A 125,098-nucleotide genomic window follows, 5' to 3' on the forward strand; every position below is an offset into this window, starting at 1 on the left:
AAAAGTGTGTGATGTATCAAGAGTGTTATTATTATGCTCCTTGAGCTGGCTTTGGAATACACAAAACTTACCAACAATTCACCTTATCCATCTATTTTAACCTATAAGCTTGGTTCATTCATGGTGTGTAACCCAGACTAATATGTAAGATATAAAACACATATAATGCACTTGTAAAATTAAAAATACACTCAATATTATTAAAATGTCTTGACTAATCACTAAACTAACAGAATATGTAACATTTGATGTACAAATGACAGCATGAAAAATAAGTGTCATAAGAAGTCAACGAAATCAATCTCTGCTCAATACAATAGATTCTCTAAGTTTAAGACGAGAACCAATTGGCTAATAATTCAGTTTAACGCAATAGATAGATGATGATAGTCAAATCATGTCCAAGTTGATGAAATAGTAGAATTAACATATGTATTAACAGTAGTAATAGGACATTCGAACCATTTAAACAAAATCATGTAATCAGAATTCCGAACTTTTGATTCGTATAATCTTAGTGTTCAGTTAGACAGATCGAAAAATTCGATACTATTTTCGATGAGTCTCCAAACTTTAGCCTACGTAAGTCATAATATTTAGTCTAAATGTCTGAGTAAAGACTGAATTAATTGATGTTGCCTGGTTTATCATGCACACTTCAGTGTTCGTGAATTTCAGTATCATCTTGTGAACTAAAATAAGATTTCAGTTGTTAAAACTGGATAATGTGAATAATTCAGTTTAATAAAAAAATCCATTCATTGTCTTCGTGAGTTTACACATTGAAGGATAAGACAGTTTTAAAAATCGATATGATTGCAATGAATTGGACAAAATGAAAAAAAGATGAGTTGATCGAAACAAATATACAAAAACAATGTAGAAGGTTTAATAACGCGCCTAGGAATCACAAAATGAAGAATTATGACAGGAAACGCTAGGAATTGAAGATCGACTCTTGTGACACAAATAATGCTTACTACACATAGGTTAGGAGAACGTAAAAATTGAAGGTAATTATCAGGTGATAAGATATTTTAGTCATTCAATTTCCAATGCAGGGATCATTTCACGTATGATTTACAAACGAAAATATCAAGCAACGGGAAAAATATTGCCGCCATTAAATGACGTTGAACTACTCGGATTACCTTTTGCATACATCCCCGTTTTATGGAAGAAAATGTACGGGGAAATCACCGAAATTCATTCGCCTACTTATATTGCATTGACAGACTGAAAAAAGTATTAGGTGTTACTTAATAATATATGAATTACCACGAATAACATTAAAACATGAAATGCTTTTCTTTAAAAAGGGAGTACTCGTCAACTGAATATTACATCAGTAACAACAGGTATGTGTATATTTGTGCTCATAGAGAAGTAAACTAACATGGAGTTTAAGTATTTTGTATTTTAAATTAATAGGTATTATCAGAACATAATTAATCGTTAAGTGGTAAAAAACCAAACATAAACCCCTTAGTATTCGGTGTGTAGCATATTGTAAATGAAAAGACTCACATGGCACAGTAATCCCACTTGTCTTGTTTTTCAGCAATGAGTTTCCGTCTTTCGTAAACAGTATGACTAAATGATTATGGTTAGTCATTGGTACTTGCTATGATTACAGTTGTATCATGATGCACCTGAATGAACTTTAGACGAATTTTTTTATTTATTAGCGTTATGCAATAAATAATATTGGAGAGTTCTGCTTCGAATTAAGAATCATATAGCATGGAAGTGATACTTTTGATTACAATAATATACAAAGGTGTCAATTAGATTTTATAAAATGAAGTAATTTTTATCAATTCAGTCGGATTCCGCACTTTGTATGCTTTCGTTATAAAATACAACACTCAATTTCAAGGACTTACCATTTGTTAGATATTTGCGACTGACATTCTAACCATAGCCTCACCCCTAATGCCTATAGAATGACTTACTGATGATTCATAAACATGTTCACCAAACATCAGTAACAAATAAGTTTATAGCAGATCTACAATGTATTTATTAAACGCGGCTAAAAAATACTAGATACAAAAGTTAGGACAGCACAAATGAAGAGTCAAAAACTGTTTAGGAAAACGATGTAAAGAAGAACCGATCATTCTACAATAAACATATAATTATAATGAAAAGTTTATTGGGAAGAATTTTTATCTAACCTGAAGGTTTTTTTAAATAGACGAGCCGATGAATTATCGTTCTGTCTCAGAAAATACAAAGAAACAAATAGTGAACGATTAAAAAAATTCACGACAACAGTAATATAACAGATAATTTTCCAGTATTTAGTTATTTTTGATACGGAAAATTAAAAAAATCAAAGAAAAGGTTATATATATATATATAGCTTAAATGAGATCACACGCGGAACATTGCACACACTCAACAGACAACAGCATAAACGCTGGGTTTCTATGAATTCAAGTATATTAGGGAATGATACAAAGGGCGTAATGGTTTGATTCAATGAAATCTAACAAGTATATTGATAAAACATAATTGGGTATGATCAGTCATCGTAAAAATAACCAATATATAGCCCATGGGAAAACGTAAACTGAAAAATATACAACAAGTAAATAGTGCGTATTGAATGCTTAATAACTGTTAAACAACAACATCAATAGTAATAATAAGGAACAAATTGTTTTAAGCAGTATTTAACTATATTGATAGTTTGTGTACAAGAAGTAATTTAAAGTAAATGAAGCAAATAAAAATATGAGAGTTTCATTTCTTTGTTGTATTCCAAAATAATCAAACCAACAAATGGCAAAATATAATACGAATTCACTAATGTATGTGTACATTAAATGTATTTGTTGAAAAACAATTTTAAACATAATAAAATTATTTAATTGAAATTAATGAGAAAATGCTAATTTAATGTTGTACCATGTAGACTGAAACTATTAGATGCCGAATTTGTAGAATGAATAATTGTAAACTGATCTGAATTAAGTATATTCATAGATTCAGATAGTGTAGAACTATTGCCTGTCTCTGATGGTACATCTTCAACAACAGCAGTTACATAACATTCTTTAGTACTTGATGTACTGGATGATTGTTGTTTGGAATTAATTAAATTTGACTTACATTGATCAAATTCATCTGTATTGACACTAGGACTGTTTGAAGATGTAGAATTAGTTGTATAATATGAAGGAGAACTGTACGAAAAACGATTAATTCGTTTATTACTGTTAGACTGTGGATAAAATGTATTACACCAGTGGCGAGTAAACCAATTACGAAATGCATTCACAGACGATTGGTCATTTCGAGGAGGAATGTTACTATTAAGAGGTTTATCAGGATGAAATATATTTTTAAAATTTATTATACGCAAATTACGCTGATTCATTGGATATTGTGACGAATTTAAATTAACTGGATTATTGGTGGGACAAGTTGCCTGTGGTTGTTCTACAGACAGATTTGTCTGCGATGTCAAATGTCCTGGACAGTTAGTGTAAATAAAATTCATTTGATGTATTGATAAAATCTAAATGTAGGATAGGAGGAAATAGAGAACGGCACAAATAGCTTTTAAGAAAATCGTTTAACTGTTTAGCTTAAAAAAAAAAAGAAATCATCTAGAAAGATGATAATTCTAAATAAAAACATATTAGGAGCTTGACTAAATATGTAGAGTTTAGAAATCTAATAACTAGGATACTTGTCTTTTAAAACCTATTAATTGTTAGGATGAGCCAAATAAGTTAAAATATAAAATTCTGAAAGCTGTTCTCTGAGTTATTAGTATACATATACATAAACATTTTAATTTGTATCTACCAAACTGGTTTATGATATTTTTACACAGTACAAGCAGTAACTCAGTCAAACATAATGTAAAACCTGGCACATGTGTACATAGGTTCAGTTTGCAAAATCCACTTAGCACAGCGAGATGAAACTGTCAAGGCAAGTTCCAGAGAAGTAGAGCTTGTAACAGAATTAATGACAATAAAAACATTAGGAATTCAAGATACAACGCGAGAAAACATAAATTAATGAAGTATTAAGATAAATGTATGAGGAATTTGGAAATTTAGGATCTAAGCGAAGATAGAATGGATATACCTTGCGCTAATGAGAACCATTCGATCCATGTCGTTCAAAATCGCTTGTCATTGGTTACGATAAACATGCTGACCGCAACCCACCTACATGGCTCACTAGAACAGTCAATGACTGATCCCATGTCTTGGTTTGGCTGTCCCTAAATTTTCTCCTATCTATTCCTATATTAGCCATCGTTGGGCGCCGCGGAAGCCCGTGGACAGATATACGTAATACATGTCCCAACCATTCCAGTCGATAATGAGTTATTGTCTCGTCGATTCCTTTCCCATGCTTACCTAGTACTCTGCGTCTAACTCTAGGATTGTTAATTTGATGGTCCTAAAATATACCTGTGACCGAATACTAGTAACCTATGAATATCCTCTATTCTTAATGGTCATGCTCCACACCCATAAAGTAAAACAGTGAACTATTGTGCGGTAAACTCGTTCTTTTGTGCCAGAAGGACATCTTGTCTACGTCATAAGTGATATAAGTTGGTAAAAGCCAAGTGGGCTTTCTGAATCCGTTCCGGGATCTCGTCAGGCAACAACCTACCAGATGTAATGAGGTTTCCAAAATAAGTAAAAGGCTCCCAAATGCCCTGGTACGGCCGAGAGTGGAGAGAGTCCGCTCTCCCTCTATAAATGCTCTCACATGGCCATGTACATACAACCACTGCCAGGGAAGTCCTACTCACTGCCTTCTCGTGGCGGCGGTGTTGTTTACGAAATTGAGAGGACGAAAAGCGAACGTCCGGCGCTTTAACCGGGTTGGTGGACATAGAGAGTTCACCTAGGGCAGTTGGAAAACCCCGACTCCAAACCAATGGTGCACATGGGCTCCAGGATCCTGAGGGAACAAATGGTGTATGAACCAATCGTTGATCACCGGCTACCATGGGACTGCATCTCCTTACGTCTCTCCACTGCCTTGTGGACCAGACCTTTAGGTCGAAGGCTCCAGGTGTGGTCCCCTAAGAAAACCACCTGCTTTGGTTTAGGCACCCGGGCAGTATCACAGCCCTCACACATATCAAATAAGATCTGTGTGGCGCATATGTATTTAGTGCCTCCTTGTATCTATGTTTATGTGTTTAAATAAATAAATAAATCCGAAATAAGTGGTGATAAATATACTTAACTACTTCACTCCCTATTACTAGTTCAGATGTTGGTGCAGACTAGTCCTGAAGTAAAATTTTGAATTTAGATAAAAAGAAATGAATCTCAAACATGCTCGCACTGTTACCTAGAGCCATTAGAAAAATGGATCTTTTTCGGTGTCTTCACCAAACAACTATATCTCCTGAGGATTCTAAGTCAACAAGAGAATCTTCTGGTAGAGCAACATTTTATAATCCCTTCCTTACGTTATCAGAAGAGATTTTGGTTGTCCAAGCGAAACATGTTACTATCACAATACTCCAGTATAGTTAAAAGTACGGTGTTGTCTTTGAAATTCATGTTGCGATAAATGCATTTATTGAAATAAAATGCAGTCAATACAATAAAAACATTGAACACTTACCTCTGAATCATGGGTGGTTGAGCATAATGGACCCGTTAACGATTGAGTGGTCGAAGTTGTTGCCTCTTTATTATTATTAGACATGGATATTGAATGACCAGTTAATGAGCCTACTGTTGCGGTCACAACAGAACATGTTTGATGAAATATATTGCCAAGGAATGATTCGCAGACCATAAGCGCTCTAGGTTGACATGATTCTGATATACTAACAGATGTAACAACACATACTGGTAAGAGATTTGTGCTCCATACAGACGAAGTAGCCAACTGCTTTGGAGGGATAGATAAATTTGATAACAATGGGATGGTAATACTGTTTGTCATACTACGATTTGGTAGAGTCATGTCATCATTTTGAATGAGTGGAGCTGAAACTGGATTTTCAAGACTCGACTGTTCATTCGTCTTAGGGAACGACTGAGCATGAATTATTATCGAGTCGGTAGCATTAGCGAAACCATTAGTACCAGTTAGTACGACATAAGTCACTGGAGATCCATGTGCGACTGTCAGTAGGTTACTCATAATTTGTGGTTGACTAGTAATTAACGAAAGGCTTTCTATCACAGAAACATCATTACTCGTTCGTGGGCTGGAAAAATTGCCCGTTACCAGATTAGAGAAAGTTGAACAAACTGAAGATATGGATAAAGTTGGACCAGAGGTAGAGAGTACTTGATTAGATAAGCTTTCCAAGTTTGTATAACTGCAAAACAACTCCGCGCGAAAACCATATGCTTGTAAAATATCCAGTTTGCACATAGGACAACTACGTTGTTCCAGAAGCCAAGGATCAATACAAAGTTTGTGAAAGTGATGTCTAAAAAAAGTAACCATCACGAAAAAGGATTTAAGCGATGAAATTTCACAAAAACAAAAGTAAAAGATTAAGTCGAAATAGTATCCTCCCCAAACATTGAAAGGTCACATAGTGATAACAATATTCATTGAAATTAAATACTATTTAATGATCCAGCTAAAATCATTTAGTCTAATGACAGAAAGTGAAATTTCATATTAAGCTTAGTGCTAAATGGTAAGAATCCTGAGTGAATTTAATATTTCATGTGTCAACATATTCAATCATTTTGATCTTGCTAACACAGGTAAAAGAAATCCAATATTGTAGCTTTAACTATTTTATTAAAGATTTTAAAATATTTTGGTAAACTGATGAACTTTCCCTTTAGCTAGGATTTTTGTTGAAAAAACAGTAGCATTTTGTCCAACGTTTTTGTAAGTTGAGTAAAACAGTAATCAAGTACGATTAAATTAAACGAATATAGGTAAAATACTAAAATTCATTATTCATTTATTTTAACACATAGATATTGGTACAAGGAGGCACTAAATACATATGCGCCACACAGATCTTATTTGATATGTGTGAGGGCTGTGATACTGCCCGGGTGCCTAAACCAAAGCAGGTGGTTTTCTTAGGGGACCACACCTGGAGCCTTCGACCTAAAGGTCTGGTCCACAAGGCAGTGGAGAGACGTAAGGAGATGCAGTCCCATGGTAGCCGGTGATCAACGATTGGTTCATACACCATTTGTTCCCTCAGGATCCTGGAGCCCATGTGCACCATTGGTTTGGAGTCGGGGTTTTCCAACTGCCCTAGGTGAACTCTCTATGTCCACCAACCCGGTTAAAGCGCCGGACGTTCGCTTTTCGTCCTCTCAATTTCGTAAACAACACCGCCGCCACGAGAAGGCAGTGAGTAGGACTTCCCTGGCAGTGGTTGTATGTACATGGCCATGTGAGAGCATTTATAGAGGGAGAGCGGACTCTCTCCACTCTCGGCCGTACCAGGGCATTTTGGGGCAACTAAAATTCATATTCTTTATATGATTCCTGCGTTTTCCTCATGAAGTAGTAAGTTGTATATTACTTGCGTATTCTAGTTCTCCTCTATTATTGATTCTCCCAACAATTAATACACCGTTTTATTTTGCTGCTTAGGGTCCAACATTAACTGTAAATATAAAGAATTCCCAAAACTCCTTTACTTTTATCTTAATAGTTTGTTTACAAAGGATGAGCTTTTGTTTCCGTTTGCTTATCGGGTTAGTTTCAGAGTTGTGCTGGATATTGCTGACCATTTATAGATTGAATTAAGCCTGTATTTTTCTCTTTGATAAATCCTTTTTTTCACTTCCTACATTGTCTTGATAGTCATTAAAAAAGCAACGGGTAGGGATTGGAGGATACACTCCAACGAACTAGGATGCATCCCAAAAGAACAATTATGATGAAGTTATTCGTGAACAAAACGAGTACTACTAACATCACACCAAACACCATTGGCTCTGTCGTTGGTAACAATGACAGTATAGCCGATTTTCAGTATCATATACTTAACAAATTTATTACCCTGTTTTGATGATAAGACACTTATTCAGAACCGGTTTCGCTAGTCAGGATTGTACCTGAATGTCTTCAGACAGTAATCTAATGACTAATTACCTTTCTTTAACAAATAATACCGTTTTCTGAAGCTCCCACTAATTGAAAGCAACAACCTCGTGACATGGAGACATACTTAACCCTGAGTGTAACTAATCAAGAGCGTGATACCACATTAAGACATTCTGCATACTAAGTTTAACACTGTCAAATGATGTAAGTAAAATATTATTTCAACAACAAAAAAACAACTTGAAAATAATTCGTTACAAAATGACGTCAAATAGAGGAAGATTAAAAATTGAGGAACACTGAACAATTGTTTCGATCTAGTTTCGAACTCCTTAACAGAGTGCAACTGGGTTTAAACAATTGGATTTACTCAGTTCTATTGTTTTCTCTACACAATTAGTTGAACAGTGAACGAAACATAACTAATTATTAGCGGTGAATATGGTTTCCAACCAAATAAATCTTACTATACTAAACTAGAGATCTGGACACCAATCGAGTTATCATAGATTAACTTATTCTAATTTAAACCGATAAGAACCCGATTCTGATCGAGATATCTTACAATCTTCACCATCATTTTTTGTAACTTTTCAGTTGTTCAAATTCAGTATTTGTTAACCGTATTATTAATGACATTATTCGAAAACTCAGATTCAGTTTTAATTGAAAAGGACAACTAACCGACAAGGAAGAATGCGAATATTATCCATTGCTTTAAAAGGTTCAATACATATTGCGCACTGTTCATAGTTCGAAGTTATTTCCTGCGGCAAAATATGAAAATTGGATATTTGTTGGTGAGAAAGCTTTTTCAAAACAATAGTAAACACAATAATAGAAATGTATGTACAAATAAACTATTATCAGGACCAATAAAGTATCTCACTTCTGGGTTAGACGTTTGTGATTACCAAACATTTATTAACATAATTAAAGATTTTGGTTATGATTTACCAGAAGCCACTAGCTGTGTGAATGTTAGGTAAAAAAAGTAGTTATAATGAGGGAATTTAATAAGTAGACTTCAAAGTAACCATTTAATCAACAGTGACAAAACTATTACTTTCTGTTCCCATTCTCCTCGACTCAATCTTCCCAACCTTTTGCTGCCAGGCGTCCCCGCTTCTGATTGGTGTTATATGCTACTTATGTCGACAAAAGTAGCATACACTACTACTACTAATAATAATAATGATAATAATAATAGAAAGGGAATTCCTACAAATAAATTGATCAGAAATCAATACCTTCTGATTATTCAATAAAAAATATTACCATACTAATAATATCCAAAAACGCAACAAAAGCTCCGTGTAGGTTAATGAGATATAGAGAAAAGTAGATATAAGATTTCTCAAGCTGATTACCATTATTTTCCTGAACTATTCTTGACAAAAAGTAATAGACCGGAAGTAAAACTGGGTATACATGAAAGATCATTTGTGAAAACCTTTTCAAACCTCAACTTCACCTGTTCTTTGACAAGCTATTCGCTCAATCACTACACTGGCACTTACCCAGCAAGCAAGTTTCTTGGGACTCAGTAGTATTGAGACTTTAAAGGTAACACTAATCTGCATCCTCGATCTTCACTACACCTTCTTTACCGGTTGTTTACCTTTTCCAAAAGTGTGAAAAGTTAAACGAGAACACTATTGTAATAGTGTAGTGTAGTCACTGACAACTTGATTTACATTTGGGGAAGTATAAGAATTAATGTGCCTAGAAATGACCAATTCAAGTGTCGAATACGTAGGTTAAGGCGAACAAGTGAAGGCATAATATGGAATAGTCTGAAGAAAATTAAGGGCTAATTTCTGCATCCAATAATTAACTGGCAATTTTACGGCCAACAAGAATATCAGAATCTAATATATCTGCACACTTCGTACCCCCCGTAGTAGGTCTTTTAGAGAATAAATTATATTTTTGACCACCAACTTTATCAGTATGAATACATGAGTAAAGGAAATATAAAGCTTTATCTAAAACTGTTATGTCGGCTGAATAAAAAATGAAATTAACTTCTGGATATAATAAATTGTTGATTCAGTGGTTAGTGCATTGTACTACTCGATTTTCAGTCACTGAGCCGCAAGTTTTAACTCACTCGACCTACTTCAGTTAAAACAAACGAGAACTACAACAAGTTCTCATAAAAGAAAGTGTTATTCAGGACCGATGGCACGAAATATACTTTGTTATTGAGTCATTTACATGCGTCTGTGAAGATGTATGTATTACTTACGGAGTTCAAGCCAATATTTAGCAATCTAAAATTCGTTGGTATACGAAATCGAAGCGACAACTTTAAACATATTTAAAACACTGATTATAAGGATACAAGTAAAAATTGTGGGATAAAATTACCCAATCTCCAGAATGCAGGGTTTTGATAGGTATACGTGCAACAGCTTTTTTCGCCAATTCCGTAAGTCTTCTCTGAAACATTAGAAAACAAACATTTAAAAAGCATGAATAGTTAAATATAATCAAACAATACAATACCAATTGTGAAACGGAGTTTGAGATTAGTTGTGTTTAAAGAAAATATTTATCGCAAACTTACATTGACTGGAAACTAGAAAGCATGGCTACACATTTTGGGCGCTCTCCACAAGGTGCAGGATTTGATCTCAGGGGGGTTGTGGGTGCGGCTCTTTAGGAAGTCGCTAATAAGGAAAAAGCATGTCTAGCACTCCCTGATTGCCAAAGGTTTATCAGTTGATGTCAGTTCGATCAAGGAGTGCGACTATAACTAGAAAGGAAGCTTTGCATTACATTTACAGCTTGAACTAACAAGAAGCTGGATGTTCTTTCAGTAAATACAGACAAACAAACTTATTACTAACTACGAACCTATTCTTTTGTCATTAATTAATATCTACGCGGCTGTAGCTTCTGGCTTCCATCAGTGTTCGGTCCCATTCACCATGATGAACCGAGTTTTATTGGCTGTAAAGTGTGTTCGTTGGAGTACTGATATGCCAGAAAGATTCATTGGGCGGAAATGTTAAGTCTGAAAAAGAAATCGTCCTGCCAAGTGTATCGGTGCAGAGAGGAAGTAGGGTTCTTTAGATGAGTAATTTGCATATCCAGTGATGCTATATTTTTCACAAACAGAAGAATCCAATGATTAACTACAAAAATACCACACCTTCCATCACTCATGGACTTTCGATGTCAACGGTAAGGTAGTACTGAGTTAATATCAATAAAATAACCGTTGACAGGAACTATGCACCACCAGGTTCAATCAGTTATTCCTAGCTATCTAAAGTCGTCCCTCAAGGTTGATGAAACTATCAATGATTACTCCATTTCGCTTTCAGGTTTCTCGATAAAAAATCCTTTCATGGTGTGTGAGACTGAGAACTAGCAACAAAACTCAAGTTTGCAAACAGTTATCGTAATGATTGTCTACACTAGCTTCTATCCCTGCTATGAGCTATTCTTCTCAATATTTATCTTCATTCTTGACTAGCGCTAACTACTCTGAACTATGGAATGTTGTTTCTGATCTCCAAAAATGTGCTCCGATCTACATATATCGCCTTCTATGTTTGAACATTGTGTCAAATCGGTAACGCTTCACTAGTGAGAACTGTAGGAAGTTGAGGGGTTTTTGAAAACCCCGGCAAAACACATGTGATAATTCATTTGAATTTACCAATTTATGTATAAGATATCTTCCGAAAACTGCCCTGCTTCTTTCTAAAACCCAGGTTTTTAAACAGAATTGTGGTGAATGGTTTCAACGTCCGAGTAGGTAAACAGAGTAACGCTAAAAATACATAATAGTCATCTGCCGTCAGGCAATAACTCTTGGACGATGGATGAGACGCTGAGAACTATTTTAAACAGAGTTTAGCTACTCACTAACTGTCCGATTATCAACAACCTAAATAAGAAACCAGTATTGGGCCTCCGGTCCTCAAAGTTGAAACAGTAAAAAGGAACTTGAAATGGGAGACATCGGATGGTCTGCTTGAGTTAAGTGGATAAAGTCTTTAAGTATGATAATCCAGTATGAACAGCTAGATACACTGAGATGTTGACGAACATTGAGGAACTAGATTTATTATTGATCGTCCCATTTTATAAAGAGGGTGAAAATTCCCTCGTAACAGCCTAGAGAATACGTCTGACCAATAGTAGTATTTAATATATTAGTTAACATATACGTTAGATACTATACTACAGCCTGGAACCAACAAACACATGGAAATCAAGCAATTTTCTGATTGGTGCTTGGAACAGGGATAATTCCTGTAGACGTATATCTCGACCTTAAAGATATACTACTATGCTAGTTACTATTTAAATTTGTTATGCCAAATGACATTCACCAAGGTCGTCTACATTATTAATCTTTATATAATTTTGTCATCGATACTGCTTTCGTTTAGTCCAAGGATTAGTGCAAATTTTGTAAACTCACTAACTAAAAGTACACAGACGAAAGTTCTGCTACGCAAGGACAGTAACCTTCAAAATTGTAGTCAGTCAGTGTTTGAATATAAAACCTTGAAGTATCGTCTGGGAATGAAACCAACAGTGAAAATACACAAAAATGAGCAAAACTCAGTACGAAATGGAGCATAATGTATATCCCGAAATTCGAATCATAAGCTAGGTCTGATGATAGCGATTCATAGAGATCAAGACAGTCATTTGCTAATAATTGGAAAGAACAAAAGACAAAATATGAGGTTTCCAATACAAATATTGTCACGATTTGTCGAAAAAACATCTTTTGCTTTCTAACACCACGAACTTAACAATTGTTTGAAAAAACTACTTACGGAAACTCGTTCCTTGCTGTGTAGGTACCGGAACCGCTGAACATAATAGAATACGAGCCATGCTAAACTGATCACCATAAGAAGAATGAACGAAACAGCCACAAACAAAACAGAAGAACGATTGAGAAAAGCTTCCTCAGACGCCGTTGCAGCAGTCACAACTTCAAACAAAATTTTCCCTTCTGACTTGTGTGAAATAATAGTGTTGTTGGGTTGGTTAGATATTACTCCAGTATGATGTTCATAATTTGGCAATCCTGTGGTAGCTAATGAATTTCGACCCCTAATCGAAACCAGATTGTCACCTAAACTATAAAACCCTTTTAGTTCATACGATACATTGGTCAAATCAGTAGTGTTAAGCCCATCAAAATCCGAAAAGTTCAATTCCGCCGAACGATGCAGTCGAGAATGTAGTCCTATATCTTGCGACAAAGCAAGTTGTTCATCAAATAGTAAACCAGAAATAACTGATAATGTTGATAAATGTGAATGAAAGACACTTGGAAAGATTGTGAGCAAGGACAAACGAGGCATGGAAAGTTGCAAAACACGCTAGACCATCAATACTTAATCAAGTCTGTGAAATGTCATTAGACTAATCTGTGTAAAAAAAAGAAAGTGAAGACATATTACATTAAAGGGTAAAAGGAGAACATGCAAGAGCAACGAAGACGAAACTGAGAAAATCCTAGATATTATCATGTTTATAGTGACAAAAGTAAGGCATGAAATGAAAATGTGAAGGATTTCTATGACTATTTTGTAATTTCAATGATTTTGTCTCAGGTGAGCACTATTTGGAAAATATGAAAGGAAAAATTACTAGTTATATGTAATTTAAATCTGGTAATCATTTTTCAACTATATGGAAAAGAATGGACTGTTAAACTGAACACTAGTAATGGTTTTATTTGGGCACCTACATTGTGGAATTATGTTGGTGAACAACTCATCAAGACTAACGGTCTTGCCTGACTGAAAACGAAGCCACTTGCCGATCCAACCTCCTATACAAAACTACATGTTTAAATTAGGCATTACTTGAGCAAACGATTGCATACATGTAACATTAGTACACACCAAACATAACAGGTGTCTTACAAAATAATAAAAAGATCCAACCTGTCGCCTTCTGATAAACACTTGAAAATTTCCCTTGAAATTAAAGGGTTTTTGTCAGAACAATGAATTTTATGTTGGTATGTTATTTTAATGAAACCAATCATTTATAAGTTCTGAACAAAAAAAGGAACAGACGGTAGAACAGTCGTAAGGAAATCATAGCAAAAAAACTGTTTCGAGGGAAAATTACAAAAGAAGGGAAACCAAGGCATTCACCGACTTATAACAATCAAATTGCGGAGTATTCATGGGTTTTTTGGTAACTTAGTAATAGTTAGCTGCATTATAGCCCAATCTCCCTATTTCGGAAAACTCTGGGATTTTCCACAAAGTCGTGAGAAATATGGTAGTTTTTCCCAACCTTCGAAAATTTTGAGGAAAATCCCAAAAGTGTCATAAGATTCTGTGGAAATATGGCGGAAAATCCTAAATTTGCCCCAGAACTGCGGATTTTCTCCAGTCCTGTAAATTTTGGGGTTTTATGCCAATTCCCTAAAAGTTTTCTATTGCGATTTCCTCAAAGTTTACCCAAACCGGACAAAATTTTCGCCAAAATAGGGAGAGTGAAAGACGACAACATGGTACTGAATTGTCTTTTCTTTCAGAGAAGTCGTTTGAAAATGTATTATCTTGGAGTCTATAGATTTATTCACTCACATCAGGAGTCTAGTTTCTGATAACCCTTATCGGATTTGAAACGCCCACAAGCTCAAGTATGCATAACTTAAATAGTCCGTGGTACAACGGACTTCCTCAATGAACGTTCTTTGAGGAAGTTCATGTAGATTTAGTAACCTTTGAATGATGCACTTACGTTTAGTTACTAAAGAAACTGATAACAATTAGCTACGACACAAGCGTTAAATTGACACATACTGACGAACGAAAATACGATTTGATAAGGTTTCGAAGAGATTTAAAAATAGTATCCGCAAATGCAGGGACTGACCTTGGAGAACTTCAAATATTAAACTCATAAATATTGTTTAGTGAAATTGCTAAAATATTAGTTCTTCGAATGAAGAATGAGTTAAGCTATGGGTTCTTGTACAATTTTTGCAACTTGTCGAGCATTTTGTATGTCTTCACTTATCAGACGTGAACATGTTTCAGTTTCTCCAGACAACCAAAAAAGGGGAAATAAAGGCGAACAAAGGGGAAATAAAGGGGAAAACGCATCAGAATGTCGCCTTTTTTCGCCTGTCCGGGGGAGATAATGCGGATTTCCCCCTTTTTCGCCGTTTTGTCGATAAATTACCGACTTATCGCCTAAATATCCGCTGAATTATCGAATTTTCACCTAAATATCCGCATAATTGTCGGATTTTCGCCTAAATATCCGCAGAATTGTCTGGTTTTCGCCTAAATACACACAGAACCCCCTATTTTCCATCCATTGACATAACCCCAAAGACCTCCTATGTTCGCCTTTATTTTCTAAACTGATCAGTTTGGAAAGGACAGGCGATTCTGCTTTAAGCTATTTTTGGACATCGTGATTTTATAATATACAAACAAACACAGTTCTACCCTTCATAAGTATCGTTATTTTTGACGAAACTGACGCAAGAATATACCACTATGGTATTTGTGAGAACTATTGATTCCTTTGCACTTAATTGTACTCTGATTAGGAATTCCAAATATAATACGTTCATTTGTGCTCTTCTAGTTCTACCTGCCTCAAATTGCACTGTTTCGAGAATTCTTAATCAGTAAATTAATTTGAATACTTCTAACTATGATACCAACTAATATGGGAAAGGAAAATAATATGATTAATATTTGACGTTGATAGCTTATTCTCCCCGCTTTCTGAATACATTCTTCCGTGCAAAAAATAGGTTTGATAACAAGTTGAACCAATCGCCGTCGTGCATCTTAATCATCGCACCTACTGGATATTGTCTTGTCTTTAGTAGTTACCTTATGGATATCGTGGTATTCCATCCGATATTACGCTGTTTTCTAAATTCGATAAAGTTTTCGAAAAAAGCGATTAGTTCCCAATATCAAGTTACGGAGCAATAATGGGACCAAACTGTAGACTATGAAAAAGAGAAAAGTTAGTTAATGCTCTTTGGAATGATTTTGTGATTCCACTGCAGCAACGGCCTACTTAAGTATGACAATACCATAAAAAATTGAATCCAACGAGCACATAACCAGGCCACAGCAATCCAAATACGGAACGGCAGCTGCCGTTGAGACGAAACGGCCAGAGGCTTTGAGTGAACCTAACGTTTTTGCTGTGCTCTTAACTGCAGGTACGACCGTATTTCGAAGAAAAGATGAAAACTTCCGCCAATACGTCTCTCTCATAATTAGATCTCGTTGGTTCTACAGCCATTACCCGTTGTGATCCGAAATATTCTAAAGATATTCAGTGCTCGTAGATGTTATTGTCCATGATATCTCTATTTTTAAGGATCATAAATCCAGACCAGAAGTTAGAAATAAGGGGGTTCAAACGTACTCAAACGTGCTCAGTGAAAATAATGAGGCCAGGTCCTGTTCATGTTAAGGAGATTTGATAGTTTATAATATCTAAATAAGACCACCAGATACTTTTGAAGATAAATTTGAATAAGCCTGTGATTAAGCTACACAATATCTGAAGATGTCACAGACAGACGGTGTCTGACAAAACTGCTGTTTCACGTCTCTTCCTACGCAACGTTTCCAAAGCCAGTAAGTCATGATATAAAGAACAACAAGATGTAAATATATGTTTCGACTAAAGATAGAGATTAGTTTGTACAAAACTGTATCACTTCAGAATCCCGAGAGAAAATAATAATTAGTGCCTCTGTAAATAACCTTTGAAATCACAGATAGCAAGGAAATTGATCTGTAATTCTATACTTTCATCTTGCTCTCCTTATGCCCCAGTTCATTAATACCCTTTCCGAATGGTTGTTAGTTTACTCTAGCTTACCAAGAACGTCAATACGTCAACGACGAGAAAATTTGTGCCTGACTACTATTATTAGGACTTTTTAATCTCAAACTTGTTCATGATCAGCCAATATCTTCAATAAAATATGTACCAGTTGATGAAGAGATTCAGAAACTATCCGCGATTTCAGGTTCTTTTTGACTTAAGAAGCGTTGTTTGAATGTACTTACTTACTTACATATGCCTGTTACTCCTCGTGAAGGAGTATAGGCCGCTCACCTGCATTCTCCATCCAACCCTGTCCTGGACAATCCTCTTCAACTCCTTCCAGTTTTTATTCATCCATGGATGTTGAGTATCTTGCGAAGACAGCTATTTATAAATACTTGTACCTTGTTGATGATGGTTGTAGTAGTTCTCCAAGTTTCAGCTCCACACAGTAGAACTGACTTGACGTTCGTATTGAAGATTGTGACTTTGATATTGGTTGAAAGTTGTTTTGAGTTTCATATGTTCTTCAATTGTAGGAATGTGGCCCTCACTTTGCCAATCTTTGCCTTTACGTAAGCATCTGATCCTCCTTGTTCATCGATGATGCTTCCCAGGTATGTGAAGGATTCTACATCTTCCAGAGTTTCACCATCAAGAGTGATTGGATTGCTGTTCTCCGCTTTGAATTTGAGGACATTAGTTTTCCCCTTGTGTATGCTGAGGCCTACTGATGCAGAGACTGCTGCTACACTGGCTGTCTTTATCTGCATTTGTTCGTGTGTATGGGATAGGAGGGCTAGGTCATCTACGAAGTCCAAATCGTCTAATTGGTTCTGGGCTGTCCATTGTATTCCGTGTTTTCCTTCAGATGTCGAGGTCTTCTCACCCAGTCGACCACCAGAAGAAAGAGGAAGGGAGAGAATAGACAGTTTTGTCTGAATCCGGTCCTTACTTGGAATGCATCTGTCAGCTGTCCTCCATGCACGACCTTGCACTGTAGTCCGTCGTATGAGTTCCGAATAATGTTGGCAATCTTCTCAGTAACTTGATAGTTTCAAAAAAGTTTCCATAATGTTCTCCTATCTACATTGTCAAACGCCTTTTCATAATCAATGAAGTTGATGTATAGTGACGAGTTCCACTCAACTGATTGTTCGACGATAATCCGTAGTGTTGCAATTTGGTCTGTGCACGACCGATCCATACGGAATCCAGCTTGTTGATCTCGAAGTTGAGCGCCTACTGCATCTTTAATCCGGTTCAACAACACTCTGTTGAAGACCTTCCCTGGTATTGACGGTAGTGTAATGCCTCTGTAGTTTTCATATTTGCTCGGGTTTTCTTTCTTTGGAATCTTGACGAGGTGTCCTTCTTTTCAGTCCATCGGCACTTGTTCCTCCTCCCAAATCTTTTTGAATAGAAGGTGAAGCATGTTTGTAGTTACTTCGATGCCTAACTTCAGTGCTTCAGCTGTTATGTTGTCAGGTCCTGCTGCTTTCCCGTTCTTGATTTGTTTGATGGCAATTACGATTTCTTCCGTCGTTGGTGGATTGACATCTATAGGAAGATCTGTGTGCGCTGCTTCGATGTCCGGTTGATTCATTGTGGCCGGCCTATTCAAAAGTTCCTAGAAGTATTCTACCCATCTGTTCCACTGTTGTTGAATTTCAGTGATTGTCCTGCCTTCTTTGTCCTTGACCGGCCTCTCTGGTTTACTGTATTTCCCTGCTAGTTTCTTCATTGTATCGTGAAGCTGTTTCATATTTCCTTCTCTAGCAGCTTTTTCTGCCGTCGTTGCTAGTTCTTCCACGTATTTCTTCTTGTCGGCTCTAATGCTCCCCTTCACTTGTTTGTTTGCTTCTATGTATTTAGCTTGTGATTGGACTTTCTCTGCTCGTGTTCGGCTGTTGTTTATTGCTGCCTTCTTGTTCTTCCTTTCTTTGATCTTGTCCAGTGTTTCTATAGAGATCCATTCCTTATGATGGTATTTATTTGGACCCAGAACCTCTTGACACGTTGAAGTTAATGCCTCTTTGATGCCTTTCCAGTTGTCCTCCATAGTAGTTTCTTCTTCCTTCAGTAGATCTTGTAAGGCTTGGAACCTGTTGTTGAGAGCTATCTTGAATTCATTGAGTTTGCCAGTATCTCGAAGGAAGGCTGTATTGAACCTTTGTATTGCTGTTTGTCCACCTGTCCAGTTCTTTTTAGCTTCAGTTTTAAATTGGCTACAACTAGGTGGTGATCTGAAGCTACGTCAGCACCTCTCCTGGTTCTCACATCTTCCATTGTCCCTCGGAATTTTTTGTTGATGCAAATATGATCTATCTGGTTCTCTGTAGTGTGGTCTGGTGAGATCCATGTTGCTTTGTATATGCGTTTGTGTGGAAATATTGTGCCTCCTATGACCAATTTGTTGAATGCACATAGATTTGCAAATCGTTCTCCGTTTTCGTTTCTCTGTCCCAGTCCACGTCGTCCCATAATATCTTCATATCCAGCGTTGTCTATTCCGACTTTGGCATTTAGATCTCCCATTAGAATGGTGAGGTCCTTTCTTGGGCATTTCTCTATGATTGACTGCAGCCGCTCGTAGTATTGATCTTTAATGTCGTCGTTGCTATCATTGGTGGGTGCATAACACTGGATAATATTCATTAAAATCCCCTCCGTCTTTGTTTTGAATGATGCTTTGATGATTCTGGATCCGTGAAATTCCCGCCCTACAAGTGCATTTCGTGCTACTTTGGACAGCATTAGAGCGACTTCCTGAGTGTGTGGAGCATCTTCCTTTTCGTGACCGGAGTATAGCAGCATCTCTCCCGTAGCTAGCCTTTTCTGTCCAGCTTGGGTCCAGTGGGTTTCGCTGATTCCCAGTACTGCCAAATTGTATCTCCTCATTTCCGTTGTTATTTGACTGGTCTTCCCGGTCTCCCACATTGTTTGGACGTTCCATGTACCTACAAAAGTTTTTGCTCTGGTTGCTAGAAGGGGCATCGGCCTCGTGGCTTCCGAAGGAACTCGGCTTTCACCATGAAGCGTCATAATTCTTCTAAATGAAGACCTTCTAACTCTCAGGGCAGAGTTAAAATGGTTTGAATAATTTTTTCTGGTAAGCGTTTTTTTAGCGAGTTAGTTTTCTATGGGATGGGGGCGCTAAACCCATGCCCAACCCTCCTCCTTTACACGGGCTTAGGACCGGCAGTAACTCTAGAAGGGCTAAAGGCAGAGTTGTTGCTTGAATGTCCTAATAAATAATTGATTTGCATCATTATTTCAGCTATGTACAGATAGCAGATACGGATCCGGTATACTTAATGTGATGGTCATATTTTCGCTAAGTATCTAAGACAACTCTCATTGTTACGACTCGAGAATTTCATCAGGCCAAAAGATCCATTTTATTGTAAGAGGCACATTACACATTATTCTACCACAAAAACAGTTCAGTATGTATCCGTGTGAACACATGTGATGACTCTTTCGTGAAGGTTCATTTTCTATGAGTATGTTCGTTATGGTTCGACTTGTTATTTCCAGATAGCGTTGTTTTGTCACATTCACGGAGAAGCTCTGTAAGAGGTGGAAAACTTCACCCACCAACAAATGCATATGAAGATAGTCAGTGTAGCATCAGTAGGTCTTAATATATACAAAGGAAGAAGCAAGATCGTAAAATACAACACAGAGGACAACAACCCAATCACACTTGATGGAGAAGTTCTGTAAGAGGTGGAAACTTTCACGTAATTGAGCAGTATCATCGACGAACAAGGAGGATCCGATGGAGATGTTAAGGCAATAATTGGTGAAGCAAGGACAGCATTCAACAGTTGAAGAATATATGGAACTCAAAACGACCGTCAATCAATTTCAAAATAAGAATCTTCAATACGAACGTTAAGATCATCCTATTGTAAGGAGCTGAAAATTCGAGAACTACTATAACCATCATCAAAACAGTACAAGTATTTATAAACAATTTCCTACGCAAGATACTCAATATCTGTTGGTCGGATACCATAAGCAATAGCCTACTATCAGACGGAACAAACCAACTTCCAGATGAAAAGGAAATTAAGAAAAGATGCTGGAAGTGGATAGGACATACATTACGCAAATAATCAAACTGCATCTCCAGACAAGCGCTTATCTACAATCCTGAAGAGAAACGGAAAAGAGGAAGACCAAGAAACACACCGCGTCGAGAATTAGAAGCAGACATAAAAAAGATGAATAGCATCTTGAAAGTACTAGAGAGGATTGTCCGGGAGTTGAATGGAGAATCCTGGTGGGTGGCCTATGCCCCTCCACGAGAGGTAACAGGTGTAGGTAGTGAAGTAAGTACTGTCCAGTTAACACCTCCACTTTGAGTAGACTTGTAGGATATGGTGTTAGGGTCCGCCTGCAACCGAGTGACCGATATGTACTCTTGATCTTTCCACCCTCTAGGCAATAAAGTAGTGGCATTACTTCGTTTCCACAGAAACTGCTCTGTTAGTTTGTCACGTCTTACGTAAACTTAGTGGGAGTTCATGTGCCTTTACGACGGGTAGTCTTCTTCCACAATCAAGTGTAATTACATTCTACGCGTTCTCGCACCAATTTTTTCCGTTTTCTTCTCGTTTCCAGACTTGTGAACGCACGCTGCTCTGCATGTTTCCCCAGCTTCCAAAGTGCAATAATGCTAAACGTGATCCACTAAACTGTGTTCTTGATTGATTCTGTTGGATTTTACCAATCCCCGAGAGATGTAAACTTTATTATGTACCTCTTGGGAAAGTATTATATTCAATATTATTAAATCTACGACAGTCAGTAAACGAATTAATTAGGAGCTGGAATAACAATAACTAAAATTATCCGTTACTAAATTAAATTTATATTGACATCAGCACCAGGATCAAGTGTGGTGAAATAAATACGGAACTGGTCTGATTTGTATCGTAACCCAAGCTGTTCATGGTGTCGCTTGGTTGAGGTGTCTCGTGTTTTTATGCTAATATAATAATGAACTATGACTAACAGATAAATAGGTGGAAAGGCAACGGAAAAATATTTAAAGCATTCACATACAATGATTAGGATTAAATGAGCATAAGTTAACGAGTGTGAGTGGCTTAATGCGCCTGACAATCACATGTAGTCAGATATCGGGTTCAATAATGAGTACACAGTTATGAAAATTTAACATTTTGGTGATAAGCCTTGTTGTTTCGGGCAGTTAATTAATTGGTTCTCGTATCTCTTGTACAAATAGTATCTTGTAACTAACTGCCCAAATTTTAACGACTTGGTCCGTGTTATCCCCAAACGTTGTGGACGAATCATTGTTTCTGAGTTGCTAAGATAACTTCTCTCCGATGGCCGATTGTAGAAGGTATTGTCGTACCTGGCAGCTTTACCTGTTACGTGAAGTATTTATCCAACTAATACCATATACGTCCTATTTCTCTACATTTTTCTACGTCTCTACACAAACGTTATTCTCCATTTTGTCTTTTGATATCATTGTATCAAAGTGAGTCACTGAATAATTCTTCAGCACTGAGGTACTGGAATATTTAGAATTGCGGGTTTTGCAAATGTAAAGGAACCGGCTAACGGAATAGAAATAACAAGTCTTTTCATTACAAGGCCTACACCTAATACTTTTAAGCTTATGTGTTAGGCATTCATAGGTTCTCTTAACACAAGAAAAGGAATCCGCTGGTCAGTAGTGTCAGACAAAATGCTCCCTAAACTTATTTCATCAATTTTTCCACGTAGTATGTTTAATAATAAAAACCCAAACGCACCATGACGCTTATTTGAAACCAGGTCGACTGTGCCAGTTTTGTGAAGGGGTTTGGCAAAGTGTGATTATGGTCGTTTAGCCTGGCTTACACCCGAACAAACAAATGGGAGACCTTCAATTTGAATTGACGAAAACGTTTTCTGGCCACAAAGTCTGTTTATTACTCTCTCCGTTAGCACAAAGAAGCATTATTTTAAAAATAGTCTGATCCCTTCTATCAATCTTGGAATATCCGAAGTTTTGAAATTTGTTTCCAGGCGAAGAGGTTGAATATTTTCCTGTAATCCAAAAGGAAAAATATATCCCTTCAGCTCCGCATGTAGAAATATCATAAAACATACACGCCAGTGAAAATATTTAGTCATCAAGGCTTACACAAATGGAGGAGATTGTGGACTCTGTTATCGCTGAAAATGGTTACCAATTTCACAATTGAATACTAATGTTCCAGGTAATACGGTGTATTAAACTTAGTTCTCACTGTTACAACTTCACTTTAGGCTTATATGAATCAGTGAGACGTTCAGTCATCATATATATATGGCTGTACAAAGTGTAACCCTGCTCATGACACATTAATCAACTCTTGGTTTGAAGTTTCTCTTAGTGAATTCGACATGAGGGATCATGTGGCTAGGGATCGACGTTGCTTCACTGTCACTACAAGTTCCAACCCGGATATAAATCATAAATTATCATCCATACAGTTTAAGTGACCAGACGAGGCACCTCATGTAGAACCCATTTACATGTAACGGTAAAAAGTAAGAGGATATCTCTCCCCATAAATTTCTCGGCTTGAGCGTCACCTAGTTCAGTCTTCATATGTCTCGTTTCTTCTGCCGTTGACTGTATCTGTGTGTTTCTTGTTTTGCTTTTGGTTCATGTACAATTATTATTACTGTGTTGCTTACATCTTCTGAGGTCTGGTCAAGTTTTGGTTACTGCTAGGGTTTTAAATACTATTTTACTCTAATGTACTCAACATACCGATCTATAGTGGTTACCACAATAAGTGAAGTTCTTGTTGACTGACTCCATTTGACTTTACTGTATAAGACAAATGTCTGATTTTGTAATTGTTAGGAAAGTTTATTGTCTTAGATAAACCGTCACCTAGGGGTTGTTTTGTTGGTGATATTTTTGTCGTTTTTCACACAATATCGCTCCTGAGTTGTTAAGAGCCTTATTGTCAGTTGTTAAGTAGTTGTTTCATATTCTGTTTTTAAGTTGATCTTACAAGTTCGTTGTTATAATATTATTTGCACCTATGGAAAATATCGCTCAGAGATTGTGTTTATCGATTCATAGCACTTGTATGCTCTGCTTTGTACAGTTTTTAACGTTACTATGCAAGATTCATTGATCATAATCAGTCTTTTTGGTGAACTCCACTCAGGTGCATCATTAAATTTTTCCGGCCTAGGTTTATTTGCATAGTACTAGTTTTAAGAGATGAATCTCAAGGAAAGAGACTTCGGAACTCATGACAGCTAGGCTACAGGGAACTTTGAGATGTTTTAATAAAGGCATGTAACAGCTTAGGTTGGTTGGTTAAGAGTTGACCCCAAACAACCAAGCATATGCCAAAACAGTATTGTTCAAGTATTCATTCACTTCCTTATTTTGTATAAGCGTTATGTTCCCTAATATCTTATATTGAATGTTGAGAGTCTTTGTTTGTCTGAACAGATAATCCAACGCTCCACTGTGACTGCGCGAAGATCGAAATAAAGACCTATTCACTACTTCTCTGGTTTCTTCTATTAATAGCACGAGGGTTACCTTAAGGCACCAAAGTGGCGAGCCCTTTTTGAACACAAATTCAACCTCATTTCTGTTATTAACATTTTTTTTACTTAATCGTAAAAGTAGACCTGATTATCCGTAAACTAAGTTGAGTACATAACTAGTTTATTCCGTATTATCTTAAGTTATTCGTGTTATAGTAACCATTTTTCGTGCTAACTTTATTGCTATATTTGTCACATACCTCATGTCAGACTCAATAGAAACCCATAATCTGGATGATTTGTCACCAGTGGAGATAGACACTGTTATGACTACGAAATCCCGACTTCCAGAATTTGATCGTAGTGATCCTGAGTTGTGGTTTGCTCAACTAGAGCATTATTTCACGCGACACAATATCAAATCTGAAGGAATTCACTATAGAGACTTGTGTTCTATCCTTCCTCCTTCAGTCGCCAAAGAAGTCCGTGACTTGATTTTAAATCCACCATCACCACAACCATACACCATCTTAAGACGAGAGATAATGAACTGTTTATCATTATCAGATAGTCAAAGAATCCAAAGACTTTTTCAAGGTGAAACACTAGGTGATCGGTCGCCGTCACAGTTTTTACGTCACCTCCAAGTCTTAGTGGGTGATAACACAGTGGGTGAAGCAGTCCTAAAACAAGGATGGATACAAGCTCTCCCATGCTACGTCCAACACTGTTTGGATGCACAAGATCCTGAAACCTCATTATCTCATTTAGCGCGTATAGCCGACAGAATAATGGAAAGAGGTCCTCCAACTGGATCAGGCACAATAAATCACAAAAAAAAAGTAGAATCAGCAAAAGACCCCGTAATAGAAGGACTCATTGCGAGTGTTAAGAGTCTCACTGAGGCTGTCACCCGAATGCAAATGGGTCATAGAAACAGGACCAGGTCACCACAACGACCACGATCCAAGTCACAAAACAGGTCACAAATGTCTAGACAATCTGGGCAGTTTTGTTGGTACCACTGGAAGTTTGGTGTCAACTCAACCAAGTGCATGCAACCATGCGCCTGGCCTAAGCATAATTCTAAGACAGCGGGAAACGAGTAACCCCTCCCCAGGTCGCGACGACTGAGGAGGGGCGCCTAAACAGTCGCTTGTTTTATGTTAGAGACAGAAACTCTGGCTTGAATTTCTTGGTGGATACTGGCGCTGCTCTTAGCATCATCCCTCAAAATAAAACTGAGATTAGTCGAGAAACATCATCAATTACACTTCAAGCTGCAAATAAAACTAAAATTGCGACATTTGGGCAGAAAACTTTAACACTAGATTAGGGTTTCAGGAGGCAATTCCCTTGGGTTTTCACGGTAGCCGACTTAGATCTGGCAATACTGGGGATGGACTTTCTAGAGAGATACGAATTTCTAGTTGACACCAAGAAACGGCGATTAACACTAAAAGAAACTTCGTATTACACAAAAGGCAAAGAAAGTCCCATCAGCTCTCTTAACTTGATTCAAACTCCCCCTGTAACAACAGCGAAATTCCAAGATATACTCGCGGAATTTCCAAACTTAACTAAACCAAACCCACAGCCTTCCAAAGACAAACTAAAAGTAAGTCACACTATCAAAACCGAAGGTGCACCGGTTTTTGCAAAACCCAGGAGACTAGCACCAGATAAGTTCAAAATCGCTAGGGCCGAGTTTGATTATATGCTACAATTGGGTATTATCCGTCCCTCTGATAGTCAATGGGCATCCCCTTTGCATATGGTCCCAAAGAAGAATGAAGGTGACTGGCGACCGTGCGGGGATTACAGAGCCCTCAACCGTCAAACCGTACCAGATAGGTACCCAATACCTCATATCCAAGATTTCACAAACGGTTTACAGGGTATGAACATATTCACTAAAATTGACTTAGTCAGGGCATATCACAATATCCCAGTGGCTGACGAAGATATTCCCACGACAGCTATTACAACACCCTTTGGCTCATTCGAGTTTGTACGCATGCCATTCGGCCTGAGAAATGCGGCACAGACATTTCAAAGATTCATAGATAACCTACTTCGAGATATGCCATTTGCGCAGGGGTATATAGACGACTTGTTAATTGCCAGCCCCGATTTGCAATCACACAAACAGCATGTACAAACAGTGTTGAAAAGACTGGATGAACATGGAATAAACATACATCAAAGTAAGTGTGTTTTCTGTGTTCAAACTTTAGAATTTCTCGATCACACAATAAGCCCAGAAGGGATTAAACCGATCAAAAAAGAAGTAGACACAACCAAACAATACCCCATACCTAGTTCTCTAACACAACTGAGAAGTTTTCTAGGTCTAATTAACTTTTATCGCAGATTCATACCAGGTTGCGCACAATTAATGCAACCTTTGACAGATTCACTCAAAGGAAAACCAAAAGAATTCAAACTGTCTTCTGACGCCGTCGAAGCTATTAAACAGCTTAAAGATAAATTAACTCAAGCAACTACGTTGATGTATCCGAATTCTCTTTCCCCACTTGCTTTGATGGTGGATGCTTCAGATAAAGCAGTAGGCGGTACCCTTAACCAACCGGTTAAAAACGCCTGGAAACCAATTGCTTTCTTCTCGAAAAGACTCACTCCAGCCGAAACAAGGTATTCTACCTTCGGGCGAGAACTTCTTGCAATCTACCTGACCATTAAACACTTCCGACACATGTTAGAATGTAGGGAATTTATAGTCTTTACGGATCACAAACCACTGACGAATGCATTAAAAGCGAGAGCCGATAAATACTCACCTCGAGAAGTCCGACACCTTGACTATATATCACAGTTCACAAGCAATATCCGACATGTCAAAGGTCAGGACAATCAGGCGGCAGATGCTTTATCTAGGCTAGAAATGAACGTGCTACAACAGTCCACAGTAAACTTCGAGACGTTGAGAAACGAACAAGAGCAGGATCTAGAATTACAAAACCTGCTTAAAACAAACAATTCAAGTCCTAATTTTAAACAGTTCCCATCACCTGTCGATGGTATTCTAATCTACTGTGACACGACCAAGGCAATTCCGCGACCTTTCGTTCCCAAAAGTATGCGAAAGTTGATATATAATAACTTTCATTCTTTGTCTCATCCTGGCGCAAAAGCTTCAACAAAACTAATCAATGCCAGATATATATGGCCGAATTTACAGAAGGATGTACACAAATGGGTTAGAGAGTGTTCAGCATGCCAACAATCAAAGATTAATCGTCACACAAATTCACCTATAGGTGTTTTCTCGCAACCAGATGCACGTTTTGCCCATGTGCATATCGACTTGGTAGGTCCTTTACCACGTTCAAACGGTTTCAATTATCTTTTTACATGCATAGATCGATTTACCAGATTCCCTATAGCCATCCCGATAGCGGATATCACAGCGGAAACAGTAGCCAAGGTTTTCATGCAGAACTGGGTAACCATATTTGGTACGTCCATAACAATAACGACGGATAGAGGAGCGCAATTTGAATCCGAACTGTTTAATAGCTTGGCTAAACTTCTAGGCTCCAATAGGATACGCTGCACTGCATATCATCCTCAGGCTAATGGGATGGTAGAACGTTTTCACCGTCAGCTAAAAACCGCCCTTATATCTCACTCGAACCCCAATCAGTGGACAGAATTCCTACCATTAGTTATGTTGGGAATACGAACATCTGTCAAAACTGACGCACAGTGTTTAGCTGCGGAACTGGTTTTCGGAACAACTCTGAGACTACCCGGTGAATTTGTTAACCCTAATACTAACAGTCAAAAACTTAATTTAGAAAATTATGTAGATCAACTACGGGACCACATGTCTAAACTTAAGCCGATTAATACTCGTGAACAATCGCGCGCCGTATATATACCTAAAGACCTAAGCAATTGCACGCACGTCTGGACAAGATGTGACAAAATAAAAGCACCACTCAGTCCCCCATTTGAAGGTCATTTCAAAGTCATCTCAAGAAAATCTAAATATTTCGTGATAGAAAATCATGGAAACACCGACACAGTAAGTATTGATAGGCTAAAGCCGGCTTATCTAGATCATGAACCACCATACGTGTTGTTAGATCGTTTAACTGACAAATCCATTACGGAATCGAAATGTAAAGATGATAAATCTTTACAAATGACTAAAACGGTTCGCTGGGCACATCCAATTAGTCAGTCAAGGATGTTGACAGTTTCGGCTGCAGGATAAAATCTAACCACGTAGCTAATCACACCCTGCATCTACTTAAAAATAATTTTTTTTTCCTCATTCCGCCTCACCGACAAATCCCCAGACCTTTTACCTTTGATATATAAGTGTTATGTTAAATATTTTTTTTAAATACTGGACACATAAGCTAGGTATTCCGAAACGATGGCTGAGGATTTTAATCAAACTCATACAACTAACACTGACAAATACAACGAATTCAAAAAGCAACCCAGGCGAGTTTTATAATTTCTTTTTCTGGTTAATTAACTATGTTGGCTGTACTTCTTATATATTTATATACATTTTTCACGTAGACTGGCTATACATATATACCATATGAACTACTTCTAAAAGTTTTCGGGTGAGGATATGTTTAGTAGCTTGATACGATTAATACTACTATTAATAAATAGTTTTCTAGACAAAACATTTTGGATTAAACCATAGTCAAGTACTTATTAAAGTTCTCATCATTTTTTTCATGTTTAGGAAGCTTACGTAATGACTTAACCAGTTTTCCTGCAGAATGCTTTTTAGTGTGATCATATAACCCATCTTTATTGGCAATATTCAGTTTTTTTTATTTCTGACATTTAAGAATCAATAACCGTGAAGATATAGTACAGTGCGTTACTGTAAGGTTACTATGTTAGCCGCATTGATTCCACATACCTAATTTACAACACAACTTAAAAGGGAACTGTTTAGTAACCATGACATTGAACTGACGATACGACTATCATGGCTATGTTAACGTTAACCAATTATTATTAGTGGCCCATACAAAGTTCTGGAACTTAACATTAGCGTAATAAAAAGACATTTTATGTCAATAACTGATATATATATATATTCGTTGGTTTAAACATAACGTAAAATGGAAATTTACTAAACTTGTAGTTTTTCTTCTATAGTAATAATATGAATGTAAACAAAGAACTTATACTTTTCCATTATGGCACTTTGATATATCAATCTGTCCTCTTGTCATATTTTCTCTCATATGTGAGCGACTTACGGGCAACAAACATCGTATTGAAGGTGGGTCTGGTGAACAAAAACCCAGGCCCCACACGCATTCGAACCTCTGCCCTCCTGAATGCTAGACCGCGTGCTTAACCGTTAAGCCACGTCAGACCACGGAGGAAGTGACTTCAATATTTCCTTACACCAATTAATCACTCATAATACTAATGAGTAATAGGACTTACACACTTCTGAGGTGCAAACCAATTCGTTACTTGGATGAATTGACGAAATATTGCTTCAATATATCATGCATAGCTAAATCAAACCAGAAAAGGGTATTTGACACAACTGTACTTGGTCCGCATACTCTACACAATTATTTTTGCTTCTTAACCGTATATTCTTTTCCGTTTTGTGCAATACTCTGTTGCACCCTTGGTTACGCACCTAGTTGTTAAAGGCGGTCACCACAGGCTCAAGGTCATGCGTTTGATCGATTTTGTTAAAGAGTCCAACCTCTAGCAAGTTCACCCTCTTACAAATATGCATTACAAAAGAGTATTTTTTTTGTTTTCATGGTTTTTCGTGCACAAGATATCTACACTATGTCTATTTCCTTCCAGAATACCAATCCGTTCTGGAGGTCAAGCACTTACATGGAACCGAACAATTATCAATTACATTTATGTATTTCCATTTTGTATCTTATTATTTTATGCAGGCAGTGGAGCAGTTCTTCAGGTTTGCTTGATTTTCACCATTACCTTTGAAGTAGATTCTTCTTTACCTTTTACTTGAGGGCGACTCAAGAGGCAGGTGAGTAAACACCTGATAGCCGGTCTGAGCACGGAAAAATCGTACCTCAACAACATGGTGTTGGGTAGCCCGCTCGCGGCACTTCCTCAGATATTCTTGTTCCACATTCTCACACTTTCTCTTGAAAGCACGCAGCAAACCGTCAGCGATATTTGTAGAAGAAATCACATGCTACAAAATAAGATGACAAGCTAGTAAATGAAGAGACATCCATGGACTATCGTTGACAGCGTCAGTCGTCACTGATTGTAAGTCAAACAGTGAGGGAGTTGATAATTTTCCCTTGGGATGAGAAATAGAACTAAGGTGTTTTCGATAGTTAGGTTAATCGAACCGACGTTCCTACGGAAGTCGATTCTGGGGGGAAGCTAATGTAACAGCTTAGGTTGGTTGGTTAAGAGTTGACCCCAAACAACCAAGCATATGCCAAAACAGTATTGTTCAAGTATTTATTCACTTCCTTGTTTTGTATAAGCGTTATGTTCCCTAATATCTTATATTGAATGTTGAGAGTCTTTGTTTGTCTGAACAGATAATCCAACGCTCCACTGTGACTGCGCGAAGATCGAAATAAAGACCTATTCACTACTTCTCTGGTTTCTTCTATTAATAGCACGAGGGTTACCTTAAGGCACGAAAGGCATATAACATAATGGGTAGACCAGTTGGTGCAGACAAAACTATCCTACATGGAACTATAGCAACTCAACTGTATGTGAGTCTGATTTTATTAGGCCCTTCAATCAACCTATTTAGCAGACAGCATCATTCAAGCGGTAATAATTCACGCATATCTTTATATTATTATCATATCTGTGTGAGCATGTTCGCTTGATTGATTGTTACAGTCTTCGCAAATTCCTCTCACTATTTTGAAATGCACGTGGCTTAAATCACATGAAGACTCATCCGTTTGTGTGTCATTATTGAGGGTTATAATTATTGTTGTGTATTATCTCATAAACACTATCAAACAATTTTAAAAAATATAAACAAAGATAAATAACGATACTTAACATGCAGTAGGTCTGGTGGGGAGATTCAGTAAGTCTATTCTATGTCATGAGATTGTATCATTTGTTACTATCAATATTACTGTCCATATATTTTTCTCCTTTACGTTGATCCGTTAGTCCACTATTCATTGTTTACAAATATCTTCAGGCAACAACACTTTAATTCCTCTCCAAAAGCCACCCTTGAGGTCTCTTAATCTTCCTATTCTGCCTTTCTGGCTCACTAACCCTAATTTTTGGTTCATCAGTCTTGAAAATTATTTTCTGACTAGACGTATTCGCTTACAACGGGAAGAATTTGGCCATGCAGCTTTGCCGACTCTGGACAAGCTGGCGAATAGCAAACAATAAACTCTAGCTGAGCCATATTAGGAATAGCCACACGATGAGTTAAAGCAGGCTTTAATGAAGTCTATCCCTTTAACCGAACTACATGCCACTGACATCTTCCCATTCTCGTGCAACAGAAGAGTAAGTCTCCATTGCAGCTAAAATACTACATGAAAAGTCTGTAGAATTATGGTCTACTATGATATTAGTGCTGCTCTAATAATAGACCTAATTCTAAATTTGTAGATTCGTCATGATATAACTGCCTAATCTATAAGATCTTACGTGGAAGTCACACCATCGACTACGCCAACTCACTGTATCGTACCAATTACCAATACATGATGTAGAACAAGGTTAGGCTAGAGAAAGAACAATATATTTAATATGAATAGAAGAAATAAGATAACATTCAGCAGGGAGCACGCCTGCATGGCCGAGCCATGCCGTTCGATCAACTCTAATTCACTCAACTCATTGTTCGCGCCTTCTCCATTGTTAGGTATTTCTCCGCGTTAAATATTGAATATCTATTTTCTGAGTAGTCTCGTGTTCACAGCTTTGTGGATTGTGTGGCTATTGTCCAATGCCACTACACTACTCCCCCACCAGAATCAACGTGATGTTGGTTCGACACCAAACTGGATGGGATCGTCGCGCGCCGGAGGTTACCAAGGATAATAAGAATCCTCTGGGTATTGGTAAGCTGAAAGATAAATCAAAAAGAAAGCGGCAGCATCTGGTCGGGAAATATATTTAATAATTTTAAATTCTCTGCCTTTATGCTTAAAACGCTTGAAATGAAAATTTGGGTGAAGATTATTTGAGCTATTAAAAATGGGATTACAATAATAATAATAAAACGATGCGTGCTAATAGTCGTTGGTTAATAACTTAACGTATAGGTAGTAAGTATCTTGTGTTTAGAAATATTAAAGTAATGAATATTGTAGAAATGTTAATATTGGTATTAGTTTTGGTTTAAATTATGAAATCAAATAACGATTATGCCGGTAAGTTGTCCATATGAGTTGAATTCCAATTGCATCTGTATTAGTAGGCTAACTGAAGGAACAAAAGTAGTAACGTGGAAAAGAATTTCAACTAGTGTTCCAGTTAGTTTGATACGGTTTATTTAGTTAAGGGAGATTTTCTCAACCTCATTTTTACTTGACCGTGATAGAATTTAGTAATACTACTAATACACATGAATGGTTATCAAAATAAAATTTAAATACATGAGTGATAATTATATGGATTTTGGACAGATAGCTAGGAACAAATCGTTAAACATGAGTGTGTTCGTAAGAGACATGCTCTAGACTCAATGTTCTGATCTGCGATAGACTATTTATTTATATTTATACTTGCCGGCTGATGATGCATACAAGTTAGTTGCAAGTATGCCGTTTATCATAAAGCGGGACACGATTTAATTGAGATATGGTGATTATAAGTTACTGAAATCAGTTAAGCCTGTGTCACATTACTAGGTGATGTGGTGCTGTGAGATGTACTCGGCCAAATACGTTTTTACAAGATGATTAACCGTGATTGACGCTCATGTGATTATCAGGAGTACACAAGTTGTAACCAAGGGGAGTACACTCCCAACTCATGTCTATGATAATGGCTTGAACCTTAGTCAGTGTTGGGGTAAATTCGACATTGATGTTTTCAGTTTGCAGGAGATTTGCTCGACTGCTTATACTGATCATTTGCATGCATTATTGTGTCGCTAAACCATCAATTAGACTGACAAGGTTTCCAGATATTTACTGAGTGAGCATCTGATGGAGAAACGTACTGTATTCATCTGTAGTGAATGAAGATAAAAGAAAAACAACACTAGTGATAATTGTAAGTCAATTTGCTGACCGATTTTGTTAACAGTTTCATTAATATTATCAATCATATTACGTGATTGTCAAGTTATGACAATGCTTTATGACGATATCCTGAAACTATTATGTTTAACTAGTCATAATGTTGAATGAGGATTAGTCAGTGGAAAAATAGGTATTGTTGCTTTAGGTGATTCGAAGTTATCAGAAATTTATAACGTTAAAGAATCCGAGACGCCTAATTTAATTATAAATTTCAATTTAGAAATATTCGTTTAGTGTTAATTCTAGTAGGCTACGGAGTTTTGATTTTAAACGCTTGTTTAGCCAACAGCTACCTGAGGATTTAGTTGTTTTACTAGTGCAGTTGATAGTACCTAAATTTTTAATCTTATTATCTAAACTATGTTCGCATTTTAGGCTGCTAATATGATAAACCAATTCATAAACCCAAATACGATTAGAAAGAACAGCTATGATGGGTTTATTTATAATTGTTAAAGGCGATTCAGATGATTTCTAAATTTAGAAGACATGAAGATATAGTGCAACGCATGTACGGGCCAGGTTAACAAGCAGGTTGTTGACGTATATGACAATTTAAAAATAATGAACACGACCAGACTGCTTATGAAACTTTAGGCAGGAATATGACGCGTTATAAACATTCTATAAGAAGTTACTGGATCTAGCCTAGGGACACTTACAAATATATTGAAAAAGCAACTGGAAAACATATATATGTTAAGTACAAAAATCATTAAGTAAGATAGTTGAACTCGCCTGGATTATTTTTGAAAATTAGATTATTCAGTGGACGACAATATATAACGCCATTCGTGAGGAGTAGTAATGATCCAAGAGTATCCAGAATAAAACATGCAGTATGGCAATTAATTCCAGGGTGCTTGATGTTGTTGACGTTTTTGCCACTCGCTCGGATCAGAACAATCGAATGAATCCAGATAATTGTGTGGTCCCCATTGAACGAATCAATTAAAATGACCTTATGATCGCAGAAAACTTATGGCTGAAACTCACCGTATGTTTTTAGAGAAGTGTCATCCTTGTTGTTTGGCAATGGAACTCGAGAATATGAAATTAGGCAGGCAGTGGTCGGAAGAAAAGATATTACAGGATAGTGCATAGTTTGAAACAGGATGAGGTGTTAGGTGAAGGAACACTGATAATTAGATCCAGATAACTATTTAGTCCTTGATTGCATTGTTAGTCAATGTATATTTGCGTTATTTACAGGTCATATTTGCTAGAGCTTGATGTTTGAACAAGTCTATGTCGCTGAAGCATGTAAATGCTATTAAAGCTTGTTAACGAACCATCAAAGCTAATTAGTTAATATAGACGACTAGTTTTTATTATTGATTGAGCTAGTATATCATGAGAACTAATCAATATAACATAACGATAATACATGTGAGCATTAATTAGAGGACTATTAGAATATTGGGTTAACATAAATATAAAATAGATCAAGAAAGTTAAAGTCGAAATATGATTAGCAATAATAGGTTGCGTTTCTTTAGTCGGGCTTACCAATGTAGAATTATGGTCTACTATGATATTAGTGCTGCTCTAATAATAGACCTAATTCTAAATTTGTAGATTCGTCATGATATAACTGCCTAATCTATAAGATCTTACGTGGAAGTCACACCATCGACTACGCCAACTCACTGTATCGTACCAATTACCAATACATGATGTAGAACAAGGTTAGGCTAGAGAAAGAACAATATATTTAATATGAATAGAAGAAATAAGATAACATTCAGCAGGGAGCACGCCTGCATGGCCGAGCCATGCCGTTCGATCAACTCTAATTCACTCAACTCATTGTTCGCGCCTTCTCCATTGTTAGGTATTTCTCCGCGTTAAATATTGAATATCTATTTTCTGAGTAGTCTCGTGTTCACAGCTTTGTGGATTGTGTGGCTATTGTCCAATGCCACTACACTACTCCCCCACCAGAATCAACGTGATGTTGGTTCGACACCAAACTGGATGGGATCGTCGCGCGCCGGAGGTTACCAAGGATAATAAGAATCCTCTGGGTATTGGTAAGCTGAAAGATAAATCAAAAAGAAAGCGGCAGCATCTGGTCGGGAAATATATTTAATAATTTTAAATTCTCTGCCTTTATGCTTAAAACGCTTGAAATGAAAATTTGGGTGAAGATTATTTGAGCTATTAAAAATGGGATTACAATAATAATAATAAAACGATGCGTGCTAATAGTCGTTGGTTAATAACTTAACGTATAGGTAGTAAGTATCTTGTGTTTAGAAATATTAAAGTAATGAATATTGTAGAAATGTTAATATTGGTATTAGTTTTGGTTTAAATTATGAAATCAAATAACGATTATGCCGGTAAGTTGTCCATATGAGTTGAATTCCAATTGCATCTGTATTAGTAGGCTAACTGAAGGAACAAAAGTAGTAACGTGGAAAAGAATTTCAACTAGTGTTCCAGTTAGTTTGATACGGTTTATTTAGTTAAGGGAGATTTTCTCAACCTCATTTTTACTTGACCGTGATAGAATTTAGTAATACTACTAATACACATGAATGGTTATCAAAATAAAATTTAAATACATGAGTGATAATTATATGGATTTTGGACAGATAGCTAGGAACAAATCGTTAAACATGAGTGTGTTCGTAAGAGACATGCTCTAGACTCAATGTTCTGATCTGCGATAGACTATTTATTTATATTTATACTTGCCGGCTGATGATGCATACAAGTTAGTTGCAAGTATGCCGTTTATCATAAAGCGGGACACGATTTAATTGAGATATGGTGATTATAAGTTACTGAAATCAGTTAAGCCTGTGTCACATTACTAGGTGATGTGGTGCTGTGAGATGTACTCGGCCAAATACGTTTTTACAAGATGATTAACCGTGATTGACGCTCATGTGATTATCAGGAGTACACAAGTTGTAACCAAGGGAGTACACTCCCAACTCATGTCTATGATAATGGCTTGAACCTTAGTCAGTGTTGGGGTAAATTCGACATTGATGTTTTCAGTTTGCAGGAGATTTGCTCGACTGCTTATACTGATCATTTGCATGCATTATTGTGTCGCTAAACCATCAATTAGACTGACAAGGTTTCCAGATATTTACTGAGTGAGCATCTGATGGAGAAACGTACTGTATTCATCTGTAGTGAATGAAGATAAAAGAAAAACAACACTAGTGATAATTGTAAGTCAATTTGCTGACCGATTTTGTTAACAGTTTCATTAATATTATCAATCATATTACGTGATTGTCAAGTTATGACAATGCTTTATGACGATATCCTGAAACTATTATGTTTAACTAGTCATAATGTTGAATGAGGATTAGTCAGTGGAAAAATAGGTATTGTTGCTTTAGGTGATTCGAAGTTATCAGAAATTTATAACGTTAAAGAATCCGAGACGCCTAATTTAATTATAAATTTCAATTTAGAAATATTCGTTTAGTGTTAATTCTAGTAGGCTACGGAGTTTTGATTTTAAACGCTTGTTTAGCCAACAGCTACCTGAGGATTTAGTTGTTTTACTAGTGCAGTTGATAGTACCTAAATTTTTAATCTTATTATCTAAACTATGTTCGCATTTTAGGCTGCTAATATGATAAACCAATTCATAAACCCAAATACGATTAGAAAGAACAGCTATGATGGGTTTATTTATAATTGTTAAAGGCGATTCAGATGATTTCTAAATTTAGAAGACATGAAGATATAGTGCAACGCATGTACGGGCCAGGTTAACAAGCAGGTTGTTGACGTATATGACAATTTAAAAATAATGAACACGACCAGACTGCTTATGAAACTTTAGGCAGGAATATGACGCGTTATAAACATTCTATAAGAAGTTACTGGATCTAGCCTAGGGACACTTACAAATATATTGAAAAAGCAACTGGAAAACATATATATGTTAAGTACAAAAATCATTAAGTAAGATAGTTGAACTCGCCTGGATTATTTTTGAAAATTAGATTATTCAGTGGACGACAATATATAACGCCATTCGTGAGGAGTAGTAATGATCCAAGAGTATCCAGAATAAAACATGCAGTATGGCAATTAATTCCAGGGTGCTTGATGTTGTTGACGTTTTTGCCACTCGCTCGGATCAGAACAATCGAATGAATCCAGATAATTGTGTGGTCCCCATTGAACGAATCAATTAAAATGACCTTATGATCGCAGAAAACTTATGGCTGAAACTCACCGTATGTTTTTAGAGAAGTGTCATCCTTGTTGTTTGGCAATGGAACTCGAGAATATGAAATTAGGCAGGCAGTGGTCGGAAGAAAAGATATTACAGGATAGTGCATAGTTTGAAACAGGATGAGGTGTTAGGTGAAGGAACACTGATAATTAGATCCAGATAACTATTTAGTCCTTGATTGCATTGTTAGTCAATGTATATTTGCGTTATTTACAGGTCATATTTGCTAGAGCTTGATGTTTGAACAAGTCTATGTCGCTGAAGCATGTAAATGCTATTAAAGCTTGTTAACGAACCATCAAAGCTAATTAGTTAATATAGACGACTAGTTTTTATTATTGATTGAGCTAGTATATCATGAGAACTAATCAATATAACATAACGATAATACATGTGAGCATTAATTAGAGGACTATTAGAATATTGGGTTAACATAAATATAAAATAGATCAAGAAAGTTAAAGTCGAAATATGATTAGCAATAATAGGTTGCGTTTCTTTAGTCGGGCTTACCAATGTAGAATTATGGTCTACTATGATATTAGTGCTGCTCTAATAATAGACCTAATTCTAAATTTGTAGATTCGTCATGATATAACTGCCTAATCTATAAGATCTTACGTGGAAGTCACACCATCGACTACGCCAACTCACTGTATCGTACCAATTACCAATACATGATGTAGAACAAGGTTAGGCTAGAGAAAGAACAATATATTTAATATGAATAGAAGAAATAAGATAACATTCAGCAGGGAGCACGCCTGCATGGCCGAGCCATGCCGTTCGATCAACTCTAATTCACTCAACTCATTGTTCGCGCCTTCTCCATTGTTAGGTATTTCTCCGCGTTAAATATTGAATATCTATTTTCTGAGTAGTCTCGTGTTCACAGCTTTGTGGATTGTGTGGCTATTGTCCAATGCCACTACAAGTCTACCGAAGGACACAAACAGACAGTAACTGAATTTGCTATCTCTGGTTTTTCTGACTTCCTCTATGTATACAATAGATTCTGTCATTCTCAAAGAGCGATGCCGTTATAGATATCGCAAAACAACTGACGGGATACTCGAGGTAATTAAACAAGCGAGTTCTAGACTGGTTAGCACTCCACACATTGAAGAGGTTGGCTCAAAACGATAAGCCACAGAGATGGTCGTGAAACGGGCAGCGCATTAGAAGCCGACCGTTTACTTAAAGACGCCTATCTCTTTCAATATGCTGATATCATCAAACATATGGCTTCAGAACTATAAAATGTAGACTGCCTTGTTGATTTACAATAACGACAAGGAAACTATCAAGCCGTTTTTATTGATAACTGTGTCGGCCGGAGTAACTCCTAGAAACAGCCGTTTGTCATGTATATAGAATTAAACAATGGACGCACGATTCTCAGTATGTACAGAGGGAGAAATAAACTATATGTCACCCTTAAGTTACTAAAAATATACACATTATCTTTAGAGACAGGTACATATCCGGAAACCTGGAAGTTAACGTATGTTCTTCCCAAACACAAATCCGGACCAAGAAACCTGGTTGAAAACTACAGACCTATAAATATCACTCCAGTCATATCACGCATAATGGAAAAAGTGATACAAAATCAACTATCTGGTCACCTACTCAAGGAAGATCTAATAGACCCGCCACAACACGGCTTCATTAGAACAAGGTCGTGCAGTACATGCCTGATAGACTTCTTTAACGAGGTTACTCGTATACGTGACCAGAAGAAACTAGTTATTATACTATACTTCGATATTAAGAAAGCCTTTGATAAAGTACCTCATAATCTTCTAATCAACAGACTGAAGTCAGTTGGAATTATAAATCCCCTTTTGCAATGGATCAAGTCTTTTCTTACGGACAGATATCAAATAACCAAGATTAACTCTAATATATCTACACCTCGACCTATAACCAGTGGTGTTGTGCAGGGTAGTGTCTTGGGTCCATTGCTCTTTATAATCTACGTCAACAATATATGCAAGTGTTTTAGCACAGGTAAGACCTACTGTTACGTCCAAGTTTTGCTCGTTCCAGTTATTGAAGTACGGACTATCGATCTACTTGCAAATTACGAACCCAAATTAACAACAGAACCAAGTTCCAATTTAGATACCAAATTTATTCGTAATTCACAAATAATCGACCAAATGTCGTTCTAACAACAATAATTATAACAATTACAAAACAAACCTTCAATTTTGTAGGTTCCCGGAGCAAAACTCCCAAATACCAAACCAAAGACAAAGAAAGCACCAAAATACCAAACCAAAGACAAACCAAAATGTCCGAAATAATGATATAAACAAACAAGTTCAAAAGTTAAGTAAAACAATTACATCCAAAAAACACAGTAAATTATTAATGTACAATAAAAGGTTTTAATCCGTCAAAAGTCTTCAGTTCTCCCGTAACACCTACCTCTATGCCGATGACTTAAAAGTCATCTATAAAACTGACATTTGCGATTTACGCAGTACTATGCAAACAATCCAACATGAACTCAACATGGTAGATGACTGGTGCAAACGCTGGAGGTTAGAGCTCAACATAGAGAAATGTGGCTGGTTATGTATAGGAGACACGTCTCTTAAAATGGAACTAACACTTAGCAATCACTCACTGCCCAGACTGGCATCAGTAACTGACCTAGGGGTACATTACTCACACAGTCTTAATTTCTCTGAACACATCTCAGCCAAAGCATCCAAAATGCGGAAATTGCTTGGCTTCATTCTCCGTAATTTCTATCAAAATGAACCTAAAATCCTTCTTTACAAAGTTTGTGTAAGACCTATCGTTGAATACTGCTCGTTCTTATTTTCCAACCTACGCCTATCTGATATACTGAAGATGGAAGGAATACAACGAGACTTCACCCGCAAAGTACTTAAGACTGACTCGGTCATTGACTACAGTTCCCGATGCATGATCTCAGGAATAGCACCCCTTTGGGAGAGAAGGCTTAGGTCTAATTTGATTCTCTACTTCAAACTACTCAAAAACTTATTTAACATGTAAGATAGTTCTTACCCGAGATTCACGTGAATACAAACTTCGAAACAAAGTATCTACGGTCAAAGTTGAAAAATGCAGATCAAAAACTCGGAAAAACTTCTTCCTCATCAAGTATGCAATAATATGGAACAGTCTTCCCTCCGAAACTCGCATGGCAGATGAACTACATACGTTTGTGAAACTGCTTGATCAAGCCCTCACTCGCACTGATCTTGCACGTACGAACACATCAGCGCCCCACTCAGACATCATAGGTTCTCTCCATGTCTAGACTAAAATGAACTCCAAGTTCAGTTTGCCTTATTTTTCCTACTTTGCAGTTGTATTATTTACTTTTTCCACCCTGTTTCTTCACTTGAAGTAGACAGGTAACTCACTGGACCTATCATTACTGTTAAACTAAACTCGGTCGCTAAGGGACACTCACCACCACCCTAAAAAGTCAAGAGAACCGCACAACCGACTGCTTACTACCCGTGGACTTGCATCTATGGAGCCTGTTACCCATCAGCTGGTTAGGACAGCACAAAATTACATCAGCACCAAGTAAGTGTGAGTTTCTTCCTGTTTATTCTTTACTAGCTTTTTAATCTTCTGTACACTACGTTGACTAGCAACTAATATTATTTCTCTACTTGTTATCTTATCCACAACTCATATACTTCTATACTTATGCGCCTGCTTTAATAAACACCTATCCTACATTATACCCCTCTTAATGCTTATATTCTAATTGGCAAACTATACTTTATAGTACAGTCAACAGAAGTACGGCATGGATGCCTTACCCACAGTCCATAGCTTGTAACTGCTTGATAAGCTTGTAAAATGGTAGTTATATAAATAGTGCTTTCAACAGGTTGTGAAACACAGAGGATTGTGTAAGTTATGACATATATCCAAAGATAAGCTTAAATGAGCCTAACATCACAAAAAGAGGGAGGGTGAAGTTACTGACCAGCAAGCATTGATGGTGAGGGTGATGACTTCAATCCACCCGTGTTTGTGGGGACAGAACATTTTGTATGTATCAGGCTCCTCATGATTGAGAATAAGTCAATCAATCTGTGATATAGATTGTCTTCCTACGCTCACCACTCAGACTCATGTTTCCAATATTATAGTGGATTGGCTATTCTACTAAGACAACCTATAATATGCTAACTCGGACTTATACACCAGGATTGTGTGGCTGGCATCGGATAGAAAAAAAAAGATAACAAAAGATACAGTCCTTAGTATTCTTAACACTTCACCCTCTATATACACTCCTTTCTAATAAACCGCTTCCCTTGTACCAACCTTGACTTCCCTTCCTTCATGTGAGCTTACTCCAACTTGTTAAACATCACAACTCATTGTTCTTTATTAGTACATTCTCTAATATGGAGCCTCTGACTTCACTTCACTCTAACAAGACATAATGTGAATTTATTCTAATTTATTATACCTCTGTCCGTTCTACTACACAATGTTGAGCAACTTTTGGCGTTCATATCCAAGTGCCTTGCTGCTCTTCTGTTTCTCTTTTTTCTTTTTCAGAATCTTGCTCTGAGAGCACATCTATGAAACTTCTGACGCTTGGATCAAACTTGACATACGCGCCCTCTCAAGGTCATAGTTTACAGCACGCGCTCTACGATTTCACTTTATAACAACTATAAACTTAATAAGTTGGGAAGCATTTTGCGAACCAACAAATGTTGTAATTTATAGATCATGCCTGTAAGAACGGTGTGTACCTGCACATGCAGAAATATATCATTATTATTATTATTATTATTAAAAGTCGAAATGCTAACCTCGCATTGATGTTAAAAGCAGCAAATAAGTCGGTTGTAACAGCATATGGCAAGAGAAAATCGGCGCTGAATTTTGGTCGATGTGCTTCGTTTTGCTGGAAATTTTAATACATCAGATATGTTCGCGCCCATTAGGAGTACTGATTTCTCAAGGGACTTCGATTTATTTGTTGATTCTCAACAACACCAACTCATTAATGGTCAACCGTACCATTAAGATAAGAGGAGTACTTACTTATTGCGTTCCTATGAATATGGTGGTATCTAAAAACCAGCTCGATCCATGCAAATCTCTGCTAACAGAGTTCACTGAGCTAGCGAAGATATCATACAATAAGGCAGGTCTTAAGCACACTGTTCAAAATCAAACAGTAGCGATAAAACCAACGACTAATGCAAGTTAACAAAGGTTAGACTCGAGTAGATATTATATACAAAAACAGGAATTTGGTGAGTTGAAGGAGCTAGGGATTGTAAGACCGTATGGTAGCATTTGAGGTTCATCGTTATAAATGTTCCAGAAAAAATAACAGGAAAACAATGCACTGTGGAGATCATTGAGCTCTTTGAGAGCAAACGATGGCTGTTAGATGGTGGTATCACACATCCACGAGTCCACTAATGACGCTTGTCTTTTGAAACCTGGCCTTGTTAGAGCTTATAACCACATTCACATTCCCTAAGAAGACATACGTAAAACGGCCGTAACGACTCCATTCGGGCTAAATGAATTTTCGCGCATGCTCTTCGAATAGACTGATGCAACACAAACTTTTCGGTGATTCGCTGGTCAGATTGTCAAAGGTTTGGCGGGGGTATATGTATATTTCGACAACATGCTAGTCACCAGTGCTATGGCAGACGATCATCTACAACAACTGATACGATTGTTCATGAGACTTTAGGAACACAACATCTTTATTAACGTTCGGGAGTGTGAATTTGTAGAAAACTCTCCATAATTACCAGGACACATGGTAACTTATTAAGATATTACGCCACTACCAGCAGAAGTTGCTGCTATCTGAAACTATCCGTTATCTGAATCACAGAAGAAATCGCGACGATTTCTGAGGCTAGTACATTATTAGAGATGATTTAACCTGGGTTTTAAGGCAGTAATACGACAACTAACGGGCGCCTTGCAAAAACACGCTCAGACATTCAATCTGTCCATAGTGGTGATACAGGCGTTTGGGAAAACCAAGCAAGCCCCGGACGAAAAGACAATGCTGGTTTGGCGATAGAGAAGATCGCGTTTAGCTATTATGCCTGATGCTTTGAAAGTGACAGTAGGAGCCGTATTGCATCGTTTAGTAAACGAAACATTGCTATCGTGAAGGATTAGACTTCAAGCACCGTGATTACTCTCCGAGATCTTCTAAGAGAGAAACAGAAAAGACCCAATCTGTCTCAGTATTCTACTATCCTGAGACAAACACACTCAAGTCCACAAATAACCCACATACTGATTAGGTTTGGTGAAGTCTAGTTTCTGGAATACCTATCATCCACTCAACGCTGTCAAATACATGGAGTCGTACTGAAGCAACAAGGGGTGAACGCAAAAACGTCTGGTCGATTAATACAGGCTCATAACACAAATATTAGGGATATTGGTTAAAGAATCTCTCTATGTGAATAAATTATTGATCACGTGTTACGGGCTACATACACTCTTTTTACTAACTTAGCATTTAGTTGCTTAAATCAAATGGTGACGCAGTTACTTTGTTAAACAAATGTGTTTCTTAAATAGTCGTTGTTCCCATTCGTGCTTGTAATCACTTTTTGTGCTAGTAGATTTATGGCTTGTAATGCACAACAAAAGAGTGTAGTCAACGCATAGTACTGTCTGCTGAAGTTTATTTACCGGTAGGAGTTATCTGATGACGGATATTAAGACTAGTGGTATACGAAACCTTAGGAATCAAATTGAAGATTATCTAATACAGACGTCACAACAGCAAGGCAATATTCCCAAACTTTGCTCAAGGAAAGTTTTGTAAGTTGCAATCAAAAGTCTTTTATGGATGCTAAAAGTCATCTGGTTAACAATAGGCCGTAACAGTGTTATTGGATTTTGGAGGTCGCCTAACAGTTACAAGGTCGTTCACAGTGCTGCTCACCGCGTGTTTTGCTTAGTGAGTCACACTAAATCCCCCAAACGTCTTTTTCAAAGATAATTATTGAATTATCATCACTTACCGAATACAAATCGACAACCTTTGTATTACATTTACCGTGTTGTCACTGCGTCTAAGCAATCTTTCTTACACAGTGTTGGTCAAACGCAGCTGCTGAATATCCTCAACCAAGAGATTTGGGGTTTTGCAAGTACTAAAAAACGACTCTCACTCATAAACCGTGTACTCTATCCTTTAAAGTTACGGCAGCATCGTAGATGAGCCAGGTTGACACATACTTTTGGGCTTAAAACTGGTTGTGTTCTCGGGTTTGCTGTTCTTGCGCCTGATTGGGGCATTGAATGATTATGGAGATCAGTATTTCAGACATCATCCAAAAGCTGTCATCTGGTTTTTCGACCTTAATTGATGTCCGGCAAGACTGTTCACTATCTCAATTTTTGTTTAATTTCATCATAGACCGACTGCTGGAAATAACGTTCTCGTCGTCTGAATTTTTGGTCATCGATCTCCTACCAGGAGGTCCACTTATCGACATAGAATACGCAGGTGACATAATCCTGTTTGGTGGTAATGGTAAAATGCAGTGTCTTATGGTAACGATGAGTATCAATGACAGGATGTTTGGGATGCGTTTCTCCCCCTTGAAATGCAAGTTATTGCTTCGGGACTGGCTTTTGCCAACTTACGTCACCTATGGCGAAAGGGAGATATCCGTCTCTCAATTGAGGGACGAATATACTGCATAGCATTTCGTTCTGTTGTACTTTATGGCCGTGAAACATAGCCGAGAGTCGGTCACCAGCTACCATGGGACTGCATCTCCTCACGATGCCCCATTTCCTTGTGAGTTAGACCTTTAGGTCCAAGGCTCGGGGTGTAGCCCCCTAAGGAAACTACCTGCCTCAGTCTGGGCACTCGGGCAGTATCCCCGCCCTCACACAAGTCGAATGATTCATGTGGCGCATATCTATTTGGTGCCTCCTTGTACCAATGTTTATGTTTAAATAAATAAAATAAATAATAGGTAGATGCAACGTACCTGGTTAAGGTCTGTGTGATAACCACGATCAGTACTTGGAGGCTTCGAGTGATATGACTGGAGATTGTCCAAAATAGGGCGGATGTAGTCAGCCTTTATCTTCCTCTCGATCTTGAATCCCAGTATCTTTTTATCCATACCCGTCCTCTCTATCATTTCGAACCACTTTCCTAACATTTAGTTTTCCTTTTTACCATTGCTGCTACATTATTTCGATCTCTTGTTATTTTATTTTGTCACGCTAATCTTGTATACGACTTGGGCTAAACACATTTGTGTCAGGCTCTGTGATAATGATTTCTATCGACCTATCCTACAAATTGAAGGGTCCCATGTTATCAACCAAAAAACATAACCATTATTAGTTTGTGGTATGTGCGGCAGTTTTGCAGTACTTAAAGAGTGTAGAAATATGGTTAGTACATTCTGGAATTGAAAAAAAAACAAGGCCTGTTCTCCGCAAGTCAGTTTTTCACGATTGTATAGATAAACAAGCCCAAAGGCTACGTAAAATTGACTCTGGTCTGTTCATAACCAAATATAGAATACCACAGTTAAGAAAGCTTTTTGATTAAGTATGCCTTTAATGTTGAGTTTACTCTAAGTATGTACTAAGCCTCTCTTGATGTAGTCAGCTAATGGTAAGCTTAAATCTTTTCCTTTTATCTCATCGTAAAATAGAGGGCTATTTTAATCTAACATCTTGCATCTGAAATAATAACTTTGTTGCTGACGGATTTTATTTTTTGATCTACTTAAGACTATTATTCTCTGAGACCTATGCAAGAAGGTTGATAGGACACAAACAACTAAGCTCTGGTTGGAATTCTGCTGTATCCGCCTAGCCATCAACAAGTGGGAGAATTGGTATTAGCCCTGTTGGTGAATGCTCTACAACAATCTCTGTAAGAGGTAACAGGTCAGCCGATTGATTATACTTATCACTAAGGTCTACCTCAATGTGATTCGCATGTGTGAAAAATGTACGAAAGTATTCAGAGAGAAGAGTTATTTGCTATTTGTTCAATATTTCCAGATTTGATAACTTCGGTCAATGGAATCAAGAAATTACATGTATTGTGTTTTTGAGCTCTCTTCGTATTATATAGATACCTGTTGATTCTGTTCGCGATCTCGATAAAGCGAATTTTCCTGTACAAGTCAGTTTAAAGATCAGTTCGATCATGCGTCCAAGCGGATTAAAGAAAGTCGTGATCATCCACTTATCTTGTAGTCCTACATACCCTGAAACGTGAGTAGTGGCTTATAGTTTGTAATACTGTTAGATTTAGGAAAGTTTCTACAAATAATTGTATTTTTAAAGGATTTTAGTCATGAATGTGGTTTTTATTTCATCATTAGGAAATCCATTTAATACCCCCTCGAAATAGTTTTGCTCGTAGTTTGTGAACAGTGTATTTGTGATCTAGTCTTCAATATCTTTCCAAGCTCTACACAGAATTTAGCTCTACTTCTGCTCGTTATGAATATAAATTACTCATTAGTAATTGTAAATGTTATATGGAAGCTGATCTGTTTTACCGTAACTACGAGGTGTTTATGTCTCCTGTTTCTCATACTGGTAATGTGCTTAAAACTATGTATTTGGGCTACTTCATTTTACAAACTCGGTATTAAAATAGTACATCGTAAATCCAAGAACATAAGAAACAAGCTCTGACACTGTTCTGTAACATAAGGGGGCTCGTAACTTCGTCTATTTTCTCACTTCGGTTGTCACGAAATCTGGTATCTTTATAATAACTGAGTACATGATCCCGCCAGTTGAATTCGTGAAGACTGAAAAAATAGTTCTTTGGTTGCTTGAGTGTATGCTTAAAGCCCCTATTTAGGCAGGATTTACCACGCGACAGAAAAATCCATCTTATAAAGTACCATCGGGAAATTAATATAAAAGATAATCAAGGGTTTACCTGGGACTAGTTAGACTAAGCGACATCTGTTGTTAGGTGGAATTATATGACATATCATCTTTAGTCTAAGTGAAGTGGAATATGGATTAAATGTGAAAAATATTTTCTTGTGTTAAGAAATCTGTAAATGTTTTAATTAACATACATTTGTTCCTTAATACCTTGGAACTGGAACTCTCCAAACTAAACATATTCAAGTCCAAAACTGTAGCCTTTGTTATAACGTAGCACGTGATATAAGCGTTTGTCAACTTTATTCACCTAGTTACCACGCTCATCAAGATTAGGAGAAAACCTAGTATGTTTAACTCCAGGATTACTTCGTGCTCCCAATATACGCTGGTGAATGCTCGGCGAAACCTGTAGCCAAATACTCAGTACCTACCTATTCCTTCTCTTTCCATAGGCCATGTTTTGCAGTTGTGCAGCAATATAAAGCTAGCCACTGGGGAATGTACTCGTCCTTTGTTAGGCAGGTAAATATTTCACTGATCCCACAGGTGACCAAAGTTGGCTAAAGCCAAACACCCTTTTTGTATCCATCTCATGATTTCAACAGCCGCCGACTTAATGGAGCTGATGAGACTTCCAAGATAAATAAAGTGGTTAGGGCACTCAACTACTTCACTCCTTATTGTTAGAATAGACTTCAACGCAAACATCGGAAAGCTATGGGATCATGTGATAAACATGTATTTAAACTCTGACTTTTTATACCCTCGTATTTTACTGTGTAAAATTATAGCATTACTGGAGATGTTGGTTATCCACAAAAAACTTCTTGCTGCTATCACGCTCTTGTTGTGTTACTTTATTCTCACCTTAAATTTTCTATCCTCAGTCTTTATGGGTTCGAAAGGCCTCATTCAATAAGTGTTTTAGCCATTATACCTCGCTTTAGCAATAGACGGGCTTGGCTACCTCGTCGAGGTAGCAGCTACAGTAAGGAAACTTGTAAAGGGTTTGAATTACATTTTTATTTCTTACTATATGTGCCTGCTAACTGTAAACAGCTCTTAGTACACTTCACTTCCCCAAAATACTACTTCCACGTTCTGTAGCTGCTTCCTATATTACAAGTAGCATTTTCAGTTTATCAGTAATCAATTTTTTGTGAACTTTTAGTTTTTTCATGTTATTTGTATAACTAGAAGCTCACAATCCATCTTCCTATCGAAAAGGAATTTTATTATATTCTATTCCTTTGCAGACTTCTCAATTTCCGTATCAAAGGAGACAAACGAGTCACCAAAACACAAATAAGTGTTCTTCATGATGTTCTTAAGAAGTTGGCTGAAACAATGAGAGGTCAGGTAATCTGACATGAATATAGAATTTTTACCATTTATCTACAACCAGTTTAGTTTGGATCCATATCGTTTTTTGTATTTGTATTCTTGATTCACCTTTTAGAAAATACATTGTTACAATACATATTATTGTAAATTTTGAAATTCATTCTGTTTTTCAGAATTTATGAAGATTTCCTATCAAATAACCTTTCAAAAACCGACTTTTTATTAAGGGTCTTTTGTATTCACTCCATAATCATCTATCTTATATAGCGTCAATCAATTTACTTAGACTCCTCACTTCTAGCCACTAGCTGCTAATTCTCAATTCTGTATGAAATTTTTAGTAACGTGAGTGGGCAAACGTGCAGAGACATGGTTACATATGATACCTCTTTGGTCTTAGTTTTGGACTATGTTTTCGTTCGTTATCCTTTGATTGTTTTTGGCCGCTATCATTGCTTACTCTGTAATCCGTCTATTTTAATTACATATCACTATTCGATAACTTCAAATAAGTCTATACTTGCTTATGAAACTTCTACAGAAAAAAGACTGATATGAGACGAATTTGGTCAATTGTGTCATTAACACAACTAAGTAGATAATGTGGTATTATGTACTGAGTCTGTTTCATCACTATCATTCATTTTCACCAAATAAGGCTGACCAATAATTAATAGCATTCATAATAGTATCTTATCGTTAAGTCTTCAGTATTATTATTGTTATTGTCATCACCTAAAGATTTTTAGTTACATGCACGTAACAGGATATGCAAAATAACTGGCTATTCGGTCGTTGTTCCAACTGGATTTGATCGTTTTCATATTTTTATTTACACGAAGAATCAGTCATTGATATCTCTAGATTTTTAGTATTTTAAACTAATAAATTATAAAGAGATTACCTTGTGTTTTTAACTTTAAGAAATCAACAAAGTTCGAAAGTCTAATATTCCTTTCACGTAACTCTATATGTGCAAGATATATTTCCTTACTAACTTTTGGATTTGTTTAACATATGAATGGTGATTCTGTACCTATCTACCTGTTGTCAAACCTATTATTTCGTTTTAGTGTAACTGAGTGTTGATTGTCTCCCAAGAATTTCGCAGTATGCTAAGAGATTTCTTTTGACATACCTGGTTTCTCGAAGTTTTTTTAAAAGCTTTCTCCTAATTTTCTTATCAACAAAGATGGTGATGGTTTGGGGTGATTGAATGAGAGTTTTCTTCAGGTAATGATGTCTTGACACTGACTATTTTTAAATATGACCATCAGGTTCTACTTGAATGGTTCAACAGAAATGTCATAGGTATATATAAACGTCTCGATTTCTATGCAGTGTGAGCTTGCAAATGTGCTTTTCTAACAAGTCTAAAATTAAAATTAAAGCATGTTGTTCATTGTTCACGGTCTTTGTAATTTTTCCACCTCATTTTCATTGTGATAACTGTTCTTCGTTCTACATAATAAAGTTCTCATATAAAGAAAGATTAATTTACACAGTTCGATTATGTTTTAAAACTGTAATTAAGTTGCTTTTAATGTTTCTTCTTTTTTTGAAATAATTACTAGATATGCATGAAAGAGCTAATCGAAGCTAGTCACGATTTCTTAAAGTCATTGTCCAAACCCATCGTTGATTGTCAAACACTTAGAAATGAACAAGATCTCAATTTAAGAAATGATGATAATCTAGTATCTAAATTAAAAATGGTAAAAAGAGAAGTTTTTTAAGTATAAATCTGTTTGTTTTTTTAGTCCTTAAAACTTGTACCTTTATCATGAGTATTTAACAGTGGCTATGTACATATATGAAATTATTGTCATTTATTCAACTGTGAATTAAATTTCTAATCTTTTACATTAAGTTTGATGTCGAATGATATATTAAAGTATTAGTATTCACAGTGGGTTTGCACTTTTTTCATGCATTCTATAATATACCTCGATTTTATCTTAGACTAAAACGATAATCAGGCGCAACTGACACAAGACGAACTCAGGAAATCCCTCCTCCTACAGATAGTCCTTCATCAAGTACTTTCCCAGGTTTAGTCAGTCAATGCAATACATTTCTTATGAGATTTAATTTATTATCTCGTCTTTTATGACAGGCGTTTCATCTGATGTTTAAAAAAAAATCAATATTCTCCACTTTTATTTTGAATATTTTCTCTAGGCTTACTAGCGAGGAACTCAATTCGAATTTATTTATTTTGACAAAATATCACATCCTTTAGATTATTTTTCTCTCAAATAAACCTCTTTTGGTAATCATTCAGATCATTTTGCGAATGTTTACCTTTCAGATTGAACACATTGATGAGGCTATTCAGTGGCGTTTGTCATTAAATGACGTAAGACTAATTTTATCGTTCATTTATCAAGTGTAATGTATTAAAAATGAGACTCCTTATGTCGGTCGTAATTTCAGGAAAGTAGGCATTGTGAAACAACTAAGTATAGGTTCTTATTTCTTCGTCTTGTGGGGATGCATCTGGCATTTTATTCTTGACATTCTTTCGAAACTATTTTGTTTTGAAATGATAAGGTCTTAGTACTAAGTATTGAATCTAACGGTAGATCGTGCAAAAATCGTTTACTTTATCGACTCAGTTCCCCCTTTAGAGGCGGGGTTAATTAGTAATAAAGTATCAAATTAACGTAACTATAATTCTAGGGCTCAATTTTCACTTCATCTACAGACTATTTAATGTTGTAACTAACATATGAACAAAGATTATTCTTTTCAATCAATTCTCTTCAGGTTCTAAAATGATTCATCAAAATTAATAATCCAAAATAGTGGCCAGGTTTAGGGTAAAGTACATTGTTTAAAATTATAGCATGTAAATTTAGGATTGTTTGTGTAATGAAATAAAATTATTAGTGTCGAGATGACTACAACGCAATGTTAACTTGAATAAGCTTATACGTCAAATGAAATTGTGAGATCAATGATCAGAATAAATATGGGTCAAATATTGGGGAACTAAAAAGCATCATTCCATCTAATATTACAAAAGATAGCTTAAATCCTTGCATATAATTGTGTAATTACTGAAATGTATTTTTGATTCCTGATTCGCATGAAAAAGTTTCCCTCTACTAAATGAACTTTAGATTTGTGGCTCATAGCTAGTAGTTATAGTCTGATCGATGATAGTTGGTTCTATATAATTGTATTATACAGAGTAAATAATCGCAGTATCGTAAAGAAAGCCCTCAATGTCTAGTAAATCTGTTAAAACATATATTATTGAAAAATACAAATGTGTAATTGTTAAAATAACGCACTGAACTATATTGACACTAGTCCACTCTGCTTACTTATATGGAAAATCTAATAGTTCTATATTTAGAATATATTGGTCGTCAAAATTGATAATGAAATCCTAGATAATGTTCAATGCATTGATTGTTATTTATGGATTTCGTGCAATTGGTTTCCTTTACAAATTTGAATTAAGCCAAAACAACAAGGAATTCATATTATTCCGTCTCAGTTGTTATTTTAACTTATAAATCGATATGACATGATTAGTCTCATTAACGTATTAACGTATCATCGTAGTATACGTGCAAGAGAGGAAAATATTGTAAACCATCAGTTACAAAAACATCTGTTAATTTAAGTAACACTTGAAATACGTAAATATGTATATAGTTTTTTAACGAAAGGTAAATAATCATGAAATAACAAATTATATTTGCATAACAGTAATTCATGTTTTCTATAAACATCCGTAACAAATAATCACGGTGATTCCTTTCTTTTATGACAGTCAGAAATCGAAAGAAAAAAAGAAGAATATCAACTTTCTGAGTATGTTATACTTTAAAAAAAAATTCTTCATTGGTGTCATTCATATCTGTAAATATCGTTAAGTTGTTAATTATTAAACTTCTATTCATCAAATCAGGTTTTAAATATGTTATTATTATTGTTTTAAGTATCATATTGTGTATCTCGACTCTTCTTTGTCCAGAACTTCGGTTTATGTGGTCTACGTCCACTTTCGCCCAATTATTTACGTAAGAAAGCCTCATTACGCTTCAGAGATGCGTCATACGTTGATAGGTCATTGTATCTGTAAATCGCCACTGTTATATCTCGGAATCAACATTGTTATAACTGGAAAATTTGGATCCGTCGGTAGTGTTGTAATGTGGTAGCTAACTGTTTTATCTGGACAGTCGTCGCTGTTATGCACGTATCGGGTCTGTTGAATTCACAGTCTTATTGGCTTTACTTGAGAATTAGGAACCACTGCAATTCTTCGATCCCACTTCTTATATTATGCTGGTTGGCGGCCTATGCTCCTCCACGAGGGGTAACAGGCGTAAGTAAGTAACTTCTTATATTGAGAAATGAGAACCCACTACAATTCCTACGACACAAAGCGCGAACACAAAAGACTAGTGCAATGAAGATTTGTTGACTCCCCAAAAATACGTTTCCAGACAAGCTCCATTATCACATCCAAATCGCTTTAACCTTAGACCACAATACGATGATTTACAGACCAAGTTTCATACACCTAATAATATCACATGCGAGAGGAAATACGTAGAGTTGCTGTAAAAAAAACACAAAATATATTTTACCTGAATTAACACGGTAAATAAAATTGTCACACTGAACGACAGTTCACACTTGTTATATAAAGCAAAGTTTCTACTAGATTACCCGACCTTGCCATCTGTTTAGATTTCATTTTCATAAGGTTTACATTCTTTTCCGATGCACACTTTAGTAACGATCGTTACCGTAAAATCTATCGGTCATGTAATCAATTGTGAGTTTCTATTCAAAGAATCTGAATTATTTTGGACTTCAGTATATGGATATGTGTTTCAAAACTTGCAGAAGGGTAAAGAATTGGTTGAGATTTGAATTTGAGTTTATTTTCTGGAGTTTTCTGTTCCTGAGTTGCGTTTCGGCAACGAATAATTATGGAAGCTAGTATTTTCAATATTGTCAAACCGAATTCTTTGTGGTTTTCACTGTCAGTATTCTTCTTTTTCTTATAGATTCGGTTGATCGGTGGTTGTGACCGGTGGTATGTGATCATGTCCTCCAACTCTTATACTTTAGAAAATATTTTGGTCAACTTTTACTAAAATTGGACCATCACCTTTAAGATTGCTTAATTTAAGATATCAGATTCGGTTTGTTTCTTAAGCTCCATGCTAAATAGGACTTTTCCAAATTCCCTAAAAGTTAGCAGATGTATCGTTTCTTCCATTTTATTAAGACGCTTGAAAATGCATTCTTTCACTAAACCATAGTCGGAGTTCAAATATGTTTTAGAATAAGCAGAAGTCTTCTGTCGAACTTGTGCAACCCCATTCGGCTTCAGTGTTTTCTGTTTGTGTTCACTGTTTTATCATTGATTGAGATAATGTTTCTTTCTATGCTTCAGACTGCTTGCTAGAAATAAGTATCTTGATGTTTAGATATTCTATGTCGTTGTTACTCATGTTCAGTTATGCCTCATAGAAAAACCTGTTCTTTACTTCACGTACTTACTATGTAACTAAACACATATGTGCTCTATAATGAAGAAAAGTAAGTAAACAATCGATGGGTTTCAGTGTTCTTCGTTTATGCGTTCAAAATTTCATTGGTTTTGTAGAAAACTAAATCCTAATGTTATTTTAGATAACAAATTGCACTAAATTAGTACCTTTAATAGTTAATCAAAAATTAAGCAAATTAATTCATACTTACAACCCTCTATTTCTTTAAAATCATAAACTTAATATTCTCTATGGTGTCATTCTACGTTTTAATAATTTTTAGAATTTTTTGTCAATCTGAAGTTCATGGATTAGATACTCAAACATTATCAATGCATTTGAATTCTCATCGTTACCAACCTTCCTATCCAGATGTTATCGAAAGGTGCCCACTAACCAGACATATGTCAGTTTGTTCCCTAGAAATGTTGTACTTAGAAGACTATAAAAAACTGAAGAAATACACAAACTTCGAACAGTATAAAGCAGCGCATAGGTCCATTGAATCAACGTTCATTGACATTCAGAGAGGATGTTGTGCTGATGGACCGCATGATCGATTCAAGTATGTACTCTTTAATTAAATTTTTTAAATGATCCAGTGTTCTCAGTGCAGATATTTTTCCGTGTGTTTGCTATTTCGATGGATTGGATGTAAAAACCGGTGCTTCAATTCAATTGCATGAATGGGTTTTTCACAACAATAGTGCTTACTTAACTAGCAATAACTTTCTGGATAATTTCCTTACTCAACTAGCCTACTTTGCCCGACAAGATAAACATCCAAATCTGTGTAGAATTTTAGGTGTTGAATGTACCAGAAACTTGCCTGCTTGTGGTAAGTCTAAAAATTACTATCATAATATTCATTTCGATAATATTCAATAGGCTTGTTTGTTCTTCGATATATTCTTGGAGCTACAGATCGTAGGGTTATTTAAACGTATGACACGTACTAATGAAGATATATTTCATAAACGCACATTAAGCCAATTCTTTCTGAGGTTAAACTATAGTAGGAAGTGTATATCTTTTAGAGCAAGTTTAAGTAATTACATACACGCATCTGTAATGCGTGGAAGCTAAGTTATTTGTTAATGACTTTTAAGTCTTCTTTTTGTTGAATTTCTTATTCAGATTGTAAGTCGAATGAGTAATATATGCCAATGATCATAAACTGTGAAATTTTAATATTATACAAACTAGTAAACATTGTTCAAGAATCTTTAAACGAGAGATAAACATTTTATTTCACTGCATCCACTGATAATAAGTTTCTGGTACGCTTGTTTAGAACAAGTAAATTTAAATCATAGCGACCAATATTAGTCCCATTTTGTCAGGAATTATATCATTTCAGATATTATTAGTAAACAAACGAAACCTCAATTTTATACTCTTTCTTGTTTAATTGCTTTGCTTTGTAAGTGTACTGGGTATTACCTGACTTATTGAATCTCAGTTAATATGACATGTTTCTAGCCAGTCGTCTGGTAGGTCTGTTCTAAAATATTTAGTATTGTACTTAATTATCCATGTGTCACCATTACAATGTTGATAGTTTTACTCGTAATGTATTATGACCATCTTAAATCAAGTGTACTGTATCACATCATTCTATATAATTTGTCAGATTTTTGGTGTAGATTCTTAGTAGACCTAAATCTTATTTTATTAGACATAAAGTTTTTACATAGTGCTTCATGGTTCACCGGGATGTGTAGCGTTTCCTAAGCACTGAATACGTCGAAAATATCCAGATATTTGTCCTTAAATGTATTCTTAGGTGCGGAGAGAACTGTTCGAGTTGAAGTAATTATAATTTTGCTTACTATACGCGTGTCACCTCACTTTGTTTAATGTTTAATTGTTTTTTATGTTAGTTGTCTGTTTGTTAATATGACCAGCAGACAGTAAATCCTCAGAGACTGTAATTAGAACATGTGTTACGTTGCCCAACTATCTCCTACCTTGAAGCGCTATTTCGTCTGGAGTAGGATTAGGTTGGATGGAAGCTAGGGATTAGTAAACTAAGACGTGACATCGGTTAATGAACCGTTTTATCAGGTCATGTTGATAGGTGCTGACTACTTGGTGCTTAGACACGTTATGACATGGCTCAGAACCGGGCACAGTGACACAGTTATTGATTATCCGTTTAAAAGACCTTGGGGATGCTATGTCCTGATCGTGGATGTCTACGTTTCCGCTCTGTAAACTCAATTGATTTCTGGTAAGTATATCAGTGTTCGATATTGGTCCCAGATATGCCGAAACCACATACGTCACTGAGATTTTCATCCATTTTTACATTGATGCAAATCTAATAGCATGCCTTCTTAGTTAAGGGAGTCTTGTTTCTGAATGAAGCAATATAAAATCTTTCGCTATCTATAATTTTGATGTTCATTTATCTGGCGATAATATGATGTTGGTTTATTTATTTATTTGAACTCATAAATAGTGGTACAAGAGGGCGCCAAATATATATGGTTTCAGATCCGGTTTTACTGACACTGACTGCATATTGTTTTACTCGGTGGTGCTGCTACCATGTTTTAGTAAATTAAAAAAGCTATTATTAGTATGCAATTTTCCAAGCTGTAATTGCATTAGCTTACGGGTTAATAAGTATAATATTTATCATGCCATTACAACATTTTGCCACCATATTTCGTCCCATTACATAAGCTACTATCTTTGATTGAAATAAAAAAGTGTTTTGTTGATTCGAAATTTGAGAAAAACAGTGTCTTGTTTAAGGATAATTGAATCTTGGAGATCTTTAGTTGAAAATCCCAATATGATGCGCAAATTTTTAACATAGCATGGTTTCTTGTAATATTAGGCTTCAAGCCTAACATATATATGGATAATAGTTTCCGGCTGCCTGAATCGAAATGAATAAAGGTGGATTTGAGGTTTTTAATGTCAATTGTATCAACAGGTGAGTTTTAGTTTAACTATTTGACTAATGTACAACTCATTTAAATTAGATACCTCTTTTACGACAAGTGTTTCATTCTGTGTATTTCTCGAATCATAATTCACCATTTTCACTTCCAATAAGAATCATCAGTGCATCCGGTTTAACATATGCTCCTAAATTTGAATATTACTGCATTTGTAAGTTTTTATTTACTGATAGAGATGTCAAGTTGGCAGCTATAAAAGTACAGAATGAAGCCTTTATTTGTGCGATACATTGCTTATGCAAGTACTATCGTTCATTCTCAATATGAGGTTGTTATTGGAACGTGCGTTTATTCAATACTACTTATAATTTACTGTTAGTCACTTCATCTTTTTCTCTATGTAGTGGTTAAGTTAGATAAACTTCTATAGACAAACACTATCGGTTCACAATTTTTTAGTCATTGTAACATCAAACTTGTAGTTCAAAGTATTGTTATAATTGACGATTTTCTAAATCCTTAGTTCTACATAATATCTTATGAGTTTCAGAGGTTCATTCCAACATTGGCGTTCTCGTGTTTTTTTTCTCATATCGGGCATTTTTAACGGGATAAGATTAAAAGCAATATTAGAATAAGTGGCAAAATGTAAAGTTTTAGTTATATTTTATCATAATATTTTTACTTTTCGAGGTATTGATAATGATGCCTATCATCAGAACATGGAGAAATCATGGGAGAACTGGGATGTTATTCGTTTAATCACGGAACGTCCAAAAGGCACAAGTTTGGAGTCTGTCGGATCTGGAGTATTTCCTCCAGTTGCTAATGAGAAACTTGGTCCTAACTTATTCTCCGTTTCAAAACCTCTCGAAATCGATGATAAAAAATTGGTGTGGTTACGTTATGTAATACACCAGATCGTTAGTGCAGTTTCTTGGCTTCATACCTATTCTTTCGTGCATAGGAATTTACATGTGAGTTGCATGTGCGTGCATGTGCTAATTACCATACTTCTGATTCATAATTCCTGCAATCATGGCCAATACTACAGTCGCCGTGGCGGCGTATACATTTGGACTTCGCTGATCCACTTCACGGGCAAAGTTACCTTTTGGTAGTTGATGCATATAGAAAATGGGCAGAAATTTTTCTCATGGAACATCCAACTGCAAACTGCACAGTCACAAAACCACGTCAACTACTTAGTCGTTTTGGAGTCCCAGAATTAATATTTATCGACAGTTGAACATAGTTTATGTCTGTTATCTCAGAATTTTATCGGCGGAACGTAATCAATCATGTTTGAACACCTCCGTTCCATCCCCAATCCAAAATTCAAGTAGAATGCTTTGTTAGTACATTTAAAAATACTTTGCTAAAATCAGAGAGGTCAGGAGGCTATCAAAGAGATTTTAGAAAGGTTTCTGCTTATCTATCATTCTAAACCAAATCTTCAGACAATTAACGGGTTGTATTCAGCAGAAGCTTTACTTGGCAGAAAAATATGAACACGTTTCTATCCCATATGTCCGATACCAGCTCTTGAACCTCAGCGAAACAGATCAATGGATCAGCAATTCAATCGACATTATGGGGCACAAAGACGATTGCTCACCGTGGGTCAAAAAGTAGTTTTTATGGCTTATCGTAGCAAACATTCTATATGGATAGCTGCTCGAGTTGTGCCAAATTTAGGAAATGTGGTTTGCGAGGTGGCAGTTAGCTAAGAAGCTTGGGTGTGTCATGCTAACCGACTAAACGTAAATTCGATCGCCAACAACGGCACCTAACATAGAATACCTCTTGATATCTTTGAAATCGAAACCACAGAAACGGACAGGCAAACGAAGTGATACCACTACTTTATTGCCTAGAGGGTGGAAAGATCAAGAGTACATACCACTCACTCGGTTGCAGGCGGACCCTAACACCATATCCTACAAATCTACTCAAAGTGGAGGTGTTAACTGGACAGTACTTACTTCACTACCTACACCTGTTACCTCTCGTGGAGGGGCATAGGCCACCCACCAGGATTCTCCATTCAACTCCCGGACAATCCTCTCTAGTACTTTCAAGATGCTATTCATCTTTTTTATGTCTGCTTCTAATTCTCGACGCGGTGTGTTTCTTGGTCTTCCTCTTTTCCGTTTCTCTTCAGGATTGTAGATAAGCGCTTGTCTGGAGATGCAGTTTGATTATTTGCGTAATGTATGTCCTATCCACTTCCAGCATCTTTTCTTAATTTCCTTTTCATCTGGAAGTTGGTTTGTTCCGTCTGATAGTAGGCTATTGCTTATGGTATCCGACCAACAGATATTGAGTATCTTGCGTAGGAAATTGTTTATAAATACTTGTACTGTTTTGATGATGGTTATAGTAGTTCTCGAATTTTCAGCTCCTTACAATAGGATGATCTTAACGTTCGTATTGAAGATTCTTATTTTGAAATTGATTGACGGTCGTTTTGAGTTCCATATATTCTTCAACTGTTGAATGCTGTCCTTGCTTCACCAATTATTGCCTTAACATCTCCATCGGATCCTCCTTGTTCGTCGATGATACTGCTCAATTACGTGAAAGTTCCCACCTCTTACAGAACTTCTCCATCAAGTGTGATTGGGTTGTTGTCCTCTGTGTTGTATTTTACGATCTTGCTTCTTCCTTTGTATATATTAAGACCTACTGATGCTACACTGACTATCTTCACATGCATTTGTTGGTGGGTATGGGATAAAGGAGCTAGGTCATCTGTGAAGTCCAAATCGTCTAGTTGCACACAAGCTGTCCATTGTATTCCGTTCTTCCCCTCCGATGTCGAGGTCTTCACAATTCAGTCGACCACCGGAAGTAAGAAAAAGGGCGAAAGTCTTGTCTGACACCGGTCGTCACTTGAAATGCACCTGTCAGCTGTCCTCCATCCACGACGTCACAGTGTAGTCCGTCGTACGAATTCCGGTTGTGTTGACGATCTTCGCAGGTACATCATATAGTCGAAGAAGGTTCCATAATGTTCTATCCACACTGTCAAACACCTTCTCATATCCAATAAAGCTTATGTATAGTAACGAGTCTCATTCAACTGTAAGTTCACAAATGATCGATAGTGTGGCAGTTTAGTTGGCAAACGATTGATCCTCACGAATTCCGACCTGTTGATCTCGAAGCTGGACGTCTACTGAATCTTTCATCCGGTTCAACAACACTGTTAAAAACCTTTCATTATACTAACAATAATGTGATGCCTCTATAGTTCTCACATTTGTTCAGATCTCCTTTCTTCGGTATCTTGATGAGGTGCCCTTTTTTCCAGTCTGTCAGCACTTGTTCCTCCTTCCAAATCTTCCTAAATAGAACGTGGAGCATTTTGCAGTTACCTCTATATCTGATTTGATTGCTTGGGTTGGTATACTGTCAGGTCAGCACCGACAAGTTGTATCTCCTCATTTCCGTAGCTATTTGATTAGTCCTCCTGGTCTCCCACATTGTCCGGGCATTCCATGTACTTATAATTATTGCTGGTCGGATTGTTAAAAGGAACATGGGCCTTGTGACTTCCGAGGAATCTCGGCTTTTTATGAGGCGTCATTATTCTTTCGAATGAAGATCCTTCAACTCGGATGGCAGGGTTGAAATAGTTTTAATTGTTTTATATTGTTAGCGTTCTTTTAGCAGGGTTGTTTCCTATGACATGGGGTTGCTGACATCATCCTTAACCGTCCTGTTTTACATGGGCTTGCGACTGACAGTAAATCTAGCAGAGCTACAGGCAGAGTTGGCGGGATACAGATAGGATTAAAACATGTTCCGTGCAGGATTGTGTCTGGGCACGCCATTTCTTAGCCGATGAGCGCTAGCGGATACTTGAAGAAGACATTATAATCTCGCGTAATAATTGTATATATGCTAACGTTTTTCTTATTGTGATTCCTACTTCCATTCAACCTTGTTTATTCAGAATTTAATTACCTTCCTGTTCAACTGTGTTCTGATATGGGAACTTGTCAAGTAAAATATAGTGTCCAAAGAATACCAAACAATAAGAGTATCTGGGTCATAATAAGAGAAACTATAACATACTAACAATTTTGTTGACACTTTTTATGACAATTTCGTTCAATTTTTGTTGGCTGCCTTCATGCATGAGCCGATAAAAAGTGGTTTTTTCAGCTTGTTTGCTAAAGATTTGTTTAATATAAAGTTTTCCTAACTAATTAATAACAGTATAAATAGTCATCAGTGATTATGGTTTGAATTTGCTGGAAGAACGTATTACAGAAGAAATTTACCTTCATTAATGGAGCAGTAGTTACATCCTTTGTTATCATTTCAAAGGAGTGGCCGATCTTGTCTAGTATGAAATTATATATTGTTCAGTGAAAGTAACTCGACTTTATACATTTGAAGGACATTCATACTTAACTAAGATCAGATAAGATGCCGTGTCTACATTCTGATAGGTTCTTCTGTGCGTCATGAGTCCTCGAAAACTAAATCTCAGCACATCCTCTGTTAAACGTAAATCATAAAACCCTATCTTACTCTTCAAACTTCTCATCAGGAAAAAAGTATATTGTAGACACTACAATAGACAACTTGTTTCCCATTACCCTTGTGATCCACATACAACGTTTTACTTATATGATGATTATTTCAAGCTCATTGAATGGTTCGTTTTTTAATTTTGTTTATTTTAGATAGTCATCAGTAATAAATAAGTATTCATATTTTTTATATCATTTCAGCCTTCAAATATATTTGTGGACGAATTAGGTCACGTCACATTATGCAGATATGAATTCTTTGCGAGGTAATAACTCAATTATAGGTTCTATTTTTGTAGACTGTTAGTGCGTTGTAGCTGGGACCTTTGTTTTACTCACTTACCAATTTATGTAATTGTAGCTAGACTAGTCGGTCTTTAGATACTTTTCATTTTACGAAATCAGATGAGTGGAATATTAACTTCATATTATAAAGTGTTATGAGCAGGTGTATTGTGCAAAAAGTCGAAGTGCTGTTACAATCCATTTCGGTTGAATCCACATTATATCTTATCAAAATTGTTCTTTCACTTCGATAGCCTGCGGTTACAACATAGAATCTAATTCTATTATATGGGTCTTAAGCAGATTGGTAAAATTATAGATGTTCATTGACTTAAGTGATCATAATATTCACGTCTTCCTAACCACTGCCTTACTCAAGGTATGATCTCTGGTGTAGGAGAAAGTTGGCAGAAAACCAAGGACAATCAGACCAAGATATGGAGTTAGTCCGTGAATTAACTGGTTATTGGACCAAGCCGTCTTGTTGGATGCCAACTATTAGATCTGAGTCTTCGCAATTATCGTAACCAATGGTTGGAGACGTTATGTGACATGCTTCAGAATCGGTGCAGATGTTTTCAGTTGTATTCACTTTTTGTCTTCCCGTAGATCTTGAGTTTTGAAATCGTCTTACTTTTTGTTCCGGGAATTCACACCTATCGAATGATATTGTCCAGGTTCATTGATTAATTTTTGTATTTATATTCACTCGTTGGTTCCCTCTTTTTGGAACAACGCTTCCAAAGCATTTGCTACTAAATACTCCTGTGTCCTTCAAGGTTGAGTAATCGTTTTATGATTTTCAAGCTCTCTAGTTTACCATTACACATCAACGGTTACTATTTTACATTATGTAACATTTGTTTGATTTCTTCACAATCGAAGAACATACTTCACATTAGTCAGTACGTTATGCAACCAAACTATTTCTTGATGTCGGCGATAGTTGCCTATAGTAATTTCGGTTTACTTTTTTTCCCCAATTTTTAGATGCTAAATAAGCAGTTTTAAGCTTATTAGTGTAGTATTACTTGAAAGGTGTTACACAGTCAGTGTATGAAATACATACTCTAAATTAACCGACTTTGTTTGCGTTCCATAATTGTGTATCATCTATTAAGAAGCTAGCGTATGATTTGCTGAAATAGTTAATGATTATTTAAAATGACTTTGGATAAATGATTATGTGGTATATTGCGTATTTCAAAAGGTTCCGGTTTTTTTCCTATATTTTAAATTGATTCCTATTTTGTTTATCAGCTTTTAAATTGTTTTCTGTATTTAGACTTGATCAAGTCGTTTCTGAAAATTTAAAACAACTAGGTGTTCAGTTACCCCAAAAAGCATATCAATGTGCTGTTCACTACTTTAAACGTTCCGTACAACAAAGAGATCTACATCAACTTGTAAGTGCTTTCATCGTCAACGATATTTTAGCTGTTTGAATCTTATATTGTGTTTGTTTTTTGCAAACACGTGGGTGAATTGTATATATATATATATTGAGAACCCTGAACTAGTCTTTTAATTTTAATCTACCTAGGATGCGTTGTTTAAATTAATCTAAGTTATTCTATAGGCTTTAGCAGGAGAAGTAATTGAAATGCTGGGTTTATTAATGAATTCGTATAAAGTAGAGAATCTCATTTTGAACTCACATTATTATCTATGATATATTAGAATTAGATCTTGTAAATCTAAAAATCAAAGAAATGCAATAACAAATGTTCGAAAAACTTACACAAAGCCAAAATTCTCCTGACTACGATGTCGAAATTATTGTATGAAATAAACAAACTCAAATATATCAGTTACAGTTTCTGTTTATGTTAGCAAGAAATAGATTAAATCAAAGAACGGTCGATGCTGATTTACGTTGAAGCATGCTTATTGCCACATTTATAGCCGATCAGCACTAATGAATGTATGGCAAAGACTAAAATCTTACTGTGTAAAAATTATGAATGTAATAACATTTTCCTTACTATATGAACTTTTCTGTTTTGTTTTGAAACATAGTCGCTTTTCTGTTCAAACCGTGTTCTTATTTGGGAACCAATCGAATTGAGTGAAGTGTCTGAGGAATACTAGAAAATGGAAACAACTAGGTGAAATAAGCAAGATTTAACAGCTTGTTTTGAACTAGGTTTAAAATTACCCTTAAGCGAAAATCCAAGATACAATTGGCCCATAATAGAGTCCTAGAAGGTTATTAAACGTGATAAGTAACAATGTCACAGAGATTAAATATTTTATGCAATTTTGTACAGTTAAAACGAAGAAATTCACTGACTCTTCAGTTGAAGCGTACAGATGTGGCTGTATTGTGTATACAGCAAAAGAAGTAGTCGGAACTTGGTAATTGAGCTTAGCTTGTAGAATAAATTGTGGAAATAGTATGTATATGCTTTGCAGTACTAACCTCGTTAAAGATTTTAAACGTTACTTCAATTTAATTTAGTGGAGTACTTTGTGAAATGGTTAGGGTATTGCTCATTGGTTAATAAATGGTTCTCGATATTGTTAGCAACTATTCTATCATGGCAGTATCCGTAAAAATTATGTTTGAAATAATCTCAGCAATTAAAATTTGGTTAAGTTCAAAATCTCACCCCTCAAACTAGTTCGAGCTTGTTTTGGGAAATAAAAAAAATCAACACAAAAAATATATACAGGTTAAAAATAAATTACACTAAAAGTCTGTCCAATCCAGTTCCGGTGTTTGTTTTGTGTATGATAAGGTCATGAGATATTTGGTGTGAATAGCGTTCACATTATGAAAAGTTCATAAATGTTTGTGTATTTGTATTCTGTTGTTGTTAGAGTGTTATAAAAATAATGCCTTTAGCCACTACATAAGTGTAAAACGTTTTTGTTTATTAGAAAACTAATAGTACATATGAGTAAAATAATCTAGTCGAAATATATATAGATTCAGTTTCATCACATAGTTAACTATGATTTTCGATTAACGATTATTGTAGGTAAATCTAAAAGTAATGAGTAAATAGGCGCCCATTTTGTTGGAATCAAGCTTCTGATGGTATAGATGGGATGAATGTTAAAATCCAGCTACCTGCTTGTTAATCAACAGTTGCCATGGCTTAACTCACTGTATATCACCTATTGATAATGTACTGACTCACTCATATATAAAAAGCTCCAGCTGATAGTCTTTCCTTATGAGCACCAAAACCTCTCTGAAGTATTGATATTCCTTCGAAGTGGATCTTGTATCCTGTCTCGAGTGAGCATGGTGCTCTTTTTAGATAGGCGGCCTGCTTGAGTATCTGGGCTACCTGTTCCTGCCATCTAGATATTTCAACAAGTTATCTATTTTTGTTTGTTTTGATGTATCATTATGTCTATTAATCGCATAACCTATCCTGATGCATTTCTGAAAACTGTACATCTTTTCGTTGTCAAAGTTACAAAAAGCCTAATAAGAGATAATGTGGCCGCTGGCAATATGCAGCAAAAAGAATGTACATTATTCAGATGTTCATTTACTGGACTGCTAAGATCTAACTGGCGATCACTCAATATTTATCGTCAGGATCGACCAAGAAGTAAGAAACGGAGACTTGTTGAAATACTTTGTGCTGAGAATTCTATATTGTATCAAAAATATAATATTGAATAAGGCTTATAATAATAATAATAATAATAATAATAATAATAATAATAATAATAATAATAATAATAATAATCTATTCTGAAGCTTCTTAAGTTCTGGCGAATTAAGAATATGTTTCAAGCATTGATTGCGTTTCTTCACCTTGACATTCAATTGTGTTGATGTCTCTCATATATACAGTATTACACCTATGATACCTAATTTCGTAGAAATAATCTTGTTACTCTTTTGGTATCGATCTGATGGTATCACTAGCTGAAAAACTTATTTATTCATCATTATGTATTCAGTAAGATTATTATTCCACTAATCAAAGAACTAATCAAATTCTCTATAGAGTTTATGTAACATTATTTATTGTTGTCCCTTTCATTTACTCGGTTGTTTATGAGTAGTAGTTTAGTTTGCATAAACTTTTATAGCTTTTCCTGAAACTTATTTGTTCATGTGATTCTGAGTTTCGCTGATGAATTTTATTCTATTTTCACATAACCAGGGTCTTGTTATACTTCATATTCTTATTGGACCATTACCTTATGCCAATTCAACTGAAATAGCATCATTAATATCTGAAGTGTTGGACGGTCTGAAAACAACTCAACCTGTTTTTAGAGACTTTCTGCAAACATGTTTATCTGCTAATCATAATGATCGTACTACATCCGTTGTTGATTATTTAATGTCACATCAATTCTTGCATGACTCTATTCCTTGTAATTTTTTGTCAACGAAATTAACCAAAATAGAATTAAATTCAAGTACAATGACTAGAACATCAAAGCAGATCAATACTTTAAACAATCTTGGTAAGTATACAAGTTAGTAAGTTTCTTATGGTTTGTAATAGATTTGCATCTTCTCAGTTGAGTTATTTGACTCATTCACAATGTATAATATGTATAAGCTCTCATTTTTAATTACTTTATTCTATTTCCATAATATAAAATATGCATGAATTGTGGCGAAGTGTGTGCCAAAATTTCCTATGATGAATATCTTTTTCAGCGACCAAAATAAAATTATTTTAGTAGAAATAAACAATCTGCTCAAATTGTAGAGTTAAAAATATATTCCTTAAATGATTGTAGTACTTCACAGAATACTGCTTTCTCGTGTTACAGACATTTCGCTGGACAAGCATCTTTGTTAACAGAAGTGTGAATTTTTACGTTAGTAGTGTTTATCTGGATTTTCTCGTTCTCCAGTGCCATCTGCTTGTCGAAAATTTGCAAACTATTGCAAGTTCAGAACATAAAATCGGTTATGAATCACTATAACGTGTCCTGCTTGAATATCTGGACTACCTGTTCCTGCCATCTAGATATTTCAACAAGTTACCTGTTTTTGCGCGTTCATGAAAAGCTGACAACTATTCACTGTACAACTTACACAAAAGTACATTCAGAGACATCGTGTTAGATGGTAATATGCATTGAAAATAATGTACATTATTCAGATGTTGATTTCTGAACTGCTAACATCTAACTGACGATCACTAATTAATAAGGTGAACTGTCTTCATTTCCTACCATGTCTAAACATGTGTGATTACAATTCAAGAATCCTGACTAAATGATTTACAAGACCATTGCTCAGTATCACTATAAGATTTCAATATTTATCGTCAGAATTGATCAAGCAGTAAGAAAAGGAAACTTGTTGAATTGCTTTGGATAAACCCATTAATAATAACAATGATAATAGTACTATCTAAGTAATAATATCATCTATCGAATCGTTTTATTTGCATTATGCTAACAAGAAATTTCTACTTTTGTATGGCAACTCAATCAATAATTATAGACTCACGTACTCGATTATGAAATGCATTTGTTCTAGAACTTAATATTACCTAATTGCTGAAATAGAATCTGATCAACCTTCAGCTTAATAATCAGATGCATGAACTACTACATCAACACTATTCCTTTGCTATCTACAACAATTTATCGAAAACAGAAAAAATAGACTAACTCGTTTGTTTGCTATTTTTATCATCATTCTATTGAAACTATGACAAATAATTCCACTTGTTAAATGGAATTTATCATTAGTTACTGATAGGAATGGCTTACTTTTCGTTTATTATCTAACTTAGCGAAATAATCTATTTTCAGTGTTGGTTAGACTAATTCTATTGCATCTTGAATAGATTAGGTTTTTTGAGTTTCAATGTATACCACTCACTTTTCATATGATTATAATGTGTATGACCTCACAACTTCTCAAGCTTTTGAGTAAATAATTGTGAAATCTATTTTTTTCATTTCTCACTGGTTTATTGGTTTTTCTTTCATAGATGTACAAACTGTTGAAGGGAATGCAACTTCTAAATGCCCTCGATTATTTGAGGATTTTACTGATTTTGTCCTAATTGGAAAAGGTGGTTTCGGTTGTGTACTAAAGGTATTGTTACACTATTTTCACCAAACGTTTCAATTTTTACATGTTTTCTCGATACATTTATGCATATATGTGTGAAGTATTAACAGTTTTGCGTGAAACAGTAGTTAAAACATTTTCATTTATATAAAGTATATTAAACATGTTATGTTTTTGTTTATCCATATATTTAGTTTATAAATTAAGTCCATTGACTACCTTTCACCTCATTTGTCTAATTTTGTAATGAAGTTTGTCACGTTTGAATATAATTGCACTGTATATACATGTTGTTATAAAAAGACATAGTAACTCTTTCAGTATCAGCGTCATATTAAAAAAAAAAAGCATTTTATGTTCTGTGTGTCTGAAAATACGCGACATATTTTCAAGCTATTTACGTTGAGTAGTTTTTGAAAAATACACGGATTGTTTGGAAAATAGTTCTCGTTTTAAAATCATAGTTTTGATTAGCTATCCACTTTTGTTCGTTACTAATAAGCAAAATATTATGGTTTTTATCGGTGCCCCGACTCATGTACGTGGCATAAACCCCGAAATGCCCTGGTACCACTAAATGTGTGAAGAGTCCACTATCCTTCCGGAAATGCTATGTCTACGCCCACATAGCCACTGCTAGAGAAGTCCTAATCAGTGCCTTCTCTCGGCTTGGGTGTTGTTTACGGAAATAAGAAGACGAAAATCGAGTGTTTGCGGCATAATTCAGATTAGTTGGTACGGAGGGTCCGCCTAGAGCGGTTAGAAGACCTTGATTATTAAAAATAATCCTCATTGACTCCATAGTTCTAAAGGAACGAATGACTTGTAAACCTGTTTCGGCAACCGGGTTCCATAACACTGCATCTCCTGACGTTTCTCTACTGCCTTGTGAACTAGATCTCCAATGCAAATGACATAGAGTGGCCCCCTAAGAATACCATCTGCTTCTGAATAAGTACCTGGACAGTATTGGGAGCCGCATACAAATATGTTCATTAGTAAAGAAAATATTCTCATTCGCCCTCGTTGTACGTACAGGAAACTGTAATACGTCTGGAACAAATTGATATTTAATTTAATACTTTTATCTATATTATCTATTGTAATGCACCCAGTTTGTCGACTGTCTATTTGATCTAAAATGATACAGTTCTGATTTTGAAATGTTTTTTTTAATGATAAAGGCGCGGAATATAATCGAAGACCGTGATTATGCTATCAAATGTGTGAGAGCATCTAAAAGTCAAACAAATACATTATTTCGTGAAATTCGTACTCTTTCAGGGTTACAACATGAAAATATAGTCAGGTAATTTTGTTCTTGTTTTGTCTGAATATTCATTTCACACACTTTTGTCAGCAAACTCGTTAGTCCAGTTTTTATAAGGATTAGATGGTACATTTATTTTACCACTCATATTACTCAATATATCTGAACGTTTCAATTATATTGCATCTGAGAGTGCAGTGGTTGTCGTCTATGGTATTTGATGATTGTCACTCTTTATCGCAAATTGATTGGCGTTGAATTTACATCATTGGATTTCGACTTGGTGGTTCTAATGGCCATTGGTTTATCTCGTGACAGTAAAGTTCTGGGTTCGATCTCTGCGAATTTCCATACTTAAACGAAACAAGTGTCTGACCGTCTCTGGTACCTTATTTGTTATTAATATGTGGTGAATACCATCTAAAAACATTACACTCTTTTAACTTGATTAACGACAAAGTCTTCATCATTATTATAATCAATATAATATGCTTGGTGTTAGGACTTGAACTTTCCTTGTTGTTTTCCACACCGTTTTCTATTGATACTGTGTGTAAGTGTTGTATTTTAATGATTCTATCTCTCCTGTCGTTAATTGTTTTTATTAGCTTGTAAAAAAATTATTGTTTATCAACCACATGTTTTTAGATCGATTGATTGGACTGACTAAATACTAATTATCTTTGTTATTATTAAATATGATGCATAATTAGATGCTATTTGATAACCATTGTCAGCTCGTACTGAACGGATCTGCTGTCCACATTTTAAATGTAACCACGGAAACGAATAATTTGACGTTACTACCGTTTAACAATGAAGTACACTGTACTGCTAACAACTATCAAAGTTTCATCGTCAACGACACCGATTAACCGCCGTTAAAATATTGTGCGTATTTAATCGGTTCAGTGCATTTAACTTGTTAAAATCATCGCTTCATCAAATCGATGCCTCCAAAATAAGCAAAAATGTTCATAATTGCATATTCTTAAGAGAGGTCTTTTTAGACCTTTCAGTAGATGTCATCCTACCAATAATAAAAATGGTCAAGACCATCAGACAAATCAAGAGTGATAAAGCAGCAGGACCTGGCAATATACCAGCCGAAGCAATCAAATCAGATATAGAGGTAACTGCAAAATGCTCCACGTTCTATTTAGGAAGATTTGGAAGGAGGAACAAGTGCTGACAGACTGGAAAAAAGGGCACCTCATCAAGATACCGAAGAAAGGAGATCTGAACAAATGTGAGAACTATAGAGGCATCACATTATTGTTAGTATAATGAAAGGTTTTTAACAGTGTTGTTGAACCGGATGAAAGATTCAGTAGACGTCCAGCTTCGAGATCAACAGGTCGGAATTCGTGAGGATCAATCGTTTGCCAACTAAACTGCCACACTATCGATCATTTGTGAACTTACAGTTGAATGAGACTCGTTACTATACATAAGCTTTATTGGATATGAGAAGGTGTTTGACAGTGTGGATAGAACATTATGGAACCTTCTTCGACTATATGATGTACCTGCGAAGATCGTCAACACAACCGGAATTCGTACGACGGACTACACTGTGACGTCGTGGATGGAGGACAGCTGACAGGTGCATTTCAAGTGACGACCGGTGTCAGACAAGACTTTCGCCCTTTTTCTTACTTCCGGTGGTCGACTGAATTGTGAAGACCTCGACATCGGAGGGGAAGAACGGAATACAATGGACAGCTTGTGTGCAACTAGACGATTTGGACTTCACAGATGACCTAGCTCCTTTATCCCATACCCACCAACAAATGCATGTGAAGATAGTCAGTGTAGCATCAGTAGGTCTTAATATATACAAAGGAAGAAGCAAGATCGTAAAATACAACACAGAGGACAACAACCCAATCACACTTGATGGAGAAGTTCTGTAAGAGGTGGGAACTTTCACGTAATTGAGCAGCATTATCGATGAACAAGGAGGATCCGATGGAGATGTTAAGGCAATAATTGGTGAAGCAAGAATAGCATACTTACCGTTAAAGAATGATAATAAGGTTTCAGTTGTCTAGTTGTAATACGTAAAGGTTTTCGTAAAATCAAAGCAGATTATTAATTTTCTCATTTTATCTAATAGTTATTTGTAAGGGACTTTTGAAGATTGGTTTTATTGATACATCCTGGTTTTCAGTGGTACCTCAGATAAGATCGGTCTGGGAGAAATAGGACGTATAATGTATTAGTTTTTATCTGCAATGTTATGTTTTATGACTTTTTCCCGATTATTTAATATTAATAAACGACTCAATAAATCACTTAATACATAGATATTTCACATCATGGCAAGATACATTCTCTGAACCACTTCCTCATAAAAATATGCCGTGTTCTGATTGGAACAAAAAATGGGATGATTCAAAATATCGTACCTGCAAAAGCACTTCTTTTTATTCCGAAGATAATGAAGGAGAAGAAGAAGATAGAACTACTCATCATCTGTACAGAAACCCAATTTCGGTTAAATCTCAAAAACCCTGTCCAACTGGCACACAAATAAACACTACACTTGACGAGCTAACTGATCTTTTTACAACTGGCAGTAACTTCGATGAACGTATAGTTAACAATTCTTCTAGTCACATTAATGATGAATCTTGGTATATAGGAAGTGAGTGAATATGTCTTTTTCCTACTCATGCATTTTATTATTATTCAAGAATTTATAGTATTCGGTTACGTCATTTCTTATGACACACTTTTATCCATTCAAAAATAAATTTTTAGATAATATGTAATTTAAGGTGTATTTGCCGCGGTAAAACGATTACGAATACATTCTGATTAAATAAATTTTGATTGGGAATTTGTTATTGTTTGTGTCCTTAGAAAGTTGTATAAATTTTTTGTAAGTTATTATTCTTATTAGCTTCCATTGTATTAGTAATGTGAAAAAATTAACTTGTATTAGTGTTCATGAACAGAAGTTTGACACTAAATGAAACGAAATATTTGTTCAGTTTTAGTTTTTTTTTCTTTTTGGAGAAGAAGAAGTAGATAAATGACCAGTAATCTTGATTTAAATCTTCATACGTGTGGATGTTCAGTACTGGTTAGGACGTTTAAATATTCCTGATTCTACATGTCATATCCTGCCCTATTGACGCTTCATGAGTATACGTTTTAACTCGATTATGTTAATTGATTCTTTCGATACAAATATAATTCAGTCATAGTTCTAGCAAATAAATGCACAAAGTGGTTTAGTGAATAGTTCTAGTTCATTTATATTAACAGCATTCGTTTTGAAAGACTGATAGGACCCTGAATCTGCACTCAATCTTGGTAGTGATCAGATATAAGTAACCGAGAAGTTCGTTTATCTGGGTAACTGCTTAAGTGCTGGTAATCGCGTGAGTGATGAGATCAATCCACATATAGCGAAAGCCAGAGTGACTTATGTCAATTTGGGCCATTTTTAGCGTCTTTGTGATGTTGGTCTGGCTGTAAAAGATCGAGTCTACAACGCATCAATGAGAGCAGTTTCGTGTTATGCTTGTGAAGCCTAGTCTCTCTGATTTGAGGGTGTTAAACAACTCATTGTTGTCTTGGAAGGATTGCCAACATTCGATGGCAACACCATGTTAGCAATCCACAGGTTTGGCAACATGTGTTCGGACATATTGACATCAATTCAGTTGATGTCACTGTCTTGAAACACTGAATTCGGTGGCTTGAACATGCTCTATGAATGTCGTCCCAGAGAACTACACATTGTTCACTATTTCCCGATTCTGGGACTAGTTGGAAAAAACGGAGAGGTGGTCAGTACACGACATGGTGTACGAAAGTTATACAGGGCTGGCTTCTGTTGATCGTTTACGACTTCCTGGTTAGAGTTCTAGAGCTTGTGCGATTCTGTGACGTGAGGCGTTATCAAAAATGTCTCAGAATAGAAGCCAGTTGCGATTCTTATGTAACTCTTTCTTACTTCATAAAAGTGAGAGTAACTTCTTTAACGGAAGCAATTTTTTTCTGGTTGTATTTTTCCCAACTGAACTGCTTCTCCAATTATTATTGTTATTATTAATAATATTTTTACTTCGCTCTCATACACTAATTCCAGTTGATTGTTGTTCCTTTTTTTACTGCATTCACTTTCCTTTCTTTATTTCCTCACAACCCCATTTTTGTTTTGTGGTGCATACATATTTGATGCCCCCCTTGTACCAATGTTTATGTGTTCAAATAAATAAATTCATTTATCAAGTGAAAATTCATGTACTAGGCTTAAACCATGCTCTAATTGTGTTAGGATTAGCGTTACTGTCCAGTTACTCAAACTGAAGACAAGCGAGTTTCGAATTCACGATTTAGTTGCTGAAATCCATACGCCCAAATCACTTAACTACTGCTCCGTCGACAACACAAACTATTTCGACAATGCAATGAGAAAACGAAAGTTATCAGAATTATGTGATCTATATCTCGTACTATCTGATCACACAATATACTTGTTAAGACATGTTTATAAAGAAAATAAAAGGTCAACTAAACAGATTAAAGGTAAGCAGTAATAAAGAATAATAAAGTACACAAAAGCATTGTGATATTCACTCTAAATAATGAATCAGTATGTTAAGGGGTAGGTTAAGTGTAAGAAGAAATTGTTTTTGAACCATAAAGGGGGTTTCATTTTCCGTATGTGTTCAACCCTGGTAATACTGACCTTTTATTTTCTATACAAAAATCTCTTAAAAAGTGTGTATGATCAGAGTTTTCGAAATGTATTGCATAAATATATCACATAATTCTAATAACTTTCGTCTTTTCATTAGATTATCGAAATTTATTAAAAGGAGTAATTGTTTTAAACATGAACTATCTTTATATTGTTTTATAATCATTTAATTAAGTAGTAATGGAATTTAATTTTACTACTCACCAACCTCTGATGATTATAAAGAAAAAAAGATTTATTTTTCAGCAAAAAAGCCAACAAACATAGTTCGTAATTATTTTTTTCGAATTCCTGGAGAAAGTAGCGATGAAACTGAACATACAAATGATTATTCATCTTCACCCACTTCATTGTCATGTTCATATCTATCTTCTGACGTTTCTGATTCATCTAATCAATTTGAAGATAATCGAAAAACAAGTGATACATTCGTGAATAAAGATGTTTATGATGTTAAGTAAGTTCTGAATTATTTTAATTTTTATGTAAATACTTATCAGACCATGATGATAATATCAGCAAATGTTGAAATATTTTGTTTAGTAATTCTCTTAAAAGAATCCATTTATAATAATACTAAAGAAAGAATATAAAAATATTCATTATATTGTTTTCAAAGTATTACCCACATGATAATATGTAAATTATTGAGTATGATAGAACAATCGATAAGTACGTAAATTCAACCTGATTGTGTATTTTCTCTAAATGTATTGTAGTAGAATAAGTTTTTGCAAAAATACCAAGACTAGTTGGATCTGGGCAGTCACCAATAACCATAGTGTTTGAAAAAACTCAACTTAGTAAACTAGTTAAAGTTTCTATGCTCTGATCACTAACATACTTAATTATCTGGGCAACAAGAAAAGTTATACGCTCTGTAACCTTACTTTTATTTTAACTTCTCTCAACGTTACATACGTAGGAATCATTGGTACACAAAATTACTTCATATTTAATTTGATTTTGAATCAACCAGGTTAAATCATTTACCTAAAATAGTTAACCGTTTTGATTAACCTAATCTATTCGCTTATTATGGCAAATGAATAATACACTAATACGTCACGTAGTTTTGATAAAAAAGATATTTCATCATTTAAATTAAATTTCAGTCAATCAGTTTTATAACGTTTCTTTCTGTTGGCTGAAGTTCTATGTAAAGAGTTGTAATAATTTTTCTCAATCACAGACGACTGTGTTGACTTGTGATATCCTTGTGTTTCAGTGAGAGATAATATATCTAGGGGGGGGTCTGGTTGTATCTGTCGTTGATTTGTGTTGTTCAGCATAATCCAATCTCATTAATCCACTCAGTAATACTAGGTTTTAATAAAGTCAACATAATTTAGGTTAAAACAGTAAGTTTCTCCAACAATTATTGGAAACCCACAATTCATATATTAGATTTAGTAGTCATGACACTGTCAATCTCGTGAAAATATCGCTGAAACATTTGTTGTATTGTGGTGTGTGCTACTTACACGGACAGATATAAGTAGTATGTATCAAGATTTGGAAGTAGGATTCTTACTGACGGAAGAGGAAAATGAGAAGAAGAAGAGAAGCAAAAGCAGTCAGAGTAGCCACAAGAATAAAAGATCGTTGGAGCTTGTAGGAAACAATTCAAGGAAAATGTACAAATGATTTATTCAATCTATTGTTTTCGTATTTTACAAACGTGGTGTTTGATTTCACTGAATACAATGAATTGGTTTACCCTACATGAGTTTTCGTTCATTATTTATCGATTAAATGTATACCCTTTTCCTCTTCTGTCTATTCATCATTCATTCTGCTATTTTGTCAACGGGTATTTAATTGATGAATAAGCTATGGTGATGAAGTATTTTTTTAAAAACTGTTACATTTCCTACTTCTGCACCAATGTAAGTTTGTAATACTGAATGTGGTATATCAGTTGTATTGTATAACTCGTATTTTTTTCATCCATAGTGATTCACAGAACAATGAGATTGGAAAGTCTGTACGAGAATATCGAGTAAGTTTTTATTTATGATTTTACGATTTTACACTCTTATGTTCTATCTGTTGATTTGATTCAGCATTCGGTTAATTTATTACTAGTTTTACATGAGAAATAACTTCTCTTTGCAAGTGTATTGAACAAAATTAGCTACTACTAATATGTCTGTGCATTAAAAATCTGTATATTTCCTATTCCTCGTAAACACTATCTGTCAGCTATTATTAACAATCCTCAATCGAAACTAAACAATATTATACACAAGAACCTTTAATGAAGTATTTCGTGTTACATAGATCACAAAATCAACTGTTTAAGGGCAGTCAAACACAATCTTTTTTACTAGCAGTTTTAGACGTGCTACCTCTGCACTTTTCAGACTTTCGCATTGGCTACGCAAATGTATGAAACAAGGTATGGTTTCCTAAGGTTAAGACCGATCTCTTCCTTCCGTTGTGAGAAGGCGGAATCTCTGAAGACACTGGTCGTTTCAAATAATGTTTTGAAGGCTAATGTACTAAAACGATAATACTTACTTGTCTCCTATGTATTAAACTTTATGGAAGAATATTGGAGGGTTAAAGTAAAATTAGGATAAGCAATTTTACTTCTTAGTGTCACTCGGTGATCCTCCTACTGATAAGTCCGAGTTCACTGAGAGTATTATTACTGCTAGACAAGTTCTTTTATAAACTCATCTCAATTCATGTGATTTTTTATATTCCATTTCTGTTTCGTAGTATATTATCATTCAAATGGAATTATGTCCATCCAAGTCATTAAGATATGTTATTGACTTCGAAAATTTATCATGCAGTCCGGATAGAGCTTGGAGTTTATTCCGTGAATTAACAGATGGTTTGGCATATATTCATTCCAAAGGTGTTATTCATAGAGATTTGAAACCAGCCAATATAATGTTAGATTCTAATGATCATGTGAAAATTGTAGATTTTGGCTTGGCTACACGGACTGTACAAGAAAAACTAATGAATGCACGCCAAGCTGTTGCAGCTGAATTCCATGTAAGCATTTTTTTCTTAAAAGCATATTTCGTGCATCAAGATTTTAGCGTGAATCTCATTTAGTATATAACACTGTTAAATATTTCGAATAAATTGATCGATTCATACTTATATCACAGAAATAACCCATAAAGTGGCGCTTACATTTTATACTATTAATATTCACAATTTTATTTTTTCTGTGGGGTTATATAATTTTACAGAATGTTATACAGAAAACACTTTTCACTGAGCGATTTGTCTTATAAACGAATCGACTTAATGTCATAATCCACTGAACGTTCTAATTATTGATTAAAATTAAAGTTATTATTCATCCACTCCTAATGTACCTATTGTAAATGACTTATTTCACCAACAAATCCATTTACTGTACTTTACATCTTGACCATTGATTAATTTTGGTGCGATGTTTATAATGTTTATTACCATTTAGCCTTCAACCATAGAATTAAAGTTCCAAAACTTGTCTCCCCTGCATTGGTTTGTGTAGTAGATTATAGTCATTAGCTTTCACATATGTAATTAAACCGGTTCTTAAATGAGTTACATTTAACTTCTAAAATTTTGCTCTGTTTTTCTTTATTCATATTTTGGTCAGAAATGTAGTAAACAAACAGAATGCTCAGATTCTACACAACAGATTCCACCGGTTGGACATAAAGAAGTACCGAATTCCACAGGTCAACATGAAAATACCACGAAGTTCGACGATCATTCCATGACCCATAACGTTGGCACCTTCTTATATATAAGTCCTGAAGTTCTACTTTTGGATTCTCAAAAAAATCGTATTTATGATGAGGTAGTTTTTTTTTCACACATGGTCTCTGTATTGATTCAATTATACTAATATATAAATTAAAGAATGTCATTCATATTTACTATGTGTAAAATCCAGTGGTTAGTTGGAATGAAGCTAGGAAGGCAATTTAAATTCCTATGAAGGACTGAGTCAAGTATACAGTTGCTTTGATTATCCTAATATAGAGCTGCTAAATATATACTCATTTTACGTGGAATATAATGTTTCTACTATGTGGTGTACCACAAGTAATTCTGATGTAAAAACCGTAATTTCATAAGTTGGTAAATGACCTACAAAATCATAATTTAATATTTATTTACATCTTAAATGTTCTGTATGTATGTCATTTTGCCATATAAAATGGCTTATATTTTACTAATAAGTTATTGCCTTCTGATATCCGTTCATTTGTGACGCTCCGTCAGTTATTCGTATTTATGACTACCGATCATTCCACCACGATCACTTTATCCGATTGGTCTCACATACCTCTCAATTCACCATTATTTATATCCGTTACATCAATCAACTGTTGTGTGAATGCATTCAAACCGTTATGCACAATTTACTTCCAGTGAATAGATCATGGTACTTTTGGCGTAGTGTGTTTAGGTTTTTAAGAGGATCGGTTGCTAATTTTATTTTACTTAACAAGGCGTTTAAAATATGTGTTACGTCTACCGTCTCATCACTACCAACCAACTAATGTCCCATTTTTTGAGGAACTATACTCGCTACCTGTCTGTGAATATGCGATAGGTTTTGATGATTGTCGACAATAATTCCTAATTACGAACGGTTGGGATATTTTCCTAATATGGAACTGGACTTATACGAAGTCCATGGACCAGACGACTGACGTACAATACTTCATCAATAATTCCCGACGCAAAGGAAGTCGAGGGGTAGTTAGGAGTTGGAGAAAAGTTTTATATACAAGAAGTCAAATTTATAATGGAATAGCTGTGTATGTATACCTAAAAATTCCTTTGGGGCAATCTAAAAGTAAAAACGACCAAATAACTGCAAAGGTCAGTGCGAAAAAGTTAATATGACAAAAGTTATAGCGGCTATCCTTATACAAGAAAGCTGGCATTTATTAACAAAAACTAGCTAACCTGAGATTTTATTAGCCCCGCGTTCTCAGATAAGTTTAGTTAAGAGCCAACAAACATTTAATCACAATTTAAACAACTGACGTTACGTTAAAATCTAAATGTGTTGTTCAATGTACTTGACTTTTTAAACGTATTATCTTTTACAACTGTAATGTCGGTTTGCTATATTAAGCCCATATTGCTTATTCTAGCTTCCGGACAGGCCAATTCATTCTTCAGTCGCATTTTGACCTTGTTAATTATTCCCTTGTCAACCTTGACTATTTTTATGCAAGTGTATGTATATGAATTTCTTATCTTACTCATCACATGTCTGTAACTTATTTTTGTTCGACTATAAATATCGATTCACATTTGGTTAAATCTAGTTGGCTTGCACGCCTTTTCCATCGTGCATCATTCCGTTTTGCTTTGTTTCTTCGATAATCTGTGTGGATCAACAGTCGTATGGAATATACGCATTCAAAATTCATTCTCGTACTTCACTTAATTAATCCCGTTATTCACTAACGCAAGTTAAGTCGATAATTATATACGAGGATTGGCGATATGCATATTTTAATAACAATCATCCTACGATCTAATTGGAGTTAGATTTAAGGCCACCAAACAACAGAGTACATTCAAGACACATGTAAACCTTTTAGTCGTTGTACTTTTCCCTATATGTTTTCATAGTTTAGTCTATGTATATTAACTTTTGCTTTGCGTTGTCCGCACATTTTTCCAATTATCCCAAAAACTAGCGGGTTGATATCTACAGTTTGGGTATTATTCTTTTCGAAATGTTTTATCGTGCTATGCCAACTGCAATGGAACGTGTTTTGATTCTTACTGAATTAAGAAAAGAAAAGATTATCTTCCCAAAAGATTGGTCTCAAGATGAACTTGTCAATCAGACTTGGTTAATTCGTACTATGCTACAACATGATCCATCTAAAAGGCCAAGTGCCTCGGTATGTTCTACAATTTCTCATAATGACTACTTACCTCACTTTTTGCATATAAACGTAATAATGTTAACCTAATGTAAATCGCGCTTCCATTGATAGTTTGCGATTAAATCTCTAACTTAAGTGTTGGAAATGCTACGTGACATATTTTTGTTTTACATCTATAGACATAAAACATAAGAGACTGGTCCAACAAAGATTTTTGTTTGGGAGATCTCCCAATTTGAAATTGCTGCATGTGTATCACGTTTAAATGCGATATTCACATGCTTTATGATAGTTGGCTCCTCGTTCTGTGTGAAATTTCTGTGAATGGATATTCTTTGAGTGTTGTTATGAAAACAAACTAGAAATAACAATCTGGTTATACCTAATCAATGACTGAAAATAAGCATTATGAAATACTCAAAAGTGACCCAGAAACTAGATATGAATGATGAGTTGCATAATATAATAAGTTTAAGAGTGACGTATGGTCAACAAGGCCACGTAATGAAGAATAAATCGTTAAAATCATCAGTCGATCTGAGTCAGATCAACATTTCAGACCTGGATGCATTGGACAGCTGTTTTGTCCTAGTATAGGAATCCTCAGCAGTGTGAACCCACGAACCAGTTCAGTGGTTTAAAGGCTAGGCGTTCACGTGCGAGACCGAATATCCTGGGTTCGGTTTTCGTGTGCGGTGTCGTAGATGCGTACTGTTGAGGTTTTCAGTGGTGGTCTTACTTAGTAGGGTTCATGATCTCAGTGAAATGCAATCTCCACGACCCTATACTGAAAAGAATAAATCAGTTTGCGTTAAACATTTAGAAGACGACGAAGCAAAGATAAAGTTAAAAAGAGAAGAAAATATGTATTACTGCGTTCTCTTCATTAAATCTCTTTTAATGTGTCGCAAGAAGTGCTTTCTTTATGTACGTTTTCGTAGATTATGCACAATTTCTTATAATTTTCAGTGGGAATTCATCTTGACTTTTTTTGTACATTCATGTTTTCTAATTTTTATAGGACCTACTAACTTCTTCACGTGTCCCACCATTTAAGTCTACTGAAGCAGCATTTAAAAAGCAACTTATTGAGATTTGTAAAACTCCTGACAGCAATTTATACCGTTTTGTTACGCATACTCTTTTTTCTCAAGCTTGTTCAGGCGCATCAGTAAGTCCGGTATTGACAGAAATTTTTTTCCCTATAATAAAAAGAAAGAATATTTAAACTAAGCCGATTGAATATGTCTACATTTCACCACATTTTTAACCTGATTCACCAAATATTCCAAACATTGATTCGAATTCCACAAAATATCAGTTTTTACCTCGTGTTATATTCCTTCAGTATTCCACTTTTCACTTATTTCTCATTTCCTTAGGATTTACTATACGATTGTAATACATGGATAACTTCCGTTCAACAAGATATCAGTCAAATTGATGGGAGTTTTTTATCACAATTATTAACTAAAGATTGCTTTATGCAAGACGATCCAAATCGTGCATTATTTAATTTTCTTAAAACACGCAGGTAAGAGGTAGGGTTATATATACATGACATCATTTTTCTGCATACTATTATTATTGTTTTCACACGGATAAAACTCAACACACATGAAGTTTGAGGCTCTCGTACTCTATCTCTTACCATGTTGCTTACAACAAGAATAATTGTAAGACAGACAAACTCATCAATATATTTCTCACAAAAGTGTATTAGTTTAAAAATATGAAGAAATGAAGTTATTGAAAAAAGAAAAGTGTTTCAAATAAAGAAACAGGAAAGAAATAAGCGTTTCGAAGTGTTTAAGATGTGAAAAGATTTAATCTTCCAATCTTTTACTATGTGTAGCACCTGGATTACAGTTACATTTATCCATTTATATTTCGGTGCTCCAATCCATCCTATGTGACTACTATATGTAATTTACTATAAAAAAATATACCTTATCTTTCCAAAAAGTACGCAACATTGACGGTGTTGTTCCATTGTAAGCTTCTTCTGGAAGAACAGATAGTGAATATTGCCTCTTGCTTGAATGTTCTGAAGTGACTGAAAGATCGTATGGAATCTAATTACTGGTGAACATCTGTTCCATAACGACAATATACCTTCATATTAATCAGTGTATGTGTACAAGTGTCTAGTCCGTAATTTCCTCATCACACTGGATCAAACACTTTAATTTCTGGATTTCTTTTCATTCTCGTAATGCAAATTAGTCATTTGGAGGTAGCACTAAGCCAATGTGATACCCGTCACAAATCAATGAATAATCAGAAACATTGAATAACGTAGTTTTCCTTTTAATTCATTTTGTATTATTCGTTGGAATTTTCACATTAATGTTTAGGACTGCAATTGGTCAGTCTTTTATTGGTATATGTGCATCCTATACGGATTGGCTCGATATTGCCTTAAGTCACAAGCATTGTAGGCAAAGATCTACTTCATCTATTAAAATGTATCAGTAGACAGTTCTTAAATATATAGAAACACTGGTCATTTTATCTATCATTAAAATTTTTAAAAATATAACGAATTAATAACCTGTTTTAAATAAATTTGTAAAAATAGATGAAAGATGTATGTTTGTCATCGTATCTTACTAGGTCATTTGATTTTATTTGTTTGCTTCACCACCAAAACTACTGTCATACGATTGATTTTAACTCAGCCTTTGTAGTTTTATACATAGTTTGTAGGCAAAGCTTAGTTATGTCAAAATCTATGCCGTACAAAACTTGACCCCCATGTGTATTCAGTGATAATTTATACTCACATTAAACATATCATGGTTGTATTTGTTTATTTAGTCAGTTATTTAATTCACATTATTATTATCTTTGTTTTACTGTTATTTTTCAGTTTGTCTAGTTGACCTTTACTTTTTTTTCATATATGAATGGCTTAACAGGTAAATGTGCAATCAGGTTGCGCTAAAATATCACATAGTTCTTATAACTTTCGTCTTGTCACTTCACTTGGTATTGTGTACTTGAATCTTCTCATTGATGCTTAGGACTGCAATTGATCAGTTTCTATTGGCATATGTACATACTGTGCGTATTACCTCTCTGATGAGTCCCAAATAGACCGAAACGTGCGTCCTGGATTCCACTGCTATCCACTATCCATCTTTGCTTATAGTGCTTGTGAATTAAGGCAATATCGAGGCAATACAAACATTATGCATATATGCCGATAGAAACTGATCAATTTCAGTCCTAAAAATCAATGTGTAGGCTCAAGTAAACAATGTCAAGTGGATTTAAACTTCACCCCATTACACAAGCAAGTGCCTATCAGGACTCAGTAGCTTAGTGAGTAACGCGATGGCGTTTGAAGCGAACCGTACTGGGTTCGAGTCCCAAATAGGATGAAACGTGCGTCCTGGATTCCACTGCTAGCCAATATCCATCTTCGTTTTCTCACTTTAAATTAATGAGAGGGTTAATTTACTTGATTATAGCACAAATATGACAATAATATATTCAATTAGTTTTTCTCGATGACATAATTTGGTATTAACATTCAGCATGTATTTTAGTCAATAATAACATTTTTCGTTAATATTTTCATTGTATTTATATACCTTAATATTCCGTACACTTAAAACGAATAATTTTGAAAAATAATTTTTAAACAGATTTATTACACATATTGTGGAGACTTCATTCATTGCACACAGTGGTGTACTGTTGGAATCCCCTACACTTGTCCCAGTTATTCATAGACCTTATCAAACATCATGGTTTGGCCAATCAAAACAGGATAACAATGATTTGTTTGATGTGAATGATAATCAAAATGCTGAGTTTTGGGATCGTTTATCAGCTGCTCCTGTTTTACTAGATGAAAATGGTTTGCCCGTTCGTTTGCCTGATTCATTACATATACCATTTGCACGTTATCTGGCTCGATCAGGATCAGTTTTACTTGAAAACAGAAATGAATCAGATCCACTGAAGCGATATGAATTTGCACGAACTTACCACAGTTCTTCAGTTTCAAATTCAAGTGGACCGCATATGTTATTTGGTTGTCCAGTAGAAGTTAATCGAGCAACGTTTGATATTGTTTCTCTAGAAAACAGGTAGGTTTGTTATTTTTGCCATTATTTTCATCATTATCATCTCTGACTCACGAAGTAAAACTTCTGTTCAACAGTAATCCACGCCGTTCATTTCAGTAATCATAGGATCTGTTAAATTCTTACGTTAAAACGTTTGTAACATTTGGTCGGACTGGTCATTGTAATATGCTTGTGTTATTTCATTGTATAATATGAATGCAGTCAGTTTCCTTTCGAAATAATAGTAAAAATTATTGAAACGATCAACAGTTGAATACGAAGCATAATAAACTATAGTTAACAATTTTAGGTGTATCATGTCATGTTAACTTATATTCACATGGGACCATTAGGGAGAAATATTTCATCCTAGTTGGGGATTCTTCAGCATTCCACACCGACTCTTCTAAGGATCTAAACCACAACATTCTGGTCTAACAACGACCTGGTCAACTGAGGTGGTTGGGACATATATTACGTATACCCGTCCTCTGAATACCTCGACGATGTCTAATGTAGGAGTAGGTTAGAAGGAAGTTAAATGTGGCCAAACCAATACATGCCATCAGTCCATAAAGTCATTGACAATTAGACCTTGTCATGTTATCAGGTGTAGACTACCTGGCTGGGGTCAGTATGATTATCGTAACTAATGGTTAGAGACTTTGGATGACATGACTCAAAATGGTTCGCAATGACGTGGGTGCATTCATTCTCTATCTTCCTCCAAATTCTAAGCTTCTGAATTACCTATAACTGTTTTTGTGCTTTTATTTTACAAATTTATGTTTTCTTGAGTTGTATCTTCAGTCATTAATCTTTCTTATCATCACTTATACTTTTACGACTTCTACTATTCTGGGACTTGATCTGATAATTTAGTCTCTGTGTGCTAATAGGGTACGACAACTTGAACCGATGTACATACGTACCAGGTTTTACGTTGGAACTGACTGACTGACAGTACAGTCTGTCCTAACTAATTCAAAAATGTTTTATCAACGATGTGCAACTTAAAAAGTGCTACAAGTACCCACATGAATTGTATCACAATCTGCCCCACTCTAATCCACATACTTATACACATAATATCTACTTCACGAATATGTGACAGTTGTACAGTGCTGGGACTTGTTCATATGTATTCTCTCATAGTTTCATCGAACATTCTACTTCACTATAGAAATGTGTAGGTCACAAATAATCTGAAGGGGTTAGGCATCATAAATCTGAGAAACGTTAGAAATTCTTTTCCCATTCATTTATGATACAAAAACTTTCCAATTCTCAATTTATGCAATTTTTTTTCATATATTGCTAATGATACCTGATTTTTGTGGGTTTTTTTTTATCGCACAATCCTTTTCGTGTTTAAACTTATGTTCTACTTTCTATTTTCAAAGCACTTACTGGGCCACGGAATTGTTTGTCATCTTACGTGAAGTAACGAATAAACTGTTTCAGTCCAAAGTATGTAATTAAATATGACTCATCCATATTTTTAGTTTATTATCCTTTTAAGTTGATCGGTTCGTACAATGTTGATACCTGCAACCGAATATGTTTCTCAGCAGTATGAAGTATCTATAATTTCCATTTCTAAAATTTGTCAACAAAACGAACACATGTTTTCATGGTTTAAATGTAAACCAATGATACACTCCGAACGGCACGATTGACCTTGAGTCAGGGCCGAGATAATCTTGTCAGGATGCAGTCCCTATGTGTTCGCTTGCTCGATAGTCAGAATAGAACGAAGATACAGAATGTAGATAACTTATCTTCGTTCAGTTCAGTATAAAACTCAACTCTCATGTGACCTAGAGGTCTAATTCACAAGGCAATCGAGCAACGTTAGGAGATGCGGTCATATGGTGGCTGTTGGCAAATAATAGGTACATACATCATTTGTTCCCACAGGGTCCTGAAGCCTATGTGCACCACTGGTCTGGAATCAGGGTTTTCTAACTACCCTGGTTGGATCCTCCGTAACCGTCAACCCGGTTTAAGCGCCAGTTATCCTCCTTTTATCCTCTCAATTTCTCAAACAACTCCCCGCTGCGAGTAAGCAGTGGGTATATATGCGTGGCCATATGAAAGTATTTTGTAAGGGAGGGCGAGCTTTTCCACCCTCTGGCCACACTAAGGCACATAGGACATCTAAACATGCTATTCAACTATACATGTGAAAGTACTTTGTTGCTGTTATCCATTCTGGCCTTGAGGTGCTAATGGATTCAGTACGTGAAGATATCCTTTCAATAAATTTAATCATCGAATGTCAAGAAGCAGCCTATTCCTTTCCAGTTCGTTTATTCAGATTGTTAGGATAAAGACCTGACTTCCATGGTCTCAAAATTTTCTTAGATGTGAATGATTTCAAACAATTCTATCCTAGTCATGATAATTTGTAGTTAAGAAAACACCTCCAGTGTTCTGTATTAAAGGGTTACTCATATGATCTCAAATTAACTGGAATTGAACAATCCAGTACGAGAAAAGGTGTATATTACTTCATGTTCTCACTAGCTCTACATTTGGTATGGTAAGAAATATCTTAGAATTAGTTTAGTAACATTGGTGAACACTCGTTCAACAGTGGATTGATCAGTTCAAGTTAATGCAAAAAATATCTCTTGGTTTTATGTCATCGCTTCCATTTTTATTTTCTGTACTGAACTTTTCGAAAGGAAATATCATTTTTCCTGTATGTGAATCATACCAACCTGATTAAAGCACTATTCAAACTAGCTGGAATTCAATCTGGATCACGTGCAACTGTTTGGCGTCATTTATCCGAAGCAAATGCTGATCCAAAACCTGTTAACCCATCTACATACTCATCCTTCTTTTCATCAGTCAATTGTTCTACCACATACTGTGCAACAGCATCTTACTCTTCATCTTCTAATTCTTCACTATCCGGATCATCACGGTTGAATGAACCAACACGTTCGCTTATTTTACCTGAATATTTAACAAGTAAACCTCGTGGACATGCACAAAAGCGTTTTATGAAAATAATTCGTCTAGAATCTTCACATATTCACTATATACGTGAAGCATTTATTCAACATTCCGCTCAGCAATGTCATTCAGTTAGTAAATTAGTAGATGGTGCTGTGAAATTATTGGAAGAGTTGACAGATATTTACACTAAATTTGATTGGTCAGAAAGGTTTCATGTATGTTATGACTGTCACAAATGTTTTGTCAGTTAGTTTTACTAATATATATCTCAATTTCTAGATAACAAACCAGTTTTAAAAAGACATCATTTTAAGCCCTCAATTTTATATTTCTTCTAAAGACTCACTGAATCATCTAAATACTTTTTTCTACAATTACAAGATCATAAGCTTATAAATCTATCCAAACTAATCATATTTATGAAACATTGCTAAACTAACATAGTAGATAAGTGTACCCTTTACTAGTTGACAGATTACTATAAAGAATTGTTTTGCGTTTGTTCCAATCGAAATATAAGGAACAGATTTTAATAATTTAATAATTGAATTCATGAGTCGATTTAAACTAGATCACCCTGGAAAACCTGGAAGCACTTGATGGCCGTTTCGTTCTGGTATTGGAATTGTTTTTGTATCTATCCTTATGAGATAGTTTTATTTCTCGCAAATGAATCACTGATCAGTAGTTTTTTAAAATCATTTTTGATAATAGGGGGTTATAGAAGTAGTACTACTTAATTTTACGTTCTACTGTATTCATAAAAATATTCAAGGTACTACATCTTCATATTTAGCCCTTAAACTTTTCAACATATTTGCTACTTTTATTGGTCAGTTGTTCCATTCGTTCATTACTTTCATCGATAGTTACATATATTGATTAAATCAAAAACAATTCATCTGAAATTGATTACTTAAATAATTGTAAGATTTCCAGTTCTGATAGACGCAAGAGTTATCTGCAGCACAAAGCTTTAATGAACATTGACATGTTTGTTTACTCGATCGTTTCAATGTTCAACCTTACTACACTTGGAGCAAGAAAAATGTTTCCTTTCTAATTTCCACCCATCATTTTGTTTTTGCTTCTTAGCTTCGATTCACCCCTGGATTAGTTCTTCCACATCATATGTACAATGGTTTAATTTTTCAGTTGGTTGCATTGGGTGATTTATCCCCTAAATCGGCCATGCCAAGTTCCTCTACCTCCATCTGTTATCCACGACATCTTGAAGATTCGTCAATAAAAGTGAATTCCAAAACCAATATCAATATAGCTTCATCACGAATAAATGACACATCTCCGATATTTTATGTTTTAGGTCAAGGAGGCGAATATAACCATTTAATTGCTAAACACTGTGTACCGAAGGAATTCTGTACCATTCGGTAAGAGGATAAACAGTTATTCAATTTTCTTAAACTTTAATATCATACTGTTGATGTAAATGGATTACAATACATAAAAGTACACATGAACAACGAATGGTTTGTTCATAGTTCAGTGATAACTGTGATATTATCCACCGCCGACTTCAGTCGATGATTTCTTTATGTGAAAACTTCATTTCTCAACTTAATCACTCTAGTTTGTAGTGAATCTAGGAAGCGTGAATTGTAGCAAAGTTGAGTAGCCATAGAAAAAACTCTATTCTCAAAACATTGTGTTAGATATAGTGGTTGTTTTCAGTGCTAATTCCTCTGTTTTTATGTTTCTTAAGGGATTCATTTGAAAGCAAACTACTAAGATAATTTTTAATTAATGAATTCCGCTGAAATCATGAACCGATCAGTGTTAGACCACCGTTGAAAGCCAGGAAGCACTGAAAATCCGTTTCGTCTTAGGTTTCCACTTGTGGTTTAACCGTGATCGGTTCATGATTTCACTGAAATTCAACAATCCGCACCACCCCTTACTAATAGTGAATTATCTGATTGGTTCTACCGGCATCATTGCATTAATACACAAATATAGATAAAAGAATACTTCAGTAATTGTTCATTTTTTTCTTTTTATGTTATTGATAAACGTTTTCTTTCCATTATGTATAGACTACCAAGAAAAATATCCCGATGTAATTCTGCGTCTAATAATCTGGGTATGACTGCATTGACCATAGATAAGTGCCCTTATGCTATTGGTTTAAGTTTTGATATGGATAGATTAGTACATTGTTACATGACTTCGTTCTGCAAAAACACTATACAGATTTCGTATAATTTGGTAAGTTACTTGAAAAGTTATACATTTGTTCTTTATCCGAATAAATTCCCACTTAGTTTCATACTTCTGGCTAACAGTTTAATAGTTATGAATCGCATCTCACACTGAGTAACTAGTCATATAGATATCAATAACAATTATTTACTTTTCCCTACTTTTTTTCCGATAGATTTATCATTTATTAATTTTACTGAGTGACAGTAGTACTTTTATGTTACATATATTTCATGAGGTCCAATTTCTCCATTTTCGAGAACACAACCGACATTTAAAATAGATTATTCATGAGTGAATGTTTGTTTAATCAGAAATTTATCTATCCATTCAAACATTTATACTAGTAAATGACTATTCACTTACTTTATGTTTTTGACTCCTGTTGTGATTTCGAATTTTGGTAAACTCATTTGTCACCCTAACATATAATAGAATCGCTTCATGCATGCTAAGGCGTGTTAGTTTTATACTTTGCCATTTGTTAATTGAGTAGCTGATACTTCCATCCAGTTAGGATTATTTGTATTTATTTTCTATTCTCCTAAGATTTCCATTCAGTAATTTTAATATGATTTATGCTAAGTTTATTTGTACAAAAACCCATGAAGTGTGTAAGTGTAGTTGCTTGTGTACTAGTTTGTACTGTTTATACTTTCAATTAGGCTTTGAGGTTATCAAAATAAACAGTGATATGAATTTTGCACTTACAAAAGTAATTTTAAGATTTATCGAGATATTTTATTCCAGTTCATCTGTGAATTGATTTAAATATCTCAAGTTAAAATGGATCTTTTGAAATGAGTTATCAGTTCGAAAATTCTATTGAGCAAATTACTGTTTAAAATGTTTCGTTTGCTAAATGTTTCTTATGGTCGACTGACTTATTTAAATCATTTATTCTATCAACCTACACTTTTTATGGTTTCAACAAGAATAATAGCATATAGTCTATTAATATTAACTATTTTATATTGGAAAGCTTGGTATGAATAACGTAGCTCTTCCAAAACACCCGTTAATTATCCTTAAGCTGATTTCTTGTATACTATTTATTCCTTCCATATCAAAATCATAGTTTTATTATCGATTACATTTCAGCATGATTGTATTATATTCAATCCTAAATGGCGCATATTACTTGGATGGGAATCACGTACTGTTGAAACTCTTCATGATTTATATACTTGCCCATTTCGTAACCCTACGACTCATACTCGTCGATCCGGTCTAGGATCTAGTCAACGTTCATCGAGTGAATGTAGTACTAACACTTCGACTAATGCTATGAATACGATGTCACCTCCAAATAATTGTGCATCTGATTTTTCAAACTCTGCTAACAATATAACATTGCCTTACACTAGTGCCTCGGGTTCTCCGAACCCAACTTCATCATCTGAATCATTTGTACTGACCCAGAATGTTTTAAAATTAGCATTTCATTTAGCTCAAATATTTTGGAATTTAAGTTGGACATGTGATTTGTTAACAAAATCAGATTCGGTAAGTGAATTTAACCAACTATTCACTTTTTTCCACTTGAGAAAAAAGATGGCAGTTCAACGGAGAAAATTTTCTTTTCTATGGTTTCATTTACTTAAGCCGTACAATCGTATTTATAGTTAATTTTACTTGCTAAAATAGTTTATATTAAAATCCAATGGTATTGAATATCTAGAAAAACTTGAAGTGGTATCCTGTTATGAATTGTTTACTAAAATCGGATATTAAAAGGAAGTTATGTGAGATGTTGTAAAGTGAACATAATTCTTCAATTGATTGCTATTAAGAACAGAATAGTTAAAAGTTGTAATATTGGTTAATTAATATTTGTGAAAATAATTGGAGAGGAGTTGAGATAGCAATTATATATATAAAGAAGATAGGAAGGAAGGTTAAGACCATGAAAGGATGTCGGACTGAATATACTGTTTTTGTACGGAAAAGTTAAGCTTAAACTGGTGTTTCATTTGCATTCCTCTTGAGTCGATTCTTCTAACTGTATGTATAATTTCGAAGGAGACTTCTGGTGAAGCAGAGTGACCAGAATTGACTAGATGCTCGAGGATTGAACTTCTGATTAACTTCTGTAATCCTTTAAAAAGACAGGCAGAGTAATGTTCGGAGATGCGCTTCGACTACACAGCTTAAATATGTGAAATCGTGAAAAAGAAAATTTTCTTCACTGAATCCTCTTCTTTCTTCAATGACACAATGGATCTTTTACATTTATTTGTAGATATTTCCATTCATAAAAGGTTTCCGATAATATTCATCACTGTCACAAATTGCTACTGTTTTATTGTATATTCTATATGCTAATATGAACAGATAGAATGCTAAAGGAAATAAAGATAATAATAAGGTATATAATGTTAAAATCATACTCAATAATAAATTAATATTACCAGAGTAGGTTAAAGTTAAGAACAAACTGTTTTCAATACTTTTGTATAACCAAAGCTTCAATAAACCTTAGTATACGTCCTTGAACACCTTATATAACACTACACTTCTACATTTAAATTTATTAAGTATCAAGATTTATCACTAGTTATCACTTATTTTCTATTATTCGATTAAATGATTAAGTAAAGCTGTTTTAATATTTCTTCTCCTTATAGTTTCTGTCTTATAGGAGTCTGGAAATCTTTTAGAAAGTCAATATTTCACGAGTCCTAAGTACAAGGTTTATTACTTACTTATTTACGCCTGTTACCCCTCGTGGAGGAGCATAGGCAGCCCACCAGTATTCTCCATTCAACTCTGTCCTGAGCAATCCTTTCTAGTTGCTGTTCATCATTTTGATGTCTGCTTCCAATTTCCGAAGCAATTTGTCCCTTGATCTCCCTCTTTTCCGTTTTCCTTCAGGATTCGAAGCTAGTGCTTGCCTCGTGATGCAGTTGGGTGATTTCCGTAATGTATGTCCTATTCACTTCCAAAATCTTTTCCTAACGTCCTCCTCATCTAGAAGCTGCTTTGTTCTCTCCCACAATAGGCTGTTGCTGATGGTATCCGACCAACGGTCATTGAGTATCTTATGTAGACAATTGTTTATAAATATATGTACTTGTTTGATGATGGTTGTGGTAGTTCTCGAAGTTTCATCTCCGTACGTTAGAACTGTCTTGACGATCGTATTGGTGATTCTGATTTTAATGTTGATTTGCCGACAGTTGTTTTGAGTTACATATGTTCTTCAATTGTAGGAATGCGGCCTTCACTTTTCCAATCCAGCCTGTACTTCTGCATCGGATCCTCCTTGTTCATCGATAATGCTGCTCAATTACGTTAAAGTTTCCACCTGTCCCAGAGTTTCTCCATCAAGTGCGATCAGGCTGGTGTTCTCTGTGTTCTATTTAAAGATCTTAGTCTTTCCCTTTTGTATGTTGAGGTCTACTGATGTAGAGGCAGAGGGCGTATCAGCGAACATCATAATCTATGAACGGTCAGCTTGGATGATATGGCTCAAAATTCGTCGATTTCTTACAGATGCATTATTTCTTCATAATCCTCTTTATTTTGTATTTTAATATTCGCTTATATTTATTATCCTTCGAGATTGCATTTGTTCTTTTTAAACTACATTCACAATGTACTGTTTTTACTTGCAATTGACTGGCCAGTCTAGTTTTTGTCAAGTAATTCTTAGTGGAGATCGAATATTATCGATCAATTTGTGATGTGGCTACTAGTCTAGGTGACTATAAATCGCGTGCACTATGTTGTTGATGTATAATAGTGGTTGGAGGTAGTTGACAGTAAACCCTGGACCTAGGTTCCGTGCTGCATGGCATTCATCAGCAAAGTGTACCTGTAATCTTGAGGAAACTGATGCGCATTGAGGGATTCGATCCCATGTCAATTATAAATACATCTTAGTCGCGGCCCGGATAACCCAATTGTCTTAGACTGTGAAGTTGGGTGACACGGGATCAAATCCACCAAAGAATATCAGTTCCTTCAAGATTACAGACACACCTCTCTGACGAGCGCCAAACTGAACGAAATCTAGGTCCAGTGTTTCTTGTCAACTATCTTCAACTTGCACCGTACGTTGTTTTCACTATCATAATCCTATTTCATTGATCTTGTTTTATTCGTTTTTCTATGCTGATGTGATAGGGTGTGATAATATGGATCAATGCGTATTTCTACCAGTTTTTATAGATTCCTTGACTGTTTTGCTTACTCTGAATATCTGACTTTACTTTATTACATATACATAGCAATTATACATAATCTTCAATTATTTTAATTTTAGGACCTAGTACGTGAAGCTGAAGATCGAGAAGTAGAATTTGCTGTTCGGGTTATTTTAGTCAAATTATCCACATCCGCTGCAACCAATTTACCACTTGGATCAAAGCATTTATCCCTTGTAACTTATCAAATATGGTCTAGACATAATGCCACTCCGTTAAGTGGACAACATGTAATGGTTTTCGAATTACGACGATCTGATCCAGACTCTGTATTGAATTATTTCTATTCACGCTTCCCAACAAATGTACGTCGACCTTCATATGATCCTGATAAAAACTTTTTGTATATATCTTCAAAGAATTCAACAGAATTGATTCATTATTCAAAGGATTTTTTGTCACATCCTAACCCTGAAAAGACAATCATTTATTGTCCTAGATTAACAGAATCCAGTATACGCATACCTGATCAGACAGATGCAAAAGAAATATCTACAAATATGTTAAATAATTTACGCCGTAGTTCTAACAGATATAAGTAAGTTCAGTTCTTATGTATGCTTCAATATATTATTTTGTGACCGATCCTGCCAATAAATATTGAGTAGTCGCCAGTAGATGTTTGTAGTTCAGGAATCGACATCTGAATGATACACATTCTTTTCGATGCATATTTCCAACCACGCTAATGTCGCTTATTGTGAGTTTTTGTAGCTTGGACAGTGAAATGTCGTAAATTATTCATAAATGCACCTGAATAGGTTATCTGATTAATAGACATAATGATGTGTTAAAAAAAAACATAAAAACAGATAACTTGTTGAAATATCTAGATGGCAGGAACAGGTAGCCCAGATATTCAAGCAGGCTGTCTATATAACTTGTTTGAATTACTATCTTTGAATTCAGATCTATAGAACTAACACGTTAACAATTCCGTCATAATGATAAAAAAATGTTAATTGTGGTTATATTTATGTTTTTTTTGTAGATAAAAAGTAGGCAGTTGTATAGATTTTGATGATAATTCAACACATGTTGTTTATGTAGGTATGGTAAACATTTTGATTAGTTAAGTCGATTAGTATTTTCTTTGAAATCATTAGAATTTTAATTAGGTCACATAACTACCAGATTTACATTGCCGCTGTGTAAATAGTTCTCTTGGACAGTTATGTAATCCAGCCTCTGTAAATCGAATATTTTTAACATCTTTGATTGACTTCCTACATTAAAAGTGAAGACTGTAATTCTAGGTCTATATCTGTATGTATTTGATATCAGAGACCATTCATTCAAATTCGTTGTCGTGGAAATGCTTCACGAATATGTCTTCATTGACTGTCAGAGGTGGTAAAAGGTTCAGAGATAGTAAGCTTTATGACATAGAATGAAGAATAGTTATATTGAATTAGTAACTGTTAACTCACCACGGCTCCTTGGATGCTGTCATATAAATCACAAATCACTAGTGGTTTAAGTTATCAGGAATGTCTGCAAACAAGATTTAATGACTATTGTAGTGCGTTTTTTATGTTCTTCTTCAACAATATGATCTACGTTTGAAAAGAATAAAATCCACTTTGGTTTTGATCTTATCTAATCATTCACATACAATTTAACGGAAATAAATATTAAAGATAAACTAACTTACTAAAGGTTATGGATTGGTTTATTGAATATTATTTACTACATAGATTACCGTATTTAATTCTAGTCTACAGATACTGAATGTATCCATATTATTCAATAAATTATCGAATTCCTCAATAATTTTATTTTTTAATTTAGCGTTCACGCGATCTGTAAAACATGTATATGCGATGTATGAATTGAATGACGTTATAAATGTGTTTGCCAACTCAATGGTCGAAAACAGTTAAGCACTTCCCTTGTGGCTTGAAAGTCTTGGGTTCGATCCCCGGTGGTTGATATTCACTTCTGAAGAGTTGCATATTAGCATAAGATAGTTATCTAGTGATTCCTGGTTTCAATAATTGTCTAACTGAGATCAGTCCATGATGTTAAACTAAGTTTTGTCATCCTTCTTCACAAGACAAAATTTATGACAATTTCTTTTTTATAATTTCAGACAACATTCAAAGCATTCTAAACGTACATAAAAGTGGAAAAGTTGAGAAATCTCCACTACTAAACTCTTCTCAAAACATTTTAGAAAAAAAATATATTTAACAGTTCTATTTATCACCTTATTTACATTGTCTTTCTATCCATATTTTCATGCATTTTAGAACGGATGATGTAAAATCAAGAGTTCCTTTTTATACATTTATCTTTGCTGGGAAACTCAAATTTTACTTTTTTCTAATTTTAATATTAAAGAGTTTTTTACCTTCATTTTGTTAGTTGTACATTGATATTTAACAGATTGCTGCTATGCTGATATTATTTTGGTTATCGTTCGATATTTTAAGGGTTAATCATGGGATTTACTATAACTAGTTTTGCATAAAAGATAACGAGGTGAGGGTTTATTATATCATTCAAGTTCATCTCTTATACAATCGTTACATATGTGCCTTTTTAAAGAATATTATTTGCGAAGGTTTGCATTTTTCCATTGCTAATATTTACAGCAGATAGTGATCAGTCGTTGTATTGGGATATAATCATCCCGATCGGATATTTTGAAAGTTCTATTTTGGCACGTTTGAAGTGTGGCTAGCGATCCAATCCAGGACACGCGTGTTGTTCTATCTGAAACTCGTTGGCTATAGCTATGTGATTGCATCTAGGTATTGATGTTCACAATGAGTATCTCACTGAACACCAAAGTAGAGCCAGCACTCATCGAATATATTTACATTAACAGTCATTTAATTACTGTTAGACTAGATGATTCAATCCGAGAGAAAAAGAGAGAGAAAGCTGACATAGAAAACAATGTCTCTTTGTAATAATATTTTTCTACTGTCCTATGGATTTTAACATTCGTTTAGTAAAATTGATCTGTCAAAGAAATGGTGTTTTCTCAAAAACAAGTTTTTCAGGTGTTGTGATGCTAGCTGGGTACTTGAATGGTCAAATCATGCTTCTATACTCAGTACAGTTGCTCAGATAACTAATAGGTACTTACTCAAATAAGATATGGGTGACCGTTTTCTGTAGCTTTATGCAGATCGCAACCTAGTTCCTTTCGGTATTCTTCAATGTAACCTTGAATGAGAATTGATCATGTAACGGTCAGCTACCGATAGTTTAGGTGTATTTGAGACAGTGTATCTGATGTTTCGGCGAGGATGATAATGATTGGTTGTTTTCTTAGTCAGACTAGTAGACAGTATGACAGGTGCTGTATGAGTTTTATATCCTCTTATTATTATTGCTGTTACTGTTGTCGGTCTGTGGTGTGGTTAACCACATGTTCTTGGTCTGAGCTATGTTGAAGTCCTGTAGACTAGACACTGGAAGGGAATCTTATGTAGATATTCGTCGGAGGCAAATTAGCATCCCATTCGTGTAGACGAGGGAATAATAATACATATTCTGAAAATAATAATTACAGAATTCACGCCAGTTTACAGGCGTGATCAAGTTGATATAAATAGTAACATTAAATGTAGAGAACAAACATGTGATAGAAGATAGTTTTAGTATACTAGTTCAGTAATTGTTTAGATAGTACATGTATTACAGCGATCCAATGCATCAGCCGGGAACTTTTAATTTTTTCTTAAATGGACAACCTTTTGGTTTATAAACGGTGTAATTAAGGTTATTTTGCTGTGCCAGATGGAATTAATGATAATTATCTACAACTCGAGATATTAAAACGAAAACAGAGAGCACGGAACAACACAGCAGTAATTACCAAAATATGTCAATCAGGTCTACCAAAATGCATGTGTCATGTGACACGGTGTTAACATAAAGTGACAGCAAGTAGGAGAATGCACTAATAAAAATCCGACCGTTATAACTGTCAAATCCACTTGACGTTGAAGCAGTTGTTGAGTGGTAATGTTGTTCTCCAACAGAATAGAAATTTATCACATAAAATCCCTTAATCCTAGTATAAAGCTTTTCATCGCTTACAAACATCATAACGTTACAGAATAATATGATTAGAAACAAAGGTTTCACATGGACTAGCTAGTAAAATGAAAACGAGTTTGAAAATTAGCAGTATCTAAGGAAGTTGTAATGATATAAATTATAAACTCTATGTTGCTTTAATAATGAACCACTAAGAACAATAATTCCAAACTCAACAAGGAAGATGAATAACACGAATGCTCATTGTTGTGTTCCTTCCATTTCTGCATTTCCCCACTTCCTCTTGTGCATTTCTTTATACTACTTATTAAAGCTCAGTAACCCGTTTTATTTTTAGTAACTTTTGAGTCCGTCACACATGCTATCGTGTGTTAGGATTAGCCTTAATGTAATTATTGTAGGTAACCTTTTATCGTCCATAAATAACGATACGTTGACTGCAGTATATAAGTCACGACTTGAGGTTTATAACAACCCTACATACATTTTGCTAAAACAGAACCATATGATTAATGATTATAATTCATACAACTAGTGACTGACTTCAAGAGATACTCCTGAAGTTCTAGTGGGAAGCCGTTACCAGTGAAGTTCAACCAGGTCTGTTGTGAGATATCAGCTCACTGAAGACAATGGTATAAGGTGGCGCAACTTCGTGGATTGGTTGAAGTTAAACATCAACACCATTGAATGCCGGCTCAGTGGTCCAGTTGCTTAAGTGCTCGCGCGCGAAACCAGTAGGTCCTGGGTTCGGATCCCGCGGGGTCATGGGTGCGCACTGCTGGGGAGTCCCATACTAGGACGAAACGGCCGTCCAGTGCTACCAGGTTTTCCATGGTGGTCTAGCTTCAACTGACTCATGATTTCAATCTGTGAAATTTCTAAAATCTCCACAAAGCCCTTCTGAAAATATCGATTAGTCGACAACATTATTTTGAGCACTACTACCTGAATAAAATCTGAAGATAATTTTGTCTTATTTACAAGTTTTTAACAACATAGATGTACCCACCGTGTTATGTTAAACGAATGTTTCATTCTAGGATGAGTATATATAACTGTTTATTAGTAGTCAGTTATGAACAAACAGAATATCTCTTAGTGTCCTTCAAAATTTTGAACATATTTATGAAATCATAAGTGGTTTGCGAAAAGCAATCTAAACTTGATTTTGTCATCGTAATTCACACTTAATATAATTGTATTTAACGGTTTTACTGGTACGAAGTAGAAAACACATCAAATGATATACCCTATGCAATGGTTACTTAATTTTGTTCTCGAAACAACGTTGTCAGTAAACCTTTGAAAAAAATGCTGTTTTGTGTCTATAAACATGCTTGCATTAAAACGTAGTTAACTTGTATATTAAGTTATTTATTTTCCCGGAGCCAATAATAGAGTACTTTAATTAATCATACTTTTTGAATTATTGAAGCAATTATGTTTGAATTGAGTACATAGACTATAATCATACCAACGATTCTATTATTTATTTATCAAAAAATATAAACTTTCAAAGGCAATAATAAGAGAAATACGCCCACTCGAAAACGAATACAATTATTATATATATGGACATGTATACATATATATGATCAATATTCGTCCAATGTGATATCACACAATTAACGCTTTAACAATAGTGATCTATACAGCAGTGCGCATGTGCCGCTTCAATAGTTGATATGCAGCTGGTGTAAGTCTTTCCTGAAGATGATGTGTTTGTAACTGCGTATTTCTGAACGTGCGCTTCCTACCATATCCAGTCCGAAGAAGCACAGTGAACATAGATCTCAGCACGGGTGTTTTTCTATTGAGGTTGTACAGCTTCAAAATTCGATGAGTTGTCTCAACGAAGTTCCCATTGCTTTGTTCAGGGGGTGTCGCAGCGAGTCTAAAAGCATTTGATCACTTTTGTTTCTTAACAAATTTTCTCTCACATATCGTTAGAAAATCCCGTCTGATGTTTCAATAAATGAACGATAACTTTGGAAACTACAAAAGACTGTCATGCATAAAGATTTTTATTTACTTTTCGAGTAAAAATCAGGTTGGAGAATAGCTGTACAATTTCGGATCTCAGCCTCTACAATGACGGTTAACGGGTTAATGTCAATCAATGAATAACTTACCTTCTTTATGACATTACGAATAAGGTGTGCGAAACATAAAATGTGGTGAGAGTTAGGATACACTTGCGCTATAGTAGCAGATATCAGATCTGTCGAAGCGTCTAGGTCACCCGACTTAGATACACGTGAAACCGAAGTTCAAAAACAACGATTTGTCTACAATAGCGTTTCTTTATTGAATAATACACAAACTTTAGTTACAAACCTCAACTTGTGAGGTGTCTGGGGCGTTTAAACGCGTCCTTCAAATATGAAAATAAAAACGGCTTCCTGTAACAGTAACATAAAGAATAATTATAACATAAGGTAGTACAAAAGACAGCTGATAGCTGTGTCTGTGTTTGACGACAGTCTATGAACAACCGAAACCCGAACCAAGAGCGAAACAATATGGAAACTGTTGCGTTGAAACAAATGCACGAAACTGTGGATAAATGCTGCAGTGATTAAGGTTCAGTAATTAAAATGATAAATACAATGATAGGTACAATAAACTTAATAAATATATGTGAACATTTTAGAATATTACACTACAACTTGCGTTACAACATAGGTGTAAAAATTGTTGGGAATAAACTGCTTACTGAATGTAAATAAGTAGTATAAAACAATATACAAAAAGTGGAAGTGAAGCGAGTGGAACAATGTAAGAAAAACTTAACAGATAGATTGTATTCAAGAATATATTATGTGTTTACGTGGCAACGTGAGAAACGATAGAGCTTGTACTTTGTACGTTACTAACGTCCATAATTTGAAGGAAAGGTACTCTGTCGACAATTACATTTTATATCAATTTTGAGGAATAAATAACAAATTATAACGAATTTAAAACTAGCCATTTAATAGAACGAAATGGAATTTAAAAAAATGAAAAATGGGATGTAGAAAAAATTACAACACTATCGAAATTTATCAAAGGGGCTAATTGCTTTAAATAAAAAAACCGCCGTGCTTTTAATGATGTTCATCTATTATTGACTATAGTGTGCAAAGCGTTCTGTTATGTTAATTACCTAAGAACCATGGCGATACGAACTTTCAAAACAATCAACTCTACAACATGACTAAGAATAGTGTCTAGAATTAAAGGGGTTATAACAAATAGTGCTAAAATTTGAATTACTTTGAAAATGTATTTAAAATTACATTCTCAAAACATAAGAAGTACTGTAGTATGTGCTACTGATGTCGACAGATATGAGTAGCATGTATTCTTAATCGAAAATGGAATGCCTGGTGGCAGAAGGTTTAGAAAATCAAAGAGAAGAGAACGAGAACAGAGAGTGATAAATATAGAAACGAGGAAACAATAAAGTCTGAGACAATTGATGGATATTTTGGGGATGAAGTGTTCATTTTACTGTTCTCAGATTTTACCAAGATATTTTGTAATATCGAGTTAAATTACATTTGTTATCCCCACTTGTGTTCTCGTTTACTACGGTATGATAACAAATTCAGTTATATAATTATTATCCCAACTTAGAATTAAGACTTTTGATCAATGATGTATAAATACAAGAATAGGTTCATGAGTGACTAAAATTAATAGTTACTAAATATATAGGAAAATACAATTACAACTGTGTTGAATGTTTAATGTCTAATGAAATTAATTATTAACAATTTTTATTTAATCACCATGAAAGGTTGTGGAGATAGTAGGAACTTAATAGCTGAATTCATGAGTCGATTTAAGGTAGACCACCTTGGAAAACCTGGAAGCACTGGATAGCCGTTTCGTCTTTTAATGGGACTCCTCAGCAGTGTGTAGTGGGTTTGATTGTTATTTGGTTTATATAAAACAACTTTTCAATAATATTTGGGATGATAAAAATAATAATTTCACTTTAGTATAAAACAAGTAGTCATTTGATTTAAAGTACAATACTTAAACTTTATTATTATCAGAATGGGTTTTTTGGAGATTTTTTTAGGAATTTCACTTGTTAAAATCATAAGTCAATTGAAGCTAGACCACCATGGAAAACCTGGAAGCACTTGACGGCCGTGTTTTCCTAGTATGGGACTCCTCAGCAGTGAGCACCCATTATCCCACACCCTGTGAGATTCAAACTCAGGACCTATCAGTCTCGCGTAAAGCACTTAACCAACTAGACCACTTAACCGGCATCCAATGGTGTTAATGTTTAACTTCAACTAATCCACGAAGTTGCGCCACCGTATACCATTTTCTTCAATGAGCTGATATCTCACAACAGACCTGGTTGAATTTGTTATATACCAAATATTTATATGTATATATAAGTGTTTTTATTTTTATTTTACCGATTCTAACTTAATACATCTATGTACAGTTTACCAATTTCTATACATCACTAATTAAAAGAACAAATTACATAAAATAACATAATTACGTAAGTTTGAATAATAAGTAATATATCATCTAAGTAAAACATACATAAAATCAGTGATGTATAAAGTTAAAAGACTAATAGAATTGATTTCCAAAGTTTACATTCTATCATCTTCGTTAGATTTTTCATATGATATGGCGGGGTTGCATTTTTTTAAGTAGAACGAATGAAGTTTCTTGAGTTAAGTGCTTCTAAATACCGAAAAAATTATGATTGTTGAATCTATTACCTTATTCATAGAAGTGAACTTAAAACTAGACAGAATATACTTTTTAATAAAATAATGAAAAATGAATAAAGGTGTCTTTTATTTTTACCTATTAGAAAACAGTAATTGTTTATGTTATTCATTGTAACTATTCTTCATCAGTGAGCATCCATGATCTCGCCACGTGAGATTCAAACCCAGGACCTATCAGTCTCGCGCAAAGCACTTAACCAACTAGATCACTGAGCCGGTATCCAATGGTGTTAATGTTTAACTTCAACCAATCCACGAAGTTGCGCCGCCGTATACCATTTTCTTCAGTGAGCTGATATCTCACTGATAGGTCCTGGGTTTGAATCTCACAAGGTGCGGGATCGTGGATGCGGACTGCTGAGAAGTCCCATACTAGGACGAAACGGCCGTCCAGTGCTACCAGGTTTTCCATGGTGGTCTAGCTTCAATTGACTCATGATTTCCATCTGTGAAATTTCTAAGACTCCACAAACCCCTTCTGATGATAAATTAGAATTCAATGTTTAACAGAAATGATTAATGATATTATGTCAATCAATTACAAAAATCGATTGTTTTTTTTTTCGTTTAAAAAGTTCTATTCCTATATTACTCAGAATACAATAAGGTTTTTCTAATCAATAATTGATTACATCATATCATAAAACTTTAATAAACATGATTGGCTTATATAGTGATTTATAAGGGGAAAATCTAGTTTAAAACAATAAATTAAAATATAATAACCAATCGAATGTGTCTGTTCAACTAGGTGGTGTGTTTATTATTAGTGATTTAATAAGATATAACCGTTAGGACGATTAGATTGCACTATATATATATTCTTTTCACTATCAATAAACTCGAATGTACTAAATGTTTTGTTGCTTCTATTGAGAAATTCCATATTCTATTTGTTTAAACTTTACAAATAATTAAGGATCATTATTACAATTGACAATAAATTCTTATCAATATTTCTATTTAAATTACTGTTACCATTGAAGTGGTATTCAAAATGACTTTATTAAAAATATTTAAAAAGGAATTATATTATTCTCTGCATATCTTCATAGTATATATTATTTTTGGTAAGTATCAAATAGGTTCCTATGGTGTTTGAATGAACTAATGATACCTTTTGTACTTGTTGAATGCTTGATTTCGAATTCTAAATACAATACATTCGTTTGTGATTCTCTAGTAAGTCTTGATCCGATTACATTATTTCTAGGATTCTTAGTTCATATTATAATGCAAATACTTCTGTGTACCATAGTTCACTAGGAAAACATAATATTTATCTAGTTCATTTGTTGTTACTTACGCCTGTTACTCTCAATGGAGTATAGGCCACTGGGTTATTTCTTGAGTTTTATTAAAATAGCATTTGTGATAAATATATATTCTCATTATAACCAGATACATTTCTTTTAAGAATTTGTCTTATAATGTTTATCATTACATAATAGATGTGTGTTTTGTACTATAAAAACAAAACATAAAATTCTATATCTCATCAATATATTTCATAGTAAACCTTATCTGATTATCAAATAACTTTAAAGATAGAAATCTCTAAGTCTTAGTATGAAGTAGTAATGAAGTTAAAGTTATGAAAGATCAACTTGTTCTACAAACCTTATACGGTTCTAAAATGGTTATTAAATGGCCTCTTTTAAAACATTATTACGATGAGATACTTTCCAGTATTGAAATAACAAAAATATTGTTACTTTTATATGAATCCATTAATTTATACAACTTTTCATGCTAACTAATGATTGATGAAATTGAGAGAGTGTAATTTTCTTTGAGATTACTACTATCGAATTATTCATCTATTTTGTTTTCCTGATAGTAAAAAAAAAATAGTCGAACATTTTATTGTGAGGTCTTGTTTGTTTACAATGAAACTGGACAGAAATAACATGGTAACCAAAATACTGACGCGAGAAATTATAAAATTTTACACTTACTTAAAATTTGTTTTTGTTTTTAAACATTTAGATCCTAGATTAGTAATCATAATAATTCAGACAAGAAATTAATCTGTTTTCAAAAAGAAACCTGTGTCATCAGTTGATTTTAAAAAAAAACAAACAAACAAGTAACGTGATCATCAATCAATTAACTGATTTATGAAAAGAACTACAAAACTGGATAATTAATTTTTAGTTTCACTCTACTTATCATTCATTTTTGCTAAGTTATCAGTTTTAGGGAATATTCCGTTTTGATCAAACTAACCGTTCACTTAGATTTCCTCATACCTTAAATTTTCTAAATAATATAATGTAATTAAGGATGTGAATGATTAAGGGATAATTTGATGAAATGTTCATAAATATATTAATCAGAGTGAACTAATATCTTGCGCATAATGTAACCAAAAAGTGTCAACATCAATGACGCCATCTAGTCAAAAACTGTGGTGAATGCAATCTAGATTACTGTTTTAATCCCGATAACAACCCACATTTTATCTTAGGTTCAGTTATCATTCTTGAGTTTATAATCATAATTACCAATTCAAGATAAAATAGAATGTAGCGATACATATTCCTCAATGAATGATTAACAGGCACTATCAGAATGGCACTGAAGGAGAGGCGACATTTTATGAGTTATTATGACTAAACCTTGTGACAGATTTGTTCATAATATGAAGCTTGCAAAATACACAATCCAATGTGACATCATCCTAGATTATGCTATTATTACTTTAATAATTCGGTTTGCCGTTTTAGGAGAAAGTAAAGATGGTGGAGAAGATTTGTAGCTCAGGCGGATGAGTTTGGTGTAGTTTTGTTCTTTGAGCTGGATGGTTTAGTCGTGGAGCTTTCATCGTTATTCTGAACGAAATCATCAGCACAAACTTTAGGCGAAGTGAAACGTTCGGATTTCTCCACACTTCACTTCTACCTAAAGTTTGTGCTGATGATGTCATTCAGAATAACGATGAAAGCTCCACGGCTAAACCATCCAGCTTAGAGAACAAAAGTTCACTGAGAGCAAGGATATTCACAGTTATAGTGATATTAAAAGGAACTTCTACAGCTCTTTAGCTGGTGACCATAAGCTCCTTTGTATGGTGATATAATATTCTCATTTAAATAACAAAACATATCAATTAACTCGAAATAATTAGTTCGGGTAATAACATAAAAACACGAAACGTGTTAAGGTTTCTAATGAAGAAGCCATTTCCTCCAGACTAGTCGAACTCCAAATTAATTATTCTCTACAAATCTTCCAAACAAACACTAATCGTGTTTTTTCACTAGTTCCTGATTTTGGAGTAAATTTCTGAGGTTTCAGTGAGAAATTGTGGTTGAGAAAGTCTAGCCATTTCAGAGTTAATCGGTTATCCTCCAATAACAATGGATGATATCGCTGTTTATAACAAAAAATGTTTGAAGTTAGAAATATAGTCTAAAAATCCCTAGAACTTGTGATCATACATTTTCAATGAATTAAATCGAGTACACAGCTTAATCCGGAAACTTGAAAACATTAACATTGTGACAACAATATTTACTGATATTGAGCAATATACCTTGATTAATGATGAAGAATAACACAATGTCAATTATTTTCAGTAATTACCAATCTAGGGTGTTATATTTTATTTCATTAATTGTTTGTCATAATGGAAATTATAAATTCAATACACATTGATTGTTTTTTTGTCAATACCTGCCGATAATCTGTAAATAGCCTGTCAATAGATCAATAATACTTCATAATTGAAATATATGTAAAACAAACAAACAAACAAATTAGTCTTCATATTGTTCATAAACGAATTCATTCGTTCTGTTCATGGTTATTCTAGTTGATATACGAAATTAAAAGGCTATTTCATTAATCTTAATAAATATATAAGGGAAATATTTGTATATCTGAATAGGTTTTAGTAATTATAGTGAATATTCTTTAAAAAAAAAACCCGACTCTCTTGAACAATAAATAAAGATTGGTTTGTTGACTTTTCTATTCTCAAGTCATACAATAAGGAGCAAGTTAGATTTTGTATATAGAAGTTTATAAAATTTCTCCGAAGATTTATTTTTTTCTTTTAATGGACAGATTTGTGTATATTTTTTTTATAACGCCCTTGAAAATAGTTTGAAAAGTGGCGCACAATGAATATTGACAAACTAATTAGAAAACAAAAAAAAATGTTTCTTTAACAAAACAGGGCGAAAATGAAAGATAATTTGAATTTTTATAAAAACTAATTAAAGAATATAAAATGTGGTATTCCAACTTATAGAAATAACAATCCGTAGTATTTATATGGAATAGTATATTCTAATTACTGACTGGCTGACTAACTTAATCTTATTATTCAGTATACACTGTGAATATGAACTCTATAATTACTATAGACTGAATGTGATTTTACTTTTACAAGATCTAGAACAGAAGTTGCATCCTTATTGATGGTTACATTTATTATTGTATATTTATCTCATTTAGTGTTCTTTTTTTGTAGTAAAATAGAAATCTAAAATCTATCCTGAAAAAAATAACAGATTTATTGTCCAACTTTCGTCTAATGAGTTTCACTGATCCCAAGCACCTCTAGGTTGTATCTCCTCATTTCTGCAGCGATTTGGAAGACTCTCCCGGTCTCCCACATCGTACGAGTATTCCATGTACTTAAATAAATGGTTTCTCTGGTTGTCAGAAGGGGCAGCGTCCTCGTGACTTCCGAAGAAACTCAGCTTTCATCATGAGGTGTCATATCTCTTCTAAATGAAGATCTTCTGACTCTGAGGGCAGAGTTTAAAAGGTTTGAATAATTTTTTCTGGTTAGGGCTTTTTTAGCGAGTTAGTTTTCTACGGGATGGGGACGCTAACCCCATGCCCAACCCTCCTCCTTTATCCGGGCTTGGGACCGGCAGTAGCCCCCGGAGGGACTCCAGACGGAGTTAACAGACTTATTGATTAGACATTAAATTTACAAAATGTATGTGCTGTTATATACCCAGTGATAATACTGGAGTTTATTCCTAATAAATCTATATAACACTGAAGGTTCATTTGTTATATATTTATGAGCATATGAGATTTTTCTGAAGAACTTAAAGAATTTAATTGACTTATATGTTTTATGTAATCATTCATCAGGTTGACTGGAGTACAGTATTTTAATAAGTTCTAAAGTAAATTAAACCAGTATAAAAATTGTAGGCCACACTGATATGTTTAAGTTATAATTTAAAAGAATACTTTAAAGTTTGAACACATATCTTAGATGAAATAATGTCGGTCCCATTTTTAAAAGCGTGACTGTAGGAGGATTATGGAGTTATTTAATGTCTAACTTTTAAAAATGAATAAAAACTGTTGCTATTTTCCTTGAAAAAGCTTGGACCAGATTGTCAGACGAAACGTTGAATTAACTTCGAATTCTTTCGCTGCGATTTTACAAATACATTCTTCTACTTTAATGTCTCATATTAACTCGGCGCCTAAATATCGTGAAATTATTCGATCAAATTTAGACGAAAGTACTTATTTATTAAAACTGTCACTAGTTTGAATAAGAACAATAAATTATTATGCACAACAATCCAAATTACTTGGTATCATATATTGATACATCGCTAGCATTATAGTGTCAATTAAGATGAGAGAATGAGAGCTCATCTTCAATCAACTAATTATAATTGAAAAAAAATGTAAGTAATAAGTAAGATGGTAGTTGTTTACCTTGAGATAACGTTCATCAGACGAAATCAGAAAGAATGTATCATCACAATATAAATAAATCTGCTAGGTGTTTTGCTTCTCAGCTTGAGTATACTACATTATCCTAGATTTTTAGTAGTTACCCGTTAATTTTGAAACAGAAAGACAGCGACTGTTATAAAAGTGTAAGTCGATGTACCGATTTCTTTATTTAAGACGTATGTATACAGTATGTGAGAGCCCACGTAATTTCATCTTGTTGTGTCAGAAAATTTTTTATTTTCTATATATATAATGGATCGCTTTCTGACTTACCATATTAACTTACATGTTGATTCATTTCAATTTTCAGGTTCCAAATGGATTTTTTGCGAAATTATCAATGGTTCTGTTACTGATACAAAGTCAAGTGATCATTTAATCATATGGATTTCAACTGGTATGGTGTTTCAATTTCAAAATATGTACATTTACGAATAACTTTTAAATTTTAAATAATCTTTTTTGTCTAGATACTACATCACTAAGTCAATTAGTTAACTGAGAGTAATATGTTATAGTTTTCTATCGGATAATCAGTTATTTGCATAACCGATAGGTCCCAAGCTAGATATTTAATATCATAAAATAGTATTATAAATTATAACCTATCTCATTGCAAGATACCCGAAAACAATTCATGTAATAAAACTACAATAAAGCAAGTACCGAAATTGAGATAACTATCATGATACCTTACGTACTTACTTAATATTTTATTATTTATGCATAAACTATTATTGTTTTACACTCTCTGGTTTAAAGTTAATATTATTCATTAACCTTCTATGATGATGAATCACTTGGTTAAATAAAACTTTCTTACCACACCACTAAAGGATTTATGCTTAGATCTATGGTGTTGCGATGTCTTTTATTGATGAATATCAGAAGATACTAAATGTCCTTCTAGGGTTTTCGTCCTGTTTATTTAGGAAATAAACAAACTGATAATCAACCATCTAACCTAAATAAATAATTTAGATAGGAAATTCCAGTTAACTGAAACGAATAAATATAATGATATTAGTATCAGAAGGGGTTTTGTGGATATTATAGTAATTTCGATAGTTGAGATCATGAGCCAATTGAAGCCAGACCACTATGGAAAACCTGGAAGCACTAGAAAGCCGTTCCATCCTAGTGTGGGACTCCTCATCAGTGCGCATCCACGATTCCACCTCGTGAGATTCGAACCCAGGACCTACTCATGATCTTAACTATTGAAATTACTATAATATCCACAAAACCTCTTCTGTTACTAATCAACATATGCTCATTAGTGACTGGCTTCATGAGGTATTTCCTGGAGTTCTAGTGGGAAGCAGTGACCAGTGGAGTCCAACCGGGTCAGTTGTGAGATAGTAACTCACTGAAGACAATGGTGGATGTTTCGCTCAATTTCGTGGATTGGTTGACATTAACACTACTGGATGCAGCCTAAGTGGTCTAGTGGTTCAGCGCTCGCGCGCGAGACTGCTAGGTCCTGAGTTCGAATCTCGCGAGGCGGGATCGTAAATGCGCACCGCTGGGGAGTTCCAAAATAGGACAAAGCGGTCGTCCGGTGCTTCTACCTTTTCTATGGTTGTCTAGCTTCAATTGACTCATGAGATTACTATAATATCCACAAATCCCCTTCTGATATAATGATATCGTTTATAACTGATAAGTTTATTCACATTTTCTCAACAGAACATCTATTTTTTGCTCATCCGCTCTAATCAAAAGAAAAAAATTCAGTGTGTTTATGTTTTACTAAATATCACACCATATATTAAGGTTTGAATTCATGTAGTTTTAATTTAAAATATGGAATTTTCTTAACATGTTAATTATGTAGAGTTCAGAGCACTGAGTTAATTAGGTGTTAAAAAAACTTTTTAATGTGCTAAATTATGTTCCATAGAAACGTATTGTTACAAAACACTAGTGCATCTCAAACGTTTTTTTAAAACATCAACCTAAAATTCAGCGCTCGGATTCTCTTATGAGTAGTAGTCTTAACTGTATATCTAATTATCCATTTGTTACACAAAAAGTTTTCCAATAAGTTTTAATTTTTGTTTAAGATTACGACTCGATCGATACTAGAGCACCATTGAAAACCTGGATGCATTGGACGGCTGTTTCGTCCCAGTATGGGACTCCTTAGCAATGCACATCCAAGTTCCCGCACACTGGATTCGAGTTAGGACCATCGGTTTCGAAGCCCACTTACGTAAGGTTTGCACTGATTCATCTCCGCCCTTATTGGACAGCCGTTCAACCAGACAACTATTAAAAAAGAACTGCTCATTACTACTATACAGTTAAAATTTCAGTATAACACATATTATAGCACTTGTACATATCAACACAATTATTAGAATGAAATGTAATTGATGAAAACAGAATAATTTCAGAAGTTTAATCAAGTAAAAATGTTTATCATACCAATAACATCTGAGCGAAGAGATCTAAAAACTTCATTTTAAATGAGGAAGATAATTTATCAAAAATCTACAACCAAATAACTGAGATCTAATACTGTAAGTTGGAAAAGTTGTGAGAAACGAATTGACTGGCGTATGATGGAAAAGATACAACAATGAAAAATCGCTCAGATAAAATGTTCTCTACTAACTAAATTTTCATCAGATTACAATATCACTGAAGTAAATCATTAAATATCTGTTATCTGATGATTAAATTATTTGCTTTGTAACTGTTGGATAATATCCATTGATTATCTGTTAGTTAGTGACTATTACTAAGTGAATCATCCGTGTGATTAACTGAATAATGTATTTCTTGAGACAAAACAAGATGTGTAGAAATAATCTACGTTACTACATTCACAACTTTGATATAAAGACTAATCTAATACTAATGTGTTCGAAATCACTGAATGATTGACATGATGGAAGGTAGTTGAAAAGTGACTATTTTTAAGAATTTTCTATGTAGTCAGTAAACTGCTATCAATATATATTAAAACTGAAATTATGATTAGTAACCAATCACTACCCAATTTAAAATTTAGTGCAAATTACAGGATAACACACTTTAGTATTATGTAAAACTAGATGTTACTGCTGTAGGTTGATGGTTAATATAGTTAAAACTTTTAACTATAGGGTCTAAGTACTATGCCTCACAGTGTACGACCAATTTGAAAAAGTAGCATTCATAATTCATGCATGAGGGTAGTAAAACCCGTTATATATATTTAATGAATTATATTATTATTCTACAAGTAGCATAATGGATACTTAAAATTATTTAAAATTCATAATAATACAGCTTAGTAGGAAATCAAACAAATACAGTGTTTTATTACATTTTTTGAAAGTCAAAAGCTGGTGGTTAATAGGTCTTAGCTTCATGGACAATTGCAACACAAATACGCGTCAAACAGTTTAATATCACACAAATTTTGAATTTAAGATAGATCACAATGATAATGAATCTGTTTATGCAGGGTATGATTATTGTCATATACATAGGATCTTTCAACTATAGGTATTCACACTTGAGAATATCATTCAAAATGTTAGGTACATGTAAATTTGCAGAACATATAAATGACTTGATGTATTCATGGTTTCACTACTTTCATTCATTCGAATATTCAATTCTTATAGTACAGAAATAACTACATGAAATACTTCTTTTTTTTTGTATAAACATGGGGACCCTTTAATGTTTCAATGTTGCTTTATGGATTCGATAAAAAATGTGTAGTCATTTGTTCCGATTATATGTATAGTACCCAATAATCGATTTAAAGTTTTATAAAGCTATTTAATTCACTGTTTGATTTGAAACTTTAATAAGAATGGTTGATTTATAATAACGATTAACGATTAAGCTGGATTATCATTTTAGTTATATATAATTCAATAAGCACATTGAAACGTTATATAATTGTTTGAATTTAATTTAGAGTTCTTAATTGCTAATATCATTAACTAAAATCATATGAATTTGGTATTTAGGTTTTTAAAAATCTTTATTTCTGAACCTGAAAGCCATTAAATTCCATTCACAGTTCCATTAGGTAGACACAATTTGAACAATGATTTCTGAAAACGTCAGTGACTGAAGCAATTAAACCCTATCAGTTTATTATACTTTAGAATTTAACCATGAACAACAACTTCAAGTCATGATATTTTCAAATTTATGGTTAAACTTAAATATATTCGAATTTTAGATATTTACTGATACCAATTCGAACAAATGTCACAAATTTGGTATAAAAATTCATATTTTTTATGTAAACTTTGATAGTGACTAATAGGAGGATTCACAACGTTTATTTCAATCTATTAGACACTCCTCAGGTAGATGCACCCACACCCCCGTATTGATGTCCACATTGAAATTCAAACCCAGTGTATTACTATTCATAAATCTAATAAGTTATTCACTTATCTACTGAATCCAAATACCACTAGCTTGTACGATAGTTTTTGGTGACGTTTTTGTTCTCTGAGCAGGATGATTTGGTCGTGGAGCTTTCATCATTATTCTGAATGATATCACCTGCACAAACTCCAAGTAGGCAGTGATTAATTTTATTGTGTCTGTGAAGATTGGAATCTTCCCTTTCTCGATGTTAAGAACTGTAATTGATTAGTCTCTTTTTTGGTTGGTCAACTATAGTTCTTGATATCAATAACATGAAGATGGGACAAAAATGAATACTTGTACAACTTTATAATAAGCCTTTAGTTAGAGATTAAATGCCATCCCTTTTTCACTGAAGTTCATGTAGAAAATTACCGTAATAATAATAATAATTATTATTATTATTATATATATATACTTCTTACAGTATGTTTTAATTGCACTTCTCAATTTTTGTATCTTACTGAAAAATACAGGACTTGGTATATCAGTTGCCGTTCTTATCATTATTGTATGCTGTCTGCTTGTATTAGTATGTAACCTTAGGTAAGTACCACTTTTGTAAATCTTAAATGATTTAAATGTATTACTTTTAAACATCAAGCAATCCCACTACATAATGCAGTACTTGACCACTTGGTTGCATCCTGTTATTAAAACTAAATGTTTAGTAATTCCTCTAGTATTTGATCGTCTATTATGTATTTTATAGATCAGTACTAAGCATGTAAGCAGTTCATTATCTGAACAACTCATGAAAAACAGAATAAAGCATGAACGTTTAGAAAATGTCTTATTGTGTAAGAACACAACTCATAACTAATTACTAATTTCTGAGTTAACAATTTTTCGGGAAGTTTCGAGATAAAATACCAAAACGAGAACAGAAAAAGTGAGCCGATAAGAAAATGTTACAGTGGTTGTCAAGTGCTATTTATCGTCCAGGTGTCTATTATTACTTTTGCCCTCAAGATTCAAAGTTAGGGCTTGTCTCGTGGTGCAGTTTGGTGATTTCCGTAATGTATGTCCTATCCACCTCCAGAATCTTTTCCTAACGTCCTCCTCATCCGGAAGCTGCTTTGTTCTCTCCCACAATAGGCTGTTGCTGATGGCATCCGACCAACGGTCATTGAGTATCTTATATAAACAATTGTTTATAAATATGTGTACTTGTTTGATGATGGTTGTGGTAGTTCTCGAAGTTTCAGCTCCGTACATTAGAACTGTCTTGACGATCGTATTGATGATTCTGACTTTAATGTTGACTTGCCGACAGTTTCTCTTAGTTCCATAGATTTTTTAACTGTTGGAATGCTGTCCTTGCATTGCAAACTTTGCATTCACATCTGCATCACATCCTCTTTGTTCATCGATGATGCCTCCCAAGTGCGTGAACGTTTCCACCTCTTGCAGAGCCTCTCCATCAAGTGTGATTGGATTGGTGCTCTCTGTGTTTTTTTGAGTTGTATTTGGTCTGACCGTTGTGTATGTTGAGGCCTACTGATTCAGAGGCTGCTGCTAAACTGACTATCTTTATCTACATTTGTTGCTGTTTATGAAGTAGAATGTCTAAGTCATCAACGAAGTCTTAATCATCTAGTTGGATGGAAACTGTCCTTTTTATTCCGTGCTTCCCTGCCGATGTCGAGGTATTCATAATCCAGTCGACCACCGGAAGAAAGAGAAAGGGTGAAAGTCTTGTCTGACACTGATCGTCACTTGGAATGCACCTGTCATCTGTATTCATAGCACAACTTTTCAGTATAGTCCATCTTAAGAATTCCATATCACGCTGAGATTTCAGGTACTCCATTATGTCTATGAAGGTAACTATCCACACTGTCAAGCGCTTTCTCATAGTCAATGAAGTCTATGTATAGTGACGAGTTCCATTCAACTGATTGTTCAACGATGATCCGTAGTGCCGCGATTTGGTCTGTGAACTACAGATTCTTACGGAATCCAGCTTGTTGATTTCGAAGCTAGATGCCCACGGAATCTTTCATCCGGTTCAACAACACTCGTTTTATAACTCTTCCTTATACTGATACTAATGTGATGTCTCTATAGTTATATTGGCCTCCTAGTTTGGGAATAATATAGGCTTTCTTCATGAGGGATGTCGTAAATCTTGTACGTGAAGATTCTTTAACTCACAGAGCAGAGTTCAAATGCTTCTTTGTGGCTATTTCTTTGTTAGCGAGATTTAGTTTACGAGGTGGTGGTGTTAATTTTATCTCAAACCCTCTTCCGCTGCCCGGTGTTGGGACCGGCATTAACCCTAGATGACCCCAAATAGAGTTATATGGGGATTACTAGACTATACCTTGAGTATTTCTAGTGAGTGTTTCATTGGCAAATAAAATATGGATTCCATTTTTTCACGAAAGTTAATTGACTTGGGAATAAATATGTGCGTAGTTTTTCATTAATGTAAGCAGAAATCGAGAAAAGTAGTTATACGTCCATGATTGATTTCAAAGTTAACCCTTCATTTTGCATTATTATGCAACGACTAGGTACTAAGTATTTCAAAATAAAAACTAATTTGTTTGTTTAATTCAGTATAGCATGGGGTCCGTGACTCAATTTAGTATCCGTTGAAATAAAATAAGTAGTATTTCATTCTACCGACGTGAAGCTTTTTACACTCACTCACTTAACCCGCGTATTTTTCAATGCAAAGTGAACGACTTCACATCCGAATACATCAAGATATTCAGAAATTCCTTGCAGTCACGGTGATGTAGGGTAGATTTGTACAAGTAGTTCTTCAGAAGTAAGAATATTCAAATAACCACTGAAAGCGAACTCCTGGATAGATACTATGGACTTCCTGTTCATCTTTCGAGTGCCTCTGAAAACCTCTCGGTAGTAAATCACAGCGATTAGACGGAAGCTTGAAATGACTAAAATACAATTTAAAATATAAGTCAAGAAATAGCGGATTTGTGACAACCAGTTAAATCACTGAGTTCATGATTTTTCAGTTCACAACTTGAAGTATGTTATTGATTCTTCATGTGTCACAGATATTAGACTTTACTCAGATTTTTGGCCTAAAGTAGATCTTGACATACTTTTACTGGGCACTTTTTTAATGAAATAACTGTTTCATATAACTACGGATTTATTTAACCATGAAAGGTCAATAAAATATGATACAGAACCGGCTATATTCAAAGAAGCAATTGTTAACGGAAATAACTGTTTACCTGGTGACCGTGTTCTAGCAACATCTGCCCAAAGATATCATTTCAGCCATCAGAAGCAACAAATGCTAGCTGAACATAAGTAAGTTACAGACATATATATATATATCTGTATTTTAATGTGATTGGAAGTTTTCAACAAGTATAATATTACATAAAATACCCTATATAAGTAAATTTATTAATGATAAAGCCCATGACAGTTCAAATTATCACTTTAGGGTTATGAAGATTGTTGAGTTTAAATTGATATCATGAATGGATGAATCCCGCGTGCCAGATTGTGGATGCTCTTTACTGACGAGTCTTATACTAAAACGAAACAACCATCCAGTGCTCTCAGGTTTTCAATACTGGTCCAACATTGATCCATTCATAATATCAATTTAAATTCAAGTTATGTTTCATTCACATGGTTCAGCTTATTAACCTTAAGAAAATAAAAGTAAATATTTCAATGGAATTCATTTTCTTTCAATTGGATCTCATCACCTATTTACAACCTGTAACATTTTAAAATCAAAATTACAAATAAAAATTAACATACAAATTCATTTGGTTAGATATGAATATGTATCATTATGTTAGAGCGAAAATGTTGTTAAATAAGTTGTATGAACAAAATAAGATTTAAGAACAGGGAATAGGATAACAACAAAAAATGATAGAACTAAGTATAATTGACTACATAGTAAAATACTTGAATACAGGTTACTGCTGATAAACCATAACTTGAATGAAGTTCATTCAGTCAGAAATAAATTAATGAAATAAACAAAAACTCAAAATAAGAGAGAGAGAAGGAGAAAGAAAGAGAGTACACCTGTTTCTTTTCCAATATATAAATACATCTATAGCTTCAGAAAATGTTATAAAAAGAGCCAAATCTTGGTGTTTTTGTATTCATTTTGGAAAAATTCAAGACGTCTACTAGATATCCTTTTTCACTGAAATCTCACGAAATTCTTCATTCCGTTCGACCTAAAACCTCTTGGAATATATCTAATGAAGTCTAATATAGGTTCTTGTTTCTGATTTCACTGGCAAATATTAATTTACGCACACAGTTGACAATTATATGCTTAAATATTAAGTAATACCATTTGTAATACTGAAATGTTGTTCTAAAACATTTGATGAACAGAAAGAAAGGGTTATTCCGGTAAAAACGTGTTTCATGCTTATGACTAAATCACTAGTTTTTACTTTTAAAACATTTTATGTGTTTGCAATACACTATCAAGACTTAACCAATAACTACACGTAGAAACAAATCTGAATTAGTGGTTGCGAGGTTTAAAGAAGTGTCCCACAAAAGGAACGAATAACTATAAGTGGGCTAGTAAACAGTAATTTACGATAAAAGCGACAAGTTGTTATGTTATCAGTTATCATTATTACCACTGGGATACAAGTACTTCATAGTGTTAACATTACTTCACAGGTATTTCATTAAAATGATAAGTTCGGGTACTGGATACTTGTCAAGTGAATACAATCATTAACTTTAAAACAATTAGTCCCTTTGATAAATTTCGACAATGTAATTAGAAGACGAAGATTATCAGAACTATGTGATATATTAGTGATATATTATGTGATATGTTATACAAGCATTAACAGTAACGACTAACAAAAGGTACAAGATCACTCATTAAAGTTCTATATGGAAGTAGTTTAAGTGTAAATCAATTTATTTATTTTGTAGGTTTTCGGTTGTTCCTGAAAGAGGCAATAGTCCACCCAAAGTTCTATACTCTGATTTAAAACCTGTAAGTAAACACAAGTTTTGGCATTAATCTAACTAAATTTATTCTCATCCCAGAATATTATTCTTTGTAGTAATGACTTACCGAAACAAATGTATTAACCAGATATTTAGTAGAGAGTAATAAATAAATTGCCTGTAAACCATCCCAGCTAATCTGAAAAACTAGTACACTTTCCTTACTAATAGATAACAAGCGGAAGACAGACCTAAGTTTCATAATTTTCATTATTCATAGCCAATGTTCGAAAAACTTATTTTTTTTTTAAATTTTGAATATGTGGACTAAGTAAGTCAGTACACTGATATATTGAATGGCACGATTTTGATCAGGTTATTTACGTTTATGGCTTTTTGCTAACTACCTCTTGACCTTTAGCAAAAGAATATTTAACAGCTGCTTCGTTTTCTCTTATCATATAAATCTGATCACAAGGTGTTTTGTAAGTAGTTTGATGCCCTTATTCACATTAAAAAATATTCACATGTCACACGAATGTACAATTTATCGAAGTACAATAACATAATCCAAACTATCTTTAAATTTATTACGTCATTGAATAAATCAAAATATCAACACAATTGTGAACTTGACGCAAATACACTTCGATAGAGTAACTGAGATGACATAAGAAACAAAACGGTATAATTCCCGCTTTTACTGACTATAACGGAGATGAAAACGCGTGTGCATTTATAGACTTTCCACCGTCCTTGAGAATTAGACATTCAGGCTGTAAGTTTGTACGGCTTGATTCAGTTGTATATACGCGGTTTGAAGATCCAAAATGATGATTATAAAATATCGATCATTCGGTAAGTTTTTGTCGCATTTTAAGAAAATAGTGCAATTCCCAACACATTCGTTTTTATATAATTATTAAACATAAAACTGTCAGTAATGTATGGAATGAACTCCACCTATAGCTCTGCTAGGGTTACTGCCGGTCCCAAGCCAGTGTAAAGAAGAGAGTTGGACATCGGGTCAGCAACTGCATCCCGTTATTACGAACTTAATTACTCCTCTCTATGTACGTGCCTTTATACACAACCAGTAAACCAAGTGGGATATGACGTAATAATTTACGCGATCTTGAGACCTATGGGGAATCATGTCATAAATCTTTTTAATGACAACCGATATAGCACTATATTTCTACTCTTGATTTGATACATAGTTGGTAATGTAAAGGCCGAACAAAATTAATTGTAATAAGGAATAATTTTTGAAGGTATTTAAAAGATGCTTCATCTTTCATATCTATAGACTTGGTGTAAATTTTTCAATGTGATTTAGAAAGTGGGGAAACACATCTCACTAAAACGTGCTTTCTCATCTAACAAAGAATTTATAATATTCATATCTCATTACGCTTCTCGAATAGTCGAATACGTACAGCATGTTAAGTTTTTTTTGGCTGATAAACATATTAGTCTCAATGACAGAGATGGATTTTTTAATACCAAACAAATGTTCAAACTTTGTTTGAAATTCATTCATCTTGACCACGTAGAACTGGAGTCAGTTAATGACTTATATGCCAAAAAGCATAGCTAAAAACATATTTATTTTGCCAATTCTGTTTATATATATAAATATATAAATATATATATATATATATATTCTATGATAAATACTAACTGTACAACTGTTTTGGATGCAGGCTGAGAAACTAGAAATTGAGAACCCAGGTTTCATAGGACCTTCAGAAAACAATGATAATCACTCCTCAACAGCGTCAACAAATCAATCTGCAACACAGTAACGATTTATTAGAACATATTGATCCGCAAGTCTGGTAACCGAACGGCTTTTTGGCCACCTTTAGTACATTTAAGGAAACTAATCCCGGTTTGTGTATTGATGATTTTATTTCTTATCTTGTACATGTTATTGGGTATATACCGGGACAAAAAAAACATGTATGAAGAATTATTGTTCCAATTTACTCTTGTTGTCTCATTAATTATTTTATTTGTTGTATGTACTCTAATAACATGAATAGCTATAATATAAGATCACTTAGATTATTCATGGATATTTTCCAGTTGACTGCTGAAATGTTTTGACATTACGTTTTTGTGACAGCGAGCACATTAAAGTGCTGTTTGTTTCCTCGAAACGCTTAACTCCAAAGAAAAGTGTTTTAACATTTGTGTGTCAAGCCCAATAAATCAGCTTTTAAAGTTAAAAACAAAACGCTGAAAAATTAGTTTAAGGTTTTTTATATCAATAATGTTCTATTGTTTGACATTCCTGATACTTTAGGTGAATAAAAAAAATATGATCTATTTAGTTATAAACTCGAATTGATAATGAGGAAGTGTAGAAAGATATCAGTTCAATACAGTTTGTTAAAAAGTAAAAAAATAAGAATTAGAGATTATGCAAAGAAAACACAGTTTGTAACCCATGTAAACGTTGAAAAGATTTACTTGAATTGGATTGTAGATCAGATAAGATGGACGTTCTTATAATTTGAATAGATATGTTCTAACATTTTTTTTCTTCAACGAGTAACAATTATTAATGAAATGCAGGTTTTGTTGATTAAATGACTTAGCTAGAAAAATATTGATGAATATAAAACTCAGTCATGATCTGAAAAAGATCTTATCCAATTATCTGTAGGTCTTACTGTTAAGCATGAAATTCACATTTATGAAGTTCATCAATAATGATTTCTAAAGATAAATACTAGAATCTCAATGTTACTATCCTCTCGTCAGAATTAACCAGTTATTTGTTTAGATTTTTCCTGGAATGGAATATTTGTGAATAACGAGGTTTAATCTGAAATCAACATAGATTTTCTCTATAGTCCTATCTACTATATGAAATATATTTATTACAACATATTTCAGTATTCGTTTGTATTATGGCTTACAAATAATTACAAACAGCTGCGCTTAGATACGATAGAACGACATTTAAAAATGAGCTCTTACATGATTCCTAATTTATATAACTGGCCTCACTAAATTCTTTTTCATTGAATTGAATGTTTTATGAGTTAGATGGGGTTATTCAATAGTTCCCTAGCATAATCAGAGATTCAATTAGTTAATTCTCTCTTGAATAGTGGATATACTATTCGTATTGTCATTGAGAATTGTCATTTACAAACATCCAACTTTTAGATATTTGAGTTTGTCATTACCTTCTTTGTGTTTGTTTTGGTCACACTACTGTGTTTAACTTTCTTGCCCTTATTTTGACATGAACAGTCAACTCAATATGCTTTGAAGTTCACTAGTTCTAGATCGGATGATGGTTCTTGAAGACAACGTATACAGCCTCTAACCTAAAGATCGAAGAATCATGTCAGCCTACAACAGTAAACAGAAAGATAAATATACGAGATGGATATATCACAAGCTGCAAAGCAGAAAATAAACTACGATTATGTAATGGTAAAATTTTATCAATCACAGGAAAAAAATTAGATGCTATATTTGGAACTATTAATGATTAATCAAGCTCCAAGAAGTACCGCATAGTAATGAATTAATGGATTAAGCTGTGAAAAGACACTACCACAAGTACGAAAATGAATGACAACATTATAATAAGAGTTTGTGAAGCTGTCCTGTGTGACTAGATGTAAATATAAATACTCAAGATATAGAAATAGACCAATATAAATCAAACTACTGATTATTGGTACATAGCATAGAGTAACACAAGAAATATCAAGCAAAGAAGTAATATAGTTTGGAAGCAACAAACTTTTAATATCATTTATTGTATGTTTCTCAAATTGAATGTCTGTATCTATAGAATTCAAATGATTGTCACAGAAGTTAATAAATTTCTAGTAAACTTTTCCTAGACAAATGTACAAGTTGATGAAATCAGTAATATGAAGTTGTGAAAATTTAGTGAACAGTTAATACAATGAAATGGTATGCATTAAATACATTTAAGTTGTTAAATTTATTGTTTGATGATAACCGTAATTAATAAAACCGTTTCTATCATATCAATCATCCTGCCACACTTCCAAATTACTTACACGTTATTTGTACTAAATACTAGCATTCTTTCTGGGAATGATATGGCCGAACACGATGAGCTGATGAATTTCTCCGACGTAGAGTACTCAGACACTGCAAATAAATAATAGTAATAATAAACGTTCCCGGGTCTTCGGTGACGTTCAGTAATACCGTTCAACCTAATTGGCCGTAATATTTATCATGGATTCTGTAGATATTTGGTATTTCAAATATTTTGAAGTTTCATGACTGAATTCGTTACTAAATGATTAATGCTCAAGAATCGACTGTTGTTGTTTTGTTAAATAGTCTTTCGCTTAGTCAAAGACGTGAAACTTTGTTCTTATTTCTATGTTCAGGAAGTCTAAATACAGTGAAGTGGACGAAAGAAAATGAGGAAAAGAAAAGGGATCAATAAGGACGATGATGAATACAGTAGTGGCTTGTATCATCAGTACATCTCAGTGGAAAAAAATGTGCGACGCTATGTGTGCAAGCACCTAGTTATTCCTTAAAGCTGCTCATTCATGCAGCTCCATCTGTCAGCTAGTACAGTATTCTAAAGAACGTATATAACATGACCGCCCCATATTTTCCTATAACTAGACGAAGGTATTCGTAGCACACAAAGACTGTATTCGTATGTTTTGTTCATCAACCCTAAAACTCTTCAAGCTGCAGTTTCTCCTATTTTTTCCAAGAAATTCTCATATACCTTCGTGAAAATTGTAATACCTTTCTGAATTTCAAAGATCTTATATAGGCCTTACATTTAACAAGTAACAACTGGATGAAAATATCTAGCTCCTTGGTGACAAAATAGACCATCATGTTAGCTTTTGCTGTGTGCCCTGGATAGTCAGCTCAGCTGTTTAGGGTTTATATCAGAAGTGGACATGAATTACTCCTTGTTGAAGTATGGCTGAGGTAACGACTACTGAAGATGGGTTTAGTTTATTGCTATTCATAGGGATGGAAGATCATGTTCAACACTTGCAGGTAAATTATTATCATTCTCGATCCTCCTGTTACGTTCAGATATATAAATAAGTGATTTAGCAATTTGAAGTAGCAAGAAGTTGAATTTTTAAAGCAATTATTTTTTCAAACCGAAATTCCACTTAAATGTAGTTTACGTTTTATGGATATTAAGGAAGAATTGTTAAAAACCGAGATCTGTAGATGAGTAGAAGACTAGGAAACACATAGGAAAACATGTATAAATTACAAATCATTTGACTAATTGATAAGTCTTCCACTTGAACGTTTGTTTCGGACTTCCCGACTGATTCCTAAATTTCAATACTACTCCCCTTGGACTCGAACAACAGAAAAACGGAGTGAAATATGAGTAGATGCTTTGTTTCATGTTTAATCTATATTTGGAGAATCCAGTTTGTTTACAGGTTTTCCAATAGTTTTAATTCTTTAAAAACTTCTGGAGATATTCCAAATATAGTAAAAAAATAAGTAGCTATCCAGTCAAAACGTAATACACATTCCCTCACTGTTCTAGATGTTCCGGATAAGCATCTATTCAGTTCTGATTGGGCAAAACTATTTTTAAGCTTATTTTGAACTGCACTGTTGCTATGTTTGTTAATGAGAAAGTAGGTTGGAAGAAAGCTAATGGCCTGTTAGACCAGGAAGTGATATCAATCCATGAACTTACTTTAGATTACGATAACCATTTTTATATGAGAAAATCATCATATGCAGAATTTGAAACGACTTATGTATAACACAAAATAAGTAACCAATGATCATCTCATTTATTAGTAAATTTTTGCTCAATCTTTTATTCTTACAATCATACTCGTATTCATTTCTCAGCTGTATGATTTTGCAAAACTCTGTTGTAAGTAGTTATTATTAGTAAATTTATATGTTCCAAATACAACTAAATGCTAACTAATAAAGTCTGATCATTCAATACAAAGTACTTTTTTGTCTTAATCGGACCATAATTTATAGTAATATTCAAATAAACTTTTTTGAGTACAATATCGATCTCAATTTCTGATTATGCTATTTATTTTCTTGTATGTATATATATATATATATATATATATATATATATAATATCACAAAAGAATATTTGAGTAAACAATTACTTCCGATCACTTCCTCTTCTAATTCTACTGTTATAAATCCTTAATGATTGTATAACATTAGAAATAATATTCAAGGTATTTTTGCAAAATGAGGATGGAATGTCTTAGTTGTTTATGATCAAATAAGTAAATGAATGATTAGAATGGATTCGCTTTAACTGAGAAGTTATATTGTATTGAAATATAATTAATTATCTATATGTGTATTTTATATATTATCCAGTAAACACCCTATTGCCAATATAGTTTGATTGAAAACGTAACGGAATACGTTGATTAAATACAGTCTATAATTTACTCCGAAAGTTAACTCATTAACTGACTTATATCATTATTAGTAATAATGTGAAATGTCTCCATTGTTGATATTAAAGATTGAATTTCGATCCGTTTTAATTGAGATAAGAGCATCTTTTGCGGATTCTCACTACATGACCTTTATGTCACAAGTTATTTGAAATATATTGATTTTGGTTAGCAACAGAATCTAGGACACGTGTTCTGTCCTATTTTGAACTGGTCAGTTGGATTCACTTCGTGTTAACATCAGCACTGAGATCCAGGTACATTCAGCTGACGAGTCTCAAATACGAGTGACAATAACCAACCACATTTCTTCAAAACATTTTTTGCTCTATAATAGATGATAACACTAGATCTACAGTCTAAATAGCCAAATCTTTAATGAAGGATCTCTATGCTTGTTTGATTTCTATGATTTCCTCTATCCTAGAATTCCGAAGCCTAACGATAAAACATTAAAAGATTTGTATATAAAACACAGTACTGGAATAATCTTTCAAAGATATTAGATATTTGTTATTGACAATTTAATTTTCCATAACACTGGTTCTGCTTTTTGTTTGAGCGCTTATGTAACCTAGCAGAAAAACAATGTTTTAAAACCCATCTGTCTGTTTTATATCCGAATTAAATCAGTCAACCTGATTCTGTGCTTAATGCTGTAATCCATAGATTTCACTATGATAATGGATGGAACACTGTTATTCTATTTCATGTCAGTTTATTTACTAGTTGTGAAAACACAGTTATTATTTTAAAAAACTATGAGGAAATTAAATGTTGTATGTCCGATTTTCCCATTCCTCCTTTCTAAAAAAATAATAACAAATATTGCTGAAGTTGTAGAAAGAAAAATACTAATTTATCCTTATTATTGGATGTACTAAACTCTGATACGATTTTGAAAGATTCTGTTACTAGGGTTTTTTTACACATCGAAATTAGTTTTTAGGACTGTTATTCTGTTTTGTATTGTACTGTACAATGTCATCTACGTTGTTGCCTGATATTTTCTCAACAACTCCTGTTATTTAATCACCCAATAGC

The 125,098-nt window shown here is 34.5% G+C and overlaps 4 protein-coding genes across 5 annotated transcripts; 3 read left to right on the forward strand and 1 right to left on the reverse strand.

Moving 5' to 3' along the window:
- Positions 1–1,368: 1,368 nt before the first annotated feature.
- Positions 1,369–14,910, reverse strand: MS3_00003351 (uncharacterized protein). Its single transcript, XM_012946060.2, has 6 exons — positions 14,791–14,910; positions 12,852–13,454; positions 10,417–10,488; positions 8,728–8,810; positions 5,623–6,445; positions 1,369–3,529 (listed from the first exon to the last, which is right to left on the reverse strand). The coding sequence occupies exons 2-6, from the start codon at positions 13,386–13,388 to the stop codon at positions 2,900–2,902; spliced, it is 2,145 nt and encodes a 714-aa protein (XP_012801514.1). The 5' UTR covers positions 13,389–13,454; positions 14,791–14,910; the 3' UTR covers positions 1,369–2,899.
- A 9,457-nt stretch (positions 14,911–24,367) lies between these two features.
- RLP7_1 (ribosomal-like protein) lies at positions 24,368–25,235 on the forward strand (the record flags this gene model as incomplete). Its single annotated transcript, XM_051211129.1, has 1 exon — positions 24,368–25,235. A coding segment is annotated over exon 1 (579 nt), but the record flags the coding sequence as incomplete, so codon positions are not given.
- A 19,589-nt stretch (positions 25,236–44,824) lies between these two features.
- On the forward strand, positions 44,825–96,810 carry MS3_00003373 (uncharacterized protein). 2 transcript variants are annotated; one of them, XM_035732686.2, is made up of 32 exons: positions 44,825–44,854; positions 46,660–46,811; positions 46,849–46,973; positions 47,009–47,151; positions 49,044–49,146; positions 50,706–50,846; positions 51,443–51,490; positions 52,919–52,959; positions 54,940–55,221; positions 55,259–55,494; positions 58,265–58,548; positions 62,320–62,384; positions 63,689–63,809; positions 66,537–66,846; positions 68,340–68,446; positions 69,607–69,731; positions 72,002–72,342; positions 74,659–74,869; positions 76,369–76,414; positions 77,140–77,424; positions 78,026–78,229; positions 80,097–80,306; positions 81,313–81,462; positions 81,674–81,825; positions 83,945–84,391; positions 85,774–85,840; positions 87,061–87,555; positions 88,436–88,731; positions 89,395–89,566; positions 90,662–91,066; positions 93,828–94,306; positions 95,861–96,810. In XM_035732686.2, exons 3-32 carry the CDS (start codon positions 46,881–46,883, stop codon positions 95,889–95,891), a joined length of 6,090 nt encoding a protein of 2,029 aa, XP_035585990.2. In that variant the 5' UTR covers positions 44,825–44,854; positions 46,660–46,811; positions 46,849–46,880; the 3' UTR covers positions 95,892–96,810. The 2 variants fall into 2 exon arrangements, with proteins under 2 accessions (XP_035585990.2, XP_051073239.1); XM_051211142.1 differs by having other exon boundaries at positions 44,825–45,047; positions 45,098–46,811; positions 69,607–74,869; positions 83,945–88,731; positions 95,560–96,810.
- A 6,585-nt stretch (positions 96,811–103,395) lies between these two features.
- Positions 103,396–119,666, forward strand: MS3_00003384 (uncharacterized protein). Its single transcript, XM_051211159.1, has 6 exons — positions 103,396–103,612; positions 108,577–108,663; positions 113,132–113,201; positions 115,803–115,949; positions 117,576–117,639; positions 119,300–119,666. The coding sequence occupies exons 1-6, from the start codon at positions 103,540–103,542 to the stop codon at positions 119,399–119,401; spliced, it is 543 nt and encodes a 180-aa protein (XP_051073240.1). The 5' UTR covers positions 103,396–103,539; the 3' UTR covers positions 119,402–119,666.
- The last annotated feature ends 5,432 nt before the right edge of the window (positions 119,667–125,098 follow it).

This window comes from Schistosoma haematobium, chromosome 1 (genome assembly GCF_000699445.3).
Source record: "Schistosoma haematobium chromosome 1, whole genome shotgun sequence".
Taxonomy (NCBI): Eukaryota; Metazoa; Platyhelminthes; class Trematoda; order Strigeidida; family Schistosomatidae; genus Schistosoma; species Schistosoma haematobium.

Coding starts and splice junctions, on each gene's coding strand:
- MS3_00003351 (XM_012946060.2), bottom strand. CDS start 13,388: ATGCCTCGTTTGTCCTTGCTCACAATCTTTCCAAGTGTCTTTCATTCA. Junction 8,811..10,416: donor CCCTGCATTCTGGAGATTGG/GTAATTTTATCC, acceptor ATTTTGCCGCAG/GAAATAACTTCGAACTATGA. Junction 3,530..5,622: donor CAACCACCCATGATTCAGAG/GTAAGTGTTCAA, acceptor TCCTACATTTAG/ATTTTATCAATACATCAAAT.
- MS3_00003373 (XM_035732686.2), top strand. CDS start 46,881: ATGTACGAAAGTATTCAGAGAGAAGAGTTATTTGCTATTTGTTCAATA. Junction 81,463..81,673: donor AAGCTTGTTCAGGCGCATCA/GTAAGTCCGGTA, acceptor TCATTTCCTTAG/GATTTACTATACGATTGTAA. Junction 94,307..95,860: donor CGTAGTTCTAACAGATATAA/GTAAGTTCAGTT, acceptor TTATAATTTCAG/ACAACATTCAAAGCATTCTA.
- MS3_00003384 (XM_051211159.1), top strand. CDS start 103,540: ATGACTTTATTAAAAATATTTAAAAAGGAATTATATTATTCTCTGCAT. Junction 113,202..115,802: donor GTATTAGTATGTAACCTTAG/GTAAGTACCACT, acceptor TAACCATGAAAG/GTCAATAAAATATGATACAG. Junction 115,950..117,575: donor CAAATGCTAGCTGAACATAA/GTAAGTTACAGA, acceptor TTTATTTTGTAG/GTTTTCGGTTGTTCCTGAAA.